The sequence below is a fragment of the Pollicipes pollicipes genome, unplaced genomic scaffold (assembly GCF_011947565.3).
Source record: "Pollicipes pollicipes isolate AB1234 unplaced genomic scaffold, Ppol_2.1 Scaffold_4740;HRSCAF=5597_pilon_pilon_pilon, whole genome shotgun sequence".
Taxonomy (NCBI): Eukaryota; Metazoa; Arthropoda; class Thecostraca; order Pollicipedomorpha; family Pollicipedidae; genus Pollicipes; species Pollicipes pollicipes.
Window position 1 is genome coordinate 25488326 of NW_023596545.1, and position 109106 is coordinate 25597431.

Consider the following 109106-nt stretch of genomic DNA (forward strand, 5'->3'; position numbering starts at 1 on the left):
TCTGGCTGACCCGGTGGTAAGCCGAAGGCCGAGCCCCTAAGTCAGGCGGTAATGAGGCAGACGTCAGGCACCTGCACCCGATCGCACATTCAGTCTCCGCCGCGCTGGCAATGGACGACCGACCCCCAATACCAGACCAATGCATACCGGCCCTCCCACTCAGGGCCAGTGGACACGGTTTCCCCGACACGGGGCCAATGAATGGCGGTCTTCCCAGCACAGGGCCATTGGTTATTGTCGCTCCGACGTAGGACCAGTGGATGACGTTTTCCCCGACACCGGGCCAAGGAATACTGTCTCCCCGGCAAAGGATCAATGAACACAATCTCCACTGAGGGCTTGACCGGCTTAGTAAACGCATGGGGACCTATATGAAATGGGTTATGGGCTTGACTGGGTGCAGCCTTGGAGAAACTTACTGGTGTAAGTACGGGTATTGGTAAGACGCTTACGAAAGGTAGCGAATATACTTACAGAAGTACTGCACAAGGTTTAGTGCCTAGGTTAAAGGCTACACTTTTGGACCATTATTGTCTCCATCCTCGCCGCTTTTGTCATCATCAATCCAGAAATGTATTTATGGCGTAAAGTTTCCTGAAACTCTTCCCCAACTTAGGACAAACGTGCCGGAAAATGCAGACTGGTGAGCAACGGGTATGTAACAGCAACTGCTTACAAATCGGTCGCGGACAGCAATGGGCACAGGTCCTCGGGAAGGGGCTGAAGGATGGGAGGGTGAAGGCAATGCTAACCGTTAAGGCCTCTGGTCTCAGATCACCCCGCCGACGGTGTCCGTCCCTGGGCAGGTCACCCCCGTCGACGGTGTCGGTCCCTGTGCAGGTCACACCGCCGACGGAGTCGGTCTCTGGGTAGGCCATCCGGCCGATGGCGTTGGTCTATGGGTAGGTCGCTCGACCGATGGCGTTGGCCTATTGGTAGGTCACCCGACTGATCGCCGTCCGCCACAGGACAGTCTGCTGACGCAGGGCAGAGTCTGTCTGGGTCCAGATCAAGGACGACGGTCTCACCAGCGCCAGGACGTGGGCGGGTCTCCCTGCAGCTGTTGATAGCCGTCATTAGCCGCGGCAGTGTCAGCGGCGCCATATCAATACAGATCCCACGCACCAGGATGTAGCTCACCATCATGATGCAAGCGCGGGATGCTGATGTGAATGTTTGCAACAAAATGTATTTTCGGTGATTGGGCTACGTACATCACCGTATGTACACGACCGATCGCCACTTCTCGGTACTATCCTGTAAATGAATGATGCATCCTTTCCGGGAGTCGGACCCGATTTGCGCAGTCGAACTGCTAAATCCGGCGAATATGAGGTCCGTCTGGGAGGCGCGTCACTATCATGACTGATGCCACCCCTGCGGACGACTCTTCCGTCACCGCGCCACGCCCCCGGCCGCCGCAGTGACCCCTGACCCCAGCGCATTTGAGCGTGCAACGGCAGCGGCCTGGCCACAATCGGGCGTATATCGAGCGTCCCCCGCTCTGGAGTGGCTCCTTCAGCCGCCGGCGAACCCGGCCGAGAGACAGGAAATTAAAATATGATTTACGACGCGTCGCCGGCCGGTCGCCACCGTGAAAAATACGCCCGGCGTCACGCGGTCTGCCAGGCGGGCTCAGGCCCGACCGATCGCCTCATCAATCGGTCGGCGCCGCGGCCTGCGGGGACAGCTGGGCTGGCTCGGTGAGAGGGGGAGGGAGCGACGCTCGGGACCCAGAGCTGTGCTCAACGGAGCCACGGCTGAGGCTGGGACCGCGCAGGCAGGGCAACCTTTGGAAGTTGGCTACGGCCGTCCATTCACCCTGAGGGCTCGCTGCGACGTGGGCGACGTCGGCGCCGGAGACGAGATAGTTGATGGATAGCATGCAAAGGGGCTCTGACCCCGCCGACACGTGATCCGTGGAGCGATCCCGCCTGACCTCGCCAGTCCGCAGCAGCTGGAGCGGCCAGGTCACGTGGCGACGTGGAGGGGTCACAAGGACCCGTGTCAATACGGCGCGAACGCTCTTGCATCTTGCACTTGACGAGAAAGTGTCGCCCGGACTCTACGCTGACGTGAGCGCCGGAGGGTCCCTCATATCCGGTGCTGACACGGCATGTGCCAGAGGGGCCTTCCCGGGCGACCGCCGGCCGCCGTGGCCGCGTCACACCTGGACGCATCGCCGGCAGCTCGTCATCACGCCGCTTGTGAGAAGCCGCGCCAGCCTGCGGTCTGAAGACCTGAAGCCGCAGACCTGCAGCCGCAGCCGGCGGCCACGTGGCGCAGCGGTCGGCGTGGACGGAGGCGGTGGCGGGGTCGCCGGACATGTGGGGATGTCCGGTGTGGACGGACAGTCGCGACCTGCTGCTGTTGTTGGCGGTGGTGCTTTACGACTCTCTCAGCTGCTGAGGCTATATGGCATCGCTTGCCTGCCGCCCTGGAGAACGCAAATAACCGTCGCATTGCGCAGACGCGTCAACCTCTTCGCTATCGACACCCCAGTGGTGACCTGCTCAGACATGGAGCCGCCATAGGTCGCGACACTGCCTCCCTTCCCGGGTTGAATGCATGCCAATCGGTCGGAGGGGACTACCGGCACGCCTTGGCGACGCATGGCGATGAATGGATCGCGTCGCACGTTGGGTGGCGGATCTGCGTCTCGTTGCCACACGCTTAGTGGCACGAACACCAACGGCACGAAGGTCGGCTGCTTTAAGCCTATTTGATTGGGAGCTCAAACCAGAACCAGACGCCTTTTCAGTGCTTATAAATTGTTGGTGTATGAGCACGGTGAGCAGTCACGTTGCACAAAGTGAGATATTACATCAGAAAATGTTGCATAGAACCCACTTTCCTTGACACGGACCAGTATAAATGTGTACAACTGCAAAAACGTTTGGTCAGAGACTGATGTTGCAAACCCGACCATACCAGAACGGCTGCTGGCTGAAAACCGATTGCTCGTCTGTTGATGCGGAAGGACCGGATTGGGGCAAGCTAAACCAGTGCTAATTTGTATTACTGTGGCCGCTACCAAGGGCTGCTTTTCTCCATCGCTATAGTTTTACTTCGCCCAGACCCTCGCCAGACACTTGGAATATATCGGGAGGCTTTGCTAGATCGCACCAGCATGGGACAACATCCGGAAGGAAACTGCACGTGTTCTTAATGTAAGCCGTGGTAGCAATACATCACTTAGGCTGACATAGCAAGGTCCTGACCAGAAGTGGTGATTTAATGCCGGCATATTTATGGGATGTTCACTCTTCGGCGGGGTGTTCTGCCTGACAGTCAGCTGGCCTGAGGCCTACGTACCCGCGGTAACTATTTCACCTCCAGACCTCATCATAAGCCCGGTGGGCGTTAGTCAATGAAACAAGGCTGCAGTCGAACCGGCATTTACGAACTGTTGCTGTCGTACTTGTCACGATGACTCATAGGAAGCATTTCCTTTTGAAGTGTTTTGTCATTGACGAGCGAAAGAAAGCTAGCAACATAAACCGAATCTGATAGCTATTTTCTATCGTGCGCCTTGAAGCTGACGCTTCGTTTGAGGTCTGCAATGTGAACCATAAACATAAGCAAAGCAGATGACATAGCGTGAGTGTGTCGCATCATATATTTCATTTACGGCATTACTGCATGTCAGAGGTCCTGTATGACACTCTTCATGAATGACGTTCAGCGATGACTATTACTTAATGATCCCCAAATTTTTGTGTAAGTACAATCCAAAGCATTTGTTTGACCTGCCTGACAGCATTTTTTGATAAGCGACTTGAGTATATTTTGCTAATGGCACCACACTATGCGAACACTCTTAACTCTCAGGGCAACCCTCAGCTTTCGAAAACGAATTTTTGTAGTTCCCCAAAGCGCTTGCACAGATGACCAGTAGTGCTCCCTGTTCCTGTTTTCATTTGGTTTTGCGGCACTTAGATCGTACGTTAAAGCCGGTGTTACAAAATTGGATGTTTGTGTCGCACCACTCCTAAGAAACAAAAAATACGACAAGAGCACACACACACACACACACACACACACACACACACACACATATATATATATATATATATATATATATATATATATATATATATATAAGCTCCGTAAATTTCATCGTTTTTTAGCATTACAGCGTCGCTTGGCCAGGACCTCCTGGCATAACTGGGGGTCGTTAACTCAACCTTAGAACTTCCAACTGATAATGCCGAAAAACTAGGAACGGAAGGTCATTTTTTCTTATGCCAAACACATCATATTATTAGGATGCATGGTGTGAAGTGACGGGGATGACAGTTAGCAGCGGTTAGCAATCACTGGAAACCACGGATTATCAATCGAATTTTACTAGTGCCAAACACGGTGACCTGCCATCCACTAACACTATTACCGGTCAGCAGAGGCTACAGATTAGTCAGGCCATCAGGCGAGCAGATGGACGTCTGGTTGCCAACAGGGTGGCCAGGGCGCTGGCGTGTTATCCAGGGCGAAGTCTGATTACATCCCCGCGTATGTTGACGAGGAAAGGTGAAAGAATCGTTTATCGCATACGGCTGCATACATAAACGTGTAAACAAATATGACAACCGCTGAAAAATGTACCTTGTTGTTTTCAAAAATAGAATATGATAACAAAGTTTGAAGCCTTCTTTTAGTTTTATGTTGAGCGAGCCACGTTGTGTGACATGGAGTTCAGGCGTTCTAATCAAATCCTGCAAGCATGGACCAAAAAAGACGCCGTGTGCGTGGGAAACATTTCTTGTAATTGACTTTTCATTAATAAAATCTTCGCAAGATGAACAACTTGAAGCTGATGACAGGAGATGCTTTTTCATGGCCGCCGTGTCTGTTTTATTATGATGTTATGTTGTTCTACACGTATTATGTGTACAAAGATATTATGTATTCACTCTACGTCTGGGCTTAAAAGGCTTGATTCTAATGAGAGCAGACCTTTGGTTGAAAAATGTCAGCAACCATCGATAATCATTAACGCTATCTTGTGCAGGATTATCAATTTATTGGTTGGTTTGGGAAAAAATATTCCCATACAAGGGAGCAATAATTAGCGCATCTCAAGCTCCTGTAATGCCACTTTGTATTTCGCGTTCGGTGAAACGTCAGTATAATGTCATGGTTATTAATATGCAGACACAACCATCCGCGCTTTGCCACCTAGCATTTTGTCAATGTTCTCTTCTGCACTATAGCCCTGCCGGCTCGTTTTCACAATGCTCCACAGTGGTGTCTAACTTGGTTAGGGCAGCGTTTCAGTCCATAACGCCACTGCCGGACATAACGCGCAACACTGACAGTAGGACACCTACGACTCTGTTGTTCAATAGTTGTTAGAGTTGAGAAGAATTGATGTCTAGGATCCAAATGCTCCGCTTGTTCCAAGAAAGATAAGATCTCAACGCTCTTTTAGTGTGTCAAAATCGCGTTCAGGCACAGCATTCGAGCGTCAAACCTACTGCTACGCCTTTGACTGGAGACGTGTCTAGACCACGGTCTACATGTTTATCCGTCAAAAAATGTTCATGGCGTGAAGCGAATGCCCCCCCCCCCCTTCCTGCCCCTGAGTTGCATCACCACGCAAGTCCCTTCTAAACACAGTGGGACACACTTTGAACTGGCCGCCATGTTTATGAACGCCGTCAAGCGTCACATAGCCTATCGGAGACGCCTCCGGCCTGCGCTGATGAATTGCATTACCGGGAGTGCGATTGGTTTGGACCGCCGCGGACACTTAGACCGCCTGAGTGTTGTCGCAAGCGGCGAACAAACGGCGGCTGACCGAGGGGTGTGTTTGCAGGGGGCGCCCGGGTCGTCAATCTGCTGGAGGCCATACCGATCCCGTTTCCGGAGAACGGGCAGCTGGCCTTCGTGGAGGGCGAGGACGGCTTCCCGGCGTTCGGTTTTCAGCCGGGGCATGACGTCAAGGTGAGGTCATCGGTCACGCGTGATGGGCGCCGCTTTGACGCATGCGCCTGTCGAGGTTTAATGTAGCCTGCGCGCGAACCACTCACTGGCCGCTTCTTCGAAGTTTGTGAGTGGGAGGGTTGCGAAATATAATTGGGCTGTTGCCTGGTGTGTGTGCCGCTGCGGTCGGTACCAGCGGCACTCGTATATCGGCGGGGGCGTAAGGGCGTTTTGCAATCGGAGAGGGGGAGGGCGAGGGGCACAGCTAAAAAAAAAAAACACTGAAAACCTGGTATAGGGCGCGGCAGGCGTGTTAGACGTTAGGTCTACTACGTGCCATAAAACACGTGGCATGTGCCAAACCTGTTAAATTTCACGGGGCTATTTTAAGTTTCGACTTCCAGCCCTTGTTCACGGGCATGCTAACACCGATGACTAATCTGGTCAGGGGAGGGAGGGGCACATGCCACCGGAGGCTCGTGCCGCTGGAGCCCACTACGTGAAAGCCCCCTGAGAACGGGCTCTGGAGCATCGCTGGTCAGCCTCCCAAACGAGCCGAATCTATTACTTATCTTGTATTTACCTCGGATTGGAACGGCAGATCAGAAAGTGTCCGTTCATTCTGATTGCATGCATGTTAGCTTCACCAGATCGGCGCGAATCCGCTGAAGAGGGGTAGGCTTAAGCAGTCATCTGCAGCACGAACATGATCCAGCGCTGTCGATCTTGCCAGGCCTCATACCAGCCATATATGCATGCCAGGGAGAGTGAAATACGACCTGGCTATGACACGTGTCGTCAGCATCCCCGCCAGCTGAGCCGGTCATAGACGACACCGCCTGACCTGACGCCCCCCCCCCCCCCCTGTCAGCACCCGTACCGGCTCTACCTGCCGGAGCGGATGCCGCGCGACTTCGCCATCGCCGTGACGGTGCGGCCGACGCAGCCGGAGGGCGGCTTCCTCTTCGCCGTCGTGAACCCGTTGGAGACGGTGGTGCAGCTCGGCGTGCAGATCACGCCCGGTGGGCCCGGCACCACCAACATCTCGCTCGTCTACACCGACTCGGAGGTGCACTTCGCCTCTCAGCGGATCGCCACGTTCAGCGTACCGAGCTTCGAGGTGAGCGCCCGAGGGAGCGTGCCGAGCTTCGAGGTGAGCGGCCGAGGGAGCGTGCCGAGCTTCGAGGTGAGCGGCTGCCCAAGCGTGCTGAGCTTTGAGCGTGCCGAGCTTCGAGGTGGGTGGCCGCCCCAGCGTGCAGAGTTTCGAGGTGAACAGCCACGGTGCGGCGACCTGTTGGCTGCGTGGATGTGGTCGTCACTGCCTTAACGGGGATGTCGCCGTCTTATTTTGCGTCACAGCTTTTGTGTATGGGGGGGGGGGGGGGAGCCGGCAAGCGGTATCATGCGTCGCTGCTGAAAGATCCGGGGCGACGTCGGGTCTGGCCGGTGCCAAAAGGCGTTATTGCATCGAGGCCGCGTACCATACAGGATATCAGACAGCTGCCCACGGACATGGCTTTCTCCGTGACTCATGCGCATAAAGCATAATGTGTTGTCTGGGGCTCGGTCATACATGGCTGTGTGACCACGCTTCGAGCCCGCCGCGACGCCCGCTGGCCACCCCTTGTTTAGACGAGACAGACGACATTAACCATTAGAGCAGCGGGACGGCAGGGCTGGTGCTGCCCTGTGACAGCTCTTATCCGTCATCAGCTCCGCTGTTTGCCCCGTCACAGACCGAGCCGATGATACCACCTGGGACTGTTCTGGTGCTTCCTGTCAGAGGCTGACCTGACACCTCATATGACAGTTTCCCGCTCTGTGTGTAATTGCCGTGACGCTGTTTGCCATCACCCGAGTATGACCGCGATTACCAGGCAAGTGCCATCTGTGGTCATTTGGTACAGACTGACGCCGAACTGGTTGGCTGCACAGTGCTGTCCTGATCTTGTCTGGTGCTGTCCTGGCTCTGTCCATCTCTGCTTGTCACTGCAGTGTTGACTATGCCTGGGCACTGCGGGCGGGGGCGTATACAGGACCTCGCAAGGTGGAGGAGGGCACGAAATTGCTGACTAAAACCAATTGTAGTGTACGCATGCGCGCAAGATGGCCTGCATGACCTTTGACAAGGTCGTATTTTTAGAATATGCTAATTGTTTTTGTCTATCTCGATTTGTTCTTGTTTACATTGATTTACATGCTTGACTTGAGCTTGACTTGACTCACATGCTCTTAAGCCAATACAAACTTAATAAGGGAGAGGCACCGGCGGTACCGGTAGCAACACTGGTGCCACCGGTACCATCCTCCTGAATACGTCCCTTAGCGCGGCGCTCATCCTGACCCTGCACCCCTGACCCGCAGGACACCTGGGCCAAGTTCGCCATCCAGGCGCTGGACCAGAACGTGACGCTCTATTACAACTGCAGCCGGTACGCCAGCGCGTTCGCGCCCCGCGTGCCCCGCGAGCTCGTCTTCGACTCGGCCTCCACGCTGTACATCGGCCAGGCGGGTGGCCTCCTCTGGGAGCAGTTCCAGGTCAGCCCTCAAGGTCGCGGTCTCACTGTGTGTCGCTGGGATCCACTCTCAGCTACAAGGACGATTCGGAAACACCAGGCAATATTGAGGGGCATCGTCGTGCCTATCGGTCCAGCCACCAGAATGCCTGGCAGGGGGGGGGGGGATGAAGCGCTTGAGGGTGTAGAAGGGCAACACGTGCTGTTTCGGCAGGGGTTACCCTAGGATGACGCCCGCTGGTCGGCACCTCCGCGGTCCGCCGCTGCTCTAGTCATCACCGATCACTTAACGGGTCCTGGGATGTGGGCGACGTGAAGCAGCCTCAAGTACCGTGCAGACCTGCTAAGTTAACACTGTCCTGATTCTTGAGATGAGGGCTTTGCCAGCGTTGTTTTGCCTCTCTGTGATTAAGTGGCGGAGGATTCTTGTGGCTCCATTCATTGCAGGACATTGGAGGGGGTGGGGGAGGGGGGATGGCTAATGCGACTGTTTGCTTGCTTTTATTACTCGATAATGCAGTTTGTACATTGGTTGGGATGTTGTTGGTCAGTTAAGTTTTTCGGTGCAGACTTGTGCGCCGCCCTTTTTCGGCTATGTATTGTGTTTTAAAGATGTGTGTGCGTGTGTGTATGCTCACGTGGTGTCACATTTCAGTGCTGTGGAGGCAGTCCAGGTCAGCTCTCCAACACCTCTGCCCTAAACCTTTCGCTATTACCACATCCTGGCCCTCCGAGTACTATGCCTGCAGTGCTGCCACGTACCAGCCGTCCACTGAACTTCAAGTGCCCGGAGTCGCCGACGCAGCTCCGTGCGTCGTGGGCCTATTCTGAAGGATAACTACTCTATCAATGCGACGAAAATCTCCGCTAATTACGAATGCATTCAACCACCAGGAATATGCATGCCGGAAACTCTGGTATTGATAGATGAAACATATTCAAGTGGTGAGGAAATGCGTCTTTGTTCGCCTGCTGGCACAACTCCGGCGAAGTAAAAACAGTAAGAGCAAAAGCAAAGCAAAAACACGAGGAGTAAACTGGCACAAGTGTCGAATCGCTTTCTTAAGGGGTTGCTCGGGTTTGAAGTACCCGGATGCTTCTCAGGCAGTGCCGTAAAACAGTTCCGCAAACTGCGGTTTTCAACACAACAGGGAGAAGTTCGTTTCGAGCTGCTTGCTTACAAGCTGTTGTGAATTTTATATAGCCATAGCTGAGCGTTCTTGGCGGATGCCCTGGACGCTATATCACAGGCACGTAACAAGCATCGCGCCCCAGTCGACTTCACTCGGCATCGGACGTCTCTGCTTTTATTCCTCCTGTCACCGCGCATACATTTATTGTGGTTTGCTCATGCCATACGTTGATGCTGATATTCATGAGCAAAGATATTGCCTTATTCCTCTCGGTGGTCGTTAGAATCCGGTACGGGAATGCGAAAGAACGCATCAAAAATAGCTCTCCTGACCGGTGATGAACACTGTCCACGCCTGCATGCTGGAATGCCAAGGTCAAACTGTCTATGACATGAAAAGAACGCATCGCCACCTTCTCCATAAAGCCGCCTGAAAGCCTGCCAGGATCCCTTCAAATCGTGGTTACTGGCCTGTTGCACTATCAGCAAGGCTGTTTGCGGCGCAGGATTTTTGCTTTCAGTAGCGTCGCTGCTCCGTCGAATGTCGGCACCGGATGTGTGGGTGGTTTGGGATGACGCGGCTCTACGACCCGCGCCGTAAGCGGGCGCCTGCGAGGTCGTAGTCTCGTCGTATAGCATGACAGTCAGTACGTGCAGTGTGCCTCAGGTAGTCGAGTTACCAATTATGCCTGTCGAAAAACAAGTAAGGCAAAGCAAACAGGCCGTATGGCTATTGCGGGACCACAAACGATATTTGTGGCTCATGGCTTGGAATATGTGTTGCTCTGAAGGGCCAGACGCAACAAATGCCAGTAGGTTCGGCTGAATGCTCAGACGATTACATTTTATTTCGAGACCCATGTGCACTGCGTAGTTCGAAGATGAGCCACGAATCTGTTTTGCATTCCTTAGTCTGTGAGAACACATTTATGCCTAGGAATAGCTTGGCATCAATTCCGAGAAAATGAGAAATAATTGTGACGTCTCATGCAGCGACCCACCGCAGGACTTTAAACTCATGATGCAGAATTACGGTTATTGTCCAGAGACCAAAGCCACGACGCTTCTGCACCATGCAGCAATGCATTGCACCAACACAAGGCTTGATTTATATCGGTCTGGCCCAGTGCTATCAATCCTCGTCGCCGCCAACCAGCTGCGTCCAGGGGCTGCCAGGGCCTGTTGTTTACATCTGCTGTTCGCGGCACGGAAGCATGAGGTCGGAGCCAGCGCAGCACCGCTGAATCACACCTGACCCAGTCATCGGCTGGTCACGTGATCTCCGCGGCCTGGCCAGACGACCTCTGACGTCAGTCGCCTCATGACATCAGGCATCCTCTGATGCCAGCTCGGGCCTCTCCAGGGGGAGCGGACGGGAGCATATGTCCTGCAATCGGAGCTAAGCACTGCACGGCTTGGGAGTTGAGATATCAAGTAGATGAGCTAAGCAGCGAGCTGTCCATGTACCTGACTGGTCTGAACAGGTCTCCTCGAGTTCACAGTTGTAGTTTTGGAGCCGACACTGAAGCTTCCCTCAGTTGGGTATGAGGATCCCCGTGGGCTAAACTCGATACCCGACGTCTGCCACTGGCGCATAGTACACTTCGCTCGACTCTGGCAAGCTGGACTCTGACTCTGGACTCTGCCACTGGCACACAGTGCACCATGCTGGCCTCCGCACCTTCCGTGAAGGCGGCGTGCCTCTCGGCGGTCTGTTTGCGCGCCTGTCTACGGTGGTGACAGCGCTGTTTGTTCTGCGCCCGGCCCTCCAGGGGGCCGCCGGTGCCGCCGCGGACGGATGACCGTCACGTCACGTCACGTCACGTCACGTTACGTCACTCTTACATCCGCTCTCGGAGCTGACCCGCAGCCGGTCTGAGCATTTCACTGACGCTTGGGCAGAGCTCTGGAATGGGAGTGAATATTTGGGCAGAGATGCTTGCTCTGGCTACGGAGTTTTCTCTAGCTCAGATTTGCATGTCTCTCTATTTTCTTCACTTTTTATAGCCCTCTTTTCTCACCATTTGTCTTTTTGTCTCAGTCGCCTATTCCCTCAACCAAAAACACATCTGATATTTCTTTCGATGCGATAACTTTATCCACTCTTCCGAGCGAAACACCTTTGTTGATTCTTCCAAAGGTACACATTTCGTAATCTGATTTCGTAAATATACCAATGTGCTGTGCATGATATACGCTTCCAATTCGCAAATTTTGCGATTTTCCACGATACATCGGGAGTCAATGTGAGTCACAATAAATAACATTTGATCAACAATCCACTTCAGATATTTATCGCTTCATCACCATCGTTTCATCGTATACATGATAATCCGTAGTCGCACCACCTCAGCACGTTGTGGCGCGGGCGGATGTACTACCCTTGAAGGTTATTGGTGGAAGGCTGACTGAAGCACCTCATGTGAGCTTTCGATGTCCAATGCACTCGAATTATGTCTGGTCAGAGTTAGCTATTTGTGAATGCTTTCTGGTGCTTAAGTCGAGGATAAAGACCAGAACATGACTTCAGAACTTAGCAGGTACTTTTGTCTCCCATCCTGTTGATGTCTGATGTACCTTTTGAGAAGCACGGCGTTTCATTTGGGAATGGCGATCAGATATCTGGTCGCTATAAGAAGTGCGCGCGGAAACTGCTGGCGGGGACGAAAGCGCTTTGTTCGTCATGTCCATTTATACTCATTCTCTTCCTCTGTAGTTATAAGACATTCGTCCATTACCGCAGATGTGTTGACCAGGCACGTCAAGTAAGTTTGTCAGCTGCGCCAGCGTGCCAAGCGGCGCGTTTTGATTGGCACACGCGCGGCCGAAAGATGACAGGTTGTCATGCTCTGCGGGCTGAAAGGTCGCTGGCGTACGTTGCCTGGTGAGAAATGGGCGCCTCCCGCTCCGTCTGGTGCGCACGGTAGCGTCCCGGCTGATCGAGGTGCGCGTCTGTGAAAATAAACACGGTCTGCGGCGGCGTGCGGACACACACGCACAGTTGCGCGCGAACGAGGAGCCGTCTCGAGCTTCGGTGGACAGGTCTGGGAGGGGGCCGGGGGCGCCGTGCGGACTCACGCACAGGTACGCGCGGACCGGGGAGCCGGCTCGAGCTGCCGTGAGTCGGTCTGCGAGGCGGCCGGGGCGGCGAAGCCCGGAGCGACGCGTATCGTGGTGCTGACTGGACCAGACCGGTACAGAGCAGGACCAGGGCCGGGATACGTGCACTGTTTGCCACTTACGGTGATGACCCACTTGCTGGATCTGTTGCCATAGTTAATTAGTCATGCGTTGCCTTTAGTGCGAACCTTATGCAGCGGCCGTCACTGATGGACAATTTACGACCATGGTCGCTGACAATGATGCGGTGGTAAATTTCCCCTTTTCCCGTCACCAGAGCAGAATCAGGCCAAACCTTAGGACGTACGCGTAGAAACTTCTTTCGGAAGATTTTCCGCCCACGGCAGTTGAGCTGTGAGGTCTATTCACAGCTTTCAGCCGGCTGTAGTACATCTCTGACTTGCGGTCTGTCTCAGAGGCAGCGGTGTTTGGTTTGGCACTGACCATTTCCGTAGCATTAGCTGACCAAAGCCGCTTGAGGCCCAATTCACCTCATGTTTCTCTGAGTGTTTCAAGACGACATGTTTATTCCACACGAGTGGGCTGGAGAACATTGTGCAGCGGCGTTGCACTGCTAATCAAAAATCGCCGAAATCAAGGTTTGCTGAAGCTCCCGACACATGTTCTCCTGTTTCAGCACGTGAGTGTTCAAACAATGAGGCATACAAGAATGATCAACACAATGCATAAATAGCGATGTTAGGCCTCCCCCGCACCAGCCCCTCCCATCTCCCCTCGCGAGAGGCCTCAGAGATCCTTCAATATTTTTTGCCAGAAAACTCCTGAACCGTTCTAAGCTCGTCGTTGAAATTTTGAGAATACGAGTCAAAATTATTTTTACATGAGTCGCAAAAGATGCAACAAGATTTTTGACACTGGGGATTCAAGACTTATGGTCTCTTTCTCCAAATCATGCCGGTGCTATTTTGTTCAAAGTGACAAACGAGCTTATTTTTCGCATGAAATATAATCCAAAGGAGTTTGCGGAGAGTAGTTTTCTTATCTATATTATTCTGAATTGCATTACTAAGGCTATGGCCGCTTTTGTAAGGTCAGGCCATCCAAGGTGGAACCAAGTAAACATTTGGCTTTTGTAATAAGAGCTCTTCTAAGATTACGCAATTCAAATGGTATCAACTCACATCTCATATATGCATCTTACACGCTCTATATTGTTTTCCTTGTCATCAGATAACTAGCCGGCCAAAGCGCGGCTCTTTGCTTCAGCGACTCGGCGGAACAAACCGCCATGTAGGGCTACTGGGAAACAGATATGCCCCCATCGTTGGAATGAGATGCCAGCTACGGGTCCCGCTGTTAAAGGAGTCTCTGTGCGGTGTGACCAGCACGTTCGACATCGTCCTCTACGTGAGGAAAGTGGGGATCTGGCGAGGTCGTGCTCTTCCCCGAATTTCCGGAAACCCCGGCCTTAAACTGGGGGCATGCATCATAGCATATTTCCACAAGTCCTTATCCTGCTCCATGCTACATTCGCTGACCCGTACATTTGATACGCTTGATACCCTATCTAGAATGTACACGTTTATATGTGACCAAATGCCCCCTGGCAAGTGGGGCATGTAAACACTGTCATCGTAGCGAATTATTTTATTTATGGGATTACCGGCTTGCGTTGAATAAAGTCTTGTCCATGCGCTGTGTGGGTAGCCAGAACATGTGTGTTTTCCTTGCCCTTGTACACAGCATCGATGCAATGATGACGCTCTATGGTAAGGATTCCAACTTTCACACATACATTGTAAATGTTCGTTTTTCCCTCAAAACGAACCAGCCAGTCCCAAGAGACAAATAAAGCGGACATTCCCTGGTGTCGTAAGGCTTGAATCTTGAACAGAAACCGGACACGAATCCAGAAATATGATAATACTAACTTCAAAGTGCAGAATGCGAAGGGTCACTTGAATCTAAGGAGAGAATCAAGTTTTAAGGCACGGACGTTTTTAGTTTTAACAAGGTACTACTTCTCCAGTGAAGCTGATCGTATCGAGAAAGGACTTTTGTACCTGTCGCGAGATATCGGGACACACCCCAGCCCGGCACCACCTGCCCTGGTCACGCTCGTGCCACGTGCCTCTAAAGCGATCTGAATGAGCATCACAATCAGTGTGTTACTGCATCGTGCCATCGCATTCTTACTACAGTGGCACTGTGCCACCATTGCCATGGTGACGTCAGCCCACCCCGCCTCCTGGATCGCTGGTACTCGGCACCATCTGGCTGGTTATTGCCGGCCGGTGCAGGCGACGACCACCCATCGACATATCGGCCGCCCTCCAGGGCCGACTAATCTGGCTCTGACGCCGCTCAGACGGCAGCCATTACCGGCACCTGGGCCCGATAATCTCGGGGCGAGTGCCCACGCCTAAGCCCACCCCAACCCCGTCCCGTCAGCCGTACCGAGCTGGCCAGCGGGCCAATTAACGCCGCCATCCCGGATCGGAGCACCGAGCGGGCAGCGACCCGGGCTCTCCGCCGCTGGCCGGGTTATCGGGTGCACGGTGGCCGCCGCGTACCCGGTGTGCTCCGTGTGACAACGCTGCATCTGCGTGCTCATGGCCCGTTTAGTTGATATGACATCCAACGGGTGAAGCGCGGATGCACGGCACGACTGGAAGGATAGGTCGGGTCTATGGCGCCGGTGTGCTGGACCTGGTCGTTGCGCTTGGTCGTTCTACACATTGACGAGTTCTTTTGCGCTCCGGTGGTTGTTTAAAAGCACGGCGAGTGCACGGTGGGCTTACCAGCCCTGCACGCATCACTGTTTTACGCCATAAAGTCCGGCACTTGGCATGCATCATAACACATCTACAGGTACGAATTTCACATGGGCTCGCGATATCTTCCGCAAAGGCCTTCAGCTGCGCACGTCCCTTTCACGGCAACCGTGAGAGCCTGGACCGCCCGACGTTTGTGGGTAGCGGCGACGCCGGCGGTCCCGGGTACGAGCGGGCATGCTCGTCCTCATTCAATCACTGGCGAGCGGGGATAACTCGCATTTGATCTACTTCACCGGCAGGTGATGCGGCACAGTTTATCCAGGTGGCGTGTGACTAATAGTCTCTGCAGGCGCCGCGCCGGGCTGCCGCCTTTCATCACTGTCGGCCCGGGCCGCCGCCGCTCGGCGCCGACATGCGGTCCCGCCGCCAGTGGCGCCACCTGTAACGTCCGGTTCGCACCCATCCTGCGTCGCGTTCGCAGCCTGACGGCGCGGGATGGCGGGCTCCCGGTTCGTCTAAGCTGGTGGGTAGCGAGGCTCACGCACGTCGCGTACTGGATGTTGTGTGGGGCGTATGCGGAGGTGTATGGCTCTTAGCGTAGGGCTGCACGGAGATGCGGAAGTTGTACTTTCATGATCGTTGGTCTGCCGGACTTCTTTGCTAGGCTTTCGGCGAAAGCTCTGCCATTGCCTTTCTCTATCATATAAGCACATGTACAAGTATACCATCTATCATAAAAGCCACACTACGTGTAAGTCAATATCATATTTCGATCTATAAAAATGAAATATTGTGCCTGTAGGTAAGCTCGTTCGCTAATCTGCTGAAGACACAAATGGAAGGCGAGCGCAGCGTAAGTATCAGAAACGTAAGTTTTTCATGTTGCAGTCTCAGTATCCAGAAAACCTTGTTTACATACCTTCTGAGATAGTTTTTTAGAAAAGCCTGCCATGCCACCAATGTATTCTGTAAACCGCTGCCGGGGTGGGCGCCCGTTCCTGCTCTGTGGCGCCCATTTTGCGGATCGGTGCCACGTTTACACGCCATCTGCCATTTCCCGCTTCCAAAACACATCTCGGTCTTCCCGTGGCATGTTGACTGCAGAGTCGGAGGCCGGCCCAGCTCGGCGATCTCCGAATCGGCAGTTGTGCCGGAAGGTTCTGGTGATCGTGGTCGCGTGCACCCCACCGCCGCCACCGGCGAACGGGCGCTGTTTAGACTGGATTCTCGGCTCTGTTGACCGCGCCCGTCAAAGGGTTATCTGCGGTCTGCGGAACAGTTTAGACGAGACGATACCTCAGCAGCGCCGCTGTTAGGCGCGCGTTCCTTTCCATGAACAGCGTGGATGGGTCGCGGAGTCCGCCACAGTGTAAAGATAGGCGGCGGCCTAGCGGTGGAGTCGGAGAATTACGCTCGATTAATCTTGTCAGGCCACGCACTCACGTGTGCCTGTGTTTAGAGGAGCGGGGCCGGCCAGGCGTCGACTCCAAACAGTCGGGTCACCTCGACCTTCCGCTGGTGGGGCCAAGCAAAGGGTTGGCCCTGAGCCGGTGCGCCAATGAATGGGTGAACCCGTCTCACCTACCGGTCAGGTCAGCCGAATCGTGCTAAAAGACCTCCACTGTTGCCAAGCCGAAGTCACCGCCTTGGCACAACGGCATCTCGGTCATAAGCCTGTAGTATCAATCAATGGCTGATAAGTATTTGCTAAGTCTATTGCCTAAGTCGAAGTACAGATTCACTCAAGTCTCAATGACTTAGCTGTTGCAAAGTCGGTACGCAAAAAACCGACAGACTTTACCAAGATCACCAGGTCTGCAGATGACTGAACAGTACCCGCTCTGTCCCCCTGTGGTCTTCAGAGAAATAGCTGGATGGTAGCATGCCTCAGAACAGAGACCGCAGGATCTTGAGCGCATGTAGAGCAAATCATCATGCAAGCCCATTGTGTCTATTGAGGGTGAGTGATCATCACCGCGGTGTAAAGTAAAGGTAGGGAAGCCTGCTAGCAAATACCAAATTCCTTCAAACTGGCAGTAGTGAATGTCCTGAAGCGTATATAGCTTCGACGTGGCAGGATACCTGCAATCCAGCAGCGTTCCTATTGTAAAAGCCATTGCCTTGATGGCACCTGAGCGGCACCTTGAACGGCTTGACTTTATCACACCTGAGCCACGTCTCGAACAGTTTGATTCTACCACACCTGAGCCATCCATGACACGAACGGTTTGACTTTATCACGCCGGAGCCACGTCTCGAACGGCTTGGCTTTATCACACCTGAGCCACGCCCCGAACGGCTTGGCTCTATCACACCTGAGCCACGCCCCGAACGGCTTGGCTCTATCACACCTGAGCCACGCCTCGAACGGCTTGGCTTTATCACACCTGAGCCACGCCTCGAACGGCTTGGCTTTATCACACCTGAGCCACGCCTCGAACGGCTTGGCTCTATCACACCTGAGCCACGCCTCGAACGGCTTGGCTTTATCACACCTGAGCAACGCCTCGATCGACGTCGTCCGGCCATTGGCGGCGTCCTCTGCCGTCCGATATGAATCCCATCTCCGTGTGTTCGGTCGACGGTGTTCTCGCTCGCTGCGTGGGCCGACCCGCCGTCCTTCTCGCCAGGAATTTATATTGCGACGGCGACTCCGGTCGGCTGTCGCCCCCGCCGCCGCCAGCATCCTCGGCCGCCGCCGCCGCCGTCGGCTGTCGCCCCCGCCGCCGCCAGCATCCTCGGCCGCCGCCGCCGCCGCCGGCCGTCGCCCCCCGCCTCCGCCAGCGTCCTCGGTTTCCAGGGTTACCGAGCACCGGCGCGGCAATCGGCGCGGTTCGAACTCTGACGGCTGCGATGAGTCGCGTTAGTTTGCGATACGAACATTCAGACCAGCGCCCGAGTTTGATGTCTCTGCACAAAAATCGATGCCGCCATGTTCGACAGCGGTTGTATTTCTATTCTGCTGGTCGAACTCCTGGTCGAAGGAGACGTAGGTAGCCAACGTAACCAAAGTAGAGTAAAGCGGTAGCATCATGGGGTTCAATATATGACGAGTTTGAAACATTGAAGGTCGAATGAGCAATTATATTTTCCATGTTTCTGACACGCATATGCCAAGAGTGCTAGACGAGCACGCGAGCTCCGAATGTTTACCAGCCTGGTACCAAGAAAGCATCTTAATTGGATGTTCAGTTTAGATGACATAAGGGTTTGACAAACACTCGGACATTTTAAATCCTCACAGATTTAGACGTTCTTGGCATTTCGATTTGAATGCATTTTCATCCTGTTGCTACGAACCCTTCCAGGCAGCTCCGTACCGTGCCTTGCTTTGCTTATGCGATGCAATCTAATTTTTACTGCGCCTGTACGAGTGAGTTTGCTGATTCCATAGTACCCAGAGCAAGAGTGCTCGCTAGATACTGCGGGCGTCAGATTGGTATCGGACCGCGCCATCCGCCAACAAATCACGGGTCTGGGGCGGGCCAAGGGCCGTCCGCCGCCCGCTCGGAAATGGCCGGGAAGCGGGGCCAGATTTAACACCGCCGCCCGCGGTCCCATCCCGCGAACGGGCGAAAATAGACCGGTGGGGACTACGGTTAGGTCAACGCTGCACTGTCGACCATGTGTACTTGAAACGGATCGAGCAGCTGTTCTGTGGTATCGGTGCAGCGGCACTAACAGAAGCTGCTCTAAAGAAGTCGTCACCTTGTGAAGCTGACGAAATTGGCTCATGTGAAGGGACACATTTTTTGTGGATTCAGTCGTCCAACCAGCGACAAAACACATTGTTTGTATTCTTTGTGTAGCACTTGGCTTTCCTTACAACATTTCAAACGAGCTTGTTGGGACTTATCACTCCACAATTAGCCCGTCTGCCCAGGGCTACCATGTCCGATCGAGGCGTCATTAACCACCGGTCCCACACCAGTAGTCACGCGAGGGTTCAAACCCGGCCCCATGAGCCTGCTCCTCCAGCACAAAAAGAGGTCGCCAGCTGGGCCCACGGGGCTCGGATGCTATAGGTAATTGATCCGTCGCGACCGGCGTGGAGGCGGCTTATTGAGCGAGGGCGCGGCCGGCCGGCGTCGGGCACTGTTCGACCTGCCGCCACGCGCGCCGCTGGCCGGCGCTCCTCTCTCTCCGTGCGGCGCCACGAGACGCCGAGTCGGCCCCGGCCGCCGCCGCGCCCCGGCTGCCGGAGCGACGAGGCGGGCCGGGCGCCGTCCTCCCGAGCTGGTCCGTGGCGCGCAGAGCCTGGGACTCCGGCCGTCTTCCAGTGACAGTGCTGTCAGGGAGTCGTCTTCCAGCGACGGTGCGCTTGAGTGTAGTGGTCCTCTTGTGCAGCGTGCGTCCGAGACCCGCCTGCTGCGGTGAGGCTCGGTAGCCTTCTCGCGGCGGTTTTGCCGCGAGCAAACCGCGCGGTCCGGTCGTCTTCCAGAGCGTGCCTTCAGCCGCGCCTCCGTCCAGCGCGTGGCCGCCGGCGAGCGAGTCCACCCGCAGCTCGCCCGCACCCGTCACCGCCGCCGAGCGGGGCCCGCCCGCAGCTCGTCCGCACCCGTCACCGCCGGCGAACGCTCTGGCGTCAGCGGGTCGGCCGGACGGCAGCGGTGCTGATGCCGACCGTCGGCAGCCTGTCACTGCAGGGATAGTCTTCGACGAACCGGAGCTCCCGCGGTCGTCGGCGCCGGCTCTTGGCGCTGTCCGCCGCTGGACCGCAGCAATGTCGCGCTTCAGACGGCCGGAATGTGTTGAGAGGGAGCTCTGGTGAGACGCCCAACGGCCGGGGCAAAGGGACCGACGTCGGACCGCGCTGAGGAGACGCTGAGGAGGTGCTGAGAAGGCGCTGAGGAGGGGCTCTGGTGAGGCGCTCTGGTACAGCGCAGACGGTCGAATACCGGACAGGATTGATAGGAGGCTCCGATGAGGCGCTCAAGGGGACGGAATTAACTCGTAGGCGAATAGTGTGACGGACAGAGGGAGCGACACCTCATTAGGATTGGAAGCTCGGTAGCTAACACTGGACGCGTTGAGCAGATGATTGACTACTTGGTACAACGTCGTGATAAATGTACAAAATGACAGAGGATCCGCGACCACATATCGTCTCAGCTCGCCTGTGACTGGCCGCCAGCGTGTCTGAAGTCCTGGACATCCTCCCGATGTCTAGACTGGGCACGGGGGGACACTCGCCACCGCCGAGCCTGTGCAGGACCACAATGCCGGAGTTAGCGCGGGCCCGACGGCCGCACAGCGTCCGCCACTCCCCCGTCCAGCCGCGCTGAACTCGTGGTATCTGCGGCGAGGAGAGCACGCTGTCGTCGCCGAAGCCCGCGGTAGTCCTGCGAGCTGACAGGGCGGCCGGCCAGCGCGGCGAGCGCACAGCATGGCCATTGTGCTGTCCGGCTCGACCAGGTGCGGCGTGGCGCTGTGCCTGCTGGTGTTGCTGGCCACAGCGGTACTGTGTCTGGGCGCGGCGTCCGGCTGGTTTCGGACGGCGTCCGGTGGCGACGCCGACCAGGACCAGCGCCTGAGCAGCGGCCGGCGCGCTGACCAGGTGAGGCTCGGCGCGGGACGAGTCGGGGTCTCGGCGTCACCCTCTCCTCCACCCCGAGGCGGCTCGGCTGGCGCATGGTCAGCGAGACTCGTCTGGCTGTGGTAGTGCATGATGGCCAGCGGCAGCGAGGGTTGCCCGGCCGCGGTCACAGGTGGAGCACGTGCAAGTGTCACGGCGTCAATGACGCTTTTCACATCGCTGTCAGAAAACAAGCCGCACGGATGCATGCACGTGACAATAATCAACTCCACATTTACGGGTAAATGTGTCACGAAGCGTGACACGTTATGAAAACATGACCGACCCATTTCCTTATAGATCGTAAATTTTAATGAAACTAACATCTTGTGTACTTAAGCCATGCATTGCGCCAGGAAAAATGCCACAAGGCTATAAGATTCACCATGGAACTAATTGCCAACAACCAGAGGCTCTGAATGACGTGTAATGCAGCCACGCTCCGTGTCCAGTGCAAGGACGCGGGCATACATGTGGCTCCTCCTATCAGTTTGTACATCTGCGTGGGGCCCTTAAGCCAGATCGACAAGAAAAGCGTCATCAAAGTACGTTAGAAAGCGCATCATCCACAGAGCCGATTAGCTCTTTGATTCAACATGAAAAAGAACTACGTGACCAAAGCACCGCCAGTCAAACTGATCGCATGCATCTCACAAGCTCACCAAAGCGTTTCTGCAACACCCAAAAAAGTCAGTCCACCAGTCACCACGTGCAATGATGAACGAACGTCCCGGGATGTGAGTCGGGTGGACATCGCCAGACATTCGCTCATCGCGCTTCCAGACCACTCGCAATGATCTGCAGGCTGTTTTCATTTGATTTTTTTTGCGTTGGCTGTCCGCGATAGCATGTCCTGATCCAATCGCAATGAAAACACGGCTTGCTCATTTGGATGATTTCATAGGAACAGGTCTGCTGTCACGGAATGTTACCGCTGAGGCTGGGTTTGCAGGGTCGACTGGCGCCAGGCCTAACCGGGAGTGCGTCGACTGTACCGGCGAAAATAGCTAGGCCCAATGCTCGCGGCGCTGGGCGGGCGTCTCATGGTATGCATGAGAAAACAAATTGGCCATTGATCGCTCGTCTGATTACGCAGATGAAAACAGGAGCAATCATTCCACCATTGATCTAAGCTTTGATTGTCATGGACGGTAATCCCCGGCAGTGTATTGTTACTTTGGCCTGCTAGCTACTCCGGCCTTAAGGCATGTCGGAATTATTTTTAAGTGCGTCTCTCTGTTCGATGCCGGAGAGACAACCTTACCCAGCACTAAGGCGTACAATACACAGCGTAATGCGGGTGGATGGGTAACATTAATTGAACAAAACAAGCGATTAGCGGTGCCTTTGAACTGCTATTGGGTATCGTGGCTGAGGCGGACAGTCTAAGGCCCAGAACAGGTTTCGAAAGAGAGCTGTTTTGTTTACGACTAGAAATAAATATGTAAACCAATGGTTAACACAAATGGCTACAGTTTTAGTGGCTTGTAAAACACGGGCCTCGCTCGTCAAGTCCTTCCACATAGATGTCCACGAAATGGATCAGCCCTACAAGGCTGATCCGTTTCAAGGCTAATTCATTCTACGGTGAAAGAATGAGTGGGCCCAAGTTAGCGATGGGACCGTCCGTGTGAGAATGGGCATGCCCGCCTGAGGATGGGACTGCCCGCCTGAGGATGGGACTGTTCGTCTGAGAACGGCCATGCCCGCCTGAGGATGAGACTGCCCGCCTGAGGATGGGACTGCCCGCCTGAGGATGGGACTACTCACCTGAGGATCGGACTGCCCGTCTGAGGATGACACTGCTCACCTGAGGATGGGACTGGGCGACCCTGCCCACTCCCACGTCCGAGGCGGCACAAGATCTCGCGAAGCCCGACTGTCTGCGTTTTTGCTGAAGACTGGGGTTTTGAAGCCGACCGAATGCCTGCCCATCTACGTCTGATCAGATGGGTCCGGTGGCTACCAAGCGTACATGCGTGTTTCACAAGTTTCACCTCATATCACACGCTGGGTTGATAAATATCCAAAGCCCACATGTCACTCTGTTATCCAAGAACCACATGCCCGCTTCATGACCCCCCCCCCCCCAACTCACATACACATACACACTCCCGAACCCGTTCCTCGCGCGGGCCGACCTCGTCGCAGGTCACGCCATGCTGAGCTCACCCGGCTCCACCAATCTTCACGCTGCACATATTCGCGTGACAGTTGGGTCCCAACCAGGCAGAGGCCTCCCTCGGTCAAGCCACGGCCAACTTGTGGGGCAGCGGCGGGCGCCGGTCCACTCAACCTTACAAAATCACCATATGGACACGCAACACGCGGTTCAGTTCTGGTCATAAAAATCGGGGCCGGCCAGTGTTTTAAGGCCGACACGAATTGTTTAGACATGCTGAGAGTCCGTGGTACTACTACGAACTCATTGACGCACTAGTTGGTTCTCGTTTATGCGTTAAAACTTGCAGGAAATAGCCCGATACTTAACCAGCGACTACCGCATTTTAGGCATTTCTGTTACCTCACTGATAAACGTGCAAAATCTTCGAAATTACGCTTAACTAAGTTGCAATTTAAAATTGGTTTTGCGCTGGTTTTTCTCTCCAAGAAGTGACTGAAGAATATTACAGTTAACATTATACTATGGTGACCTTGCAAAACGTTCGGTAATATGCGATGATACTGTCATGCCTCCAAGATCGTAAAACAATTGGTGCACGTAAACGACCAAAAACCGTCGCGTTAGGATGACGTCATTGGCCTAATGCCGAGGCCCTCCAACTCTCAGCGCCGATGCAAGCGGCTTAAGCCCCGGCAGGCTTCCGTTCGAGCAGAAAGGTCAACGCCCCCACCCGGCGCGGCTCATTTGTTTTCACTGGCATGTTACGAGCCCCTATTTTCGGCTAGACGGCGCTCGGACCTGCAACGGGTCCACCGGCAGCGGCGTTGCGACATCGGGTCCGGCTGAATAGGCGGCGCACCTACGTGCCAGCTGCAACGTCTTCAACGGCGTGTTGTTGTATCATTACCAGCGCTGGCTGTTCGGTGTCGGCTGGTGACACCTTACAGGGCCAATGTCCTTACGAGCCGTAATTACTGATCGGCGACTCTCAAGTTCCCGGGCGGTGACGGGCAGCCCTTGGAGAGATCGACCATCGTTTGCACACCACACACTGCTGGGTGGACGTGCTGCACATTGGCTGTAGAAGCTTCCGTCGTATCTAGCGCACCAGCGTTGAAACCACTTGTCTGCTCCATTGGTTAGTGATGATAGCCCTAGATCTGGCAACGGGGCAGAAACCCTTGTCATTTCACCGGTCGGGTGAGGTTAGGGTGGACCAAAGATCAGAGTGGAGCACAGATTAAGGTGGACCACAGATTAAGTGAACTTCAGATCAAGGTGGACCACAGATCACGGCGGGCCCTAGTTGGGTGACCTGAGCGTCGGATCAGACCAGTGCGGACCCTAGCGGGGCGACCTGAGCGTCGCAGTCTGATGACCCCACCTCACCCGGGTCAGACCGTGTCCCTCCCTCCTGACGGACCAGCGGACAGAGAGAGGAGCGCATCGAAAGGTGCCCGGCGCCGAGGGTGTCACTATAAACACGTCGGTGACTCGGAGCGGCACGGACCGGGCGCGTCCGGCGGCACCGCTGCGCTGACGGGGCCAATATTGGCGCGGCGGCCGGCCCTGTTGACTCGCCGGCTCATCTATTACCGACCGATCCGCGGATCCCCGGGGCTGATCTCCGGACACTTGTTGGCGGCGCCGGGGTCAGCCGGACAGCGCCGGTGTGCCACGGTCGCCGCAGCCGCGCCGCGGTCAACGCCCCGCAATGGCTGCCACAGCTGCACCGCACCTCTGCCGGTGCGGTCAGAGGGGAGGGAGGGGGCCGCACATGCCCCTTGGGCAACACCGATTGTGGTTCATTCGTGACTGACTGTTGAGCAGCGCTCGGTGCGGCTCGTTCGTAACTGACCACTGGGAAGGGCTGGGTGCTCGTGACTGACCCCTGGGCAGAACTGGGTGTGGCCCACTCGTGACTGACCCCTGGGCAGAACTGGGTGCGGCCCACTCGTGAATGACCTCTCGACAGAGCTGAGTGTGGCCCACTCGTGACTGACCCCTGGGCAGAACTGGGTACGGCCCACTCGTGAATGACCTCGGGGCAGAACTGGGTGCGGCCCACTCGTGACTGACCCCTAGGCAGAACTGGGGGCGGCCCACTCGGGACTGACCGCCGGGCAGAGCTGAGTGCTCGCGACTGACGCCTGGGCAGAACTGGGTGTGGCCCACTCGGGACTGACCGCCGGTCAGAGCTGGGTGTGGCCCACTCGTGACTGACCCCTGGGCAAAGCTAGATTCATCCCATACGTGACTGACTCTCGGCGGGCTGCGACAGCTCCAGGTCGGCCGTGATGACGCAGAGACCAGCGCTAACTCGGCCAGTCCTCGGGGCGCGAAGTTATTTTCTTTGGGCGATTCACGATGCAGATATATCGCTGGCGTCAGCTCCAGGCAGCGGGTCTGCGCCACGGCCACCATGTCCCTTCGGTACAGCAGAGCAGCACTGAACGTTGACTAATCCTTTGTCCAACAACGTCCCGATTGTGCGATGCTGATTAATGCTGTCGTATTTCGTTGCCGAGATCATTTTCTGTGCAAATCCTGCAGTAGTCTGAAGCATTGGCAGGAATTTGCTGTGGATTAAGCTACGGGCAAATAAACGTCTTACCACCGTTGTGGGAGGCATGGTTTGTTCGTCAGCTGAAACGCCAGCCTCAGTGCGCCAAATGATCGGTATAGCGTTGAACTATCGACGTGCTCGCAGATAGCTGTATGTCGCATTAATTTTTATGCGAATGGCAGCAAGACTTGGTATCAGGAGGTTATCGTGTTTGAGGGGTGTACTTTCGTAAAATGAGTAGAGGGGAGGGTTGAACGGCGAGAAATGGCATCTGACCCAAAGAGGTGCCAAGTCCAGGTTTCTCCCTCGGATTTTACCAACTTCTTTCTCAAAGTTAAGATGACTGAAACCTAAGTTGTAGGACTGGAACCCCCCTCCCTCCCCGACTGAACAGGAAACCGGACACCCCTGTCGTAACATGTAACATGGGACTCCTTAACAGGCCCCTAGCTGCGTCGCGGCTGGGCTGATGGATGTTCTGTCGGTCCATCGCTGTACTCCGATCCTGAACTGTGACCAAGCACTAGTTCCGGGACATGGAGGCGACAGATTGCGTAACCATCCTCCACCTCTGCTTTGTCTATAAAGCAGCAGCCCCGGGTCCGGTCGAAGTCCCGGGCCACGGCTGACGCTTTTGTGTGGTCGCACCGGTCCGGATTATTTACCCGCAGCAGGGAGAGACATCAATCGCGGATAGGGGTGCTGCGGTAGGTGGCGAGGGACAGCTGGGATCAGTCCGGGGGCAAACCGGCGCTGGAGACTAGCCAGGTCGCCCCCCGGTCCCCCTGATGCTCAGATGGGCGCGGCATCAGATGACACGGCGAGGAGAGGACAGACCGCGGTATGGGCAAATGACGTGATGCGGTTAGCCGATGAGGGAAGTGTGCTCCTTCCGGCACGGCCGTCATGCGACGTGGCGCGTGGGCTCGTTGGGTGAGCGGTCATAGCTCGTCCTCCAGAAGGAGGGTCACGCAGGTCAGATCACCTTGGCCGCATACCGCGCGCTGGTATTCCAGGACGCCTCCCGGCTGCGAAGCTTGACGACGGTTTGCACGCATGCCGGGCTCACGATTCCACTGCAGATCAAACTCTTCTCACAGGTTTTATTGCAATGGTGTGTCGCGTCGTCCGCGTTCCCAATGCACTTATTCTGTGCGAAATACAAAAAAGTGACCTCATGAAAGCTTATCTATAGCCTTGCGCGACTGAGCATCGCTCACTTCCAAAGCGCATTCGAAAAGACGTCACGTGCCAATCGGTCTGGTGCCATCGAGTAGGAACTGCGCAGCCTTTCCAGGACGGTATAGACCAAGGCCGGTGTAGACAGTCCAAAGCCATCCGATACCAGGTGAGCGCGTGAGGAAATCAGGGTTGCCATGTGTTGGAGGTTGGTAGAGGCTCCCACAGTACGCCGTAGTTTGGACATATGGAGAAGTAACCAGGCCACCAGGTCACGTTCAGGACCACTGAACGCATGGGGATGGATATGGACGAGGCAGTCGACGTGGCAGGCCCAGCAGTTGCTGCACCCTGAATCCCCAAATCAGTAACAACTGGGGCATCATATGGCGAACGTATGGACCAGCCACTAGAGATACGCGCAAATCCTCATTTTGATACAGCATGATGCTCGAGTTTTCCTATAGAGGTTATTCTTAAACCTTCCACTTACAGTGTCATTTGCTCGAATGACACAGCATTTTTAGGTGTGTAATGTTGCATGTATCACTGTAGGTAATTTGGCTAGCGCGGTAAACGTGAGCAATCATTTCTGAAACATGACAGCTCCAAACAACATATATTTTAATGCTTGCCCACAATTCTGCTAACGAAATAACTTATCGCCTTCTATTACTAGTGGGCTATCGGAGGCAATCCGATGACTGGCCAGCCATACTCTACAAAGGAATTTTGGTTCGCCAGGCTTCTGGTCGTTAGACTAGATCAAGGCAGGTGTCCATGCGAAGGAATTCGGTCCAGATCCCGGCCTTGGATCCGACATAGACAACCTTGGGTTAGCTTGGCCATCCTGGCGACAAACGCGGCGCAGGCCGGCGCTTATCAACCGATCAGTTTGATGTCCGCCTGACAGTCCTAGGGATTATTGGTTACCTATCCCTTGAATTTTTTGAACGCGTGACGGTATTACCTGGTTTCGCACGCCAACATGCGAGTAGCCATCATTGGATCACTGTCGACTCTGGTGATTTCCGAGACGCCGATTGCTGCTGTCGATGCTGAAGCTGCAGCTCGTGCATGCCATCAGGTCTCTGTCTCGTCCAGACGAGCGTTGTGACCAGGTCAGTCTCAGGACCAGGTCGATGACCGTGCAGACCTGGACCGGGATCAGAGGTATGTACGGTGGCCAAGGTCGGTGCTGTGACCACGAGGCTGTGCTGTGACCTCGGCAGTGCCGGCACCAGTGTGCCCAGGCCGATCGGGTCGGTATGGTGATAGCCTGGGCGGCAGCGTGGGCCGCCAGAGGACGGGGAAGGGGGCGGGGGAGGGGGGCTATCCTGCGGCACCCTCTTAGGAGGCGTCGCCAGACCTGGTGACAGCTTTGGTACATCCAATTGACGTGACTTTTCATGTCGCGCGTCAGAGTTGTAACGCACAACATGCTGTTTAGCATACCAGTACAAACGCGCCAGTCAAACCACACAGGGGATCAATTGACAAGCAGCTGCTCCTTCAGCACGTTTTACAAGGCGCAGGTCAACGCTTCGCGAACCGGAAGCGACAATGCACGTTGCAGCGGTGGCATTGCATTGCATTGAACCGATGCATTGGTCAGAGCTGTAATAGCCGCATGAGGTAGCTATCGAGCCGATGTCAGCTCCAGTACAGAATCCACCCGGTTACTTGATTGAGATGAGAATTGAAGGTCATGTTCTTTTGTACCGTAAATCCCAGATCGCGTGCTTTTCGTGTTTTGGAAATGGCTCTGCTCGCAAAGATGATAGGTGCGGGCTGCATGTCGCAGAAAATTTGACGTGTCCAGAAGGCGATTCGCTTGTTCTCGACGCGTTTATTTACATTTTTGGCTCGCAAACCAGCAGCCGAGGAAAGCTGGCTGCGATCCGAGTTACTCGGCTAAAGATGGCAGATTGCTCTTTCTGTCACATACCACTAGTTGCGTGTCGTCAGCGTAGTGTAAAGCGGTGACGCCACTTTTATATGCAGGCACATGCCTCTTGAGCGAGTTAAGCAGAAGGGGAGCCGAGTACCTTACCATGATGCATTTCCGGCTAGTTGGCTGCTGAAGAGGCGCCGTGAATGGCCTCCCCGCCGGTCCCCTACACTGCCCCGCAGCCAGCCACCGTAGGGGGCACGCTGTGGACCCGCTTAGTGGCGTGGTCAAGTCAGCTGATAAAGGCGATGGGTGGGATTAAAGAAACTGGTGTCATGCTACTGGAGAGGAACCTGATAATGAGCGACGTAGTGACCTTACGTGCGGTGTGCGTGATTTGTATTCAAGAGGCTACATCTGGCTCTTTGAGAACTAAAACTGCAATCAATGCAACTAACAAAGTTGTCGACGGTGAGCGCAAAGGCCTCTACGTGGACTCATGTCAACAATTCTTTGAATTGCCATTGAACCATGAACACAAAGACTACATGGGGTCACGTCTACGATTCTTTGAATTTTCACTAAACCAAACGGGTACATCATTCGTTTCAGAGTTGTACAAACGCCAGCGAGGCGTCTGAATGAGCCAGAAGGCGTGGACATTTTCATTCCGTCACTAACGCCGTCTCCTTGCTAGACGGCTTCCTTTGTTCCTCGTAAATTGGGTCTTCTTGCCAGGGATGCCCTGAGCGGAAACACCAGGCCCAGCGTCTGTGGCATGCACTACCCTGTGCAGCAAGTCTGCTGCAGATGGGGGGGGGGGGGGGAGGGGGCTCGGTGCTGGTAACCGCTCAGGTCAGGCGGGCGGCTGGCAATGCCATGGAGGGAAATTAAGGACACTAGTGGACCGTCCAGAATTCTTCGATCATGATGGGGGCTCCGGTGCACTCATCACGTGTTTGAATGTTAGCCGGTGATCCCTTAGCGCTGTGTGGGGAGAACCGAACTGAGGTCGTGCCGTTCGTCCAGCATATGCTGTGGTAGCTTCATGTCCGACTCGGACGGCAGACAGACTGTCACACTTCCTGCAGGCCCGCCCATCATCACCATCAGCCTGTCTTCCTGACACTTCGTCCGCTCTCCGGTACTATCCCCTGTCGTCCTGACACTCCGCCCGTTCTTCAGTACCACCTCCCGCCGTCCTGACACTCCGCCTGCTCTCCGATACCATCCACCCCCCCCCGTTGTCCTGACGCTCTGCTCGCTCTCCGGTACTACCCTCCGCCGTCCTGACACTCCTGACGCTCTCCGGTCCCCCCCCCGCTGTCCTGACACTCCGCCTGCTCTCCGTGACACTGGGCCCCGCCGTGCGGGACAGACAGCCCCGCCTGCCGTCCAGGGCCGGGCGCCGGGCCGGCCGCCGTCCGGCCGGCGCGGCGAGTCAGTCTGCGCCGGCGTCGCTCGCCGTGCGGGTTGTGCAGAGGCGCGCGCCCGGTCCGGCAGCAAACTCCATAGGACAGCTGGCCGCCGCCGCCGCCGCTGCCGCGCCGCCAGCCGACCTGCTCCCCGGCCGCGCCGGCGCCGCTCGCGGACCGACCGCGCGAGGCTCGAGACGAGCAGGTGGACGGCAGCAGGTCCCAGCCGGCTTCGAGCCCGACCAGGCCGGTCAGCTGTTGGAGGGGTGGGCCGGCTCGGTGAGGCCTGGCCACAGTGGGGCTGCGTACCGCTACAGTGACATGACCGCATAGTCGGCGCTTGGTCCCGGTAGCCTGTGTCCTTTTCCTCCGCTTCACCGGCGGTCCCGTTCGGCGGCGCTCGCGCCGAGGCGCGTCCCAGCTGACCTGAGCTGACCCCGAGCCCTGCAGCTGACCTGGACTGCCGCCATGGCGTCCCCTCTGCGCCTGGCCCTGACCTATGTCGGGCTGCTTGCTCTTAAGGGCTCCCTGCAAGACCTGAAGATCTACGATGATGCGTCGATGGCGCCTCTTCACTGCGAGGCGTTCAAGTTCGAGGTGAGTGGTCTCCGGGCTGGCTCGTCGTCCGCCGCGGGCGCTGGGCTCTGAGCTGCCCTCGCGCCTGACGTCCGTCCTCCCCGCCGCCTTGCATGTCGCGACGCCTTTCCCATGTCGGTGATCGCTCGGCTTACCCTAAGCTTGCGCTCCGTGAAAGACAGAATCTTGCGCGGGTATCATTCGCTAACTACCAGCGGAATGTAGTTTTGTCTAATTAATTTAGGGTGCTGAGCGGTCGTTACATGGCCCGAAACTGGATTCGTCCACGTGTTTTAAGAGTCTTGCAGTCGGTGCCGAGGAGCTGGCTGCAAGTGGGAAGTGATGCTAATCAGAAAGAAAAGCGTTGATGCAATCCCATTAGGGTAGATACTGCATTACACTATGAACAAATTCAAGACGTGGTTATTAATAACTGTGCTTGCAGGAGAATGTGTCCATTTTCTTTTGAATATGAAGTCTACGATGCCTTATTAATAATATAAGCCAAGCGCACTTATCTCTGTCCCCATAGGTATCTCGCGCATTCGGTCAGACACAAAACCTGTTACGAATGAATTACGAATTATCACATTTAAATCTGAATGCGCTCCTGGTATGCGGATATTCAGAGACAACAGCCCCATTTAAGCTGGAACAGCTAGCACAAGCGAAGCGAGTGGCCTTCGTTGACATGGGATAATAACTGGCTAGCATTGCTTCTAATTGTAATAGGTGAAACTGCGCGAGGGCCGCCGCCATGAACCTAAATGAAGCGACAAGGATAAACTGTTTTGCATGCCAATATTCGGCGATTATGTTCTGGTTTGTGAAAGGTGACAATCCCTCTTGCCTTCCGGACAAAGAGATTTTGGGCCATTGGCATTTCAGCCTCTCATCTTCTCTGTATGTCTGAGAACGGGGCAAATGTTCCACAAATAACATCAAACACACTCAATTAAATTCAACACATATCATTCAATAATGCAATAAAACATTTACAACTTTATTTACAAAACAACGTTTCATGTTAGCACACACTTGATAGGTACCTCACCTTGTGTAGTGTCAAGTCACCCCAGAAAAAGCGCGACCGCAGGTAGCGGCCGTAAACCAGGTATAATTTTGCCTTTGTATACGACGAAATAACTTAACTGCATCCCAACACGTAAAGTGTAGGCAAAATGCGAGCGAATATCATTTGCACCACACCAATATCTAGGGTCATAGGTTCTAGGAGTGTACTTAACCCTTGCATGCATCCATCCCCCCCCGCATTCCTCATCCTTCAGTCACAGTCTCGCGGAATGAGCAAACGTGTGCTGACAGCGTCCATGTCCCGCGCCAGCTGACCTGGCGTATCAGCACCAGACCCGGCTTGGGGGCTGAGGGGTAGGGACGATCCTCAGAAATCTCACCCCGCTAGCCACCGGCGCCCACCGCGCCTGCCATTCATACCTCGGCATCTCAATCCCGTCGGCTCACTTTCCCCCGAAGCCAGCGCCAACGCAAACAGTGGGGCGGCGGCTGGGCGGCCGGCCGGCCCGCTCTGTTCGCCATCCATTCCCGCTAGTGACGGCGAGACATGGGCCGACAGTAGTGCACGCCCTGGTCCCGCTGCAGGCCGGATGCGGGCAGGGGATGGGCACCTGGCATCGCTGCAGGGCGGGTGCAGACGGGGGATGGACACCTGGTACCGCTGCAGGGCGGGTGCAGGCAAAGGATGGGCACCTGGTACCGCTGCTAGGCAGGTGCAGGCAGGGGATGGGCACCTGGCATCGCTGCAGGGCGGGTGCAGACGGGGGGTGGACACCTGGTACCGCTGCAGGGTGGGTGCAGGCAGGGGATGGACACCTGGTACCACTGCGGGGCGGATGCAGGCAGGGTATGGGCACCTGGCATCGCTGCAGGGCGGGTGCAGACGGGGGATGGGCTCCTGGTAACGCTGCAGGGCGGGTGCAGACGGGAGAGGGACACCTGGTACTGATGCAGGACGAGTGCGGGCAGGGGAGGAGCACCTGGCACCGTTGCAGGGCGGATGCAGGCGGGGGTGCCGTGCCTGGTACCACTGCAGGGTGGGTGCAGGCCCACTGGAGCTCTCCCAAATTAATGGGGAGGAGGTCGTTAGCCACTTTGGATTATTTCTTGCCAGGCAACGCTCATAGGGTCAATGTAAAGTTTTCAGAATGTTGGAGCTCATCCCCTCACACACCCCACTCTCCGTGGTACAATTATTCATAAAGAATAACGCACTCCCGCGCTGTTTACACTGGTGCTTTCTTCACCGCGGCATGAAAAAGGTGACCGCACCTTCCCCTGTTGAAACATGTCGTGATCACGCCGTTAGAAGCCTAATGCAACGTCAACAACACCCGGCAGCGTCGGGACACTCCAGACATGAATGACACCGCAATTACCGCCCGCTGAGCGTCTGTCAGTGGCATGCGGACCATAAACAAGCCGCGGTTCTTGTCCGCGCCGCGTGGGCGGCCCCAGCTCCAGACCCCGACGGCAGGTTCTCGGAGCGGAAGCTCGCTGGAAACACGGATCGGCGGCCTGTGGGGATTGTCGCTATCACGGTCGTGTTGGTTAGCACGCGTCATTCGGTGGGCGGCTCCTTTTACCCGGCCCGGCGGCGACCGGCATATTCGCCTCCTCCTTCCACGGCTCGCGGTCGTGAGGCCGGTCGGACCTGCGAAAGGGTGGGCGCCGACCGACCCCAACCCTCTGGCTACCCATGACGCTGCCCGCCCGGTCTTCAGCGAGAAACTGACCCTCTGCTCCCCGTCAGCCGTCACAGCCCGTGCCAATTCCTTCCGTCCAGATCCTGGGAACCTCGCTCTAGCTTTGATCAGATTCCAATCAGACTCCAAGCGGTGCCAGTCCCTGGCCGTCTGGCTGGTGTAATGAGGAGCAGATCCGCCGGGATATCTTGGCTTCCCACGCGCCGCATCCCGTGATGACCGCCAGGAATGCACTGTGTACATAGTTGCACGGCGGCAGGGGGCGGCTAGGCCTGCGAGCGCCGCACGGAGGGTGTGTGGACGTGCGGCCCATCGGCTTGAGGCCTGTCTGACCCAGTCAAGCCTCAGGGCACCTGAAGCAGTCTAGGATGATGGGAAGACGCCAGGCGACAATCAGGAATGGGGAGAGAGGAGGGCCTCCGAGGCGAGTCGTCTCAAGTCATGGAACGCTGCGGCTGGGCGCGCTAGGATGATGGAAGACGGGCTTCGACGCCCGCCTGAATAAAGCGAACGTGCAGACAAGACGGATCGGCCTTTGTTCTCGGAACTGGACGTCGGCATGCTGGTCTCGCCGGCAATGTCCGCTGGGAAACCTTCTAGCCGCTCAAATGAACGATGCCCAGCAAGGAATGCTTCAGCACATGGTGTACCTGACCATCGGGTCAGGTGAGCTGTGCAAAAATCGCCAGTCGAACCATTAAAGAAGGCCGTTCGATAAATACGTGCATTGTTTGCGCCCTGGTAAGGGTTCTGGCTAGGCGCACGAACAAGCAGTAAATGCTACCGTGACAAGTCATGAAGATTCGTGCGAGAAGTTACAGAATGATACGCTTTTATTGTAGTGAGTCGTCGTCGTTTGTGACAGCTTGTCCAGTTTGAATGCGGCTAGTGTGGCCAATTTAATCACGCGCGTGCCCGCAGCGGCTGCGTTTGATACCGCCATGTTCATTTACGAAATTTACAACCGATAAACATGCAAAACGAGCTGCCACAGCCAGTTCTCCATTATTCATCGCATCTGACATGGCCAGCATCCATCTTGAACCCCGTCGCGATCAACCGAGCATATTGAATAGAAAATGCTGCCGCGCTGGAGCCCTTTATTTGGGCCTACGTCACGGTGAGACGGTCGGCGCACGAGTTCAGGCCAGGCCTCACACACGGCGCGGCTCTGTCTGGCTCCGCCGCGGTCACGGCCTGCTACGTTACCGCCGGCGCCGACCGCAAATCTCACCCATATTCGACGCGAAAGGGCTCGCGGGCCACGATACCAACTAGAGACGGCCGTTAAACGGTCTGCGATCACACGATATCAGTCAGCGGCGGCCATTGCCGGAGCGGCGCGTGGCGGCGTAGGTGCGCTGATCGGCCCTCGGCCCTGGTCGCGCCAGGCGAGGGATGTGGATCTCCGCTGTGGGCGGGCGCGCGGCGAACGGTTCCGCTTGGTGAGCACGGACGCGGAGTGGCAGGTCCTACCGGTGATGTAGGCTGGCCCACATCACCGGGGCCCGCCGCCGTGAACAATGGGAATGCAGCTCATAAAAGCAGCGCTAGCCACGTTTTTAATGATAGAGTCACGTGATATCAGTGAAATGGGCGGGTAATTTCGGTGGCAGAGACAAATGCCAGTGACAGAGCCGCGTAGTATCAGTGATCAAGTTACGATAATCACTGACAGTGATGTATGTCACTGTCCTGTCGGATCACTGGCATGAACATCACCCAGCTCTGCTGCGAGTGTGTCGCATCCTCACGTAATCCCAACCACAGAAGCCACCCATAGCTTTGCTGTGGGTGCCTCGCATCCGCGCGTGGCTCCAGCCACAGACACCACCCACGGATCAGTTGCGGGTGTGTGGCGTTCACACGTAGCTCCAGCCACAGACACCACCCACGGGTCAGCTGCGGGTGTGTGGCGTTCACACGTAACTCCAGTCACAGACACCACCCACGGCTCTGCTGCGGCTGTGTGGCGTCCACACGTGACTCCAGCCACGGACGCCACCCACGGCTCCTCTGGGAGTGTGTCGCGTCCACGTGTGTCTCCAGCCACAGCCGCCACCCATGGCTCCACTGTGGGTGTGCGGCGTCCACACGTGACTCCAGCCGCAGACGCCGCTGGCCAGCCGGCGCGCGCGGCCACTGCAGCGGTCGGGCGCCAGCGCCCCCGCGCCGGCAGGTCACGGACTCGGCGCCGACAGTCACGTGCCTCGGCCGGCACCGGAAGCGGCCGTGACGTGACCGCTGGCCACCGCCGCCTCAGACGGCCAGTCGCCACACCAATATTTGATTATATGACGGCCTCTCGAGTCGGTGGCTGTGTTTGCCCTTCGCCGAGCGCCGCTTTGCACGGGACCCGCCGCGGCCAGTGCAATTTAGCGGGAGGTTTGCCCAGCGGTTACCGCGCAGCCTCTGCCAGCGACTGTGGGTCTGAGCAAATTTGATTTGAGCGGGCTGTCACGGAGCCTGCACCAAGTCGGGAACAGCGCCAGACGAGGCCACTGCTCCAGGTCGAGGTCGTTGCTCTTGGTTTTCATTGTTGGTGCGGCGTGCTTCATCGAATGAGTTCATGGTGCAGCTGCGCTGATAGTCATCGTAGGTCCTGTTGCCATGCATTGGATAGGAGCGTGTTTTTGGAACTGGATGACAGGCTAAGCATGCGTTCGTTGGTTTGGTTGGCGTCTATTTTGGACTGGACTAAGTGTTCGCCATTTCATTCCTCATCTGAATTAGCAAATGTGCAGTGTGCGCGTGCAGTCGTGCACGAGAGACCCCGACGCTTATCCACACCGCGCACATTTCCCAGCGCCTGCGCTGAACACGGAGCATTCCGAGATCCCGCAGAAAGAGGGCAGTTCTCGGTACGCACGTGCCTGCTCCCAGCGCGAGCAGGCGCCCGTTTCAGGAGGGCAGGTGGGAGCTGGCGCGTGGTACCGCTCGGTGGTCGGCCGCTGCCAGCGATGACTGTGGGTTTCCAGAGCTGCTGCCAGCGCCGCCGCCGTCGGCCGACCTAATAGTCTGCCGTGACCTGCAGAACGGAGGCGGCCAGATGAATTGCCTCCCCCTCCCTGTCTCTCCCCACCTGACGGGTGCCAGGTGGTGGCGGCGAAGGGGGTCACTCCTGACGGCACTCGAGGTCATGACGCCGTCTCGCTCACGGCGGCTCGGGAACCGTGCGTCGGAGCGACGAGTCGACGGCGTGAATGGGCTAATCGGCTGACCCTTTCAACTGCTGAACACAAACACAGAGTAATGTAATCGGGGCACGGACAGGGCACGGATGTCACTTTAAGCGTAGGTGTGCTAGTAGGCGCTACATGAGGTGAATCTTCCCTCAGTCCTGCACTCTCCCTCCCTCCCGCCTGCTCCTCAACTCCGTGCCCCTCCCCTCGTGTACGGCCGCTCCGTCCGTCGCCGGTCGAATCTGATGGGCGTCTCCGAGCGCACGAACCGGCTGGATAGCGCACCGATGATTACGGCGGCGGCGGCGCAAACAGGTCATCACTCAGTAGAGGGCGGGCCGGTGACGGCAGCTCGCGCCTCGACACAGGGCAGCGGAGGGCGAGGCGGACTCGGAACGCGCGCCGCCGACTTGTGGTCGCCTCAGGGCTTGCCGGCCAGCTCGCCCATGCACAACCTGCGACCCAGACGTCAGGGCGTACGAGGACCCATGACTTTCGCATATGCGTTGTTTAGACGACCCGGGGACCGACAACCGACCGCGGCATAGCGGCCTGTGCTGATGTGAGGAGCCACTGGACCCGCGAGTCCTTCAGACCTGGGGCAGTTCTTAAGATCTGTCTGCTCGATTTCCCAGCGCTGCTTTAATGCCAGCGTTCGTTTTCATCTGCGGAGGCGGGAGCCCAGCGAAGCACCAGCCCCGCGCGTGAGCCACTTGCTGGCCTCTGGGTCGGCAGCGTCGACAGCTCATGGTCAGTGGTGCGCCGCGGTGCGCCCCTCGCCGGGCCGAGCGCCTATCAAATGGAAATGACGGCCCGCCGCCCGGGAATTATTTAAACCATCCGAGGAATGGTACCGTCCTGACCCGACCCGGCCTGGGCCGTCCGCCGAGCTCGCCTGCGTTTCGTAACGAAACATGATGCGAGAGCACAGGCGTCCTTGTCCCAAAAGTCGAGCCGATCCCGTCTGTTCTAATGTGAGCGGCTCTGGCTTTTGCCCGAGCTGACCAGCCTGCCTGGCGCGGCGTGCGTGACCTGGCCGGCGGCGACGTCTGCTGATCCTGTTCCGATCAGACTGCTGCTGACCTGGCCAGCGGCAATGTCCTGTTCCGATCCGATGGTTGGTGACCTGGCCAGCGGCGGTGTCAGCTGATCCGGTTCGGTGGAGATGACCTGGCCGGCGGGGCGGTCCATTGATATTGTCCGTTCCTGTCTGACCTGGCAGGGAGGGGGGAGGGACACCTTCTGATCCTGTGCGGAGGAAGCGAGATGATCGAGAGGAGACACATGCTACCAGCTGGCCTGGCCATACATCACCGGGCCAGGTCATACGCCCGTCAGCTCTGTTTGACTGCGCCTCCTGACATAACCTGAGACAGGGAGTGTCAACGCTGCATGACTGCTGGTGGCCAGTAAGGCGCAACGTCTTTTGACCATTGCGGATCATCGCCGACCTGGCCGGAAGAGCGTCTGCCGTCCTCGCCGGGCGGTGCTCGGCCCAGACAGGAGGACACGCCCGGTGGTCTGGCCAGGTCGTGTTCGCCGCCGGCGGCTTTGGCGTGCCTGTGGTTCAGTCTGCAGTGGGGTCCGGCGAAGCGGACGAGACGGGTGCCGCCGGCCTGTTGATGTGTGGGACTGTGAAATGACTGACGCCAGGGCCGCATGTCGCGTGACTTCAGACGGCCCGCGCCCCTCCCCCTATCGCCTTCTCCGGCTTGGCCGTTGGCGCTCCCGACAGTCTGCATTCCTAGTGTTGCCCTTTGCTGGAGCACTAACGTCGTGGCATTTTTAGAGGTAAGGGCTGAATCTTGTTTGTGACTTTGTATCGCTTTGTGGCGGATATGCACGTGTTTCACAGCTCTTCGCATACGTTTGGCTCTGCCCCTCAACGTTGGATCCAAATCGAAAGGTCACCACAAGAAGCATGGATGGCATTTACAATGCATCCATTCGTGCAAATCTTCTTTTTTGTTCCACCTTTAGATGTTACGAAGATTCGATCTCGGACTGGATTAATGCCTATCCGGAAAGAACACAGACTACAGCTGCTTCACTCGTTCATTTTTCCTTGAAAAGCTTGTGATCTATGGCGCGTATGAGCAGGTACTTATTAACAGGGTGTTTTACAAATCACTCACAGCATCTGGTGTTCCTCAAGGCTAGACCAAATATACCGCCGTTTTGCACGGCGCCGGCTGTTTACACGAATTAGAGTAAATATCTCATAGTTTTGCAGGGATGTGCTGTGGCTCATGTACCGGCACCAGGGGTGAACACGGGATGTTCCTAACGAGGAGAGGGAGGACCTCGAGGGGGCTCCGACAAAAGTCCGCATGATCTCATGTTGGTTTCTCCAGGGAGTAGCGGCGACATATTCCTATGATATCTCTGCTGGCCTTTCTTGGTGTCTCCTGACGCTACGGTTTGGTGCTGTATGTTTTGGCGAGAAGGCAATGTGAAACATGATACCCTTCAGAAACGCTTATTGGACGCTTTCCCTCGGGATGTCTCGCGACCTCGTGTTTCCCAAGGGCATTGCTACGACCACGGGTGACCACGATGGCCTTGTGCGCGTCCCGAACACCCGCTGTAAAGCGAGGCGCTTAAAATCTATTTCCAACCGGAGCCATTTATTTATAGTCGGACGCAGCGGTGTCCTATCTGTATAAGCACAGACCAAACAATCACAAGCCGTTCTGCTGTGGACCGGTGCCGTCTGGCCGGCTGTCCTGCAGGTCCTGGCGGTGGGCCACGCCGGCCGGACGCCCTGACCTTATTACGCGCCAGCTTATTTGGGTTAGGGACGCGTGGGCGAAAACATGGCGCCACTTGCATGCTAAATCTGAAGGCAGATTGGGACATGTCTCGTCGCTCGCAACGATGCTGACCTGCAAGCGGTCCTTGGGGTTTCGTTAGCATGCCCAAGTTTGTCTCAGAACGGACCTGCAAGGCGCGCCAGTCACATCTGGTGCCAGTCACTGGGAGCAGCCTCCGCTCAGAGGTCGCGAGCGGGGACCACGGGGAGGGGTCGGTCCAAGACCTGCTGGGCGATGCCAAGACGGCCTGAGCTGCGGGTGGCCGCTGAAACAGCGCGGAGTTGAGGCTGCGTGGCGACAAGGAGTCTAGGCTGAGGCATATCAGGGGTCTTCAGAGGGATGATGGTCTTCTGGACAATGCGGCAACTGGTGTCCACATCTTACCTGGTGAGCGGATTGAAATGCTTCTGAGAAAAAGAAAACATCAGCAGTCGGGAGCTGAGGACCAGCGGCCGTTCCATTATGACAACATTTTTCGCCGTGGTTAGCAACCCCTTTGAACTGCTCCGTACTTGGTGATCACATTCCTAAGGAGATATCCGCAGTTGCCAGCTCCCCACCTATGAGCGCGGTTGTCAGCAGTCACCGCCTGACCCCCACAGTCGTCTGGCATTCACCCCTGGCGAGGCCCGGCCTGACATCCTGCAGAACGGCTGAGGTGACTGCCGCGGCTCACCGGTGACTGCACGCGCCGAACGAGCGCCGCGCTTCCTCAGGGCAGACACGATCGCAGACAGTCTGACAATGGTAGCTTGCAGGCCGTAAACAGACCACCTGCCGCTGGCTCGCTGGTACACCCTGCACCTTGATCGTCGGTACCTGTACTGCCAGTCTCCGAGCTTCAATCTCGGCTTCCGGGCTCTGTTCCATCGGTCTCCGGGCTTGAATCCCGGTCACCGGGCTCTGTACCGCCTGCCGCCAGGCTCTTTTCCGCCGGCCTTCGGGCTCTTTACCGCCGGTCGCCGTGCTCTGTACCACCGGCCGCCGTGCTCTGTACCACCGGCCACCGTGCTCTGTACCACCGGCCACCGGGCTCTCGGCCGCCGGTCTCTGTACGCTCTGTACCGCCGGCCGCAGGGCTCTTTACCGCCGGTCGTCGTGCGGCCGACTTCCTGGCCGACCGACTCGGATAACGTTACCGCCACCGCCGCCATTGGGTCTCCGGTGACCGGCCATCACCGCCGCGCTGTAACACACCTCACGGGCTGCGCCGGCGCGGCACGTGAGCGCCGGTCTCACAGAGCGGCCGGCCGGCTGCCACGCGCCGGGCGACCGCCGGCCACGGGCGCCCAGCTCTGGCTCCAGTGGCAAATGTTACAAATATTAGCCATCGGTCGTGGCTCGTTTAATGTTTGTCATATGCTGGATTGGCGTGGGTTGGGCGGGGGGGGGGGCAGGGGGGGGGGGGCAGACCGTTTGTAACTTAATCTGCGAACGCCGCGGCGTGAAATGCGCAGCTGATGGCAGCGAAGTTGTGAAATGAGCCGTAACCTTTAATGCTCCACCATAAATTACAACCAAGTGTTAACGGGACAAGAACATTACGATCCTCAGCATCAGCCGTTTTGCGCATGCATAAGTCATCCCGTCAAGGAGAGCTGTTTCGACACGAGCGGCCTTGTCCTACTCTTCCTGGAGCGGTTCACCGACGCCAGTTCCGGATAGCAAGCCGTTCTCCGCCAGGTCCTCCCAGAACCGCCCTCTTCTTCACGGGATCGCAGACCACAGGGTCGGCCCGTGCTGTCACCAGTCCTCCCTGCGTGGTGGAGTGGTGTCTGCCCGGGCCGGCGCGACAATTGCGTACAAGCGGCGTTCCAGAAACAGACTGCGGCGACATTCTCACAGGCCGCTCACTTAAAACTGTGTGCGTTCGGGCGAAACGTCACAGGGCGTGTTCGGCAAAGCGCTCGCGGAAGCAAAGCGCGGCGCTGCGCGGAGCTCGAAACCCCAGCGCTTGCACCTTTTGCTCCAAGCATGGAAGACAATGGTGCTCCAACCAAACGTACTCGGCTGCGCCATGTCGGACGTGCCATGATCGGTTCGAGCTCACGTGGGGGGACCGCGGCCGACCGGCGGTGACCTGCCCTACTCAGACCTGGCGGGACCGCGGCCGACCGGCGGTGACCTGCCCTGCTCAGACCTGGCGGGACCGCGGCCGGCCGGTGGTGACCTGCCCTGTTCAGACCTGGCGGGACCGCGTCCGACCGGCGGTGACCTGTTCTGCCCAGGTCTAGCGGGACCGCGGCCGGCCGGCGGTGACCTGCCCTGTTCAGACCTGGCGGGACCGCGGCCGGCCGGTGGTGACCTGCCCTGTTCAGACCTGGCGGGACCGCGGCCGGCCGGCGGTGACCTGCCCTGTTCAGACCTGGCGGGACCGCGGCCGGCCGGCGGTGACCTGCCCTGTTCAGACCTGGCGGGACCGCGGCCGGCCGGTGGTGACCTGCCCTGTTCAGACCTGGCGGGACCGCGGCCGGCCGGTGGTGACCTGCCCTGTTCAGACCTGGCGGGATCGCGGCCGGCCGGCGGTGACCTGCCCTGTTCAGACCTGGCGGGACCGCGGCCGGCCGGTGGTGACCTGCCCTGTTCAGACCTGGCGGGACCGCGGCCGGCCGGTGGTGACCTGCCCTGTTCAGACCTGGCGGGATCGCGGCCGGCCGGCGGTGACCTGCCCTGTTCAGACCTGGCGGGACCGCGGCCGGCCGGTGGTGACCTGCCCCGTTCAGACCTGGCGGGACCGCGGCCGGCGGTGACCTGCCCTGTCCAAGCCCGGCGGGACTGCGGCCGACCGGCGGCGACCTGCCCTGCCCAGGTCCAGCGGGACCGCTGCCGGCTGGCGGTGACCTGCCCTGCCGGGCCCGGCGGGCGGAGCCGCCGCCGGCCACGACTGGGGATGGTGGTGGGGAGGGGGGGGGGGCGGTCCGCCGCGCCGGCGGCGGCGTGCCGCGGGCGGAGCCGCCAGCCGCCGCACGTGGGCCGTGCACTGACCCGGCCTGCACCCCACGCACGGCAGGTGCGACCCGTGACGGTGATCCGCGGCGTCGCATAATGCTGGCCCATCACGCACAGTACGGTCATGATAAGCTGGCGTCTCCTTCGCCCGGCGGTGCACGGCATCAGCATTCTCTGCCAATGGACGCGGACGGGTGTCGTGGCCGGTGTTGTGGTCGGCTGGTAGCTGTCAGATCCCGTCCGATAGTCGTCGATGGTGGTGTACATGGCGGGGGTTTCTAGACGGTTGTACGCGGCGCGAAGGAATACCAAAATTTGCATCGTACTCAAAACCATGGCGCATTAACGTATTTTACGTAACAGGGCGTCGACCCTGATTCTCCAGTCTCTCATTCCAGCTGCTGAGGGGAAGGATGTGCGTATGTGAGTCGTTGACTCACCACCTTAGAATGCAATACGCCGACCAAAACCGTTACGTGCGCACGACCTGTTTATGACTTGTGGTTTTTTCAACTCTCAACTCTACCAACACGCAATCGGCGTGTTCTCTGTGCAAACCTTAAATAAGCCCGTCACTGCGTTCTCTTCCGCGTGCAGCGTTGTCTCGCCACGCAACGCCAATTTTCGTTGTCGTGCGGTTGGTCTGCAGTGAAGCCCTCGTAGCGCCAGTTTTCGTTACCGTGCGGCCGGTCTGCAGTAAAACCCTCGTGAGTGCTTTGTCTCTGGGTGGGGGGGGGGGAGGGGGGCACGGGGAGGAGCTGCCAGAGCCCCCAACGAAGCCAGCACGGTTACAGCCGCTGGGCATCAGTCATGCGCGTTTGCCTTCCGGACACATGTCTGAAATCCCAGCTTCACCGGCCACTGACTTCACCGCATTCCATCAGCTTGTTGCGGTTGCACGTGCCCAACGGTCGCGCTGGAAGAACGCCCCGCTGCGGCCAAGCCGCCGTGCTCCTGGAACCGATCACGTGCGATGGCTCGTGTAGTGCGGTGTAAGCTCCTTACACTTGCGCATGATTTACGTTCGGTTCTCCAACAGCCAAAGTGACCTCTGATTTGTGTTCTTTGATGGCGCAGCGACACCCTTAGTAATAAATGTATTGTTTTAGCAGCTCCTCGCACGGATCGCAGGAGCTGCCATATGCTCGAACCTCACGGTAAGCCGTGGAAAGGACGCGTCATTGTCACCGTCCGATGTCCAACGCGGCCCTCTACTTAATTTTTTTGACGAGACCACTCAGCTGTGCCTTGTAGCAGTTTTGTGATGGAACAGTGATAGGCGCTTGAGAAGCTGCCTCGCTCCGTGCGGTGCAGCCCCTGTGCACGCGTGCACGGGGTGCTGTCGTCGTGCACGGTCCGTCTGATCCTGCTCCAAGGACGCTAGACATGAATGTTAAGTACGGCAACAGATTACATGGTGGGCGCTCATTCAGAAGACATAATTTGTTCTTGGTTCGTGTGTTCCTCACACCAAATAGTTTGACCGCCAAAAGCAAATTGCTCTGTTTAGTTTGTGCAGAGGCCATGAAATGATGTGACTTAAAGTTAGGAAGCCTGGCGCCACCGACCACCCTGATGCAACTGCAGACACCTTTTGTGCATTAGTGACATGGCGATGAGTTGCTCTTCGCCATGGACCTGTCATTGAGAGTCATGAGTCGCCCCTGAGCCCACGCACGCAGCAGCAGAGCACGTCGCCTGACCACGAGGGAGCCGCCGCGTCGACCGTCGAGAGCGGCCGCTTCACCTATTACCGTCGCTTGCGCGCTTGCCGTAGAGGGACCGATGTCGGAGTGATGTGAGCTTGTCTCATGCCATGCTGGGACTAGCTCGAACGGCGAGCAGTGCCGTGCAGACTCTACGCGTCCGTCGTATACCGGTGCGTGTGTTATTCGTGCGTGGTAATGTGGATCGGATACGTGCCAGTCAGCATAGACACGAATAGCATGGACAGGATCCAGGTGGGCACAAACTCTAAGGCAGCATCCATGTCTGGAGAATGGTCAGCCGTCGCTCCATGTTAGCCTTCCCGCTCAGCTGCTCTTCCTGCCACATGGAAAGATGCGGCCCGCAGGCTGGGCGCCACCCGCGGGCCGCTATCAGAGCGAGACACACTCGCAGCGTTGGCACTGCCCAATCATTGAGCTAGATTGGATCAAGTTAGTTCGGGCGGTTATAAGTTACCCTTTGTGGAGGACCGAGCGTGGTCGCCTGCCCCGCTTCCCGCGGCGCCTCTGGCTTTTGCGACTGGCGTCCAGCGCCGCTGGCTGTGCGCGACCCCGGCAGTCAGCCCGTCACGTGACGTGCCATAGGAGCAGAAGAAAGCCGGCGCTCATATTGCCGCGTTCATGGGCAGGGCATTGAGTTGTCATGAGGCGGACCTTTGGCGAACGTCCGGCTCAATGCAGCACCGTCCGGTCCAGTTCTGCACTGTCCGGTCCAGTGCTGCACTGTCCGGTTCAGTGCTGCACTGTCCGGCCCAGTGCTGCACCGTCCGGCCCAGTGCTGCACTGTCCGGCCCAGTGCTGCACTGTCCGGCCCAGTGCTGCACTGTCCGGCCCAGTGCTGCACTGTCCGGCCCAGTGCTGCACTGTCCGGTCCAGTGCTGCACTGTCCGGCTCCGTACTGCACTGTCTGGTTCAGCGCTGCACTGTCCGGTCCAGATCTGCACTGTCGCCCCAGTGCTGCACTGACCGGCCCAGTGCTGCACCGTCCGGCCCAGTGCTGCACCGTCCGGCCCAGTGCTCTATGACTGAGAAGCAGGCTTGTGACGGAGGAGAAAGATGGGAGGCGGCACAAGACCAGATACACGCCCCGAGGGCGAGGGCCCTCCGATAAACAATGCAGGACAGGGCGATGCTGACAGGTCGGGACAGGGTGATCATCTGCCTGTATTCTGACGAAACAACGGTCATGAGTGCGGAGACAGGGGCGTAATGGCCGAGTGTTGAGTGCAGTGGACTCCCAAGTGGGAGCCTGGGCTCGGATTCCGGCAACGCCGTGACCCGTGGACTTTGATATGGCCAATGCGCCCGCGGGCGCTTCATGAAAGGGTCGCAGCGACGTGCATCGCGTCCCTTTTAAAAAAAGAAAACAAGAGGCGAAGACGGAGAGGTCTCAACGCTCACATCTTCATAGAGAATGACAGCACGGCCTCCACGTCCGCAGCGACGGTGACGTCACGCTGCCGCCGCTCGGGGACGTGCCGTCCCGCGTGCTTATATCACTGGCCCGGTCCGACAGACGCCGGCAGGCCGGGGGCGGCTGGCGCCCTTGCACGAGCCGGCGCCGTCCGGGCGCCGAGCAGCGCGCCGACGGCCGGCACGCGCCTGCTCAGACCGAAGGCGCCTCATTAAACACGCCACCATAGACAACGCCATGTGTACTCCTCGCTGACTGGGCGCGGGGCGACAGCGCGGTAATTAACGAACGTCCATTTAGCGTGGCTACTGCGCGGCTGCTGGCAGGGGAGGAGCCACCCTGGCGGCCGTCTGGGTCGCGCCGGTCTGGAGCGGTCCGCGCTCTGGTGACACACCATGTCAAGGGGCGCCTTAGCGGCAGATCTGGGTCAGGGAGGGTGTGCGGGGTCAGCTGGCGGATGACGCGAGGTCACTGCTTGACGTAGACTACCATGGGCGTGTTGGAGGGAAGAGTTACGCGAATTTCGGTCCAGGGTCAGGCCGTTATTAAGCGTCCACTGGACAATGCGAGCGAGGCTGGCCATATAGGGAACACCCAGCTCCTGCAGTGAACAGGCTCCGTGGCGGCCCGGAATTGGACTGCACCCCCTTGCACAGCTGCTCACAGAGACGCGGCGCGGTCGCTTTGTAGCACGGACGGCACGATCGCCCTCCAGCAGCCGGACAGAAGCGGCGGTGGGAAACCCCAGCGCCCCGCCGTCGCCGCCCCGTCGCCAGGGTAAACGCCACCCGATCCAGCGGCGCACGGGTGGCGCCGGTGGGCGGGGCCGGCGGCGGGCGGGCGCGCCGCGCCGGGCGCCAGAGCTGTCGCCGGCGCCGACTGCGGCGGTCCGCTGACGCCGCCAGAGGCCCGCCGACTGGCGGCGGCCGGGCACTAGGTCCAGCCAGAGCGGGCAGCACCAGTCGCCGCGTAGTGACCGGTGCAGCGCGCGCAGCTGTCAATTGACGGCGGCTTTGAATGGGGCGTCGAGCTGGAGGGCCGGTCACCGAATGCGAATACGTCATCTGTTGCCGTGCGGGCCGCAGGGTATGGCGGCAAACGCTGGTCCAGACGGCTCTCAAAGTGAAACAAGCAGGCAGCGATTTTGTCGAGGGGTCGCAATAAGACGAGTGCAGCCGTTTGCCGAGGCTGTGGTCTTGGAACATTTCAACTCGGAAGGCTACGAGCCCGCCTGCCCAAGCCCTGGATTTGACCCGATGGCTACTGCTAGATTTCTCTGACTGGGCTAGGCTAGACTATGAAAGGCTAGGTTCGGATAGGATAGGATAGGATAGGATAGGTTAGGCTAGGCTAGGCTAGGACTAGGACTAGACTAGACTAGACTAGACTAGACTAGACTAGACTAGACTAGTCTAGGCTAGACTAGACTAGACTAGACTAGACTAGGCTAAGCTAGCGTGGTTTGGGCTTTGCCTGACCAGGCCTGGGCTTGGTCTGACCAGGCAAGATTTAGGTAGGCCAGCGTCTCCCCCACACACCCCACCCCACTCTCTCTCTCTCTCTCTCTCTCTCTCTCTCTCTCTCTCTCTCTCTCTCTCTCTCTCTCTCTCTCTCTCTCTCTCTCTCTCTCTCTCTCTCTCTCTCTCTCTCTCTCTCTCTCTCTCTCTCTCTCTCTCTCTCTCTCTCTCTCTCTCTCTCTCTCTCTCTCTCTCTCTTCCGAGGCGCCCCTATCGGCCACTATAAACACCAGCCACAGGTGGTGGCCGACCTCCGCCTGGACGGCGCCGAGCTGCCCGCCAGACGCCTCCCCGTCCACCCCGTGCCTGTGTGGTGCCCTTTCCCCCTCATGAGAAGTCTGGTGCGAGATCACTGCTCAATCTACAGCGTATCTGAATGCATGGTCAGGAAAGGGGGACATCAAGGATGCCTTTGTATCCCCACTTACCGGAAATCGGCGACGCATGGAAAGGATCGACTTTGAAATCGGTTTGGAACTCTCACTGCGATGTTGCTTCACTTATGACTTTTCTGTGACTTTGACGGTTAGTGACGGGAACGACAGTACGACGTCCCCCCCCCCTCCCCACACTCTCTGCCGTACAACATATCCAGTCCGGGGCACGACACCCAACCAAGACTCAGCCGAGCCCCATTAATGCGGAAGGTCCACTTTCAGAATCTCGTATTTTCTCTGTTCGCTCACATCTCTTCTGGGGTCATCTGCGATTCCAACTTTTCTTCTTCAGCAGGCTCTTCAAACCCCCCAGTTTCACCCCCTCAGCCCAGCGTGACCGCGGCACACAAGAGATGGGCCGTCTCGCTGCGAGGGCGTAAGCGAATCTGTGATGCGTTTGAATAGGCTCGGATTTTGCCATGTATACACATCTGCCGGCGCGAGCAGTGAATTCAGTCACCATCTGAGTCAAGCGAAACCTTCAGAATGCAGAACAGGACAAATGCGCTTGTTAAAACCGATTTTTTGTGCACAGAAGTTGCAGTTGTAGAATATCATGTAATCATATCAGAAGATATGAAGTCGCGCCATGCAGGTGCATGATGGGCTTCCCTCGCGGTCTCGAAGTTCGCTTGTCCTAGAATCTTACATATTTTTAAGGCTGAAGTTTGTTAAAAACATATCACGACAGATACCAATTTCCTAGCAGAGCAAAATGAGCAGGATCTGAATCTGAAACGACCCAGAGCAGGTTTAAAGGGGGTGAAGCGGGCATATTGGGCCATAGCCCTTCTAAAACTGTAAGGATTCCCTAAACCTGCACATTTTTGCGGTTCTCTTTGATACTTGGGTACCAAAGTTAGACGTGAATTTCAAACGGAGATTGGCCGTTCCAAGGTCCGATTCGTGATTCACGTCGGAAATGGCGAGGCTAATAAAAATAAGCTCGGCTCCCGTAACATAATCTGGCTGAAGGTTGAACCTAGTTGGATTTCCATGCATAACTCCAGACGCTCCTCGGTTTCATTGTTGCGGCCCATTCTGCCAGAAAGATCCAGTTATAACATCACGTTGCTCACTAAATTGGTTCCTTCCAATAGCACTCGTCTTTGCAGAGTTTAAAGCTTTGGTCACATGCTGGCGCACCATAATAAAGCTATCGAGATAGCTAGCCAGATGTATATCACACACACACAGATGCACTCACAGCGCACCCTACATACGCTCCGTGCAGTTATATCAAGGTGGCAACTGGAATGCATGGATCTCTACTCAGATTTCTGCAGCGACCTTGAATCGCCTCTCGCCTTCTGCTGGCACAGATAGCGGGAAGTATTATCGTGCCGAAATCATGTAGATCTTGGCAGCATCACGCAGGTGTGGCTCATCTGTGCAAGGTGTTTACATGACTGCCTTTAGGGCATGATGTTGTTTGACGGGGCTATTTGTAGTGGTGACGAGTCGCGAAAAGGGTTTTCAGACTTGGCAGCACCGCGCGTGCTGACTAACTGCATGCTTTCTCGCCAGTCCTTCACGTTGAACTTGACACATGCTAAGTAAACACCGCGTCTTGGCCACGATGGCTTGTGCCGGAGTCTAGCGGATAGCCTTGCGCGAGAGGCGAACACCTTCCCCCGCGTCCAGCGCGCGGCCAGCAGTACCCCCGCACCCTGGCCCGCGCAACTATGCCGTCTCTATTACCCGGGCTGGTCAGGAGTCAGCGGGGGTGGGGCGGACCGCCCCGCCCCCTGGCGCGTCCCATTCACCCTGTTGTGACAGCCCGGACGAGCGGCGTTTTTGTCGGCCGCGCTATTGTCGTCCGCCGAGTCGTTTTTGCCGTGGGCACGATGCTAGTAAATACAAGAGGAGGCGGAGCCCAATCGTCTCTCCTGCCCGGGATTTGATGCGTCACGGGGTCCGGAGGTCATCCGGGTACTGTCTGCGGCGCCGTGTGCCGCGCTGGGGGAGGGACGGCGCCGCAACGTCTGACCCTCTCACCCACTGCGAGGTCGGATTGCGTCCAACGTAGGTCAAACGATTATGGGGGTTGGCAACAGATCGATTGTTTTCCCAACGTCTGGGTCTTACATGCTGGCGTCTGCGTCAGGTGTTCAGGGTAGTTACCATGCGCCGTGGCTGCTGAGGCTCAACCGCACGGTGTTTGGGTTGGCGCAGTTTAGGAGATGTTAGGGCATTAAAGCATTCCCCTTTCTTTCAATGTACCAAACCGGATAAGTTTTGTTTAGCTTAGGCGCTTGTTGTTTTGCCGGCATGTTTGAAGCGCTATTGAACTCACGCCGGCTTGTCAGTATGCGCGTTCGAGATCATCAGTCCTGCTCTGAGCACACTGACGCCTATTTTGCCACCGCTGCTCGTTGGAGAGTTTTTAGACCCAGCGCGAAAAATCCGGACAGAAGCCAAGGAAAATATGTCAGAACGTCCAACTAGGCGAGGAATATATCTCTTAAGTGGTCCAGTTCTGCCCCAGCGCAAGCACATCAACAGCGTCGAATCACCACCCGCGCACTTTCCTGCCTCCATGCGTGGCCAGGCATTTAATCAATGGTCGATAAACGACGTGAATATATTGCGAATTTGTGTCCGATTCCCGGCGTGATTCAAAGCCGGCGTCATCTGCAGGGGGCGTCGGCCGACTCTGAGTCAGATGTTTTGGGAGAAGGTACAGGATGTCACACCTGATGATGTGGATGTTATGTATGTGGCGGCCAGCCCGTCCGTCTCACCACTCAATGGCGAGTCACATATCGTCAGCCCCCGTGAGTCAGTGGGGGTGGTCGTCTCAGTCAGCGCCCTGCAAATAGCTGCTGAGTGATCAGGGGAGGGGATGCCCGGGCGGCCTGTCAAATACACTAATCAGGGCAGGCGTCACCGCTCGAAATACACCGCGCTTGCCAACGTTATTGGATGGTCAATCCCCTGCGACCATCGACTGTGCTTAATGGTGGGATATTGAGACTCGGGTCGGTGCCGCCCAATGTTCCAGACCTCGGGCAGGAGGGATTCGGGTCTCTCAGTGGTTGATATCATCGGCCAGAACGTTGTGCAGGCTACGTCTTCAGCTATATTTATCGTGTTACCGTGCAGACGAGAAGAGATGCTTGGAGCGAAGTCATCGCGAAGAAGATTTGGCATCAAGGTGTCGCTTGCGTTCCAAGCTGTGTCTGGACGCTGACGTTCCCCTCTTCCCCTCTGGCCAGGATGAACGCCATGGCTGGCAGGTTGAGACCTCCTCCCCCGCCCCTCTCGCTGGCTGTCGCCAGACGTCCCTCAGCTCGTGTATTTATTGAAGCACCAGAACCTGTCTGGCGGCTGGATGCAGTATGATTTTCCTCTTCGGCCCAGAGCTCAAGTTGCAGGCTGCTGATGGCTTCAACCAGAGCAAGCTCTGACCTGCAACCGTGGAATGTTTTCTGCTGACGCGGCGTTGAAGGGCGCGGATGTGCGCGTCCTCATCCCAGGGTGAAGCGAACCGTAAACGTGTTAGATTGCTGAAGCCTTGGTGGCATGCTGCCCTTTCTTTCTTACAGGCTTTATCTTGACTTTTTACAGCCCCGCAACGCCATGTGTTACTGCATTACGCTAAGGCGAGTCGCCTTTCAGCGTACCGGTCCAATTCAGAGTATGAGCGCTCAGTTCTGGGACCCGATCTGGCTCCGTAAGTTTGAGCGGCGCACCCCATTCCAGCTTGGCGTTGAAACAACACGCGACGTTTATGCATACACAACAGACGCTGGCCAAAATCCCCCGAGACGAAATTGCTGCGAGGCGGAAAATCGAAAAAGAGGTGGACCCAGATAGCGCGGGTCTGGGAGGGCATAGGCAGATCAGTCAAAATTCTTCGAGACTAAATCGCCTCAGCCTTCCCACACCTGTGCTCTTGGGTCCACCTCTGCTCGGCACGCATCAGTGACCCCAATCTGACCTGGAGGCGTCCCCAGCAAACCCCGACAGCGGCCGGCGCTCACTGCTCCAGTGGGGAGGGGGCACCGCCGGGGAGGGGAGCCGGTCTGGGACGGCGTGGCGGTCGAACGAGGCGCTGAGCACGGTGGCGGGGGGGGGGGGGGAGCGCCGCGGGGGGAGGGGAGCCGGCCTGAGACGGCACGGTGGTGGGACGAGGCGCTGAGCACAGCTTGAATGTCATCTCGGGCCCGTCGGCGAGGTCGCGCGCCGACGATCTGTCACCGATGGCGCGGCGCGGCTCGGATCAAGACCCTCTCATGCCGGATCTCATTGTCCGCCGCGAGTCGGAACCCAATGACGGGGTTTGGGCTATTTTGGGGACATCGTTGGCTTGGCACGACCTCAGAGGCTGCTGGTACTGAACTGACGGAATTTTTAGTGCTGCTTCTGTTGAGCGGATGAATTTTCGTGTACTTCCTTTTCTTAAACAGACGCAACTTCGAAAAAATGCGACTTTGAGGAACTGGCTGGATTTGAGAGTGAAATTGATCTGTTACTGAGGCGACCTCCTATGTCGTCCTGTTGTTGAGGGGTTTTCGTCGATGGCTCAGCATTGACGGCATTGATAGCCAAGTAACTCGGCTCCGTTTAGAGTCGCAGGTGCGCTGGAGTGATTTAAATCAGCACTGTGCTCAGGTGTTTCCGGTAACTTTCCATCTCTGTTCTGGGGTGTGGGGGCGATCCCGGTTCGCTTGCGGCTGAACAATATCATCCATCTTTGCGGGGCCGGCTCCGGATCGCCTCAGGATAAATGATGCTTGATGTGACAAGGCAATTTTATGATGCATAGTCGGGCTTCCTGGTTTGCGACGTTCGATGCGTTTCGCAGCGAGAACGAATATGACGCTTCCTTTTATTAATGCATCGAGACGGCGGCCTACCGACGCAGAGAAGATCGTAGTTGTAACGAGTGCAGAACGAAGCTGTCATGATGCGTTCTGTCCTCTGGCCCGGTCTTCCACTTCGAAGCCGGCGTTGGCTTGGAGCTCGCAGCTGCAGGGTCTGTGTGAAGGAGGGAAGACGTCGCCAAGCCGCTAGGCTTGCCTGACGGGTCGCGAGGGCGTTCTCAGCGGCCGGTTTGGCACCCGCACCAAGCTTAACCGCCTCTGGAGCCGTACCTGGCCCATGCTGTGGGAACAGCAAAAGGGTGTACCGTATCACTGAACAGCATACCGCATCACTACACAGCAGCTGCGGAATGAACTCAGCCCTGTTTGTGTGGGTGGAACGCCGGTTTGAACACACGTCTCTGCAAGTGCAAACCATGTGCTCTAGCGCCACGAGTTTGTCACTGGGTATTTTTAAAGCTGGGTGAGCCTTTCAAAACATGACGCTTGTCATCTCAGCTGTGTCGGCCGCTTTCGCTGTAGACGCTCTGGCTGCCCGCAACGCTAACCGTACGGGGCTGAACCATATGTTCAACATGGCTTGTTGCTGTCTGAAAAGTGAGACCGCTGCCGGCTTTTTGTTTGGCAATGCTTTCAGTGTATGCTACACATGCATGATATTGAGTTGCGACGCATTCTATCTGATGATGCACCTGTATGGCAGATCGTTCTCTTTTCCTGCCGTTAAGTTGGTTGTAGTTGTCGTCTTTCTCGATGTTAATGTGTTGCCTGTGAATGTGATCTGTAGCTGCCCAGCATCGCCTTGCACCTGTTTATGATGCCCTACCTCATCTGATCTTGCGACCTTTACCTTCTTCACTCGCAGCATCCTGCATACCTTGCACTCCCATCCAGTTTTATTTATTCTTTTTTGCTCTGTTTCTCATTCTTTACATCATTGTTGCTATCAGGTGTTCGCGTAAGCACGCTCCTCAGTCTCCCTGCGCTGTTGCGCCCCGTGTCTGGGCCCTCTTCGCCTCCGTCCTCCATCTGGCACTGTACGCCGCCGTGTGCGCCGTTTCCTGCAGGCGCTCAGGAACCTCCATGGGTCCGGTGTGGGTGACGACTATGATAGCTCCTACTATGATGACTATGAATACGGAGATGCAGACCTGGAGGTAAGTGTGGGGCCATGCAAAACCTGACGACTGCCACGTGGGTAGCGTACAGGCCCCGCGGCGTCGTTGGTTAAGACGACACGTCCGTGTGGTCCCCATCATTTTCAATTTTCTCCGAATGTTTTCCATCAATTCAGTCAACATCCGTCTGCGATTTGTTTGCTAAGTATCGGCATGGTATGAACAGCACATCCGCTTGGTCATGTATGGGAATGTGTTTATGCCGCGAGAAGCTCATAAATTTTGCAGAAACTTCCGCTGCGATGTGCTGTGTTGCGTCCACATTGAATTCTTGGGCAGAGAGAAGATAATCGAAATTGGATGACGATGAAAAAACAGGTGGCTTTCCAGAGCCAGACGGCAAAAATAAGTCCAAGTGCTAGACATATTTGAAAACACTGTTAGCTCCTACGGCCCAAAAAGCAGAACCCCTGAAGTGTACCGGAAATGCGCCGGTGCTGAATTTCCGAATTTCTAAATTCTGCACCATTCTGATATCCCGATTTCTTTCATAGCCAGAGCTTTTATCCGAATTTTACGACTGTTGCACTGGGATATTGAGGTGTTACTGCAAGATAACATAGAAATGTTGTTTAATACTCAGATGTGTGTGTGTGCGTGTATTTTTTACCCGGTGTCGAAGGGGTGCCACGACGACCCTACATGCAAATAGTCACCATAAAATGCAATCAAGAGTTTTGACTGTCATCGGTACTGGGGTTTCATGGTTTCTATTGAAGGCCAAAACAGCATGGTTTTGAGTTGTTGATGGATTCCAGACGGACCCAGCACGGGAATGGCCGCGGTGCTACCAGACTATATTGATTCGTTACAGGCTCATGTTACCAACTCTTGCGTGTCCGGTTCGGAATCTGCCCTAGCCTGCGGAGCCCGCCCCCCCCCCTCGGTCACGTAACCGGTAACCGGTTCAAACTCTGCCCCGTACTGCGGAGCCCGCCTCTCCCTGTCGCGTAGCTGGCTGCAGACAGCCAAGGCGGCGTTCTGACGCGTTGCCCGCGCGTGCCAGCACATGTCCTGTCGCTGACGCCGCGTCTCATTCAAGGAGGGCGACGACGACCTGTTCCTGGACGAGGGGAGCGGCGAGCACGAGGATGAAGGCCCGCCACTCATCCCGCCGCCACCGCCCGGACTCGAAAAATACGGTAACGGAACGAGCGGCCCGCCCGGCTCGGCCACTGTCGGATGTTCACTGTTGACCATCGGATGTTCATTGTCGACCGTCGGATGTTCACTGCTTACTGTCAGATGCTCACCGCCCACTGTTGCCTGTGCACCGCCTGCTGATTCGCCTATTCTCAAGGTCACTGGGCTGGGTCACTGGGTCACCGTCCGCGACTCGTCGTCAACCGCGAACGTTGCCGCCGTCCATAGTCGGTCGTCTACTGCGTACTGTATAATCACCTCTGCACGTCATACACTGTCTACCACGTCTTGTCTACTTTCCACGGTTCCCTGGTCAGTTGTTTACTGACCATCGTCTGCTGCTCTCTGTGTACATTCCGCTGGGTTTTGTAGCAAACGATTCCCCAAAGTTGAGCCGCGAGGCCAAATGTTGATGAGAGCTGTCCCATTCACCCTCGGTACCGACACCACCGTACTAATATTTTGCACCCGGCCCATCCGGTACTTCATCACACGGTCTTTCCCGGTGGTGACCTAGCTCCGTGACTCCCAACGATGTCTGCAGTCGAAAGTTGAGCCTTTCCCGATAGTGTACTTATTCCGCGACTATCGGACGTAGGAAGCGGTCTGCGTTCTGGCGGACCCCGCCGTCCTGTTACCATGGGCCCCTGCGACCTCCACTGTCGCGGCGCCTGCTTGCGTTCCGCTCTCGTGCAGAATGCTATCGGCTCCGAGGCGGAGTCCTGGCGCCGCACATTCCGCGGAGCCCCCGTGAGGCGCAGAGGTCCCCCGGGGAGGCGGCGCGCCCCGGCGGGCGGCGGCAGCGGCGCCGTCACAGGCCCGCGTCGGTCGCCCGTCACCCCGCCGTCGTCGTCTCAAAGCATCCGCCCGTACCAGAGCCCGCGCCGGCGGGAGCCGGGTCCGGCAATTAGTGCAGAGACCGACGTCTCCGAACTGACGAGCGGCTGGGTCCGCGATTGGCGTCTGGCAGTCGTGCGTGCAGCACTCCGTCACGGCCTGCCGCCGTCCGTCGCAGTCTGTCACCGTCCGTCACAGGGCGCCGTGGTCTTCAGAGCGGGCCCTCAGTCGTGCTGCGGTTGTGTCAGTTGAGACCGTGCGGTGCACTGCCGCAGCGTGCGGGCGGCAGCACTGCGGCAGGGGCGAGAGCGGGCCGGACATGGCCCGCGGCGCACGGCCTCAACAATATTTCATAGACAATTAGGCAGCCCTGCAATTAGGGTTGGCTTGATGGCTCCTTGAGGACCGTTGGTCGAAAGTGATGGGCAGGTGAGGGAACACATAGTCCCCTCCCCACTCCCCAACCCCACCCCCACCCCCATCGCTGCTGGAGAGATTGCGCACGACCAACCGGTGACCACAGTACCCGCTCAATCACAGCTTGAAACGACTCGCCCTCTCATACCAAACGCAGTAGCGGTTTCCTGGTCGCCTGAGAAGCAGAGGAATGAGGCACTTTCACTGCACATCAGGGGCACCCGCGCATATGCAGATTCTAGCTGGACCCTGAGTTGCCTCCACGGCAGCGCAACGCTCCGAACTGCAAGTCGGCGGTCAAACCACTTTCTAGTCTCGACCCGGGCGGGCGCTTCCGTCGCTGATATCCGGGGCTAGCCCAGGCGCTGCGAGGATGGGGCTCCAGGGGTGGCGCTGCGAGGCTAGCGCTTCTGGGATGGCGCTCCCAGGATGGCGCCCCTGGGATGGCGCTCCTGGGATGGCGCTCCGAGGATGGCGCTCCGAGACTGGCGCTTCTGAGATGGCGCTCCTGGGATGGCGCCTCCTGGGATGGCGCTCCGGGGATGGTGCTCCTAGGATGGCGCTCCTGGGATGGCGCTCCTGGGATGGCGCTCCGAGGATGGCGCTCCGAAGATGACGCTCCTAGGATGGCGCTCCGGCTACCGGCGCTCTCGGGTCTGGCGCTGCTGCTCCACACGCGGATGCTGCTGTCGCTCGGGGCCCACATACGGGCGGGGCTCACCAGACGCTGGTCATTCTGCCGAATGAGGCGACGCGCACCCCTGGCGCACGATAGAGCGGCAGAGCGGCGAGGCGGATCAACTTCTACTCGGTGCTGACTATCGCGATGCGTGTTTCCATAGATGGCGATGCGGTCTGGAATGACGGCAGTATTTGTAAGGCACAGCGAGACCCGATTTGTTCGCATGTGATTTCGGAGCCGTCTGGGGTATTGAGCGTGCCGACATACCTGTGGTTTGTCTTGACAGTCATCCCTAAACTGTGCTTAAGCCCAGGCGGACAATGGCATCCCACCGTGTGCACAGTAATGACCTAAGCACAATGACTCACATTCCTGTCTGATCCGTGCCGGGACCATAACCGCTAGTCAACAGCTCGTTACTGATCACGAGCTGACCTTCTCAGTTAGGCCCATCCTGCATGCCGTCCCTGAAGCTTCAGCAGTTAGCCTGCGGACCCCTCGGTTAGCGCAGCTTAGGCCGCACTCTCGCAGGCCCATGCCTCCGTCGGGCGGTGAGATATCACCCGCCCATTGCATTGCGTTTTATTTCGGGTCCTGACGGCGGTCAGCACTGGTTTTACGGGGCGCAGTTAGCTGTATGGAGCTCCGCGCCGCACCGGTGACAAACTGGTTTCGGACTTGGGAAGTGTCGGCGACGCTATTCGTGTCGGGCGCCGCGGCTGCCCGGTTGGAGCGCGCCGGCTCGCCCGTCAGTGGCATTGCTGTGTCGTGCAGGCACGCTGTCAGCTCCAGCGCCGCCCCGGCGGCACTACGAGCGATTGCGGCTCGCTCTGTCCGGCTGTCCGGTCAGCACTGCCTGCTGTCCGATCAACACTGTCCATTCAGCACTATCCGCTGTCAGCGTTACTTGTCGGCCGATCAGCACTGCCCATTCGGCACTGCCCGACGAACGGTCATCACTACCTGTTGTCCAAATAGTACTCTCCGATCAGCACTGTGCACTCAGCACTACCCACTGTCCGATCGGCACTATCCGGTCAGCACTACCTGCTGTCCGATTTAATCTGTCAGATCAGCACTGTCCGTTCAGTACTACCTGCTGTGTGATCAACACTGTCCATTCAGCACCACCCGCTAAGCGATCGGCACTGTCCGATTAGCACTATGCGCTGTCTGACCCAAACTGTCCGATCAGCACTGATCGGCCCGTGTTTTCCGCCGTTTGATCGCATTGCCAGACCCTGTCAAGCGTTATGTGCTGAGTTTTCCATTCACTTTCTAGCTGTCCAGTCTGTTGACCTGCCTACTCGTCTGATCTCTGCTACCTTGCCGCGCGGTCAATGCCAGATTACGTCGTTGCTATTCGTCGGCGGGCTCGACCCCTGCTCATTCCGCTGCAAGTCCAGTGTCTCCTGACCGGCTATCACTGAGCCGCCTACTTGCCCCCTCCTGTCCAGCTGTCGGGCCGGCGCCATGTCGTTCTCGCCTGCCGTCTCTGTCCTGTCTTCTGTCCAGCTGTCTGGTCGGCGCCAAGTCAGTCTCCCTGCCGTCCCTGTCCCGTCTCCTGTCCAGCTGTCTGGTCGGCGCCAAGTCAGTCTCCCTGCCGTTCCTGTCCTGTCTCCTGTCCAGCTGTCTGGTCGGCGCCAAGTCAGTCTCCCTGCCGTCCCTGTCCTGTCTCCTGTCCAGCTGTCTGGTCGTCACCAGGTCAGTTGCCCCTGCCGTCTCTGTCCTGTCTCCTGTCCAGCTGTCTGGTCGTCACCAGGTCAGTTGCCCCTGCCGTCTCTGTCTTGTCTCCTGTCCAGCTGTCTGGCCGGCGCCCTGTCGGTCTCGCCTGCCGTCTCTTCCCCGTCTCCTGTCCGCTGCCTCGGTCGACACCTGACCCGGCTGCAGGGCGCGGCAGTGTTGATCGGCCGCCTCCGATGGCCGATAATCGCTGGTGGCCGTTGGACGACGTCTACGAGAGGGTTGGGTCGGCAGACGGCCTTTGAGCGCCCGTAATAGGCTGTCCACTCAATGGAGCCGCGGCACTGTGCCTTATTCAGCCTCCCCCCCCCCCCCCCCTCCGCCCCACTCACCCGGTCCAACCAGACCGCCTGGAAACCGGCCCATACATAGGCAGACGGGGCCGCGGAGGCGAGACCGCGTGCCGGCATGCTCGCTTCCCCTCCCCTGGCGGTGCAGCGCGCGCCTTTGTTGCCCTCAGCCGAAACGCTGTTTGGTGAAGTGGGTGCAGCCGCCCGCTCCCTGCGCAACGGCTGCTGACGGCCAAGCTTGCCGCTCACTCAAAGAAAGCGGCTGATTTTTCAGGGCCGGCTCATGATCTGGTGGATCGTTGACAGACTGTTAACGATCGCGGGTAAAACGGGTTTCCTCAGGCGGCTTTAGCAAAAATGCATCACTTAATCAATTGGAATGTTTCAGAGCTGTCAATGGACAGCCACGGATGAGAAACCGAACCTGAGGGGGAGGGGGTGCATGCCAATGTTTTCTGAAAGACTTAAAATTGAGACCAACATAGAAGTGGGGTTTTACAATGAATGTGGGTGATGTCATTTGGTGTCTATTCTTTGCATGAGGCACCGCAGACATAATGTTAATTTTATGAGATGTTGTGATGCAGCCATATATTTGCCACTTGAAATAGATCTAAGGGCTAAGGCACGATCGATGTCTGTTCGTGGTGTAGTTTTCCTCAGCATGCTGATTTAATGTTTAATGCAAGCAAGTTTGCCAAATGTGAGGGGCTCGAAACACGAGCTACGCTGGTACCACCGGCCATGGTTAACACTGTTTAGATGTTTTTGAGAGTGCTAAAGCAATGTCTCTCATTTTTTCCAGCAGGATTTAGTTGCTGATGAACAGAGTATGTTATGAGACTTGAGTTACTACTGTCATCAAGATCGGAGTTAGTAATAAATAATGTGCCGTCGTCAGCTCCGTCTGAACGTGATTGATGATACTTGACGTTGTCAGCGTTGTCACACTTGCACCGACCGTAACAATGTGTGACATGATGACCAGCAAGTTCCAGACGGTTTAAATCAGGTGTGCCGCTTAAGAGCTTCAACTCTGTCGGGGGGACAACACTTGTACCCGTTTACAGCACATTTACGACTGCACCGCAAGCACAATTCCAAAGTCAACACCCGTTCCAGGGCCTTGCAACGAAAGCAAACCAGTCAGCTTCCTCTCAGAGGGAAAAAGTCACTACTCTCTCAGAACTTGGCTCGCCTGTCGCGTCCATACGTTGGCTTGTCCATGCTCTAAGCACTGAACGAACTGATCATCGCAATCTATCCCCATCCGCCAACTCCAGGCCGGCAGTTCTGCCGGCAGCCGCTGCGTGGCGCCCCAGTCTCCGATTCAGAGCGGCGCTGTTACGGCGAGGCCTGTGTGCTACGAGGTCTTTTCTGGTCACGCCCAGACGTCGACCGCTGGACGTGTGCTGCGTGTAGCCCGGTGACCTGGCTCCGTCCGTGGCCCGCTGACCTGACCCCGCATCTGTCGGCGGCCTGAATCTGTCTGTGACCCGCTGACCTGACCCCGCCTCTGTTCCAGCTTCTAAAGGAGAGCCGGGTGAACGAGGTCCTGTGGTGAGTGTCTGCGGCACCAGTGTCGGGGATCGAAACTCAGACTAGGGCGCAGCGCTTTGCGATTTGTTAGTCTCAAGGAGCCTTTGATTCAGCGCAATGTCCGTTGCTGTGTCCAAACTCGTTGAAACGTTGCCGCCATGGTATGCTGCACAGTGCGCACACGTTCTTTACGCGGGTCAGGTATCATGCGGCGTCATAGAAGAGCGACCGGCGGCATATACGGCGAGAGAGCTCTGTAGCAGGTTTGGGTCGGGTATGGGTATACGCAGGGCGCCAGGCTTTCGCTTCCCACGGGGTCAGAGTCCATCTGTGGAGCTGTTTGGCAATCGTGAAACGTCCGCGCCGCCACGACACGTTCCGCCGACCCTCATCCGTCACGGCGGCTCTCGCCAGTGATGGAGCCTTGGCAGAGGCCATTTGTGTTGACATGGGTGTCGTTGTTTCGCCAGGGACCCCCCGGCGAGTCGATAGTGGGACCCCAGGGGCCGCGGGGAGAGCGAGGCCCGCCAGGACCTCCCGGCTCGGGCTTCGAAGGGTCTGGAGACGACGAGGTAAGGGTGAGAGGTGACCGACCGGCTCGTGTTCGCCTGCTCGTTTGAATCATGTCTCGAGTCTTAGAGAGATTTGGGGCAGGCTCGGCAGCGAATATCAGTCAGTGTCAACGCAGCCGTGATTTGCACTTAATTGTTCTGAATCTATGATGTAGTTTTTTCCTGTAGTCTTCCATGTCTTTCCTACAAAGCCACCCCATTTGAAGGATCATGTAATGTTTTCATCACCCGAAGTATGCCAATTCACTGCTTGTAGGATCTAGACAAGCCATATCTTAAAGGTATTGTGCCAATGACAAAACACGCTCGGTATTGTCATAGCTTTTTGTGCGTCTAGGGAACCAAAGGTACGGCGTTCGAATCCCCAAGGTGCCCGTTCTTTCGAGCAGGGTGAGATGTAGTCGGCACCATGTACCCCCAGTAGCTGGGTGCGTCGCAAAGTCCCGGTAGCGTATGCGCGTGACGTAATACGCCACAGAAATATCATGGTAACTTCGATATAATTGAAAATGCATTAAGTACATAGGTTATGATTTGCCATTTTTGGACTCACCATTTTGCCGCCTAAAAACACGTTGGTGTATTAAATGACTCGACATTAACGCTCATATGCATAACTTAATGCCCTAAGAGGCGTTTTGGTTCAGTCTTGCAACGAACGCTTGTGTGAGATTTCGGCTTAGCCTCGGTGAAATAACAAATTCGGGGTGGTCAGTATATTTGCTGTCGGTGTCTCCGACACCACATGGTCAGAGACGGTTATTTATTTGCTGTGACTCGGGTGTCGCCCACGCTGTCTGCCTCGTCGCGACGGAAGTGCTGGAGGCAGTCGCAGACCCGCCCGGCCTCTGGCCGCCGGGTAAGGTGACTCGCGGCACCAGCAGAGGCCTGGCCATCCTCGCAGTGATCTCACCGCCTGATGCAACCACGGCTGGGCTCGCCGGAGACACCACCCCACGTGTCCTCCCCGGGCGGCGCTGCAAACGAGCCATGACCTGACCCCCCCACCACCCCCACCCCACCGGCCGACGGATACGGCAGGCCGCGACCCGGGCCCTCCCCACCGGCCGAGCACCCCGGGCTCCCACCGTCGGCTGACGGATACGGTAGACCGCGACCCGGGCCCTCTCCACCGGCCGAGCACCCCGGGCTCCCACCGTCGGCTGACGGATGCGGAGCGCCTCAGCGCCCTAGCGGATGACGTGGGATTTACACGCTGGTTTGGCTTCGTCCCGCGCATGCACCACCGGTCTGGACAGGGACACGCCTTCACATATGCCGATTCAAAGAAGTTGACTTTGCCTTCGTGGGGATCGCCGCACGGGAATACACGGCTTGGTCACTGCGCCCGCGTCGCCATACCGTGAGGACTCCTCTGCCGTGACGGGTGTGGTGAGACTCCCCTGCCGTGACGGGTGTGGTGATCACGCCTCTGTCGGCTTGCGCACCACGCAGGACGCCCCTGTTGTCGCAGGCGCCGAGCAGATACCCTGTCGTGGCGGGTGCCATGTGGACACCCCGTCGTAGGCGGGTGCCATGCGGACACCCTGTCGTGGCGGTTGCCTACGGTGTCGTGGCGGTGCCATGTGGACACCCTGTCGGGTGGTGCCGTGAAGACCCCCGGTCGTGGCGGATGCCGTGTGAAAACCCTGCCGTGGTGGGGGCTATATGGACACCCGTCGTGGGAGGGGCGCCGTGCAGACGCCCCTGTCGCGGGGTGCCCACGGTCGTGGCGGGTGCCATGTGGACACCCTGCCTTGGCGGATGTCATATGGGCACACTGCCGTGGCGGGCGTCATGTTGACACTCTGTCGTGGCGGGTGTCATGTGGACACCATGTCGTGGTGGGTGTCATGTGGACACCATGTCGTGGTGGGTGGTCATGTGGACACCATGTCGTGCGGGTGTCATGTGGACACCATGTCGTGGTGGGTGTCATGTGACACCATGTCGTGGTGGGTGTCATGTGGACACCATGTCGTGGCGGTGTCATGTGGACACCATGTCGTGGTGGGTGTCATGGTGGACACCATGTCGTGGTGGGTGTCATGTGGACACCATGTCGTGGCGGGTGTCATATGGACACACTGCCGTGGCGGGCGTCATGTGGGCACCCTATCGGCACTGATGCCATGTGGACACTCTGTCGCGGCGGGCGCCATCTGAACACCCTGCTGTGGGGGTGCCGTGCTGGCGTCCCTGTCGTCACAGGTGCCGTGCGTACGTGCCGTGCTGAGGACACAGCTGTGATGTCAGCGGCGGCGGCGCGCCCACCATTGTCCTCTCGGCTCGCGCAGCGGGCGGCCGAAGCGAGCGGCGGGCGGCGCGCCTCGGCCCGAGCGCCACGTCACCCGCGTCCCTGTGGTCCGTCTGTGTCTCCTGGAACCTGTCACCGGTGGTCTGTGTCGCCTGGGCCTGTCGCTGGTGTCCGTGTCACCCTGGGACCCGTCACCGGTGGTCGTGTAAGCTTTGCTATGTTGTCACGTGTGATATTCATGATCTGTGTAATGTGCGTGATATAAATATTCTGTTTTAGGTCTTTGACCTAAATATACTAAATGGTACTTGCTCGTATCATATCATATCATATCATGCACTAAATGATACTTTGCTCGCATCATGATGCTTGGCTCGTATCATTTAGTAGATACCTTTTGTATGTGCCCTGTCATACCGCACTTGTATGATCTGAAAGCGTGATAGCCACTGTGTGGATGGTTTCCAATGTGTTGATGATATGTGGGATATGTGGTCGGTCATCTGCGGTATGTGACCAGTCGGAATCCCGACTGCCCCATGACCTTTGGTCGCTAATTTGAAAATCATAGTCGCTGTGCGAAGGGCTCACTTCGATGTCATGAGTTGTGTTCCCTATTGCAGAAATCCAGCGGTATGCGATAACCGCGGTCTGCGTCTCTGTGACCTCCACCACATTCGTTTAGCGCCACCCGTGACCTGCACCACCTGTGGACTGTCTGTGTCATCTGTGTCTGTGTCTCCTGTGAACTGGCCTGTCTGTGTCATCCGTTCTGTGTTTCCTGTCAACTGTGATCTGCCTGTGTCATCCCTGCTTGTGCATCCTGTGAATGTCATCTCCTTGTGGCATCTGTGTCTGTATGCCCCGTGAACGGGTCTGTCTGTGTCATCCCTGCTTGTGCATCCTGTGAATTGTCATCTGCTTGTGGCATCTGTGTCTGTATGCCCCGTGAACGGGTCTGTCTGTGTCATCCGTTCTGTTCTCCTGTGAACTGTCACCTGCTTGTGGCATCTGTGTCTGTATGCCCCGTGAACGGGTCTGTCTGTGTCGTGCGCCACACGTGGTCGGCGTGTCACGCTGACCCCGGGCGGTGGACCTGTGTGGTCTGACGCGCCATTGTCAGCTGCAGCGTGACCATCGCTGGGCGCCGGCTCCGATGCCGATAGCGCCGGCGCCATCTCGGGCGGATCCCGTTAGGTGCTCCTTTGTCCTGTCGAGGGGCGGCACGGAGGGCGCTGCCGCCACCGACCACCTCAGACCAGCCCTCAGCGGCCTCCGCTGGATCGCGGGCTCGTGGGCTCCGCGTGCGGATCGGAAGCGGTTCGCCGCGTGTTCTGGCGGCTCGCTCATGTTTGATATGTTAGCACGGACGATGTGCGTAGGACTGCTCGAAGAACTCAGCCCTAGAGAGGACTCTTGACGAGTTGTAAAACAGCAAGTACAGTAGCATTTAGTGAAGTGAACCAGCAAATGTCGCACTTTGAGTCCTTTTTAGAAAAATTGACTCTGCCTTAGCGTAAATCAATATATTTAATGCGGTATCATTTCAACGCAACAATAGCATGTTGTCCCCTGATCAGCACGTCAGGGAAATATCTCGCACCGCAGACCTTCGATCGGACGGGCACGAGCGGGTGAGGTTAGCACCTACCCGGTAACCAGCCGCGTTAAGTAGCAGCAGCACTGATGGCATGCGGGCAGAACATGACGGCGGCGAGATGTGTTTTAGGTGTGCTAATCGGCTGTTATCTTGCTTCCCCAACGTTTATGGCGCATCGGTTCACTACATACCGAACCGCCCTTATGGCGGAGCCTCGTCGGTGGCATATCTGCAGGCGGCGTCCATTGACCTCACGGGATGGCATGCGGTCACGACAACGGGATGTAATGATGGGATCCAAGCCCTGCCGAAGCGAAACCGCGCGCTTGTTGTGGCCAGACCTCAGGACACACGTCGCATCTTGGTGCGCCAATGAGAGGAGCGTCCGAACGCCCGGAGATCGGAATGGGTCACCCCTGGAACGTGGACGGGAATGACATCCTTATATTATGACCTTCCCTCGAGGCATCTTTGAGACGCTGACGTGGTGACAGGTGATCGACGCCCTGCAGACACTGAGATGCCATTGTGATCGAAATTTGGCGCCCTTGATGCGGTGTCCTCGTGACCAGACCTCTGCAAGCCCACTCAGGGTACCCTGGGACATGAACTCAGCTCTCCTGAAACGTTACAGGGTTGAGCCTGCGTGGCAAGGTCTGGCAGAAACGTCACACCCGTGAAAGGTGTCCCGTGGGCTTGTGGCCTGTTTCTCGATCATCAAGAGTTGTTGCTTTGATGAATGTTTCGTACAACCACTGGCAGAATGTCCAAATTTTTGCATGCTGGCTTAACATCACTTTACCAACACGACTCATACGCTTATAACAGACTCTGAAAGGTGACCATAAAAGCGCCGAGCTAAAGCCGTCCTAATCGCCGTAAGTTGTATGTCAGCCCAAGCGTGAAAACCTAATTTTTGAATATGATGAAGCCCCACCAAATGTAAACGTGACTTCAAGGTCCAAGCTCCTTACGGAAGGCATTCGTACATCCCTGAGAGATCGAAAACCTGTCTTTGACGACTGTGCCATGGTGTGCCACGCGAATGCAAATCCCCCATTAGTATTTGGCTAAGAGATCGGAGAGAAAATAGCATAAGTACTAGGCCACTTACGAGGAAAAGCGAGTGTCGATGGCATTTCAACAGCTATGCCGTGGACAGTGTCGTGAGAGTCTTGCAGTTAGTTGCGTAATTCCATTGAGCTAGATCTTGTGTTTGGAGGAAACGAAGAGGATGATTTTCCGCCACTTAAACGGAAAACCCGATTATTTAATGGAACTTGAGTGCTCTCTTCTGTCCCTAGAAAATCATGGTACGGCTTTGGCGCGGGTAATACATGCTGCGACGCATTAAACTTCGCGCGTATGGCGCAGTAAACAAGGAGCTTGATGCAGCTCATCAAGATGTTACCAGTCAAAATTCCGTGAAGTCTGGCACAGAATATACAAACGAATACCACCTCCAGAAGTACAACACGGAGACATAAAAACGCCCCTTCGTCCTTGGCCAAATGTGATATCCCTGGTAGCACACCATATTTCACGGTAAACAAATCATGCTGCAAGCCGACATCGTACTAGGCCTTACACTCCATGACTGCACTGCCCGGTTCGTGACGTATAACAATTCGCGGGACAGGGATCAGACAAACCTTTGTTAGTGCTGGTGATGGAGCCCGTAAAATGCATCTAACACGAGACCTGGGAATGTGCGGAAAAGTACTCAAGGCAGCCTTTAAGATGCTGTTCGCCCGCCTGCTGGATGAGCCAACGCGACTGCCAACCAGCTCTGCCATGACGTAGCTGCATGGTTTGTTGACAATTCTTCTACGCGATTTGTCCCAGGGTCCCAGGGATTAATTACCCCACCGCTCGCTCCACATGGCTTCTGGGGTCAAGGGCGGCACTGGCAAGACCTTGCCAGCCGGCGACTGTGATTACAACGAAGTCCTTGGTGGTGACTCGGGATTCAGGGCATGCCGACGGCTTGGTCACTCACTACCCGCATGCGGCCTATGGAATGTCAGCATGGACTGCCGTCACCCCGATCGTGAACGTGCATTAAAATTGCTCTGAAAATCTATCAGTGCATACCGTGTCATTAAAGTCGTCTCCCGCGGCTCACATCCCGCCATACTGGCCCTTACTTGTGTGCGTACATCGTGTTACTGGACGCGAAAACGTCGCTCGCCATAGCAGCGGTGCTAGAAGCTCTTTCGGGACCGGTTCTTGGCTCGATGGTCTCTGCAGCGCGGCCATCACCCGCCGCTCAGCCGGCGTGACCCCGACGAAAGCCCTTCCTGCCCCTCTCCCCCCCCCCCCGACGAGAGCCCCCCCCCCACGTCCCCCCGACAAGCGCCCTCCTTGCCCCCCACGGGAACCCCTCCTGTCCTCCCGACGAGAGCTTCTTCTGTCCCCCCAACGAGAGCCCCTCCTGTCCCACCGATCAGAGCCCCTTCTGCTCTCCCCCTCCCCTTCTTGCTGTGGATGCTCGCTCATCGAACACGGCACTGGCCGGCCATCGATGCACTGCCTGCCGTGCAGCCCGCTCTGTTTACCGGCAGTCTGACCGGCGCCTGGCGACAGACTCCGGCGTGCTGCAGGCTAGACGCCCCCCCCCCCTCTCCTCCCTCCACAGCCGGGGGGGGGGGGGGGGGGGCAGCCGGGTGACGCTGGTATTCGGGGCGCGTGTTATGTGTAGGCAGATTCGCTCACTGAGCACCGGTCATTCCCGTTATGCAGCGAAAGGCTCGGGCGGTGCTGCAAAGTGTGTGGTAACCGGTGTTGCACTACGTCTAGTGGGCAAAGACACGGAGTGCGCCGTCGCTCCGCTTGAGTTTCATTGTTGCATGTGGCGCACTGCGTGTCAGAGAAACCACTGTCTAAGTGGGATAAACGACGAGTTCTTTGGCCTGGCATGGCCACGTGCGGTTCCTGATCAGGTCACACACGTAAACAGGTCGCATGTCGAAGGTAACTGAGATGCGAGCATACTATTTTGTATCGGCATTGGTGTACTGAGAGCATTTAGGAACAACCATGCGTAGTATCTTCGGGGTAGACATGCTGATAGCTATGTTTCGCGGCTGCTGCCATCTGTGAATAACTGATCGTGGCATGCGCGGAAAGGATTTAAGTTCGCCACCGCCCGTGTGATTGTAAGGTCACGTCAGAATGGCACTGCTCCAGGTAAATCAATGTCGTTTCTTGTAGATTAGCGCTTGTTGGTAAGCAGACAACGTTTGATGACATCAGAAGCCTGCCGTATATAGAAACTGCCTGTTGTGAAGGGCTCCGCCTTCTCTACACAATGCATTCTTGGGTGACCGTGTCGCCTACACGATCGTCGACTGCACCGCCGTTCCCTGCACCATCTGGCACCTGTCGGAGGGGGAGGGGTGACACGTACCCAGTCGTATGATTCCCTGCCCCCTGACGATCCGGTGTTGCCGGCAGGATGGCGTATGGAGTGCGGCCGGACCGCCCGGGCCCCCTGGAAAGTGTTCGTGTGACCTCGACGACTTGGCAGCGGTGCTAATCACCTACAAAGAAGTGCGCGGTCCAGAGGGCGCTCCCGGTCTGGACGGCACGCCCGGCATGGCCGGATCCCCGGTCAGTGCCCCTCGTGGCCCCTGGCTGGTGCCCACGAGGCCGGAGCCTTGAGGCTCTCTGGCTGGTGCCCACGAGGCCGGAGCCTCGTGGCCTCCTGGCTGGTGGAGCCTCGTGGCCCCTGGCTGGTACCCACGAGAGGTCGAAACCTTGCAGCCATTGGCTGGTGCTCAGGAGAGTCGGCGGTGGTGTACAGGACTGACACGCATGCCTTTGTTTTCATCGAGCCCGGTTCGATGAACCCGGCAAGCGAACTAGGCTCAATTGCCGTCATTTGGACGGACGCGAAGACAGGTGGAAGAGCCAGGTGAAGTGCTGAGTGTTGCAGCACTCGTCGGCGTCGGCTGCTAGTTCGCGTTACTCGGATGTGTCCGTGTGTTTTTGTTTTTGTCCTTTTTGTAATGGCTGCCGGCTGCTGTCGCCAGTCAACCGGAACACGTCTTGCACTGACCGCGCCGGCGACGTGTTTCAGGGCCATCCAGGTCCGAGGGGAGAACGCGGCCCGGAGGGGCCCGAGGGGCCCCAGGGAGAGCGCGGAGATGCCGGGCCCAGGGGGCCGGAAGGTATTCAAGGCCTGAAAGGTTCGTGTCGGTTGCCCAGTGCGATACCGAAGCGCAGCAGGGTGATGTAATTATTAAGTCATGTTCCATGACGATCAATCCATTATTTTACACCCTGGCGTATCTTTTATATTGTTTCATTTCCAAATAAGTGATATGGCAATTGTACTTCGATCAATCTGTCACGTACAGCAGGCGTTTTGTGTGGTACGTGGGCGTATCTGATCGAATAGGTAAGACTATGTATGGATAACGATAGCCTATGCCCAGCCCAGAATGTGTCCGGCCTGCCGAGCCTGAACTAGACTCTGTGTCTGCGTCCCACCTGCCGAGTCTGACTCTGGGCTCTGTGTCTGTGTCCCACCGGTTGAGTCTGACTCTGGGCTCTGTGTCTGCGTCCCACCTGCCGAGTCTGACTCTGGGCTCTGTGTCTGTGTCCCACCTGCCGAGTCTGACTCTGGGCTCTGTGTCTGTGTCCCACCGGTTGAGTCTGACTCTGGGCTCTGTGTCTGCGTCCCACCTGCCGAGTCTGACTCTGGGCTCTGTGTCTGTGTCCCACCGGTTGAGTCTGACTCTGGGCTCTGTGTCTGTGCCCCACCGGTTGAGTCTGACTCTGGGCTCTGTGTCTCTGGCCTGCCTGACGAGTGTGACTCTGGGCTCCGTGTCTGTGCCCCACCTGTCAAGTCTGACTGTGGGCTCTGTGTCTGCCAGGCGATCCCGGCACGGACGGCGTGCCCGGCTCTCGAGGGGAGCCCGGTCCGCCCGGCCCGCCCGGCCTGGGGCTGGGTAGTGGACTCGGTAGCGGATTCGACGTAAGTCACGCGGCAGCTGGGAGACCGAGTCGTGACGGTACTGACGTACACACACGGACGTGTTTCGGAGATGGGAGCTACAATTAGAAAATTGCGTCTTGGATAGGACACGTTAGTCTGGTCGCTAGCAGTTGTCCGCAGCCTCCGTCATTATTTGGCGCCCCGGTGGTCGGCTCTCTTTCCCCTCTTTCCCTCTCCCTCTCTCTCTCTCCTCTCTCTCTCTCTCTCTCTCTCTCTCTCTCTCTCTCCCCTCTCTCTTCTCTCTCTCTCTATCTCTCTCTCTCTCTCTCTCTCTTCTCTTCTCCTCTCCTCTCTCTCTCTCTCTCTCTCTCTCTCTCTCTCTCTCTCTCTTTTGGTAGCCTCGCGTCACGTCGCGTGTATCCACCACCAGTGACGTGTGACTGTCCTTTCCAAGCGCTCATGGAACCCGCGGAACATATTTAAGGTAAGAACGTAATACGCTCGGTGTGATCATGACGTGCGCTCTCCAGTGTAGTTGGAGGCGTCTGCTTTAGCTCCTCTGAGTGTTAAAGAATTCTTGACTGCGCTGCGCACGGATGGTTCGGCGATCTGGTCTGCCCCGGAAGAGAGCTGCGGACTGGCCGGTGATGCTGCCGACTGGTCAGTTCGGAGGTCCAGTCTGCTCCAGGGGAGCGCTGCGGACCGGCCAGTCTGGCGGCCCGGCCTGCTCCAGAGGAGCGCTGCGGACTGCCCGATGGCGCTGTGACTCTCCCTCTCTGTTTTCAGCAGAACGATGAGACGTTCGGATCTGGCTATGGTGCCGGCGGGTACGGCCTGCCCGGAACACCAGGACCTCCAGGTCAGGGGCCGGGCTGTGGAGCCCGACTCGCTCCCACCGCTCATCTAGTTCGTTTTGTGAACCGGCGGTCTCTATATTTGATTGTGCGGCGGCGGCCTTTGGAATTGGGTTTAAAATTGTTGGCTACAGCATTTCATCACCCAAGTGGCATAACCTGACTTTTGTCGGTGCCACCACCTGTTGTTGGTTTGACAGCGTTCACACCGCTGCCCCAGCCAGTTGTTTAACTGGGGAAGGGTCGGAAAAGATCCGGAAAAGCTTGGCAAACCTCAAGTTTCCCCAACCAGCTTGGAAATGCTTCGGGTTTCTCAACCTTTCCCTATCGAGTCACCGCCATAGGCCTTCATTTGTGAAACTTGGGATTCTCCGAACCTTCCCGACCGTCCAGTTTGGGATACGCCTGGGTAGGTCAGTTGTCAGTGCGTAATCGCCGCGGACAGTTCAGGGAACGCTCCGGAATCCCTGAACAGTCGTTTTGGAAAAGGTTTACAAATTCCGAATTATACCGGACATTTTTCAGCGCGGCATGTCATTGGCAGCTCGGGGAGCGCTCCAGACACCCCGCTTGCGGAAATTTTAGCAAATGCACCGGAACGGGCTGCGAATTCTAACCAGTGCGTCAGCACTTTTCGGCGCTGACCCCGAGCATTCTCAGACCGGGAGGTTGAGGAACGGCCTGAATAGCCCGGCTGGGATCTCGGACCGATATCGCTGGATGTGGCGCTAATCCTGTCCGTGTCAGATGTCGTTTAACTGGTGTCGGTCCATGTGTGTATCACGCAAGCACATCGTTTGATCTGCGCTGGTTTTTCTCCTGCTTTCTGACGGTTTTGCCTGGGCTCCTCTGGCTGCAGGGCCGGCTGGCTTGGACGGCGCGCCCGGCACACCGGGCCCCGTGGGTCTTCCCGGCATCAAGGGCGAGAGAGGGGAGACCGGCGTGCCCGGAGAGAAGGGCGAACGGGTGAGGACCCTGCTCTGCCTCCACCTGCTCTGCACGCGGTTTTCAGTCGCTGGTTGTGCGGGGTCTTGAGCAACACTATCAGTTTGTGACTCTTGTTGCAATGTGCAATAGGCTGCAACCCTAGCTTGCAATGTTTGCACGGTGATGTGAGTTTTCAATACGAAAACTTTGAGATTCTGCGACATATCAGTAGATTTTTCGCTCTTTTTTCATTAAAGCAATAAATCTAGGAGCCCGCCTCATTGTCCTGAAAATTTAGATCTTCCTATGCATTTTGCACGTCATGCTCTGTTCACCTATGCGTGCATGTCAGTTGTTCTCCTTGTCCTGTCCTCCAAACCGTTGTCTCGTTGTTGTCCTTGACCCGCCCTTTACTGCTGCAGGGCTTCCAGGGCTCGCAGGGGCCGCAGGGCTTCAAGGGCGAACCTGGCGAGTCCGGGATGGACGGCCAGCCCGGCCAGCCGGGAGCGATTGGGCCGCGTGGTGAGCGAGGTCAGTGACGCCGGATGATGCGGCACCACCCTGCTGCCGCCCCAACACGGCGCAACTGGTGACTGGGCTGCCAGTCTGCAATGCAAAAGTGCTGTATGGCTGTGGACGCTATGCTGTGGGTTTGAGATGTAGATTGTTTCCGTTCCGTGTCATGCGTGAACCAGGCTGGTTTGGAATCAGGGCCTGTGTAGTGTACGTTTGTGACGATCTGATGTCCAGCGCAGTGTGAGATGCGTCGTGTCTCGGCCGTGCCCACGTGCCCTGCGCCGGGCGGCGCCCCTGACCTGCGCGCCCCCGACCTGCGCGCCCCTGACCTGCACGCCCCTGACCTGCGCCGCTGACGTCAGGTCCCGCCGGGCCGGCCGGACCGCCCGGTCCTCCGGCGCCTTCCGGGCCCCACGCCGAGGAGTGGGGCTGGGACGAGGACGGCGTCGGCGGCTCCGGCTCCGGCTACGGGCCGCGTCCTCGTGAGTGGCGCCGCAGGGGCCGCCGGCCGTCCGTCAGACGGCGGCCGCTCGCCAGCAGAAGCTCAGAGCGGTGACCGCATCCAGGCCTGGCTACGGACGCAGCTGACTGATGGAGCCTGGGGCTTTCGTGTACATTCCTTCACTGCCGAGACTAAAGATAGCTAGTATAGGACGATGGTGTTTTCGTTCATGGCAAACGTAGTTATATAGCATAATTTGGAACAGATAGCAAAAAAAAAAAACGTTCCCACCTGATACGATCAAACGATTAGTGCGCCTGATTGTCCCAACGGACACTTCAAGCCCAGTTTGTGTCTGCGTGGTAACTATCGTGCCGGCATGGCGGTGTAGGGCTGCCCGCCTCACCACAGTTCTTGTGACCTCCAGCGCCATCGGGCGTGGGAACACCTGGCTCGCCGGGTCCGGCCGGACCCGAGGGCCCGCCGGGCCCGCCCGGTCCACCCGGGGTGGGCCTGCCGGGCCCGCAGGGCGAGCCGGGCCTGGACGGCGCCCCCGGCCTGCCTGGACCTCAGGGACCGCCCGGAGCAGCCTCGGCCTCGGTCTCGGCCGACGGTGTCACGCTCAAGGTGCTGCTCCCAGCGGGCACTGAGCGGCCGCCCACGTGCTGCTGCTGTGACGTCATACTGCTGCGGCAGTGTCACACGTGTCAATCTGATTCTGAACGCATCAACGCGGCATCGTTAAACTGAGAACTTGAGTGTCAGAACTGTAGAGAAAAGAAGTCATTCATGTCAAAGGTGATTTAATAACGCACTGATTGCGCAGTGTTCTTGGGCAGCTCGCAACGAACCATCTTCATGTACTTTACAGTTGTAGTGCCGGTACTTTCTATAACCAGTACTACCTACAGCTTGTGATCGCGTTGTTCGATGGGTTGCATTGCATTTGTACCCCTATCGTCATTCCGACAATGGCTTCTCAAATACGTTTTGCCCACTGCAATCGACCTTTGCTGCACCTGCCGTGGCGGTCGAGGCTCGCTCGCGCCCAGCCGCGAGCGCCGGTGACCGCGGTCTGACCCCGCAGGGTGAGAAGGGTGACCGGGGAAGGCGGGGCCGACCCGGCCCACCTGGCCGGCCAGGACCAATCGGAGAGCTTGGCATGCCCGGCTGGCCGGTAAGAAACTGCTCACACCCTGGTAACTGGAGTTTCCAGCGTCAAAGCAGGCCGCATCCCCCTGCTTTTGAAAATCATGACAAGTGGCGCGCGTTGCAGTTTTCAAATTGGAGGCATTCGATTTGATGGATATGATGGCTTATTTTCGTCATATATGAATGGAAGATGGCTTTCTTTTTTACGTTCTCACACTTGGACAACGTTGGGATTTTCTTGGACTTTTAATTCGGGACATCGTGCATGATATCATTGTCGCTCGCATCATTTTCTACATTCTGTTGTTCGTAAAAGCTGCAGCTGATATATTGTTCTACCTTAATGCACCCAGAACAAAAGGAGAAAGGTAAGGTTGCGGTACCGTAATGTTACAAACGGCAATAACTAAACCGTAAATTAAGCAATTTTGTGCTGAAAAGATGTACTAAATTAGCAGGATATTGATTGGACCTTGAGATATTTTGTGCACGGATGTCTTGTCGCCGTGCTGATACTCTGATAGCCCAGTGCATACAACGTGACGCCGGCCGTGTATTGACGCGCCGGTCCGTTGTCGGCGTGACGCCGGCCGTGTATTGACGCGCCGGTCCGTTGTCGGCGTGACGCCGGCCGTGTATTGACGCGCCGGTCCGTTGTCGGCGTGACGCCGGCAGTGTATTGACGCGCCGGTCCGTTGTCGGTGTGACGCCGGCCGTGTGTTGACGCGCCGGTCCGTTGTCGGTGTGACGCCGGCCGTGTGTTGACGCGCCGGTCCGTTGTCGGTGTGACGCCGGCCGTGTGTTGACGCGCCGGTTCGTTGTCGGCGTGACGCCGGCCGTGTGTTGACGCGCCGGTTCGTTGTCGGCGTGACGCCGGCCGTGTGTTGACGGGCCGGTTCGTTGTCGGCGTGACGCCGGCCGTGTGTTGACGCGCCGGTTCGTTGTCGGCGTGACGCCGGCCGTGTATTGACGCGCCGGTTCGTTGTCGGCGTGACGCCGGCCGTGTGTTGACGCGTTGGTCTGCTGTCGGCTGACGCCGGCCGTGTGTTGACGCGTTGGTCTGCTGTCGGCTGACGCCGGCCGTGTGTTGACGCGCCGGTCCGTTGTCGGCGTGACGCCGGCCGTGTATTGACGCGCCGGTCCGTTGTCGGTGTGACGCCGGCCGTGTGTTGACGCGCCGGTTCGTTGTCGGCGTGACGCCGGCCGTGTGTTGACGCGCCGGTTCGTTGTCGGCGTGACGCCGGCCGTGTGTTGACGTTTTGGTCTGCTGTCGGCTGACGCCGGCCGTGTGTTGACGCGTTTGTCCGCTGTCGGCTGACCCGGCTGGACCGTTGACAGGGTCGCCGCGGAGAGAAGGGTGTCGGTGTCCCCGGCGCCAAGGGAGAGCCGGGGGTGAGTCGATCCCGCTACAGTGGCGGACACGGGCAGCTTCGGCGCCACGACGACGTCCGAATGCTGCTCAGGGAATGACGCCGCCGCTTCATCTTCATGTCGTTGCGAAGGGATTTAGCCTCTCATCTGTCTCTTGGACAATATGCTTAGCCCCCTAGATTCCAGAATGCTGTATCTTAAAACACGTTTGCACTCCAGGTTTCCAGCGTTTTGGGGGGATGTGTAAGATACGCAGTTTTATCAAAGGTAAGGTAATGCATTGTTTAGACGTCCTTTGGGCAGCAAATAACCATAAGAGCTTACGATAGCAAAAGATAACTTCCGAACTATGTGCAGACGAACCTGATCAACCTCAGCCTGGGCCACGTTCATATCCGCTCGCAGTAATCCATTCAGGTGTTTGTGAGGGGGAGGGGGGCAGTTCAGGGTTCTGATGATCGCTGACATGTATGACTCTGTTCGGGCAGGTGTGTGGCTGTGAGGACAGTTCAAACGGCAAGGGAGGCATGTACATACCGGTGCCGGGGCCGTCGGGACCTGCAGGCCCCAAGGTACCGTATCAGCGCTGACAAATGCACGGTTGGGAGTTCCTGTGCCCGTGCTGAGGTGTAGTGGTCTACCAGCCATCATAGCAGTTGGGTGCGGCCGGGATGAATGCCCTATCATGTCGTATCTTTGCTCTTTTCATGAGACAGCAGCCGAGTATTGTTTAGCATGTTCAAGCGCAGTTGATGGCGACAGGGCCGGCCGGTCACGAGGCCCGTGAGCTGGCGCCATCGTCTCGGGGCCCTGACTGAACGTAGAATGATTCACCGCCCCCGTCTGTGACCTGCGCTGACCGCTGTCGGCCGGCTGCCGGGCAGGGCGACGTCGGCAGCCCAGGCCTCTCCATCGTCGGCGAGCCAGGCCCCCCCGGCCCGCCCGGTCCGGCGGGACGGAGCCAGGTGGGGTCACCCGGCCGGCCCGGCATCGGTCTGCCAGGTACGTTTCGTCCGTCCCGTCTGTCCCGTCCCGTCCCGTTCCGTCCCGTCCCGTCCCGCGGCTGTGCTGCCACCGCCGCGCCGACGTGCCGCTGCGATGACGCTCTGCTTCGGTGTAGATGGCGCACGTGTACGAGCGCGCCGCTCGCCGCCTCGCTGCGGCGGCGGACACGCGTGCAGGCAGACGGCGACGGGAGTGTTGGCCTCTGAGCGTTGGCAGGAGGCCGTTTATACGAGCTTTGTTGGCTCCTGTCAGCGCCATGGTGTGTGCGTCCAGTGACGCATGTCCTGAATTAGTCCATGCTGAGTGTGGGAGACCATGTGGTTTTGCGTTGATGGCATTGTAAGTAGCGGCGGCGTTGATGCTGCTCTCACCCGTCGCTGACGCTGAATGGTTGGATGGTGACGCTGTGGCGCCACTGTTAACGATGTGATGGAGCATGACCTCAGTGGTGATGTCGCGATAACAACTGACGTCACTAACAATGATTCGGTGAGCGACACCACTGATTGTGATTGTGCGCTTCACAAAGGGATGAGAAGGCGTCCCACCAACTCTATCACGGAGCTCCGTCTGCAGCTGGGCAGCGGTAGGTTAGACAGTGGTTGTGATTGAACCTCTCCCCCCCCCCCCGGGCACCTAGACGCCCTGGTGTTGAACGAAACAGTCCCCACCCCCGACTCACACCACCTACAACTCCTGCGCGTGCTTGGTCGTGATTGCAACCATGGCTCCCCTCCCGCCCCCCCCCCCCCCGCCAACACCAAAAGCGCATACGAGCCCTGGTAGTGACGGGGAGCAGGTCTCCATCCTCTCTGCCAGACTGCAACTGGAGAACCGGCGCCTCTCAGCTGGTCGGCGTTATCTACAGGAGCGGCTTCGCCCCTTGCTCATGTAGAGGAAGCTTCCAATTAGGCTAAGACTATCTCCAAATGTGAAAACGTTCCTGATATTGCACCACTTTGAACAACTCAGGACAAGTTGTCGGCAGATTACTCGATTTAGCGCAATAACGTCATTATTTCGACTAAATCCGAAACACTTGTCCTCCAAACACGGCCATTCACTGGCGCCGTAAGGTTTGGACCACGCGCCGCGCCCGTGATGCATCGCGCTTCGGTGACCGGGGTGCTGGCTCAACGCCGCCAAGTCTGGCACGGGTCCCGCGAAGGCAAGCCGCGTCCTGTCTGTTGGGAGGTGCTCATCAGTGATGGTTGGCACCATGGCGGGAGTCACCCCTCGCCGGCTCGTCGCTGGTAGCTTGCGGTGGTCCGTTCAGCACAGACGTACGCCGTTTCAAGGGACCGATGCGGGCTTCTCTCTCGCGGAGCCAGTAAAGCGGCCAGCATTGGGTTCACGTTGACCGAACGATGTGTCTTTGTCAGGGTCATTCGCACCGTTAGCTGGCGCAGTGTGAAGTGGCTCCCAGGGATTGTCCCCCCCCCCCCCCAACCTCCCCTCCTCCCCGCCCGTCCAGCCCTGACGTTGGGTCGGGAGGGCCTCACACCTCATGCCAATATCGCCCCCTTCCTTTGTTTGTTTTTGCCACCAGGCCTGAGTGAGCCCGCGGTGTTGCATGAAGCTAAACATTTACACTTATGGACCAAGATGGCCTGTTTCCCATGCGCGTTGACATGTGCAGTTACACATTTTGCCAACTCAGCATGTTTTCGACTGCTCCCTAGACTGTCACCATGGTACATGACAATTCCGAATGCTTTCTTACGTGTCCAATGAATGGCATATTCAAGCATGAAGTATTGCATGTGAGTATTTTCGTTTAAAGTAGGGAGAATGTCTTCTCACGTGTCTGAGTGCGTTTTACATTCAGACATGAAGTAATACGCGTGGATATTTTCATTCAAACGGCGGAGAAGGCCGCGAACAAGTGTGATGGTGATTACGGTACTTCATCGATCCACAAACGTAATATTTGCGCACATCAGTGGGTAGCGCCGCTATCATCTTTCATGCCGCCCTCGTTTCGCTTTGTTGAGGGACATGGCGAAGCGCTCTCCGTCGCATTATGCGTGATCGAAAGAGTTGTCATGCATGCGTACCCTTTGTTGTTTGTGCTATCTGAAGTGTTCCCTAAAACCGTCTGCCTGCAAAAGCTGGATCCCATGCGGACTGCAGTTAGCGTATTATATAAATACAGTACCGTTTTTTAAAGGTAGCACTGGTCTGCGTGTTTGAGATCAGAATAATGTCAGTGCGTTGTGATGGTAAGAAGGAAGGGCCACTAAAAGATTACGACACACTCAAATATATCCCTTATCCTTATTGTGAGCCGAATGATGTGCGCAAGCTGCGTATCACGGCCTAAATAATAGCTTATAAATGTTGCTCCTGTGACATGTGCTGACCCATCTTCTCATGTGTAATTCTGTCACACCGGGTCACGGGTTCAGCTTCAGCTTCTTTCTGTGTCCCTACAGGCGGCAGGAGAAGAGGTAAGGTGCAAGTCTAGCGTTTGCAGTGAATGTGGCACCAACATGAACCTAGATTATTCAAATGAATAAGTTTTGATAGTCTACAGATGTGCTTAAAGAGACCCGATCTCGCTTGCGTGGAGTGTACCTGAACGGCTTCCCATCACCATGCGCGAGTGGTTCCGTCCCCTCTGACATGTCCGGCCATCCCGGTACGGACGCGGAGGTGTCGGTACTGTTCGTCGTTGCATGCAACAGAGAGAAGTGATATCAGAGTTGGATGTTCTTAAGTGTTGGCTGTAAATACGATCCATGCCTTTTGCCAGCACCTGTCGCGTTCCATGTGTGCGTTTAAACGCGTTTCAAACGAAGACAGCGCGGCGAAAAGTACCTGCAAGAAAGATGGCGTTCCTTGCTTGCGTCGTGTTTTTGTTCTGGGTGTGTTGATTGGGCACTGGATAGGCATCGTGTGGACGCGCGCTGGTAAAAGAAGACGTGAACACGATTGCAGATGCGGTGAATTGACGTAGAGCGGTAGCTTTTAACTCATGCATGATATTACGGAGAGGGCTGGAACCTGTGGCTCATCTGTATCTTGGTATCTGTCAGTCATTTCGAGTATGTGCTAGTTGCGTGTGCTACCAGTTGTGCTCTTGTTCGTTGCAAAACAGTGGAGCTCGAGATAAGGTACCTATACTGTCGCTGAAAAGAACTGCTATCTTGGCACCTTATGTCTCCCTCTGGATTTTGCACGTTGCTCATCACCAACGCCTTGAAATACCCTTACATCCTCCAAATCACCAGCAGGGCCAGACCAGCTGTGTTTTAATCAGTGACCGCGTATGTGAAGCAGTGCGGTCGGCCGTGACCGTACCCTGTGCAGGTCCCTGATATGCTGACTCGCGCCGTTTCTCACTGTGCTGACCCAGTGCCGGTCCGCGGTGTGCTGACCCTGTGCCGGTCCGCGGTGTGCTGACCCTGTGCCGGTCCGCGGTGTGCTGGCCCTGTGCCGGTCCCCGGTATTCTGACCCTGCGCCGATCCCCGGTATGCTGACCCTGTGCCGGTCCGCGGTGTGCTGGCCCTGTGCCGGTCCGCGGTGTTCAGACCCCGTGCCGCTCTGCAGGACCGGCAGGACCGCCTGGAGAGTCGGGCTACGGCGGCCGCGGCGGGCAGCAGGCGGCCTCGCCCCAGATCGTTCCCGGCGCCGTCACCTTCCCCAACAAGGAGGCCATGCTGAAGGTCGGTCGCTTCTCTGCATCACGGGCGCGACAGAAGGCCACATCACGGGCCGGCTCGGTCAGCAGCGTCAGTCGCTGCGCCGGGGCAGCTGCTCACCACGTTACCACCATACGGCCTTGCCACGCCTTGTGCGACCTATCCACGCTCCTTGTCACCTGTTCTCGACCACAGCCATATGATATCTCCCCAGGTTTCACACCAGGATTGTTCGTCCGAGTTCCATCTGACTCGCCGACACGACGCGTACATCATGCATAGTACATTTTAGGGACTGAACCACAAATACTTGCGAAATACACGTTGAGCGCCAAGCTACCGTGGCTAACTGCGTTCTTAAAAAACACAACGATCTTTTATGTATTGTGCATCATGTTTTGAATGATTATCCTCCATCGTCCAGCCGATGTGGTGATCAATTAAACGCGGAGCCCGTCTCCACTAGACGCTAGAACTTGAAAGCAGATGTGACCATATTGTCATGCGTTGCCAATCTCAAAGCCACTTGGTGCGAACCTCATCTGTAGATGCATCATCCCTTCCGTTTTAATATTTAATCACTCGTCAACATTGTGCGACCCGACCCGACCCAGGCAGTGACCTGGCAAAGGCGCGAAATCAGTGCGTGATGTGTATGTCGGTGTGTGACCTGCGTCGTGTGACCTGACAGCGTTCCGAGGTCAGCCCGGTGGGCACGCTGGCGTTCGTGATGGACGAGGAGGCCCTGCTGGTCCGCGTCAGCGCAGGCTGGCAATACGTGTCGGTACGTAACGTCGGTTCGCTGCGACCACCTCGTCTGCATTGGAATTATGGACTTCCGACATTTTGGATTCAGTATTGGAAAAACTTTTTCAATTTTGTTGTGCGGGGACTGTGTTTGTGCAAAGTTGACCTCCATCCAGCCGTCTACGTGGGCGGAGCTGGGGTCTGTGAACCTGTTGTGTACTCTGTCGGTGCGCAGGCCGACTCTGTAACACCTGCCGTACCTTTGCACAGCTGGGCTCCGTGGTGGATCATAAACCGACAGAGCCACCCACCACCACTGCGCAGACGGCTGAGCACAGATCGCCGCCCCCCTTCGAGTCCGGCAACCTCGTCTCGCAGGTGGACGGCCCCAGGGTGAGTGGGAGTGAGGCGAGGGAGGGGGCCGACCGTGCACCGAGAGGCTCTGGCTCCGGGGGCGGTGTGCGTGGCGGCCATGGACCATGAGGCTTTGGGTCCAGGGATGTTGTGCGTGCCGACCGTGGACCGGGAGGCTCTGGCTTCAGGGATGGTGTGTGTGTCGGATAACAGTGGACCGAGAGACTTTGGCTCCGGGTATGGTGTGCGTGCCGACCGTGGACCGGGAGACTGACTCCGAGGATTGTGTGCGTGCTGACCGTGGACCGGGAGACTCTGGCTCCAGAGATGGTGGGCGTGCCAACCGTGGACCGGGAGACCTTGGCTCCAGGGATGGTGTGTGTGCCAGCGAACAGTGGACCGAGATGCTCTGGCTCCAGGGATGGTGTGTGTGCCAGCGAACTGCTGGCAGGACGACTGCTCGTGGAATTTACCACCTTCACAAGCATGAAGGAGTTGTGACGCACTCGGTGTAACTGATCGGTGTGAACATTCACGGCCTTGGAACGGGGTGGCTGAAAACTAGCATATAAAGCTGAAGGTCCGCTATGCGCTGAATATTGTGCGACACTATTTCTAACGTCTTTGTTTTGTTTTCTCCCAGCGCTATCCGCACATGGTAAGTGCCCCGAGCTTAGGCTGGGTATCCCTCAATAAGTTCACTATCAAATCCTCGCGATGGATACACATGCATGGATGTTATATGATAATGTTGAATTAGAATAAGTGGTAACGACATTTGTGGAAGCCATCGTTTTAAGTAAATTTGGCCCCTATGGCTCCCATACGTCATCAACATATCTTTGAAAGTCATTCATTTATGTTAATTTTGTTCTTATGGCATCCTTACGTAACACAAAGAGTGCGAATTCCGCTACATATAGTTTGAATTGGTCGAGTACGGTTATCACACCGTTGCGTTCGGTGTCATGGGTATGCCATTTTTACACAATGATTATTCTTGGGCAAAACTACCTACTTGAGGTGGAATTTTTGCCTGCGGCTATTAAAAATCGGCCCCCGAGCAGTGCCGAAAATGAAACAGCTGGTAAAAGGACCTGGCTCCTCAGAGGGACAACATACCCATAGTTAGCGAGGTATTATGCATTAAACCCCAGGACGTTTGCTGTATCCTCCCATATCGTGCATGGCGAAGGGAATTATGAACAATCTGGTTTCGTGAACCTTCTGATATTTCACCGTTTTGTTTTATCCACTGGGCAGGATGTGACGGCCCCACCTTACCTCATGCCTCTGCGCAGAGTTGTGTGACCATTTCCAGCTGCCCCATGGTTCTTGTGCACAGCTCTGTGACCCTTCCCTGCCGACTCGCTGCAGAGTTGCGTCTGGCGGTGCTGTGCGAGTTATAACCATTCCCGGCCTCTGTTGTGCACAGCTGCGCCTGGCGGCGCTGTGCGAATCGTGACCACTCCCTGCCTCTGCTGTGCACAGCTGCGTCTGGCGGCGCTGAATGAGCCTCACCACGGCGACAAGATGGGCCTGCGGGGCTTCGACTACGAGTGCTACCGGCAGGCCCGCCGCTCCAATCTCCACAGCACGTTCCGCGCGCTGCTCTCGTCCCGCACGCAGAACCTGGACAGTATCGTGCGCACCGAGGACCGCACCCTGCCCGTGGTCAACATTAAGGTCAGAGGGCGGGGCGGGGATTACGGGCGGACCGTGACCCGCGATAGTGTAGATGGTGAGGGGGTTAAGCTGCGCGCCTGTGCTTTTAGAGGTCACGGGTTCGATTCCGCGCGGTGCCCTGCCCCCCTGCCAGGGCGAGAGGCAAGCGACGTCTAGCCTCAGTGGCTGAACCTCAGCAGACGGGCCCCTTATGACGAGCCGACGCGCCTTCGCCAGACAACTCGGTCAGCGGTTGGTTGTGGCGCGAGGAGGCCGACCTAATGGTGAACAAGGCGTTCATTATGGGGGCTGTGCTTATGCGGAGACTCTTTTAGGTAGATGCTGGAAAGGGGGGGGGGGGACGTGTGATGGATGCATAAAGAAAAGTTAACTTTGTTTTATTGTACGACATTTATTGCGGTAATCTAACCCGACCGCTCTTGTCTCGCCAGGGTGATCTCCTATTTGAGAGCTGGAAGAGCATATATAAGGGAGACGGAGGAGTGTTCGCGCAAAGACCAACGGTCTACAGCTTTGACGGGAAGGACGTGTTACAGGATGCGTTGTGGTAAGATGGGCTTTAGTGTGCACAAATCCCGAAAAGTGTCTGCGTTGTGAGGCCACGAAAACATTGGCAAGATAAGGCTTTGAGTCGTGCTGTCGACGTCCCGTGCCTTTGTCTGGCATGTTGGTACTGTCACTCTTGTGTTGTGTTAGGTTGTAGGTTGATAACGGTCATGATTCGGTGAAGTGGTACTCCTGGGACCTGCACTGATCGAGTCTCATGCAATGACCGAGCTGTGTATGACGTTACAATGGTCACAGTCTCTGGTGTGTGTTTGTCAGCTCAGTATCTGCTGCTTAGCCTGCCTCGTCGCCATGACCAGAGCCCTGCAGTCCCTGGCCGCTATCTGCCCAGTCAGCAGCGCTGCCAGCGGCGGTCACTGCAGACATGCCCTCTGACCATGCTCGACGTGCACCCCCAGGCCGCAGAAGATCGTCTGGCACGGTGCCACCGAGCGCGGTGAGCGCGACCTAGACAATTACTGCGACGCCTGGCACTCCTCTTCTGCTGACAAGGTCGGCATGGCCAGCAGTCTGTTCCACAGCCGGCTGCTCGAACAGGAAACTTACGCCTGTAACAACCGCTTCATCGTGCTCTGCGTCGAGGTGGGCAACATGCGGCGGCGGCGGCGGCGCAGCGTCGACAGCGACGTGCTGATGAGCCCCGAGCAGTACGCCGAGCTGCTGCAGCAGCTGGACTCGGAACAAGCCGAGTAGGCGACCCGGTCCCCCCGGCCGCTGCTGCCGCCCGGCCGGCCCAGAGACGTGATACGCCGGCCACCGCCGGAGTTGTTGTTGTTTTCGTGTCGGCGCCGCGCCGTTTGGTGCGTTCTGCTCTCTGTTCTGCTGTCCGTCTAGCGGGTGCGCACCCGCCGTGTGCTTGGATTTGTGGACTTGACGCGGGGCGGCCACAGGCAATAAGCACCGCTGAGGATGAGAACTTCTTAATTTTTTTCCGGGCATTTCGCGCCGCGGTCAGCGATTTCTATGCGAGGCCCTGTGAGCACAATCACTGCCAGTGTTTGTCAATAATCATCTTCTTTTCGGAGGTGCGTCTACGGGACATCATTCCATCGGTTCTGGACACGTGATATGTTTTATCCGCGTGCATTGCTTGCTTGGGCAGCGGAATGCCTCGGTTTGAGAGGTGTTGTCAATTTTTATCACGTGTTTCCATTTTGTGATAATTCATAACGCTTTTAGTTGAACTTAAGTATGATTTAAGGCTTAATTAGTCTTATTGAAAGCAAGAGCTTTGACGAGATGCTTTGGTTAGCTTACGGCTTGTTTTAGTTACAACTTGGTCAATGCGATGCTAATGGTTTTCTGCTTGTGCCAAACTTATCACGCTAGTCCAGTGTAGTTTGTTTTGTAAATTTTAACATTTCGGTGAAAATGTGACGAGCTGGCCGGCCTTCTACCTACGGCAGCTAGGGCCTCTCACAGAATTAGCACGTTTTAAACGAATATTTGATGACCCCAATCCTTTTTTCTCCGCGAGTTTTGAGAACAGTGTGTAAAACAAACCCTAGCCCTGCGGTCGTGTGGCAGTTCTTCCATTTTCAATAATAGCTAAGTATGTATTCGAATTAGACCTGTAATTGTGTGCGTTCTTTCCACATTGCTGTATAGGGAGATCGGCTTCGCTTTGATGTTTTGTGAGAAATAAACGTAGTCAAATGTATCTGTTTCTGGATTTGCATGGTCCTGAAATACGTGCACGCTAAATGTCAGGGCACTAGTCTTCAAGACGCAAAATACAACAATTGTGAGCTGAATTTTGTAAGTCCAGGCAAGTACACATATGTGTATAAGAAAGGCTGTTCTTCCATTTTATCTATCAGTTTTACATTTTTCAAATTATTGATGCAAAGTGAAGCTTACTCATTTAATGTGTCACTAAGCGAAAACCGTTCTTTGCTACTCTTTATTGAACAAGCTAATGACATAGTATATAGTAATGCCTTATTAGTGCAAGCGTGTACTGCGGAGAACTTGTGTGAAAGCAAGAGAAGCAAGCAGACACACAACCTCAACACGAAGCCATTACACAATCAGCGAAGGAGTGAATTGTGTCATTCAAAGCAATGCGTCACTGGGACGAGTCACGCAACAGTCAGCGTGGTGACAACTCTTTGGTGTTATTACCATCCACTGCGGTGACGGAACTGTACGCCACGGCACTTCAGGATGCTCCACGTATACACCCGCAATCCTAATGTATTCTTTCAAGACTGTTAAGCCGCACCCCAAACGCGACTCATAATCTTAAGTCAATCAAAATGCAAATATTCGCAGACGGAATAAATCTTACACAGCCCCGTTAAATGTTTGCATGTTTGCCTTATAAATTCGCTTTAAATCTGCTCAATCGATTCACATAACAAGACAGGGGATCAACTCAGCTGACACCCGTGTCTGACCCAATGCGCCATTGACGATTATCTCGAAGGCTTCGGCGTGCGGCCGGCAACTGGGTACGGGCATCCGCCAGGCTAGTCTATAATGCGTTTTTGAACATGCTCAAGAGAGGAGGGTTGTCATGAGAGAGACAGAAAGAGAGAGAGAGGGGGGAGAGGAGGAGGAGGAGGAGGAGGAGGAGGAGGAGCGGGACCCCACGCGCATGTTGCAGGCGTTTTGCATAGTCAGGAAAACTCTAGGTGTTTCACGCAATGCCAGCGTTGCATGCAGCCTTCCTAAAATCATCCTTTTCACGCTAGCTGACTGGAAATACTAAGCGCATCTTCAAATGTCCAATAAGTCGTGATGGTTACCGTAAGCGCCGTTACTGCACTTTTTGCCGGGCAGATATTATCATTTCAAAGCATTTCGTGAAACGCCGGAAAAGTTTTGGAGACGTTTCAAGCAAAGTATGACAAGACGGGGCGAAAATTATGTTGGAATGGGCCGCTTACGTTTGATGTTCCAATGCACGATTACTGTTGTCCACCGCACTTTCTCCTCAAAGCATAAAACTAACCGCTCTACCTGATTACGCGTCAACCATAAGTTCTCAGTCGTTTCAAGTGCGCGGTCAGTTCTGAGTAGATCATGAAGGAAGTGCCCACATGTCTGTGCATGCGGAAGTAGCCGCCGAACAGCAATCAGGAAAACAGGGGCTTGCGGAGGCCTCTCTTGAGCAGCCTTCGTTTCACGGACGGAGGTTCACCACGTGCGCGTGTTTGGCAGGTTCGAAACAGTGTAGCACCATGCACAAGTGCTACTGCACCGCTCGTAATGAGCACGCTTAGATGTCACAATGGCACGTCCTGCGTCAACAAGCAGAAAGACGAATGGCGATGACTGTTGGCCACACACGAGCGAACTTGTTAAAAAAGAGGCACGTTGTCTTTAATCATCGTCTTCGAGCGTTGCTTATCTTGAGCTACAAAACGAATGTCCCGCTTATTTCGAGCTTTTTTAGTTAGTCCTGTCAGCTTGGAGAGATGAATGTTTGAACCTGTCGCTTCACCCAGTTCCAAACAGCGTAATTACTCTGACTTTGGGGAGCGTCCGCCTCCTCGTGGCCACTCCAAGCAGCGCCTAAGGCTTGCAGTCAGATTGCACAATGATAGTGGGGTTATGGAAGTTGCATGAAACGCCGGCATTACAAGAAACGCTTATTTTTTCCTGCAGTGCCGGTGAACACCAGATATCTGCGACACATCCAAACCTTTGCTATTATGAAAGCGTGTTTAAGGCGCACACTATTCATTGCTAACAGCCGGCATCGACCCTGTGCGTGCTTGCCACCAGTTACGTACACGTGGCCAAGCACAGCGACTCGTTAAAATTGATGCATAGGTATGGACTACACGCGCAGCTTATCCTGCACAGAATGACTGACGTGAACGGCAGCACGAGTCGCACCGTCACCATCAGCGGCTTTAAGTCTGCCGGTACGACGTCAAGAGCGCCGCAATACGGTCAGCTCCGTGTGAAAACACCGGGATGGATTTCATCAGGTTGCTTCAAGTTTACTTGTCTTACCACGTTTCCTTAGACTAACAATTCTGCCTGGAACAGCGAAGCATTTGGTTAGAAAAGCTAGCCCCGTGCTCCAGATCAGTCAGGTCGCCGTCATGTCTGATTTGGGTACGGAACGGTGACCCCAACATCCACCTTAAATCATTATTAGTGCATTAAACGTCGACCCCAATTATCTAACTGACGTACCGATAATTATCTAAATGGCATACCGATAAAGCTTGATTTATGCATGTGTCGCGCGCTTCTAACGAAACGACCACAGGAAACCTTCGCTGTCCTCTCTGGCTCTACCACAAAAAATAACGAGAGAACTTGAAGAGCACGACCTTATCATGGCCGCCAACCGCTCCCCAGCGCCATCTTCTTTGTTCCACCATCACTGCTTCCTCTGCTCCAGCATCTGGCGGTACATCTCCATCCCCTCCCGGTTGCACTCGTCGTAGTAGGGCAGCGTCGCCTGCAGGTGCGCCTGCCAGGTGCGCAGGCGTGCGTACGAGTCGGTGCGGTAGTTGTGCGCCTGCAGGCGGGAGACGGTGGCGAGCAGCGACAGGTCAGCGATGCTCAACCGGTCGCCCACGGCGTAGTGGCCCTCCAGGAAGCGGTCCAGGTAGTCGAGCGACTGCTTGAGAGCGTTGGCCTTGGTGTCGTCGGGCGCGTGCCCGTGGTGGATCACTGGCTCCTGGAGGCACGTCCAGGAGGCGGGTCACACAACAGACAACCGACGGCTCCTGGAGACACGTCCAGGAGTCGGGTCACACAACAGACAACCAACGGCTCCTGGAGGCACGTCCAGGAGGCGGGTCACACAATAGACAACCAACGGCTCCTGGGGACACATCCAGGAGTCGGGTCACACAACAGACAACCAACGGCTCCTGGGGACACATCCAGGAGTCGGGTCACACAACAGACAACCAACGGCTCCTGGGGACACATCCAAGAGTCGGGTCACACGACAGACGCGCACGGACAACCAACGGCTCCTGGGTGCACGTCCAGGAGTCGGATCACACAACAGAGGCGCACGGACGGCCAACGGCTCCTACGGACGTGTCCAGAAGTCGGGTCACACAACAGACGCGCACGGACGGCCAACAGCTCCTGGGTGCACGTCCAGGAGTCGGGTCACACAACAGATGCGCACGGATAACCAACGGCTCCTGGATGCACGCCCAGGAGTCAGGTCACGTAACAGCCCACATGGATGTGTGGCAGCGGTGAATCTCCTGGGACTTAGCACCGGGCTCGATCCAATGCTCCCAAACTGTGTCGCAGCTGTGATGGAGCGTCGCGTTCGTACATACAGTGTCTGCATACCCGTGACACTCAGGAGGCATCCGTGAATGGTAGCGAAGATTGATTGCCTACATCGGGCGGCGGTGCGTCAAGTGCGCATGCAGCAAATCACTCACTGGCAGTCGCATTTGTGATGACTGGAAAACAATGTCAAGTATGTGAACGACCTAGGAGGTAGAGCGCTTACCATTGGAGCATATTGCCCGTGCCTTATCAGTAGCACGGGCAAGCATATTGGCCGTGCTACTGATAATAGTACAGTCAGATTACACTAATCCTTACTGACAATGGTAAGGATGAGCGTTGAACTGACCAGAAAGCTTATCGGCAGACATGTGTAAAATAAACTCACTTGCTTTCTGTTGCAAACCAAAATCATTATATTTCATTTAAAATAGGTTGTTGTGTTCAATCCTAAACATTAAGAGGTCCAACAATAAAAACAGCATGGGACCTGAATCATTTAGTCAACGCGGACACATGCATACGCACACGCACATGCACACACACACACACACACGCACTCACACGTACACGCACACGCGCACGCACATGCACGCACACGCAACACACGCACATTTGCTGTTCATGATATCCAGAATGCATCACGTTCTTACATGAGCTGAGAATGCGTCACTGATTACCATGCAATGTAATGTTATGATGGTGCCCAACACGGCATCGGGATGAAGGCCCACATGGCCGAGAACAGTGCTGGTCATTAAGCCGGCAGGGTATGGACGTCTTCAAATTAACCATAGGCTAAGACAGTGATGATGGCCTTATTCCTCAGAGAAAAACCACCAGAATGGAGACAAAAATGCGTTGATATGTCGTCAGCATGCCCTTATTGTAACCAATAGCAGAAGTCCTATCAAGACTTCTGGATAGCAGATACAAAATAGCGGACTTCTGCTATTGGTTTTGATAAAGGTATGCTGCAAAAATTTTAACGCATGTGCATCTCCATTCTCCTGGTTTTTCTCCGAGCAATAAGGCTATTACTGCTGTCTTATTTATACGAACAATGTTCCTCGCAAATGCACTTAACAGTTAACCAAAGGCTACCAAAAATTCCATCCAGTTCTTTACTTCCTCATACAAAAAAAAAACATTTCAAACGGCAGATTTCCATTTTCAATGCGATGTAAGCACTTTTGCCCTCTTCCTTTGGCTGAAATAGGAGTTATGGAGAGTGCATTAGGACGAACTCTTGCCAAAACAAACAAAAGCAATCAGATTAAGCAAAATAATACGGGACAGATATATATATATATATATATATATATATATATATATATATATATATATATATACATATATATGTATATTTTTTTTGCCTCGGAATAGCGTAATTCACTCGAAGGCAACTTTTGACCGGTCTGATCCCCTTAACGTATATATTACCTTGTGGAGAGAGTAGGGTGAGTTGTATCATGTCCAAGAGCATCAGGGTGAATTATTACAAATCTGCGCGATGGATGACAGTTTTGAATCACTCAGCGGACTCACAGCAGCTCGCTTTACCTTTCAGGGTACTTCTGGCTGCCGCCTGCGTGCACACGCCTTGGGATGAGAGCGACAAACAGGTTTTTGTATATCGTTACCATAGCAATCGGTGGAAATGTGTCCTAAGGCAATACGGCATAACTAAACCAATCGTAATGCTACACGGGGTGGAAGGGGAGTTCATGTGTGCTTTATGCTGCTGCAACATGGTGCTTCTCTGCTTGCCCAAGATTTCGGGTGGCGCGAGCTGTCTTCCAAGTCGGTACATGCGTGTCAGCTGTGCATGGGGCATGTTGTATCAGTGATAGAATGTACCGACCAAATGTAACTGACTTGCTGCCAATAATTGCATGATATGATTGCCGCGACTTACAGTCATTCGGATGGTAAGTCGCTATTTTCTACGATTATGTAGACCAGTAATCTCTCCCGAGCAACAGAAACAGGCTGCAGTGGTCGCACAGCAAACTCAGATGAAATGGCAAAAATTTGTCATGTCAAAGTCACGATGAGTTACGAAACAGCACAGACGAGCACGTTACGTTTACATGTCGTAACGCATTCCGCTTACTGGCGATGCAACTTACTCTATGGCAAAAAGGTAACATAAGCACAACTTTCCCAACATACGATGCAATTTTCCGGGCTCAACTTCCCTGGGTAGGGCAAGTTGTCTCAGTTGAGAGGAGGTCATTCAAAAGTTATTTACCATAAAAAGAAATGCTCCCCAAAACGTAGCAGTTACACAGAAAACTGAAGGTTATACCTGTCTGCAGATAAAATAATAATCTTCCTATCCTCAGTAGTTAAAGCAGGCGGGAGCCCAGACTGAAAACTGTAAAACTCTCCCTTCTCTCCCCCATCCAAGTATTCTTCCACACACACTTCACATACCGGCGGGAATTGTCGAGAGAAGTTGGCATGGCAACGCCGCCGCAGCGAGTGCATTGCAATGGGAGAAGTTAAGCGTATGCTGATCGCTAGTTCCCGTGAAAACCGACGCGCCCTGCCGCCAGCGGGCGGCGCCGGGCCGCCGAGCTCAGCTGCTCACAAAGTATTCCAGAATGGCCCTGTTGAGTGTGACCAAGTCGAACTGGAGCAGTCGGTCGATGGTGGCGCGCCTCTGGTGGTCGTTGGCGGGGTACAGGTGGTCGTACTCAGGCCGGCCGTGTGCGCTCACCAGGTACTGCAAGATCGCCCGGCTGCAACACACAGCGCGCGCGCGCGCGCACCACGTCACACCTCGTGCACAGAGCGTCAGGGGCACGCGCACACCACGTGCACGCACTGTCGCTGGCGCTGCTTCTGAGCGGCGCGGACACGTTCAGCGCCGGACGGCGGTGGTGTGGGACGGACGGCAGTGGTGTGGGGCTGACGGCAGTGGTGTGGGGCTGACGGCAGTGGTGTGGGACGGACGGCGGCGGTGTGGGGCTGACGGCAGTGGTGTGGGACGGACGGCAGTGGTGTGGGACGGACGGCGGTGGTGTGGGGCTGACGGCAGTGGTGTGGGTCGGATGACAGCGGTGTGGGACGGACGGCGGTAGTGTAAGGCTGACGGCAATGGTGTGGACGGACGGCAGTGGTGTGGGGCTGACGGCAGTGGTGTGGGTCGGATGGCAGTGGTGTGGGACGGACGGCGGTGGTGTGGGACGGACGGCGGTGGTGTAGGGCTGACGGCAGTGGTGTGGGTCGGACGGCAGTGGTGTGGGACGGACGGCAGTGGTGTAGGGCTGACGGCAGTGGTGTAGGGCTGACGGCAGTGGTGTGGGTCGGACGGCAGTGGTGTGGGACGGACGGCAGTGGTGTAGGGCTGACGGCAGTGGTGGGGGACGGACGGCGGTGGTGTGGGTCGGACGCTGGTCGGACGACCGGGGAGAAACGGACGTGGCTGAGGCAAGGCAATAGACGGTGGTAGGGAAAGGAGTAGGGTAGGAGTATGGAGAGTTGTAAGAGTGGAGAATGTGGTAGTAGTAAAGTTAAAGAGAGTGCTCTTTCACGGAGGCAAGGGAGAAGGCGGGTCCGTGGAGAGGCAGCGGCGAAATGTTACCGGTCGAAGAGATGGACAAACGGACGGATGAGCAAATAATGCAGTCGCGCAGTACCATTAGATGGCACACTGCGCTTTCCATTGTCCCCGGGGTGCAAGGACAGCCGTCCCTTTATCAGTTGGCTGCAGTTCGCCTTGAAAGACACCAGTTCAACGTCATATGAGCACAGTCGGCGCTCATGTGATGACCTCTTGCGAAACAGTGACTGAAATAGAAGTCGGATCGTTGCTCAGGGCGTCAGAATTGCATCGAACGCCTTCTCGGTGAATCCGCCTTTCTACTTAGTGCGCTCTAGCAGGGGTCATGTTCGACACCAGAGCAAGATTACACGGGCTATTCAGCTAACATGCCTCATTCATGCTCTGGCACGGCGCTCAGATTGGCTCATTCTCAGCCCACTCTCTCACTCACGGAGCCTATTCATGGTATGGAAATCAGAGGTTCTGAGCGGGATGGCAGAGCGGTAGCGAAAGAGGGACAGGGATAGAGCGGGAGAGAGGGAAAGGGAGTGAGAGAGGAGGAGAGAGCGAGAGAGAGAGAGAATGAGAGGAGGGAAGAGCAACAAACGCCCACCATATTTGTGCAACCACGTGTAGCACGAAAGTGTGCAAGGACGGACAACCGCTTGTGCCGAGCAACGAGCGTCGATGACCGTCCGCCGCGCTCTTCGAGACCGTTCTGCTGCGTGAGGCTCTCGCCACGAGCGGCTCTCGTCAGGCGAGCCGAATTCAGCGCGCCGTTCCCGACGGTCCACACCGGTCGGCGCGTCCGCCGCTGGACAGCTGAGCGCTGTCGCGGCGCCGCGGCGCCGGCTCGCTGCCCATGCCGGGCCGAGAGCTGGCCGCGATGCACTCCCGCCCGCCGCGGCCCGGCCCGGCGCTGCACACATCGGACCCCTCCAGCCATTAGTCCTGACGCACTCCCGCCCGCCGCGGCCCGGCCCGGCGCCGCACACATCTGGCCCTTCCGGCCATTAGTCCTGACGTACTCCCGCCCACCGCGGCCCGGCCCGGCGCCGCACATATCTGACCCCTCCAGCCATTAGTCCTGGTGCACTCCCGCCCGCCGCGCCCCGGCCCGGCGCCGCACACATCTGACCCCTCCAGCCATTAGTCCTGACGCACTCCCCGCGCGCCGCGGCCCGGCCTGGCGCTGCACACATCTGACCCCTCCAGCCATTAGTCCTGACGCACTCCCGCGCGTCGCGGCCCGGCCTGGCGCTGCACACATCTGACCCCTCCGGCCATTAGTCTTGGCGCGCGAACGCAGCCCGGCGCGTCGGGCCGGCGCTGCACACATCTGACCCCACCGGCTACTAGTCCCGACGCGCGTGCGCAGCGCGTCGGGCCGGCGCCGCACACATCTGAACCCCTCCGGTCATTAGTCCTGACGCACTCACCCGCCCGCCGCGGCCCGGCCTGGCGCTGCACACATCTGACCCCGTCCGGCCATTAGTCCTGACGCGCGAGCGCAGCCCGGCGCGTCGGGCCGGCGCTGCACACATCTGACCCCTCCAGCCATTAGTCCTGACGCGCGAGCGCAGCCCGGCGCGTCGGGCCGGCCGCGCCTGTGGTGGCAGCCTTGAACCGCCGTCGAATAAACAGCGCCGAGTGGCGGCCGCGGCGGCGACGCGCGCCGGCCAGCGCTGCCGCCCTGTCGCCTGCCGCGACCGGCCGCGCGGCGAGGGAGAGGCGCCGGCGGAGACCCCGCCAGCACGGGAGCTCGCCTGTGCCAGCGGCGGGCAGGCTGCTGCGACCGGGGACAGGTGCTGGCGTGGCGCACCGAGCTCAGACAGGGCCGTACATGGCCCGCCGAGAGGGCGGGCGATGTAGTCTCCGCTGGGGCTCGGGGGAGCTGACGGACGTGCGGACGGCACGCCCAGAGCACGGGTGATGGCGCCGGTGTGCCGGAGGGCTGGATAAGCGACTGTCCTCTCGGTACACGGCGCTATACTGGCTCACAAGGGGGTGCACAGAGGTACATGTGTAAACTGACAACCCATTGGTAGACATGTGTGTGGTGCGCAGGCACTGGACCGTCTGGTGGACGGACGCTAGCCGCTTGGTGGGCATGCACTCGTCATGGACGTATAGACTCGCCATGGACATTCATATCGGTGTATGGAACGAAATTATCTTACTAGAGACAGTGACGTCACTTAATATGCTTTGAGGGGGGGGGAGGAGCTGTCAACCTACACCCATTGCTGCCCTTACCCCCCCCCCCCCCCCTCCCCCTCCCCCCTCCTCCTCCTCCCATTCCGCACAATGTTTCTCTCCGCTCTCCAACGCATTTGGGCAAAATGGGAATCCCGGGCCAAGGAAACGCAGAAAATATCCCTGAACTTGATATAACAAGGCCTGGCATTTCCGCATTATGAGTGGCAAGTTCTAATGCTAAGCTAACGGCTTTTATTATGCCTGGTTTAAACGATGGCATAATTCTAAGTAGCAATAATACCGACGATACTCAATGTTTCGAGCCGTGCTCGACTTAAGAAAGTGTGCATGACGCATGCATCCAGATCATCATATATTTAATATACTTCATATGCTTCCAAACTCTTGAGGATGAGCACAGCCTCAAATTCTTAAAGCTGCCAATATAATCGTCATTTGCATTACAAAGTTATTTAACCAGTAATTCCTGGTATATTGAAGGCTGCTAACTTAACATAAGAACTTTTAACTCACCATAGTCCTGAACGGTTGGTCTATGAACACATTGCTATAGATTTAACGTTGATCTTGAGAGCTCCTCTAAAGGTGTTGCAAACCACTCTATGGCACAACGGTATCCAGCTGTCTATACACCTCCTCACTTATGAACAGGAGCTTCACATAGATGCGATTTGTTTGCTTCAGCTTATGACGAATGTATCATATGACAGATTATTACGACTTCTTCGCGAACGTGACGTGCTGTTTTATCGAGGACGTGCGGCACAGGCAGCGGGCCCCACCCTCGGTGATTATCGAGGACGTGCAGCACAGGTGACAGATCCCACTCTCGGTGATCCAGATGGCCGCTTGCACGTTCGTTCACAGTCGCACACAGTGCTGAGGGCAGGGTGCACACTGCGCACACTTCCTTCATAAGTGAGAAACGATCAGATTGTCTGAACAGGAGTGAAGACGCGTGCGAACACGCACGAGTAACCGTCCCGAAAAGCGGGAGGGCGGAATCCCTCTCGAGGGGGACAACTTCCACGGATAGACTTGGCGTTAACGCTAAGCTTTCACAAAAATTGGTGGGTCAGTTGTGCACGGATCTCCAGTTCTGATGCCCACGGTGTCAATCATTCTCCTTGGGGAGAAACGTTCAGATCGTTTTCCTGGGTGGGTAGAAAGAAGCTCATCTGCAATCCTTGCAAAGAAGGGAATGCAATTATTATTAAGCTCTCAATGGGCATGCGGTTACGACCAATGGATACGGGCGTCAAAGTCTTTCTTTCAAGTATGGACGACGAACATACTCTTATAATTCTTCCGAAGATGGACATATGTTCCGCCAGGCCTCCCAAGGATCGCAAGGACAGACAAGAGGTTATTTAACATTTCCGCCAAGGTGCATTGCACTCTAGGAAGGGTTGAAGCTCTCTGTAACAGTCATTTGTCCAGGTCCAAAAACTCCGTCGGCATTCGTCTCCCAGCCCTAGTTTCAAGATCCTACTTTATACCTCTGGCATATTACGTAAGGCTGAGTTCAATCAATTTAATGTTTAATGATATGTGTGTTCGAGTCTGACTCCAATTCTTTGGAGAAGTAGTTCGCGCCTTCCTCTGTGCCCCGGCCCATCAGTTTATCATTGAATGACACTGGATAAAGATAATATATATCAGATTGTCAGAGATAAAGTACGTCAAGAACAAAAACCTGGAAAATCAAACAAGGTCAAGCTTAACCTAACTAAGACATGCTGATCTTAACTGACGTCTCATCAAATTATCATTGAAAACGTATCAAATTGTATGGTTACGTTGATGGCCTTCCCCGTATTTCTAACCTAATCTAGCAAAACCAATTCAGCCTAACCAAACCGAAGGCAGCCGAAACGGCCAAAATGAGGCTGACCGACACAACCAAACACAAAGGCGACGTCGGCCACTCATTACCTGCCTGCTCATGTTATCCATGGTAGACTGTGCGGCGGTGTCTGCTCAATTCATCTATAACCAGGGCCGTTGATATCTGTAAGTGATCGCGGAGCCGAGCGCAGGGGCCGGCGACATGACCCCCCCCCCCTTCCCCCCCCCTCCCCAGCCTCTCCAACCCTCACCCATTCTCCGCAAATGTGTATTTCTTCATGATTTTGTTTTGATGGAGGGGAATTCTTTGCTTCTTATTAGTTTTTAACAAACAAAATCATACCTTACAGATAAGACAGTGCTGTTAATAATATTACTCGAACAACAACTAGGAGAAAAGAGAGATAGATGCATTGATATTTCGGTCAAATGTCCTTATGGAAACGGCTACCAGAAGACCACTGCTACTATTATTCGTTTCGATGAAGGCATGTAACTGAAATATCAAAACATCTAGCTCTCTTTCCTCCTGGTTGTTCTTCGAGGAATCATGCTAGCGGTACTGTCTTACCTATATGCGTAATGATCCTCGCAAATACACTTAACACCAAACAATATCTTAACTCGAGCAGCACAGTAGCCATGCCAGCAAATAATGTCAAAATAAACCATTATACGTCGGTCTTACACAGGATCTGTGGGCGCCTTTTTGGGTTCAGATTTTTAAAATTAAACCTCTCCTACGTTTCTCGTCATATTCTACGCAAAAACATTAGGTGGACGAACCAACGTGGAGGGGGACGGGACAACTCAACATTCAGGGGGCAGGGGACTCACAGGTGAATGTAAAATCGACACACCTGTCCGTACCGAACTATGTATTTCACAACGCGCGTTTTGCTATCAAAGTTCACTTAACAACCTTGGTCGAAACTCGAATAAACGCCGAAGTTTGGTTAAATCCCATGGTCTTCGGGATTATATGTGTCCGAGTCTTAATTACATCTCATGCGCTTATTAACCACCTTGAGTCTAAGGTCCAAAACGGAATCCAAATTCTCAAAAAAGCGACTTCAGGTCTTCGAGTCTTCTCTGAGTTTTCTCTTCTCTGAGTCTTCTTCGTGTCTTCTTTGAGTCGAATTTGTCTATGTAATTAATCAGTTTAATTTAGTCAGAGTCACAGAAGGCCATAAGTCCAGACTTGGGTTCAAGGACGGCCAGAATCAGACACACACCTGCTCTTTGGACCTTGTAAGGCGTTCATGCCAACTATTATCTAAACGTTTCGGGATAAATTAAGATGTTCTAAGAGCGCCTTTATTGTTTTCATACCTGGTGCTATAATCATGGTATGTTCGTATTTAGCCGATCGTTAGATGCAGGGTTCAGTGCGTGCGCAAAACCAAGATAGCGCGGCTGGCGTTTCCCAACAGCTCTGCGCTAATCTGCACACTCACAGACGAGCCACGCGGCCTGACGGGGCTTGACCATGGCCGAACCGACGGTGCTGCGGCGTGACCAAGTGATCCATCAACTGACGTCACTCCCACGGTAAAGCCACGTCTGGGCGAGGGGGCGCGGTGGGCTCGCATGGAATGGCGCGCCGTCTGAGCCTCGGCGCCGCTCAAAATAAACGGCCTTTTCACGCGCGGCGGAAACGTCCAAAACGTGACCAGAAATGGTGCTCTGGTCCCCGCGAAACGTGCTCTACCCGACGGCAGTGTCGTGTTGCGTGGCTTGCAGCTGCGCCTGTGTCCTTGGGGGCGGTACTCGAAGGCCCGCAGAGATGGGGCGAACCCTGACCGAATAGCAGCGCTGTGTTCAACAGTTCCACGATGACGTATATGTGCTCCTGAGAACACACACGTGCTCCGCGGTCCCCCATCTACGAGTGTGCTCCGGCGGCGGCGCTGCGCTCCACACTTCTACGATGACGTGCATGTGCTCTTGGGAACACAGTTATGTTCCGCGGTTCCTCATCTGCAAGTGTGTTTCGGACGGCAGTGTGAGTTCCTTGGTGCTCCAGCTCCAGCTGTAAATGTGCTCTGCGGGGCTGTGTGACGCACCATGTCATCGCGCAGCAGTGAGCCTGCCGCGGATCGAAGTGTTGCGTTCCCCGGCGCCGCAGACGCCGGCGTGATCAGCTGAGCGGCGCCGTGCTCTGTGGTTTGACTGCCGGTGTGCTCTGGGGGGCTGTGTTTTGTCCGAATCCCACAAAGTGGGAACGCGCTCCAGACGAAAGCATAGGCTGTCGTGGTGCCGCAGACGGCCCTGCGCTTTGGATGCTCTGTGCTCTGTACTCTGCGTGTGATCCCGCAGCGGCAGGTATGCTCTGGAACACAGCGGCAGGCCTCGCGGTGCTGACAGCGATGGCGCTTCAGAGGACAGTGCCATATTCCGTGATCTCGAGGTCGTGAGTCCCCTTGAGGACAACGCAAGGAGGACAGTGTTCCGTCCCACCGTTGGCCAGTATTTGTTCTAGAGGGCAACGTTCCGTTCCGTGGTGCTCACCCGTGAGTTTTGCTCCGGAATGCACTGCTGTGCTCCCCAGCTGTGAGGTGCCACGGACGGCATTGCCGTGTTTGCCAGCTTTAGAGTGCTCCAGCACTGTTGTGTTCCGTCGGCTGCGCGTGTGCTCCGGAAGGCACTGCTGTGTTCCCCGCGGTCCGGCAAGTTCTGGCGCCACCGTATATTCTTTGTACAGTGCCGCGCACGTTCCGCTGTGTTTAGACACGGCCCGTTGGGAACGTGTACGGTATTCGCAGTCACACCCGTGACATCGCGGCCCGCGCGGCTGCCCGTGCGGAGCAGGGGTGCCTGCAGCTCCCGCCCTCCGGGTCATGGCTCCGAGGGACCCTGACGTCAGCCGGTGAACCTCCTGACAACCGTGCTGTCAGTGTAGCCCAGGCCTGATGGAGCGGCTGGGACGTCTGCATACTGCATTTGGTGCGAAGCTCCGTCGTGATTCATGAAGATGTTAATTATGTGAAGCCCGGACTGCAGGGCCCGAGGAGAGGTAGCTCAAATAATGAATGAAAAGAAAGGGGTTTTATGAAGCCTTCCAAGCATATAATCACATAGTTGCCTAAGTGAAATGGCCACGAAAACCAGTATATTCTGTGAACGGGTGACTAACGGGCAATGCAAAAACATGCCGATGCCATGGCTACTACCACTAAAACTGCTCCGTTGCGTGGTCCTCAGTGCACTTTCAGTCAAGGGCATGGGTCATAGAACAATCTTATGACACGTAGGCCGAGAATGCGTGGAGAGCATGTGCAGTAGGAAATTATCACTGAGCGTTCCACGAGCGCCTAGCAACACGCCAGGGGCCCGCCGTTGGCGGTTGGGCTCGTTTTATCGCTTAGCAGTCGGCCTGGCTGCAAAGGCAATGGAGATGCAAATGTCCGGAACGCCTGGTGAAGACAATCGGCATTCGCGGAACGCCCAGACGAAGGCAGAGATCCTCGGTGGAGGCATGAGGTCTCACGGTCATTGCCAGGAAACCCCACCAATCAGCCCAGCCGATCAGCTTGGTCGTCAACATCAGAGGGAACATATGTACCGGCAAGGCGTTTCCCACCGGTGAGATGGCTTCCGCTCTCGTTGCTAAGGAGGCCCCCTTCCCCATCCGTGGTTCGTTCTCCACGTGCAGAGGTATTCACAAGCATGCCTTGAGTGCAGTGTTTTGCGTCGCTGAGAGGCACGATTCGTGTGGAGTGTCGTGTGTTGGGAATTCACGACGCGTTGGTGCGGCTCACTGTTGTTTAATGACTTGATGGGAGACCAACAGCCGGCTGACATGCGTCGCGTCAGCAACTTTTAAGCCCAGAGTCAGCGTTTCTTTGTGACTTTGTGTCTGTATTTTTGTCAGCGAAATCCATGTTTGATGTAGCGTGCTGTCTCGTCAGCTTTTTCGAAAATACAGCCTCTTGGATACCGATTGTAAGCCATGTGCAGGACGAAACCGGCACCCCCAGAGAGGGACGTGCGCACTCCCACAAGCCACGATCAAGTATCAGGAAAAGGTTTCCCAGGTTGCGTCACCCCTCAGGCGCAGCACTATGTCAACAGCGATGTTTGCTATCTAAAGGACAAACTTGGGGGCCACGCGAGTACCGGCATCACCCCGAGAGCAGCCGCAGCGCGGCCGAGCCTTCCGCGGGTGCACTCCGCTGGCATCGCTTTCACGCGGCGAGTGAGGCAAGCACGCTTGCACCACGACCGACATCCCTGACACGGACGGCCATCGTCGCCTCGCAGCGGGGGGGGGGGGAGGGAGGTGAGATCGAGCGGCGAGGACGAGGATGGCGACCGGTCCCGCCCTGCCCCAGCGGCCAGTCAGCGCCCGGCGCCTGATCCACGGCCCTGGCAGCCTCCTGGTGAGCCCAAGCTCCTGGCCCCGGAGCGACGGCGACGGTGGTGGCCTCTCCAGCCTCCTCGGACTGCGCTCGGCGCGACGCGAGGTCAGGTATGTGAGCGTCTGTATATTGATGTAGCGACCAGGACGACTTCTCTCCGCCCAAGGCCGCGCCAGCGCCCCTCGGCCGGCCATGCACGGTCTCCATGTAAATAAGCTGAGGTGACGTACTGTCGACGCCCGCGAAATCAATGTTTGCTCCAAGGTGCCAGCCGTTGCGGGCTGCCGCTCGACAGCGTTGAAAATGGCGGCGGCCCGCTACCAGAACAGGCGTCTCATGTGCGAAACACATCCGGCATCGCCTTGTTCCCAGATCCAATGGCCTTTGTCACTTCTGTTGGACTTCCTTCCACTGCAGCTCGTGGCAGGACGTTCGATGCGTTTAGAGCGTTTTACAAATATGTCAGGCGATAGAAAACTCCTCTTCACGGACACCGTGTATTAATCCTCCAAAAGCTGTGTTCAACTGCGACCAGCATCGCACAATATCAGCAATGGATGGTGTGAATCATGACGGTACAGCCTCGATGGTACACAGGAGTCCCGTCGAGACGACCGGTACCCACCAATCTTTCTCTACTTGCCGTCGGATCGCACTGGCACGCGGCAGCAAAGCAGAAAAAGACAGGTGGTGACCGGTCTGACGCCGAGCGGCGCCGTCTTCCTCCCGCCGCCGCGCCGTCAGCCCCACCTCCGGGCAAGGAGACGCGACTTCTCTCCCCGGCGGGCGGACACGGGACCGCCGGACAGCGGCCGCCTGTCCGCCCGACCGGGCCGGGGCGCGTTACCATGGCCACTGACCGGCCCACCACTCTCGGCCCGGCTCGGCGGCCGTCTCCGCTGCAGGACACCGGCTGCAGGCGCCCGCCCGGCAGGTCGTCGCGCATGCAAATCAGGCGGACCGTGGCGCGGCGGCCTTGACGCGGTGATTCGCACGCATAGCGAATGCGCCGGCGGGGCCTGGTCGACGCGCGACTCGAGGCTCGGCCGGCGCGGGTCACGGCCGACGCCGGCCGAGGCGGACGGCCGGACCGGCGGCGCTGACGACGCGGCGCGGAGCTGGGCGGGCCGGCTCAGGCCTCTCGGCTGGCCTCGCCGCCGCGCAGCGCGCCCTCATCTCCATGCGGCGCGCGCCAGGGGGCCGTCACGGTGAGATGGGGCGCCGGGCGCGGCCCCGCCCTCGGACGGCGTCGCCGCGGCGCCTCAAGCTCCACCCGGGGCACGCACCGGCCCCAGCCTGGCGCACGTGGCACCCGCGACCTCCCGGCCCGGCAGCCGCCGAAGCCGGCCCCACCTGCGGCAGGCCGGCGCCGCCGCCCCGCGGACAGCGTCACTCGATGCGGCGCACCACGCGCGGCGCATGCTTGGTGCGGCCACCGTGCCGACGCGACCAGAGGTGACGCTGACGCGGCCGATGCCGCACCGCACGGCGCGCGCCCGGGCGGGCAGAGCGGACGGACAGCAGAGCGAGCGGGCTGAGGTGTTGGCTCTGGGGCGCACCGGCGACAAGCCACTCCCCCCGGGCGGGGATCTGAACTGAGATAGCTCTGGCCCTCACCCTCGAGTGTGGAACTCCGTTTCCAGACACGGAAGGCTCGATAACGTCACATTGTCGGGAGTGTCCGGTCCCACCGAACCCGAGGATGCCAGTCCAGGATCAGGCGTTAGATTCCATGGAGGCTCAGGCTACCGAGCCACGCAGTCGCGGATGGTCAGCCCTTCCTTTAGCCGTGACCGCGCCTCTTGGCAAGTTTTTCGCGACTGACTACGCGCACATAAGTCCGGCAGCCGGACATCAGATGATGATGCAACTGAGGACATCAGAACAGGACTGGACACCGCGGAACGGCACAGGCCAGAAATCAGCGGACAGTCGGGCGTTGCAAAAAATCAGAGACGCCAGAGACAGCGGCACGTCAACGGCTATCATTGTGATAGCCACCTGTCATCACATAACAGAGAACGTGCATGGAATATCTCAGCATGAACTGGCTCGTCTGAGCCTTCTGACCGGAACGTTTAAAAGGAAGGGCATATAGCGGACATGGCAGGTGACCGATGCCAGCGAGGCAGAAAAAAACATCCTCAATAGCATCGTCAAACGCGTGGTGCTCTCTATGGCAACTAAAATCAAACCCTGTGCATGAAGGAAAGTACATCGTAAGGTGTTTCCGTCTCCATGAGGTAATGAAGGTACCGCGGCGATACCGATAGCACCGATGCCGTACACCTCACGCATGCACGAAACACAACTAAATGTTCCTTTGCTGATTTCACTGTTGTGGCTGGTAAAACTAAATGAACAAAGCAAATCGACGGAGCGAGGTCGCTGGAATCCTGTCCTCCCTACAACACGAGCTAGATTTCGTCCGCAACAGTAAAATGAGCCGGTGATCAAAAGGCTGAGGAGCGATTGAGTCTGATAGCTACAGACCACTGTTACCTACACCAAGGGAGCCGTGGTCCAGCACAACGCACGTCACCACGCTGACGTCACCCGCGCTTTACGCCCCACCCAACTAAAACCCGATGGGACGTCCGAACGACACCAGCCGACCCTGCCTGATGCCCGGGGGCCCTCGCACTAGTCACTCGCCGCCGCGGCCGCGGCGCGCCCCCGGATGGTCCCCGCGGCCGTCGGCGGCCCCGGCCGGTGCTCGCGCCCCGACCCTCCCCGCCAGCCGGACGGTCGAGCGAACTGCTGCGTCGGGCGAGCGGCCCCCCGCAGCCCGCCGGCCGCTGGAACACTTCCTTCGGCCGGCCTGTGGTGGGCACGTGGTCGGGGCAGAAGGCGCCGCCAGCAGCGGGGCAGCGGTCGGCGACGCGGGCGACGATGGCGCCCTCGCCGACAGGCGGGCCATTAGTTCATCTCGCCGCGCTCGCCGCAGTGTCCGTCGGCCTGATGGCTGATCGGCCCGCGCAGGCGTTTGCCCAGGAAGAGAAGCCAGGCTGAAGATGCCAGGAAGGGCCCCGGCGGGCGTCGCCAGGGAGAGCAGCCTGGGTGAGGTCGCCAGGGAGGGAGGCCAAGCGAACACATCGCCCAGGAGAGAAGCCAGGCTGGGGTTGGCAGGGAGGGAGGACCAGGCGAACGTCCTCCAGGGAGGGGGCCAGGATAGGGGTAGCCAGGAAGTCAGGCTAGGCGGCGGTTCGCCAGGGAGGACGGCCAGAAGGTGGTCGCCGGGAGGCAGGCCAGGTGAGTGTTGACAGGGAAGGAATCCAGGTAAGCGTCACCAGGAAGGGCCCCCCCAGGTGCAGGGTTACCAGGGAGGGAGGCCTGGCAAAGCGTAGGTAGGAGATTTCACCTGACCTCGTAGATATCGCAGACGCCCCAGGGATGAAGGCTGGAAGGGGAGGAGGAGGAGGGCTTCCTCATTGAAGAGGAAGTGCGGAGGAGGACTTCGGAAGGGAAGCGAAGAAAGGCGTCTTGGTTGGGTGAGGGCGCCAGGGGTGAAGACCATGTCCTCAGGGAGAGGGGAAGAGGTTAGGCGTCGCCAGGGAAGGCACGTAGATGGTAGAGGCACGAGTCGCCACGTGCACGGAGCGAAAACGGGCGTCATCTGTAAGGTCTGATAGAGGCGACGTTTGCTGTGAAGGGATTCGAATAAAAGCCGAATGTGGACATGAAAGAAAAGGGAAGGCGACTAAGGTTTTTCTAGCAGGGAGGAAGGGACGCGGCGGTCGGTAGCGTCTTGCACGAGTGACAGCCATAACCAGCCGCGTGGGTTCTTTGACTCGGGGGCCGGCAATTACCAAACAGTCCACGACAATCTCATGTCCCGTTAACTTTCAAATTCCTCATGGTGGTGCTATGTTATGTTTAGCAGCACTCTCTGGCATCTAAATGCGGCCGGTCTGGCCACTCTCTTCCAATCCATGACGCGGCAGACCGATACGTTGACGAACGGTCTAGGCCTTGAGTCAGACTGATCGGAGCTTACTATCTCCGGCCGACCAGACGACCCCGTGGCGTGTGTTTATCCCAGGTCTGGGCCGCCTGACGCGGCAGGGCCGGACTGCTGCGCCGCGCGCGGTAGCCGCCCTGGTGAGCTGCCGGACCGCCCGGCCGGCCCGCCGGGCGGGCCGCACCCGCTGCATAATGAGGAGTGGCCCTCGCGCCAGCCGGGAGCGAAGGCCGTGCGGACGACGGACGTACAGGGCTCGTTGGGGTCAGACGGGCGAGGAGCGGGGAGCTGCAGGCAGCCCGCGGCCGCGTCAGGGCGTTTGAGTGTGTCCTGGCTCTAGTGTGCACGGCCGTTCAGAACAGTTCTGCGCAGTGCGGTGCAGCATCAGCGCACACTGCAAACCGACTGACAACAGCGCTGAATTCCGATCTGGTCAGATGTACAGCCTTTAATTACCGACTGGAGCTGCCGCTACGAGTGAATAAGCAGACGTTACGATTGGCTGACAATCTGCTCACTTTCTACATCTGCCCGAAAACGGCCCAGCTTCTCCAGCAGCCTTGATGGCTGCGGTGTGGCCAGATGTTTCTCCTCCCTTCAGCCACAAATGGGCACGTCTCCATAGCGCGGTGAACAAACACGGCGGCGATTACACCCACGTGACAAGGCCCGATCAGATCGCTGACACGGGCCGCGAGGTTAGCGGCCAGGGTGTCGGTCTTCGGGGCGTCGGATTCGGGCGGTTGCGCTACGATGCGCGTTTGTGCTTGGTGTCGGATCAGGGTCTGTGTTTGGGTTTGTCGCTTGCGCGTCTGCCTGCTCATGGGGTGAGAGGAGCGGTAACGACAGTAGCTCGGGTTCGCCGTCCGTGGTGTAGTTCGGGAGGTGTCCTGTGTTGCGACGCCTCCTCGACCGGACCGAGGGCCCCGCGCCTTTCCGTCAAATGTCAGTTTTCTAGATAGCTTGGCATCCGCTAGGCACATCTCTGATTAAGACAGTGCATTTCAGTGCTTGGCATGGGCTTGATGCCTCGTAGACAATTATATCAACATTTCGTAGGACGTGTTGCCAGTTGTGCACCACATGACCACACCGACACGCATGATCAGGAGCTGTGACCATGGCCATCCACTCACCTCTCCCACAGGATGAAGCCGTTGTCTTCCAGGGTTGGCACGGTGTGCTGCGGGTTCAGCTGAAGCGGAAGGACTCGGTCAACGGTCAGCGGGGGCGCCGTGCATTTCTTACGGGCGGCCAGGCGACTCAAATGCATCCCCACAACACGCCGCCGTTCACTTCCGTGAGCAAGCAACGTACTCTGAATAAGTGACAATCTGAACTAGTGATTGCTTCTGAGGTAAAATAAGCAGCATGCATCTGCATGCCGGGCATTTGTGGTGGCAACAGGCATCGACAGGAAATGTCAGGTGCCTCGGAGTACTTAAACATCAGCGTCTAACGGTTGCCATGACCAAAACCGGCTCCACCAAAAACGTCAGCCCGCAGCCATATTCCTGCACACTGTGAACATCGCATGCGCCACACGCTGAGACACGGTGTCAGTTGCAACTTGGACAGCTTACTGTCCAGCTGTTTTCGCTGCAAGCCCATCATCCACCTGAAAATGTCTAAGACGGAGGACAGCCTCCGATCGGTAGCCAGCGTTTTTAATCAGATATCTAACAAAACTCCCAAGTTTCATGGCATTTCGAGCAATCGGTCGCCTGCAACGCGCCCGACGTGCATCTTAGAACATTCCGCACCTTCACAAACCAGGCCATCATGTGTTCCATCTTCCTCTGGATGTCCATCTTCTTGAGATCGACTTTGAGCTTCATCTCCTTGATGCACATGAGTACGGCCCGGCAGGACGTGGACATAGGGCTGTACATCAATTCCATGGTGTCGTCACCTGTTGGCGACAGCGATGCTTAGAAAAAACTACCGACCTGAAGCCACGGATACAACGGAAGGGAAGGCCAAGAATCACGGCATACCGAGCCAAGGTGATAAATGCGCGTTGCGAGTTGGATTGCGCCTGGCAGCACCGCAGTTGCGTAAAAATCATGGGTATATAATCGATACGTATACTACTATCAGATGACTATAAACATGAGGGTGCGAAGCGGTCACGTTGGAAATGCACCCCACACCTGAAACACCTGAATCATAAGGGGGGATGGGCCAGTGGACACCGGCCGCAGCCAAGCTCCGGCTGGTCACCGAAATTAACTCCCTCTTCCAGCCGTCAGCGGAGAGGTCCCTCTGGCAGCGGCCGGCCAGCTGGTGGTCATGTGGTGTGGCAGACCCCCACCAGGAGGTCCCTCTGGCAGCGGCCGGCCAGCTGGCGGTCACGTGGTGTGGCAGACCCGCCACCAGGAGATCCCTCTGGCAGTGGCCGGCCAGCTGGCGGTCACGTGGTGTGGCAGACCCGTCACCGGGAGGTCCCTCTGGCAGCGGCCGGCCAGCTGGCGGTCACGTGGTGTGGCAGACCCGCCACCAGAGATCCCTCTGGCAGGCCGGCCAGCTGGCGGTCACGTGGTGTGGCAGACCCGTCACCGGGAGGTCCCTCTGGCGCGGCCGGCCAGCTGGTGGTCATGTGGTGTGGCAGACCCGCCACCAGGAGGTCCCTCTGGCAGCGGCCGGCCAGCTGGCGGTCACGTGGTGTGGCAGACCCGTCACCGGGTCTGCACACCACGTCGGTCTGTCTGTCCCTCTGGCGGTGGCCGGCCAGCTGGTGGTCATGTGATGTGGCAGACCCGCCACCGGAGATCCCTCTGGCAGTGGCCGGCCAGCTGGCGGTCACGTGGTGTGGCAGACCCGTCACCGGGAGGTCCCTCTGGCGGTGGCCGGCCAGCTGGTGGTCATGTGATGTGGCAGACCCGTCACCGGGAGGTCCCTCTGGGGTGGCCGGCCAGCTGGTGGTCATGTGATGTGGCAGATCCGTCACCGGGAGGTCCCTCTGGCGGTGGCCGGCCAGCTGGTGGTCACGTGGTGTGGCAGATCCGTCACCGGGAGGTCCCTCTGGCGGTGGCCGGCCAGCTGGTGGTCACGTGATGTGGCAGACCCGCCACCAGGAGGTCCCTCTGGCGGTGGCCGGCCAGCTGGTGGTCACGTGGTGTGGCAGACCCGCCACCAGGAGATCCCTCTGGCAGTGGCCGGCCAGCTGGCGGTCACGTGGTGTGGCAGACCCGTCACCGGGAGGTCCCTCTGGCAGTGGCCGGCCAGCTGGTGGTCATGTGATGTGGCAGACCCGCCACCAGGAGGTCCCTCTGGCAGCGGCCGGCCAGCTGGTGGTCATGTGATGTGGCAGATCCGTCACCGGGAGGTCCCTCTGGCAGCGGCCGGCCAGCTGGCGGTCACGTGGTGTGGCAGACCCGTCACCGGGAGGTCCCTCTGGCGGTGGCCGGCCAGCTGGTGGTCACGTGGTGTGGCAGATCCGTCACCGGGAGGTCCCTCTGGCGGTGGCCGGCCAGCTGGTGGACATGTGATGTGGCAGACCCGTCACCGGGAGGTCCCTCTGGCGGTGGCCGGCCAGCTGGTGGTCACGTGGTGTGGCAGATCCGTCACCGGGAGGTCCCTCTGGCGGTGGCCGGCCCTGGTGGTCACGTGATGTGGCAGACCCGTCACCGGGAGGTCCCTCTGGCGGTGGCCGGCCAGCTGGTGGTCACGTGATGTGGCAGACCCGTCACCGGGAGGTCCCTCTGGCGGTGGCCGGCCAGCTGGCGTCACGTGATGTGGCAGATCCGTTTCTGGTGGCGCCGCCGTCTGGGTGCAATCCCAGCGATAGCCGACTGATAAAGAGCGATCGATCGACCCCGGGCCGTCGCTGTCCAGCTGGCGACCCCGCAGCAGTGGACGGATAGCGCTGCGTAACGTCCCAAGTGCCCAGGGGGTCGGTTCGGACAACACTGGGTAGGGTCGCGTCTGGTGGCTCTGTTTTGCGTGATTCTGTCAGTTGAACGTGCTGTTTTGGTAGATGATAATGTAGCGCAGCTGTTTTCAACGCCTTTCCGAACGATCTTCCAGCTTAGATCCCTCACGAACGCCTAGTGTCCTGTGTCGACGACACAAAACTGTTTGACTCCGTTCATCTAGACCAACTATCCGTTTTTGAAATCCCGATAGAAGGAAACATCCAAGTGATTCAATCGCCCCTCACACCTAGCTCCCATTAAATGAATCTCACCAAACAACTCTCCCCCCTGGCACTTCACAATCCCTGAAAAAGTTATATTCTCACCTTGACATTACGGAACACAGCTTAAGCCTTTCGTCGTCTATGGAGATGCTGCTATCGAAAGCACCCTTTTCTGGGAGTTGCACATATCCCGTGTTGCTGAACGCCATGCTTTTGTGCTTGCATAAAAATCGTCACCATCTTACGCCCGAAGATCGTAAGCTTCTCATCCAGTCCCACGCATTCTCTCATCTCCCGCTCTGCCTCTCGGTCTTAGTTGGGGCTGCAGGGTGCGACCCAAACACAGTGCAAGGGTGGTAAACTTTGAGGGCATTAATGCCACCGATACTCGTCGGCGAGATTCATGGCGGCGACCGTCCAAGCGCTGAGTGTCGCGGTGTCAGTGACCTTGCCATCCACCGTGACGGCCTCGCTGTATTCAGGGCCCTTGAACCCGCGGCCGGTAGAGGTCCGGACCCTGTTCACCCTACGCACTGCTGTATGACCGCGTGCCACCCGGGTGACAGCGACGAGCGCCCGATCAGCAGCCCTTCACCTGTCGGTGGCGCGCAGGGCTTCTCCGTGCCGCACGACCCCATCCTGGAGTCGCCTGCCGCCGACCATCACCGCCCTTCGGACCCGCAGAGCTTCGCACAAGACTGCCCGATATAGACGGTCCGTTGTGTAATCACGGCTTGCTTTCCGTCGTGCAACATGTTTCGACGATTTAGCTTTTGATTACTGATTTGGCTTTTGACAAGTGTAAACGACGGTATGGCTGATAACGTGCGAACGTGGTTGCGTTGTTGTCATGCTTTAATACTGCACTGATACTACGATTGCAACTGTACCGAATCACACAATAAGCCACATTTTGGAATGTTTCGTGAATAAAGTTAACATGACCATGCGGGGACAAATTCG

At 56.9% G+C, this 109106-nt stretch overlaps 2 protein-coding genes across 3 annotated transcripts; one reads left to right on the forward strand and one right to left on the reverse strand.

The window, feature by feature from the left end:
• Positions 1-5823: 5823 nt before the first annotated feature.
• On the forward strand, positions 5824-84493 carry LOC119099260 (collagen alpha-1(I) chain). Of its 2 annotated transcripts, none has more exons than XM_037222382.1 (26): positions 5824-5946; positions 6797-7045; positions 8290-8463; positions 30705-30779; positions 53435-53524; positions 54588-54687; positions 60183-60217; positions 60667-60768; positions 68082-68237; positions 68707-68815; positions 69506-69606; positions 70354-70426; positions 71281-71387; positions 71771-71879; positions 72227-72346; positions 72734-72933; positions 73394-73483; positions 74797-74850; positions 75318-75401; positions 75714-75831; positions 79388-79503; positions 80171-80263; positions 80497-80619; positions 82072-82266; positions 82698-82813; positions 83232-84493. In XM_037222382.1, exons 2-26 carry the CDS (start codon positions 6827-6829, stop codon positions 83524-83526), a joined length of 3054 nt encoding a protein of 1017 aa, XP_037078277.1. In that variant the 5' UTR covers positions 5824-5946; positions 6797-6826; the 3' UTR covers positions 83527-84493. The 2 variants fall into 2 exon arrangements, with proteins under 2 accessions (XP_037078277.1, XP_037078278.1); XM_037222383.1 differs by having other exon boundaries at positions 70357-70426.
• A 208-nt stretch (positions 84494-84701) lies between these two features.
• Positions 84702-105933, reverse strand: LOC119099261 (glutathione S-transferase D4). Its single transcript, XM_037222384.1, has 4 exons — positions 105766-105933; positions 105139-105197; positions 90656-90806; positions 84702-87478 (listed from the first exon to the last, which is right to left on the reverse strand). Exons 1-4 carry the CDS (start codon positions 105901-105903, stop codon positions 87176-87178), a joined length of 651 nt encoding a protein of 216 aa, XP_037078279.1. The 5' UTR covers positions 105904-105933; the 3' UTR covers positions 84702-87175.
• Positions 105934-109106: the final 3173 nt, after the last annotated feature.

Excerpts from the sequence above, each read along its gene's own strand:
- LOC119099260 (XM_037222382.1), top strand. The coding sequence starts at position 6,827 with ATGCCGCGCGACTTCGCCATCGCCGTGACGGTGCGGCCGACGCAGCCG. Across the intron at positions 60,769-68,081 it reads AAGGGTCTGGAGACGACGAG|GATGGCGTATGGAGTGCGGC; the intron begins GTAAGGGTGAGA and ends TGTTGCCGGCAG. Across the intron at positions 70,427-71,280 it reads CGGAACACCAGGACCTCCAG|GGCCGGCTGGCTTGGACGGC; the intron begins GTCAGGGGCCGG and ends CTCTGGCTGCAG.
- LOC119099261 (XM_037222384.1), bottom strand. The coding sequence starts at position 105,903 with ATGGAATTGATGTACAGCCCTATGTCCACGTCCTGCCGGGCCGTACTC. Across the intron at positions 90,807-105,138 it reads GGCTTCATCCTGTGGGAGAG|CCGGGCGATCTTGCAGTACC; the intron begins GTGAGTGGATGG and ends TGTGTGTTGCAG. Across the intron at positions 87,479-90,655 it reads GGGCCATTCTGGAATACTTT|GAGCCAGTGATCCACCACGG; the intron begins GTGAGCAGCTGA and ends ACGTGCCTCCAG.